Raw genomic sequence first — 144,179 nt, forward strand, 5'->3', positions numbered from 1 at the left:
AATGTAACGTCCCTGACCATGCCTGCTGGACCATGTGTCAGCAGTAATGTGGGCCTTATTGCTGACCGACCTGTCCAACAAGGCCAAAACATTGTCTTCCACATGATGGTACAGAGCTGGAAAGGCCTAACGTGAAAAGAATTGTCTTTTCGGAACCTGCTGTTGTGGTACACCACATTCTGCAAATTCGCAGAAGGGGACAGAGTCCACCAGATGTAAAGGCAGCAGTTGTAATGGTAGCAATTTGGCCAGGCTAGCCTTTAGATGCTGAGCATGTGGATGGGTGGTACAGTATTTTTTTTTACAGTTCAACAACTTGGGTAGCAAAATTTGCCTTCTGAAAACAACAAGTGGTGTACTGCTAGCAGATTGGGTGCGAGGACCTGTAGCACCCATTGCTATACCATACCATCGCTCCTCTCAGCGGAGGCTGTTGAGAAGACTTAACGTTTTAGAGTAGGGGTAGAGATCCAAGATGAGGAGCAAGAAGAAGTCTGCACCTTTTTTGGATGTGGGCCTTTAAGATGCTGTTGCCAACAGGCTTCATGGCAGGTCGTCATATGTCTTGTCAAGCTCGTGGTGCCCAAGTGGCTAGTGTTTTGGCCACACTTGATCTGCTTCAGAGAGAGACTACAAATAGCAATGCTGCAGTCTGCTGCACATGGGTTGAATATAGCCAACACCAGAGAAATTTTGGAAGATTGCCAGGAGTCAGCTGCGCCCTGCACCTGTGGAGCTCTGTTGTGTGATGCCATTGGTTGGCTGCCCTTACGCCTGCCCCTGGAGGACATCCTGCTCCATTGGAGTTCTGCCTCCTCCTCACTTTCCTCCTCTGTTCTCTCTGGCACTCAAGTACAGTCAGACACCTCATCATCCCCTTTCTCCTTGTCACTGGAGCCAACTTGGCAGTGTGCTGGGGGAATCGACTTCCAATTTCTTTTCCCTCACTGGCACCCCCTCTCTCTAAGCTCATGTCACTCCTTTCCTCAACCTGGCAGCCAACATTGGATCATTCAAATTGCTGTGCATCCTCCAGCAGCATGTAACTGACGCTATGCTCAAATAATTTTGATGACTCTTCTGTGCATGATATTTTTTGATCCAATAACACTGCACAAGGCTGCTCCTATAACACTGCATAAGGCTGCTGCTACAACACTGCACAAGGCTGCTGTATAAATAGCCTTATATATTGTGGGGCGTGGACTTAGCCTCTGAGCCGTGATTGGCCAAATTCACCAAGACTTTGGCCAGTCATGGCTCTCTCTGTGAACTCAAGCTGTGACTGGCCAAAGAATTTCACCTGACCTGTGGTCAGGTGCAATGCTTTGCCTAATCACAATGGGCCGCCAGAGCGCATTGCATTATGGGGTGCAACATCCCACCGAATGCCCCATATGTTCAGCGAACACACGAACAGCCAATGTTCGAGTCAAACTTACTTTCGACTCGAACATACAGTTCATCCCTAATCACTAGTAGGGATGAGATTCAAGTTTTGGTTGATGCAGGGTTTTCTCCAAACTCTTACTGTTCCCAATCTGTAGACCAAGCAGACTAAATTGCCAAATTCAGCCAGGTTCACCTGCCCAAACCTCCCCAGGCTGCTGCAGTATAAAATCATTTATTTAATAGTGGTATTATTATCACCACTAAATGACAACTTTCTGCTGACCTATCTAGAAGCCCTCTTATTTTACAGGGGACTTTTGAATCCAATAAATCCACCCCTGCAAACCTTCACAATCACAAGGCAAGTTTTGAGGAGAAAAAGCCCTTGTCCCCATCATAGTGACTTGCATAGGTCCCTGCCAAAGTACCCTTCCCATGTGTTCTGGTATGCTTAGGAGGATGGTCATACACTTACTGCACCTCCCTTTCCTGGGCACCCAGGCTACATACTTGGATACGGGTCTAGTTGGAATTTTGGAGTGAAACCCACCATTTTATTGTTTAAAACCTATAGCAGACCTTTTATTGCAGGCCAGAGGTCAGAAATGTAATTTCGTGGCAAAAGGTTTTTCTAGGTCATTTTGCTTTAGTAAATCCTGCTTCAGAGGCAGGCTTAAGGAATCTCCCAAGTGTGTTATTAAAAGAAATTGTGCATTTTCAATGTTTCACTTTAAGCCTTATTAAAAAAAATGCTCCCTGCTGAATTGTATTTTTTCTATTTTTTGCATTAGTATATATTCCTATTGGCAGTGTATATCTTCCCGTGCCCTGTCTTTGACAAATCTAATCTTATTCTTGAAAATGGCCAGAAATTATTTTAAAAATTTTCCTCCTGTAGACTGCAATAGGTTTCAGGTTAATGTTTACAATTTGTGGATTTTATAATGAGTTTGCAAAACAGCCCTCAAATCAAACCCAAACTCAATAACTCATTACTAGTTCCTAGTAAAAGAAAAATGTGTATAAATACATTATTTAAAGTGAAATTTTAGTGATTTGATTAAAACTCTGATCTGTGTGTTGATAGCAGGCAAACAGCTCCAGTTTGTAATGTTATTTAAGTTTTCAGGACACTTTTTCCCCAGAGGCCTTTATATATATATATATATATATATATATATATATATATATACACATACACACACACACACACACACAGTGAAGGACATAGGACAAATGATGCACTGATTTGCATGTTCATGAGGGAAATTTGTATTTGAACCCCTATCATTCAGCAGGATTTCTGGCTACCAGGTGTCTTTCATAGAGGTAACAAGCTGAGATTAGAAGCAGTCTGTTAAAGGGAGTGCTGCTAATCTCATTTTGTTACCTGTATAAAAGACACCTGTCCACAGGAGCAATCAAACAATCAGATTCCAAACTCTCCACCATGGCAAAGACCAAAGAGCTGTCCAAGGATGTCAGGGAAAAGACTGTAGACTTAAAAAAGGCCGGTCTGGGCTACAAAACTATCGCCAAGCAGCTTGGTGAGAAGGTGACAACAGTTGGTGCAATCATTCCCAAATGGAACAAACAAAACAACTGTCAGTCTCCCTAGGCCTGGTGCACCATGAGAATAGTGAGGAATCATCCCAGAGCTATCCGTTAGGATCTTGTCAATGATCTTCAGGAAGCTGGGACCACAGTCACCAAGAAAATAATTGGTAACACACTACACCAACAAGGATTGAAATCCTGCAGTGCCCACAAGGTCCCTCTGCTCAAGAAAGCACATGTCCAGGCCCGTCTGAAGTTTGCCACTAAACATCTGAATGATGCAGAGGAGGACTGGTTGAAAGTGTTGTGATCAGATGAGGCCAAAATCGAGCTTTTTGGCATCAACTCAACTCGCCATGTTTGGAGGAGGAGGAATGTTGCCTATGACCCCAAGAACACCATCCCAACTGTCAGACATGGTGGTGGAAACATTCTGCTTTGGGGGTGTTTTTCTGCTAAGGGGACAGGACAACTGTACCATATCAAAGGGATGATGGATGGGGCAATGTACCATCAAATCTTGGGTGAGAACCTTCTTCCCTCAGCCAGGGCATTGAAAATGGGTCATGGATGGGTGTTCCAGCATGATAATGACCCAAAACACACGGCGAAGGCAACAAAGGAGTTGCTCAAGAAGAAGCACATTAAGGTCCTGGAGTGGCCTAGCCAGTCTCCAGACCTTAATCCATGGAGAGAGCTGAAAGTTCGAGTTGCCAAACGTCAGCCACCAAACCTTAATGACTTGTAGAGGATCTGCCAGGAGGAGTGGGCCAAAATCCTTCCTGAGATGTGTGCAAACCTGGTGGCCAACTATAAGAAATATCTGACCTCTGTGATTGCCAACAAGGGATTTGCCACCAAGAACTAAGTCATGTTTTGTGAAGGGGATCAAATACGTATTTCCTCATGAACATGCAAATCAGTGCATAATTTGTTACACCTGCATTTCTTTTGAATTTGTTGTTGCTATTCTGTCTCTTAGTGTTACAATACACCTACCATTCGATTTTTAGACTGATCATTTCTTTGTGAGTGGGCAAACATTCAAAATCAGCAGGGGATCAAATACTTATTTCCTTCACTGTACATATATATATATATATATATATATATATATATATATATATACAGTATATATATACACACACATTAACTTTGGCCTATAAGTTAATTTTGTGGTGCCCCTGAATCTTCTCTTGTTGGCAGAATTTGGCAGAACCATGAACAACGTAAGGGTAGCATTGACAAATATTGTGTGAAGGTAACTCTGTACTTTAAAACTGACTTTAGTTTTTTTCCCCCCAATTATACTTACCTAGGGGGATGTCCCCCACCGACTCTAAGGGTGAGAACTCAGGGATCACATGAAGGCTGATCGCTGAGTTCCCGCAGCTGGTCTGAGCTCAGTCACTTCTGTCTGCTCTGCCCCCCCCCCCATGCTCATTGGAGTGCTGGGCTGTGGAAGGGGAAAGAGTAGCTGGCTCAGGCTCTCAACGGCTTGCTGAGAGGCTGAACAAGGTGCCGCTCCAGACTCTGGGGTGGATCCTGACTTTAAAGTTGGTATCTTTCCCCAGCCTGGACTGGCTGAGTGACTTCAGCCCATTGTTAGCTGAAAACAGGTCACAAGAGTGCAGAACGAACTGCACTTCTGTGATCCACAGGAGAAGTGCAACCAAAAGAGTTTTGGCTGTTCTTCTCCTTTAAAGCTCCCTTCAAATGATACCCTACATTGATGCCCCTGTGTTAATGCAATATACAGTATTGCCTGCGGTAAGGTGCACTGCCTAAGTGCAGCCAAATTTAATGTTCTGGCAGAACACCATAATTCCCAGAAAATCACACCTGACCAGGGGCGGACTGACAACTCATGGGGCCCCCGGGCAATAGGGAATCATGGGGCCCCTGTGTCCTTGTCTAAACTCAAAAAAGCCTATAAAAAAGGTACCAGGGGCATCTCATGGGGCCCCCTACTGACCTCAGTCCCTCGGGCAGTGCATGAGTTTGCAAATGGTCAGTCCGTCCCTGCACCTGACCCTCATTTTTTTTAATGCAGCGCACCGCAATGCACAGTGGTGTGTTGTAGTGCACTGTGGAGTGTGTGCATTAAACACTACTTTACCAGTGCATTGGGGTTCCATTTAAAATGAAAGACACCATTCCATGGTGGATGAGTTATCACATGTTGTGGTAACACAGTAAAATGCCTCTTTTACACATCAATCATAATTGGAAATTTAAATTCATACCCGCTCTTAAAATCACTATAAGGCAGCAGACTGGGAGAGAGCGCAAATCAAGAGTACTGCATGCAAATGTGTTGACAAGGAACAAACTGACAGAAGTAGAGATCAGTGTAAGCAGAGGAATGATCTTATCAGTCTGCTGCTGCCCTTCAAATATCCAATCAGAAGGCTGGGAGTGGAGAAAGGACCCTGCATTATTCTCTTTTCCATAAGTTGTGTCCAGGGGGAGACTGACAACTCATGGGGCCCCCGGGCAATAGGGGATCATGGGGCCCCTGTGTCCTTTGCCAAACTCAAAAAAGCCTATGAAAAAGGTACCAGGGGCATCTCATGGGGCTCCCAACTGACCCCGGGCCCTCGGGCAGTGCCCAAGTTTCCAAATGGTCAGTCTGCCCCTGGTTGTGTCATAGTCTTGGCTGTTTAAAAAAAACAAGTGTGCACTCAGAGGCAAAAGCAGCTGGGACAAAGGTAACTATACAAACCTCTTAAAATAAACAAATCAAAAAGTGAAGCACTCAAACATTAAACCTAAAAAAAAAAAAGTGTGATAAATATTATAAACAAGTGAACAGTCTGGTAAAAAAGAAAGTCCAAATAGTGTAACACAGTGAACAAAATACTATAGAAACCATCCACTGTGTAGAAAATAAAAGGTACTGATTGTCTTTCACCCTTTATGTACTCATTATGACTGGTAAGTGTTAGCAATTAGTATAAGTGATCACCAAAGTACTCCAAGAAGTCCAAACAATCAAAAAAGTGAAGACATAGTGATGTCAGAATGAAAATTATCCACTGTGCAAGAAATGAGGATCAAGTGGGCAGCATAAATACTCAAAGGTAAGGATCCATTTTAAAAGATCTGTAGCATAAAACATATATAGACTCGGCCGGACTTACTAAGATGGCTACCATCCCAGGAAACTGGAAGTTGCAGTAGGATGCCAGCAGGTAGACCCTTTGGACGATGACAATCTTAGTACGTCCGGCAGAGTCTGTATATATTTTATGCTTCTTTATGCTGTTGTTTTATATTGGATCCTTACTATTGTAATTTTATGTGTCCCATTTGTGTACTACTTGGGGGGAAGCACAGTGGCTAAATGGTTAGCACTTCTACCTGGCAGTACTAGGGTCGTTGGTTCAAATCCCAACCACGGAACCACCTGCCTGGAGTTTGCATGTTCTCCCTGTGCCTGCATGGGTTTCCTCTGGGTACTCCAGTTTCCTCCCACACTCCAAAGACATGCTGGTAGGTGAATTGGATCCTGTCTAAATTGGACCTAGTATATGTATGTATGAATGTGAGTTAGGGACCTTAGATTGTATGCCCCTTGAGGGTTAGGGACTGATGTGAATGTACAATATATATGTAAAGCACTGCGTAAATTGACAGCACTATATAAGTACCTGTAATAATAATAATACACTATATAGAGCTTTTTTGGGGCTCTGTGTGGTGGACTTTTCCTACACAGTTCCTTCTTGGAGTAAAGTTCCTTGTGGAGGAGATTGTGTGGATTCCTGTGGATAGCCCTGGGTGGATTGCTGATATTATATACTAATATTCATTAGTCTGGTGAGTGCATAAAAGGTGGAGGATATACAGTACAGCACTTCTTTGTTTCTTGCATAGTGGATGACTTTCATTCTGATATCACATTTTCACTATTTGATTGTTTGGACTAATTTGGTGGGTCAGTTATATTATATGCTGACATTTACCAGTTATCTGATGAGTACATAAAGGGTGGAAGATGATCAGCACCTTTTTTTCTACACAGTGGATACTCCTGGATGTGCTGTGTCAGAGGGTTGTGTAAATCTGGACGAATAGCAATACAAATCTTTTAGCAGGTAAAACAGCTCCCGTACATGTATTTCATTTGTGTGTTTATCTGTTTGCATGGAGCTCAGCATTTAAGACAAATACCGTCGCTTACCAGATGATACTTACTACATGAGACTTTTGATTAGTGGCTTTATAATTTAAAGAGAGTTGAGATGATCTAGGGCAATGTCTTCTAATAATTATTGAAAGATTATCCATTTGCCTGTCTGCCCACAGTACTTTTACTGTGGACAGATGGCATGGCTAGTCTCAGGAACGTAGATATAGGTTGCCTGGCACATGACACAGTGGATTTTGGTTCCCGATATACACACCTAGGTGGATACACACCTAGAGTTGAGATGATCTAGGGCAATGTCTTCTAATAATTATTGAAAGATTATCCACTTGCCATCTTCCCACAGTACTTTTACTGTGGACAGGTGGCATGGCTAGTCTCAGGAACATAGATATAGGTTGCCTGGTACAAGACACAGTCGATTTTGGTTCCCGGTATCATACATACCTAGGTGGATGCAGCATTGCTCCAATGCTGCATCTGTGCCCTGCCACTTCTAAGACTGGGAACTGAGTGATCAAAGACCACTGATTGCTCAGTTATCAGCCTTCAGTGAGCAGAGAGCCAATGACTGTGCAAGGAGCAAGAGCGGTTGGCTTAGGCTCTCAGCAGCTCACTGAGAGACTAATCCAGGTGCCAGTCCAGACATCTGAATGGATCCCGACTGTAATGTCGGGATCCATCCAGAGCCTGGACCGGCTGAGTGACATGAGCTGACAGCGGACTTTAGCTCACTGCTGGCTGAAAATGGGTCACAGGAGTGCAGGACGAAGTATAGACAAAAGAACTTTGACTATACTTCTCCTTTAAGCTTTGAACTCCAGTGCTAGGGCCTTTTACCCTACAATAATAATAATAATAATTTATGAGCACTGTTTTCCTTGGGCAGCACAGTGGCTAAATGGTTAGCACTTCCACCTGACAGTATTAGGGTCGTTGGTTCGTATCCCAGCCACAGCACCACCTGCCTGGAGTTTGCATGCTCTCCCTGTGCCTGCGTGGGTTTCCTCCGGGTACTCAGGTTTCCTCCCACACTCCAAAGACATGCTGGTAAGTTAATTGGATCCTGTCTAAAATTGCCCTAATATGTGTATGTATGAATGTGAGTTAGGGACCTTAGATTGTATGCTCCTTGAGGGTTAGAGGCTGATGTGAATGTACAATATATATGTAAAGTGCTGCGTAAATTGACAGCACTATATAAGTACCTGAAATAAATAATAATAAATAAAATAAAGGCCAGCATGAGAATGTAATACTTTTCTCATAACAAAGCGGTTTTAAAACATGTTGTTTTAGCATGCTCAAAGTGCATGTAACCTTTTTTCAGTTTTGGATAGAGTGGTGAAGTATTAGAACCCCTGTCAAGTGTTTATGTTTGTTTTTGTCCTCACCAGGCAAGATACCAAGCAGATACACTTGATCAATTTGTCCCGGTACTGCTATAAAGTTTTTATTGCTGACTTGATTTCAGCTTTAACCATTTGCCCTCCTGAGGATTTACCCCCCTTCCTGACTAGGTAATTTTTTTGCGTTACATCCTTTTTTTCCCACAAATTGAGCTTTCTTTTGGTGGCATTTGATCACCTGTGCATTTTTATTTTTAGTGCTATAAAAAAAAAAGACTGACAATTTTGAGGAAAAAAAAATATTTTTGACTTTTTGCTATTATAGATGTCCATCAAAAAAAATTAAGAATTAAAATTTTGTCATAAATTCAGGCCAAAATGTATTCTGCTACATGTCTTTGCTAAAAAATAATCCCAATACGTGTAAATTAATTGGTTTGTGTGAAAGTTATAGTGTTTACAAATGGTGGTATAGATACTGGAATTATTATTCTTTATTTTTACTAGTAATGGAGGCGATCAGCGACTTATAGCGGGGCTGCAGGACTGCGGCGGGCATTCTGACACTGGGGGGGAACTGACTTGGTGTCACTGACATCCCCAGTGACACCAATACAGTGATCAGTGCTGAAAAAAGCACTGACACTGTACTAAGGGCACTGGGCAGGAAGGGGTTAACATGAGGGGCAATCAAAGGGTAAACTGTGTGCTGTTTCACTGTAATCTCTGTGTGTGTACTTCATTGTAATCATATTGCTTTGGATGGCTGTGCTGGCTGGGTCCCAGTGATTGACAGCTGCGGTCGTGAATGGCGGCATGGGCAGGGAGCGCGCGCGCGCCCCCTACCCGGAAATGCAAAATCACATATACAGTGAGGAACAGAAGTATTTGAACACCCTGCGATTTTGCAAGTTCTCCCACTTAGAAATCATGGAGGGGTCTGAAATTCACATTGTAGGTGCATTCCCACTCTGAGAGACAGAATTAAAAAAAAAATTCAGGAAATCACATTGTATGATTTTTAAAGAATTTATTAGTCTTGCACTCCTGAACATAAGTATTTGAACACCTAAGAAACAGCAAGAATTCTGGCTCTCAAAGACCTGTTACTGTGCCTTTAAAAAGTCCACCTCTACTCCACTCATTAATCTAACTTAGTAGCACCTGTCTGAGCTCTTTAAAGACACCTGTCCACCCCACAGTCAGTCAGACACCAACTACTACCATGGGCAAGACCAAAGAGCTGTCAAAAGACACCGGAGACAAAATTGTGGACCTCCACAAGGCTGGAAAGGGCTACGAGGCAATTACCAAGCAGCTTGGTGAAAATAGGTCAACTGTTGGAGCAATTGTTAGAAAATCGAAGAGGCTAAAGACGACTGTCAGTCTCCCTCAAACTGGGGCTCCATGCAAGATCTCACCTCGTGGGGTATCACTGATGATAAGAAAGGTGAGGAATCAGCCCAGAACTACAAGGGAGGAGCTGGTCAATGACATGAAGAGAGCTGGGACCACAGTTTCAAAGGTCACTGTCAGTAGAACACTACGGCGTCATGGTTTCAAATCATGCATTGCACGGAAGGTTCCCCTGCTCAAGTCATCACATGTCCAGGCCCGTCTGAAGTTTGCCAATGACCATCTGGATAATCCAGAGGAGGCATGGGAGAAAGTCATGTGGTCAGATGAGACCAAAGTAGAACTTTTTGGTCTAAACTTCACTCGTCGTGTTTGGAGGAAAAAGAAAGACGAGTTGTGGGAGACCAGATATAGCAAATGCAGGGTCCTGGGTTTAGCAGCACTTTAAACATTATATTGCATCTTTGCAGCTTTCTATTAGAGATTAAAATACATAGTGACAGTTTCTGCTGTTTACATGACCATTTCTGAACAAATGAATACAAATGAAATCTGAACTGGTTCCATCAGCTCTGCAAATCTGTGATCTTACCTCATATATGACATATTCACTTTATACTTGGAGATCATTCTTTTGACTGTCTTTACTTTTACCTTTAATGCTGAAGGTACCTTCTACCACAATGTCTTTCTTCAGCAACAGAAATGCTTTCATCAACAGAATTCTACATCCTGAGCACTGAATAATATAATCTTAGAGCACTTTGTGTCCACTATGGAAAAAAAAAAAAGAACTCAGCAACATAAATTTATTGCTATGTATCTGCCATGGAAATCATTTACGATGCTGTAAATCACTTGCTTGTAACTTATGGTTTAATATATTGCTTCTTCAGAAGTGATTGGGTCAATTTTTATTTGTAATCTATACTCAGAAGTATCTACGCCTTTAATGGTATGTTAATCACATCTTCATTACATCTTAGTTCATTTCTACAATCAATGATGAGTCCATTGCAGACTTCAGTAGTCTTTTTTTTTTTTTTTTTTTAATGTGATGCAAAGTACTTGTACAGTAGTCTTACTTCTTATATCCACAAATTGTTATTTTCTTTTTTAATTATCAAAAGAAACACATAAGTAATAATTTTTTAAAATCTTTACAATTTTCAACATTTAAAATAATAGCAACTAAGACATTAAGGTTACTTGTGCTTAAAGATTGCTGTGAGAGTCGTCTTTTTTTTTAAGCTAAAGATTGTAATATGGTACACCACAGTTACAGCTTATGTGGAAGAAAAATATATTTGAAATCTATTTTAAAAATATTCTTCCCAAATATATTGACATATATTTGAAATACTACAATTTTGGCCATATTCAATATATTTCAAAATATATTTCAATAAACTCTCTCTCTCTCTCTCTCTCTCTCTCTCTCTCTCTATCTATCTATCTATCTATCTATCTATCTATCTATCTATCTATCTAGATAGATAGATACACATATACTGCATGTTGAAATGTGTTTTTTATATATTACAAAATATATGAAAAATATTTTTAAAAATATATTTTTTTTAAATTATATTGTTTTAAAATATATTCTTCAGATTTTTTTTTAACATACAAAAAACTCATTTTAACATATATTTTTAGATATATTTGTAAATGCATTCAAAAAATGTAGATTTGTATTTTTAAAGACATACAGTATTATTTAAAAAAATAATATATATATATATATATATATATATATATATATATATATATACATGTTAATAAAAACACATTTTAACATGTATATATATATATATATATATATATATATATTATTTTTTTAAATATATTGAATATGGCCAAAATTGTAGCATTTCAAATATATGTCAATATATTTGGGAAGAATATTTTTAAAATATATTTCAAATATATTTTTCTTCCATATGGGAGTATAGCTATTGGACTGTTTGATAAGGACTGTTTGATACAGCGTATTTCATAAAGTTTCAAAGTATATTTTAGAGCTTGACTGCCTACCAGTGAGGCACATAGCTCAACACAGGTAAGTTACAAGGAGACTTATAAAATATGTGTTTGAGCAATGTGTACACCTAATACGATTTCATATTTTGTGGATTACTTGATTGCTGTTTAACCCCGTCCCACCTGCCTCCCACAACCTTTAAGTGGTTCCTAATGTGGTGGTGGTGGGAGGGAAGTGTTTTGCATCTTCTGATCCTGTGACCACTGTGAGTGACTGTCACAGTGGTCACATGAATGGGGGCCTGTACCTCTGGCTCCTGATCATAGAGACCAGGAGCTGGTCTCTAGCGTATGGTTGCTAAGGATTGCTGTTTAAAGTGGAACTAAACCCTCCAATGCTTTTCACCTAAGGAAGCTGCTATCTTAGCCTCTTTTTGATATGCAACTGTCATGACGTTGAACATGTGATCAGTTATGACATCGGCCATTTGATGGTTTGACAGTTTGGTTGAGTACAAGCAAATGTGACAGTTATCAATCCTGGCATGCTGGGAAAAGTATCTATTTTTTAAACTGTTAAATCAATGGGTTTAATGAAGTGCCACTTTAATCACATCTCACCTGCCTGCTGCAGCCCAGAGGCTTAACTTGAAACTTGTGGGCCCCAATGCAAAAGTTGACCTAGGGCCCCCATTACCAGTACAAAAAATGGCCACTGCCCCAGTCTATAATGGGTCTTCACAGCAAGGAGCACATGGAAGGGCGACACATGTCAAACAACTAAAAAGAAAAATTCCCAGCTCTAACTTGACAGCCATCTTGCAAACAAACCGAATTAACCTGTCTAACAGTATCCATTAAAAACAGGGGTTTAGTTAGCACACATTTGCAAATACATGCATATACTACAGAGCCTTGTCACGGCACCCCAATATTCTGTAGTTCCGAACGCTCCAATTTTAAGAGCCCCCATAGTAGAGGCACATGTATTTAATGGATAGACCAAGGGATGATGGACCCGAGGGAGCCCACCCCTCCTTAAAGGTACAGGAGTGCACTGAACACCCAGTATGTAGCACAATGGCAGCTAAGGTGTCCAGTGCGCCCCCTCAACCAACAATTCAGCAGTACAAAAAATGGCCACTGCCCCAGTCTTTAACTGGCCTTCACAGCAAGGAGCACTACCACCCGCCGCTTACACCACATGCCAACATACTCAAAGTTCAGATCTTTATTTACATATTGACAGGGTAATTAAAACGATTTTGGAGAAGCTGTCCACATTTAGATATACCTCTCCAATTATTTTGAAACTTGTAAGCAGACCCCAGTGTAGACTTTGTCTCTTCTCCTCTCCTATTCTTCTCTTTTTTCCTCTCTCTTTCCTTTTTGCTCTCTACTCCTTCTCTCTTGCCGTCTCTGTCTCTTAAATTCTCAAACTTTATTTCTCATTTATCAAACATTTATCTCATTCTCTCATTCCATCTTTCTCTCTCCCACCTTTCTTTTTTTATCTCTCCATTTCTCTCTCTCCCCCCTTCTCTCTCTCCTTTTCTCTTTCCTTTTTTTTCATCTTCATTTAATCTCACTCCATCAGTTCAGTGTCGGTTCACATCAGAAAACTGCATGTGATATACACAGTGACACTCTGCAGTTCTTGTGCAATTCATATGCAATTCTGTGCAGTGCGATCTCAGCCCATTCATTTTGAATGGACATAAATTGCACCGCACCACAAGTATTACATACACTACTTTTTAAAATGCAACAAAGGTAGCATGTGATCTGGTGTGGGCAAATACACTGCGCTTGTGACCTGTGCTTGGGGTGTCATTAATTTCTTACTGACACCCACTGCAGATTGCAAATGGAGTATGTTTTGCATGCAGTGTGAATTGCACAGGAATGCACAGCACGTTCCCATGAAATTCCTTTGCAGGCATGGTGTGAACCAGCCATGGTTTCTTTCATCTCTATCTTTTGTCTGTATGCAAAAAAAATAAATAAAAGTTTGGCTTACTGCACACTGAAGGACATTTCCATTATACATGCTCAAATAATACTGGCAGTCCATGTCCTAACCATTCCCAGAGCACTTTGCAGGTAAGACTGTAGTATCCATAATGCGAAAGTTAATGCTGCTGTCTGGTGAACAATCACCACATTTTACCTGTCTGTACAGAGTTTGGACTACAGAGCCTGCCGAGAGCGATTCCTTGTCTGCTCAACACTGAGCACTGACTGGACTGACACAGGGAGATGGCTCTAAGCCTCCAAACAGCTGCAACTGGTCCTGTTCTCTTTTCATCTTGTGTCCACTTCTAGATAAGAGATCACAGGGTATGTGAGGAGGAGCTGGGCAGAGGGAGATAATGCATTTCTTGACAGGATGACTAAGGGGTAGATGATAACTCTTTCAGCAAAGTAGAAGGAAAACAGCACATTGTGATACACTGGAGGAATCTGCTTCTGCTTTACTGAACAGGAGTTGACAGGCAGTCCCCAGGGCCCCCCTGGAGCAGGGGCCAGGTCGCAACTGCGACTTCTGTGATCCCTGTTGGTATGCCAGTGCCACAAAGTATAACTGTATAGTCCTCTTGTGCTCAGAATGTAAAACTCTAAATAAAGCTGCTAACACCCTACCACCAGGGGCGGACTGACCATTTGGAAACTCGAGCACTGTCCAAGGGCCCGGGGTCAGTAGGGGGCCCCATGAGATGCCCCTGGTACCTTTTTCATAGGCTTTTTTGAGTTTGGGCAAGGACACAGGGGCCCCATGATCCCCTATTGCCCGGGGGCCCCATGAGTTGTCAGTCCGCCCCTGCCTACCACATACCACAATGGACAATAATAAGATATAATAATATGGTGCTGCGCTTACAAATAAAACATCACAGAAAGAACATATGGGTACAAAATTACATCAAAATAAAAGCCTATATTTTTTCTCACTATATTGAATGTGTCACGGATTCACGCGTACGCAACTTTTATATCCCCGCAATTGGGGTCACGTATTATTAGTATTTTTTCTTCTTTTATATTTATAGGTGGTGCAGCCTATATTTTTTCACCATATACAGTCTATATTGGTGTCACTTTCTCCTTATCCCCAATTTGAGGTCACTGATATATGGTGCACATCTTTTCCTTCTAGTCATACATTAGTTGGTTTGTGTTGATTTATGTATAATATTTGTAGTAAACGTGTGTTTTTTTCACTTATAATCACCCTAGATATGTCATTTTGGGGGTTACGGTATATATAAATTCATGTAGATTTTATTTTGATGTAATTTTGTACCCATATGTTCTTTCTGTGATGTTTTATTTGTAAGCGCAGCACCACATTATTATATGCCAGTGCCACAGCCCTTTCACTGGGTCTTAAAGTGGGGGGCATTGTGGACTTCCCTATCTTGTGACCACTGTCAGTGACTGTCACAGTGGTCACAGGATAGGAAGTCTGTATCCCTGGCTCCTGATCATAACAAGAGACAAGGAGCTGTCAGTGACAGCTTAATCACTGTGCTGGGAGTGCACACAGAAGCACTGTCTCAGCACAAAAACAGCTGCCGTGGATGCATATGTGCAGCATGTGAGTGTTACGGGATCGGCAAGGGATTAAAGGACCTAATTAATGATACAGTATAAACAACATGAATAATATGCAGTAACCTATAGCAATGAATTAGATTTTATCTATCAGTGGGTAGTGATAACAGTGAATAAAGTATATGATCGCTATGGGTTATGTTATATTTGATTGCTTTTTTAGAGAACAGTGCAATCAACAGGAATATTCAGTAACGCATAGCAATGAGTTCGATTTTTCTTTAAATAATTTAGAGCAGTAAGAATGAAAAAGATTATTTCTATTCAGTTGATATAAGCTACTGCATTTTAAGAATCGATAATGGTCATATCATTTAAAGGCATAGTGTATGTTGCAAGTTTAAAATTGCAAACTGAGCTGGAACTGCATTCACTACTTACAGTGTGACTAAACCCAGGGCACTGCATTCACTATATCTGGTCTCCCACAGTACACAGAACATGGAAATGCAATTATTTTAGTAAATATAAACTGCTAAATACCTTTTCTCATCAGCAGTTAGAGCAGTTGTGTGACTTCTATCAGTGTTCAGCAGAGAACTGGTTAAAGCTTGTAGGATGAGTTTTCATTTTGCTCTAGGAGGATGCACAACCCCTGACCTCTGTCTGAACAGTGCTGATTGGCCCTGTGTTGATCACATGCACACTCCCAAGAAAATAAAACCCTCTCTAGCAATACACACCAACCTGAGCATATGCAGAGAGTCTCCACACGATATGGCTAATCAGGAGATAGGAGGGGGACATTGGAAGGAGGGGAGGATCTGAGAAGTCGGGATTAAACAACATTTTTACATAATTCAGAGGATTAAACCCTTCGGTTCCACAGTGAGTATAACAAGCATGCTTTACTGCATATACAGACTGATTTTACTGTTATGGGTTTAGTATCACTATAACAATCTTCACTGTTAGCTCAAATTGAGAAACAGATTATAATTTCAAAGGGCAATACAGAATAATAACTTTAAAGCATAAGTTCACCTTTGGGAACATGTTACATGTTCCACCTGTTTTTGAGGTGGAAACAGGGGCGGGCTGACAACTCATGGGGCCCCCAGGCAATAGGGGATCATGGGGCCCCTGTGCCCAAACTCAAAAAAGCCTATGAAAAAGGTACCAGGGGCATCTCATGGGGCCCCCTACTGACCCCGGGCCCTCGGGCAGTGCCCGAGTTTCCAAATGGTCAGTCCGCCCCTGGGTGGAACATGTAATATGTTCCCACTTCCAGAGCCGTTGCTCGCTCCTCGCTAGCTGTCACTATTTAAAAAAACAAAACAAAAAATGGGACCATGCGGTGCTCTGCCCTCCTGTCCACAGAAATCTGTGAATGGAAAACTACAAGTACTGACAGCCTTTGTGGCTGTCAGCTTGTAGTTCTGAATGAACCACCATGGTGCTGTTGAGTGCTGTGGTAGTTAATTATTTCTTCCTGTCAAGGTGTATCTGCTTACCTGTATGAGCTACAATCAGACAGATAGATTTATCTACTGATCGCAGGTGCACTGCTTTCTAGGCTGCAAGTATAAAAAATAATAAATGCACATTATGTGTATTTATTCTTTTTTTTTTTTTTTTAAAGGTGTACGTATCCTACAACAACAACACTGGTTAATATTTGCCATATTTTTTATTTTCTAAAAACTGTGTTGCAATATTTATTGTTAAAAGTATATCCCAGATTTATGTATATATTCTATATTTATAGGTATGGTTTTCACGTAGACATTTTGCTTAGTTTTGTTTTGGACACCTTTAGTTTTAAAGCAGGCATCTAATGGCTTTGCACTGGATGCCACTAGGTGGCAGAATAACATAACTTTTTAGGAGTTCTTCAGTGTCACTATTGTGCTGAGCTTAGGCAAGGTACTACACAAAATGATTTATTTTCATACGTGACATTGTGGAAAAGTTACCTTCCATAATAAAACAATAGGGCAGTTTTATTCTGATTAAATGGCTTGCTTATTATCCTACAGAGGTGAAACTTCCTTGTACAGTACATAACGAGAAATTTAGAGAGCTAGTGCTTTGTAAGCAAAATTCTGCAGTTTTGTAGGTTGTATTGTTAATGTGAAAAAGACGTTCACACGATTGTTCTCTTCATAATGTGAATATTTGTGATTGGTATTGTTAGGCATCAAACAAGTATATTTTTACATTTTAAAATAGATATATGTAAATTTGGGACTGGCGATCCTAAAGTTTATAGAAACATAACAGTCTTAGATATTTCTATATCAATTTTATCTCCATTATATGGAGGAAGATAAAATGGAAAAATGTAGAAAAAAAGTGGTACGATTTTAAAACATCTGAAAAGTATTTAAAAATGAGGGGTGCCCTGGAAGTAGCAATGGAGAATCAAAATGGGTAAATAGAGCTATAGATATGGGTTGGTTAACAGGAGGGGAAAGAAAAGGAAAGATTGAAATGGACAGGGATTTTGGAGGGGAGGGTTTTGGGGATAAAGTGGATGTATTAGATGTGACAAAAGATATACTGTTGTTATTTGTATTATTTTTAAAAGAAAATTTAATAAATCATATAATAATACTAAAACATATTTCTATATCATTTATATGGTACAAGATTAAGGGTGAGCAATTAGGTTTGTTAGATTTAGGTACTAATTGATACATTTTCAGATGAATTAGCACCCACATATTCCTTTCTTGATTGGTTTACTTTAAATTTGCTTGTGCAGTCGGAGTTTCTATTCTGAACCACAGATAAATGTAACCCCAGAAAAAAAAGTGTCATAGGTGTACACATCTCACAAAAAGTTTTAGACCATGGGTGTCAAACCTGTGGCCCACAGGACACATGTGGCCCAAGACGGCTACGTACGCAGCCTAATACAAAATCATAAATTTACTTGATGTTGATTTTTATTTTGGATTTTTTTGTAAAAATGTGTTTACATTTAGCGAATATATTCATTAATTAATTACAGGTACTTATATAGTGCTGTCAATTTACATAGCGCTTTACATATATATTGTACATTCCCATCAGTCCCTAACCCTCAAGGGGCATACAATCTAAGGTCCCTAACTCACATTCATGCATACACATACTAGGGCCAATTTAGACAGGAGCCAATTAACTTACCAGCATGTCTTTGGAGTGTGGGAGGAAACTGGAGTACCTGGAGGAAACCCACGCAGGCACAGGGAGAACATGCAAACTCCAGGCAGGTGGTGCTGTGGCTGGGGTTCGAACCAATGACCCTAGTAATGCCAGGTGGAAATGCTAACCATTTACAGTAGCCACTGTGCTGCCCTTGCATGCAGCCAAAGAAAATGTTGGCATTCTCTCTTTACTGGACTTTTACTTTCAATAATTTTTTTTAAGGTTTCAGCAGAATACAAAGCCAGCAATAGTATGAAAACAGGCTGGTACAGAAGAAAAAATGTTTGATAATACATGAGAATGTACAAGGATACACAGCCTCAACTTCTATATCAAACCAAATCACACTCAAGAACATATGAAATAAGGGAGGGAAGTGCACAATTCACCATAACATCCTTATAATATGATCCCCCAAACATAGCACAGGTTACAGCCAAGAGCTTTCCGAGGTATCCTTCACAATACCAAGGGCTATCATCCATATTGTAGAAGAAGAAACGGATGAATGGAAAAGAAAGAAAGGATAAGAAACAGAATTACAGGTCCAGAGAAAACCCAAAGAGGCACCCGCCCTGCCTTTCTAGATAAGTTACCAGAATATAAAAGAAACATTCATGTATTTAGCCCATGGTTACCATGTTAATTCAAATTTTGCAACTGTATCATGAAGCACACCGACAGTATTCTCGTGCAGCATAAATTTTGCAAATAAATAATCTTTCTTCATAAATCTTCACCAAAAATTATTCAGTTATCTTTTTAGTAAAAAAAAATAACCCAAATTAGTTTATAACCAAAAATCATAATTTTTCAAAAAAATTTTTTACATTTTTATTTTTTTTTTATATTATTATTTATGTTTTTTTTTTTTTTTTTCATACAGTCACCCTAGCAGTACAGTGTCACCATAGTGACACTGTACTACTTGTGGGGGATGATGAAGATTTTTTATTTTTTTTTTTACACTGATTGCTTTTACACCCATAAAGGCTGTAAAGCAATCATTTCTCCTTCTCTCTGGCTGCATTCTTGCAGCCATTGAGAAATACTGTGCGAGCTGTGATTGGTCACAGTGATTGGAAGTGACATCTTGCTTACCACTATTCATGTGATCACTGACTGGCCAATCAGTGATCACATGATTGGGATCTCACACAGTGATTGATGTTCCGCTGTGTCCTCCAGACACAGAGGGCACCGGATCACGGTGCCATGTGTTTCGGGGGAGCGCGCACAGGCTAACGTGGCCAGCGCCATTTATGAATGGCAACCCGCTCCTGCACTGCTCGCGTCCAGCCATTTATATACATGGGGCGGACGGGAAGTGCTTAAGGATGAAGCATGCGAAGGACAAAATTAGAACCAAAACATCTGATGAGCACCTTGAGAATTGGTTGAGAATTGCTACTACATCCATCGAACCAGATATTGATGCATTAGTTTATCAAAAACAGTCAAATATCGCACTAGTTTTATGTTGCTTTCTTTTACTTTTATAGTTTAAAAAAGTTAAAAAGAAATGAAGTGTTATTACTCAGATCGGTACATTATCTATATCATTGATGATTAACTTGTGATCTGCCCAACTTTTTCTGCTCATCAGCTATCCTTATTGTTAGTGTATTTTATGTGTGGCCCATAACAATTCCTGTTCTTCCAATGTGCCCAGGAAAGTGGTTGGACACCCCTGTTATAAAGGGTTATGCACAAAAAATTGCTGTAACCTATTACTTTTGATTTGAACTGTTTTATCACACTATACAGTTGAAACCTGTGCTATACATATTTATAATATATGTGTAACAGTACATTTGCTGAGTTTACTGGTTACTTGGATAACTTATAATGTCATGGATGCAACTTGCATTAAATAGAAATATCAAAATCATTGCACAAACATGTACTGTTAATAACCTCCAATGGTTTCCAATACCACCTCTATGCAGATGATACCCAGATCTATATCTTTACTCCCCAGCTCACCCCCTCAGTCTCCTCAAGTATCACAAATTTACTGAGCGACATACCAGCAGTCTATTATGAATGCTGCTGCTAGACTTATACACCTTACTAGCTGATCTGCAGCCCCTCTCTGGCAATCCCTTCACTGGCTTCAACTACCCCAACGCATAAAATTCTAAATACTAACCAGAAAGTACAAAGCCATCATCAACACTGCTACCAGCTACATCCCTAACCTTATCTACAGATACAGCCCAAATCATTATCTCCAGTTCTCCCAAGACATCTTTCCCTTGAGCTCATATGTTACCTCCTGCCATGCTCACCTCCAGGACTTTTCCAGAACCTCTCCCATGCTCTAGAACTTCCTACCCCAGTATGTTCGGTCAGTTCCTATCCTGTCCGCCTTTAGGCAATCCTTGAAAAATTATTTATTCAGAGAAGCCTACACCACCTCCACCTGTATTTGAGCCACCTCCATCAGATCATCCCCTGTGGCTATTCCTTTTTGTACCATCTCCCCCTCCCTTTAAATTGTAAGCTCCATTAGCATCCATTCTCCTCTTCTTTCTGTATTGAACAGTGTTGTAACTGTACTGTCCCCTGTTATATTGTAAAGTGTTGCACAAACTGTTGGCACCATATAAATACTGTATAATAATAATGGCCAAAACCATTACAGTGCAACCAAATAGATGAGAAAGTCAGACCAGAGCATATTATAAATTATGATTAATTTGTATGGTTTACTACTCTTACAGTGTAAATATGCAGGTACCAAATCTTGCTGATCCCCCTGGAAGATGAAATTCACGGAAATAGACACCGCCACTCCAGTGATCTCCACTTGCTTATGGGTCCCGAACAAAGCAACTCCCTGTTGGCATTCTAAATAAAGGAGGTCAGCTACTCAGTATTGGTGTCGTAACAGATTGCTTTGCATTTCCTGAATGAATGCAAAGGGGATGATTTACTAAAACTTGAGAGTGCAAAATCTGGTGCAGCTATGCATGGTAGCCAATCAGCTTCTAACTTCAGCTTGTTCAATTAAAGTATAACTAAAGGCACAACTTTTTTTTTTTAGTTTTGGACAGAGAGGAGAGGGATTAGAACACTTGTTCGTTTGTATTGCTGTCTGTGGTCCCATTTGGGAGATTCACCCCCTCTATTTGTCCTGTTTCCCATTATCATTAAAAGTGAAAGCAAAAGAAAATTCCACATTTTTGGGATATCCCTAGAAAATTAATAGGAGGGGAAATCTTTCAATGGGGACACTAGTTCTGGTGACCTGGGTCCCATTTGGGAGATTCGCCTTCTCTATTTGTCCTGTTTCCCATTATCATTAAAACTGAAAGTAAAAGAAAATTCCACATTTTTGGGATATCCCTAGAAAAGTAATAGGAGGGGAAATCTTTCAGTGGGGACACTAGTTCTGGTGACCTGGGTCCCATTTGGGAGATTCGCCTTCTCTAGTTGTCCTGTTTCCCATTATCATTAAAAGTGAAAGTAAAAGAAAATTCCACATTTTTGGAATATCCCTAGAAAAGTAATAGGAGGGGAAATCTTTCAATGGGGGCACTAGTTCTGGTGACCTGGGGATCCCCAAGGAATTCCCTTAATATAGGGATTTCCTCTCACTTCCTGTTTGGCTATTGGAAGTGAAGGAAAATAGGAAGTGAAGGAAAATCTCCACAATGGGACACAGATGGTGAAAAAAAAAATCTGACAGAGGTTTAAACCCTTCCATATTCTATCAAAAAATGAAAAAAGAAAGGTTTTGCCTATAGTTCTACTTTAACACTTGGTACTTGGCAGAGGCATAATTAGAACCTTCAGTGTCCCAGTGCAATAAACCATGAAGGGCCACGCTGGCCCCCGACCAGGGCCCTTCCCACTGATCCCAGGGCCCTTTATTACGGTCCCACAGTAGGCCACCTTCCATCTGTCTTGGGGTCTCCCCAAGTGGCAGAATGCCAGTGCCAAGTCGCAAGTGCAACCTTTGCGACCCTGGTAGTTTTACCACTGGTGTCAGTAGTTTTTTTATTTTTGTTGTTTTATTTTTTATTATTTTTTTACCATTTCATTATATATATTTTTAAAAATGTTATTTCTTATTATTTTTGAACCCCCCCTTTTTTCTTAGAACCCCCATCGGGTGCTTTGGTAAAATATCAGGGGTCAAAAAAGAACCCTTTGTCTCACTTTTCAGACAGAAAAAAGGGACTGAGGACAGATTCATCAAGCCCTTTCTCTGCAGCCTCAGCTGCACAGAATGAATGAACAGGAATAGCTCTGTACAGAGCTAAACTGAGGCATAGGAACTGAAAAAAAAAAATCCCCCCAGAGTCAATGATTGGTACCGATCACTGACTCTATTAATTAAAGACAAGGAAGGGCTGATAAATGACACATTTACAGACTCCATCCCTTCTCTCTATCCTGACAGATCCCTCGCAGCAGCCGAGAGGGGAAAACCCAGCAGTGCTGCAGGAGGGTCAAGGGGGCCAGGGAAGCACACAGATGCCCAGGGCAGCAGGAGAGGGATAGGGAGGTGGCGGTAGAGACATGTAGAAGACCTTCCATTTCCCTCCTGCAAGTGCAGAATGTCTGTGGGAGGGAGAAAAGGGGAAGCGGGCATTCAGTGGCTACATGTGAGGGAGTTTATTACATTTATTCCTTTCGAACACTACCAGATACATTTGCAACTGTTTCAGTGGTTTCTGTGTTTTAGCATTCACATGTGTAGGCAGGTGCAGTTAGCTACTTTGCCACTAGGTGGCTTTATACCAGAATAGTGTCTGGTTACAGGAGACAGGGTCATCTGGTGCTAGGACTTCCTGTTTTGGCTATGGAACAGGAATTGAAGTAAAATCTTAGCAATGGGACACAGATGGCAAATAAAAAACCTGACAGGGGTTATAGCCCTCCCTTACTCTATCCAAAATAAAAATAAAATGTTTTGCCTATAGTTCTACTTTAAGCTTTGAGAAAAAAAAAGCCTGGAAGCTGATTGGTTCCTATGCAGAGCTGCACCAGATTTTGCACTCTCCAGTTTTATCGTAACACCCGTGCTCTGTAGCTCCACATCATTACATCAGAGAACACTTGGAATGGTATTTACATAGTAACATTGATCCAAGCTGAATCAATGTAACTATGTATAAAATATCTATATCTGGACTTCTTTAAGAATTAGTACCATTTTCCATATCTAAATCCCAATTCAAACTTCTTTTACAAGTCACCACAGCAGCTAAGCAAATTTTGGCCAAATGCTGGAAGTCTTCCTCTCAGTGCACTCTAGAAGTTAGGAATAAAGTAACTCAAGCAATTATTCACGCCCAGTGGCATCACTAGGGGGTGCGGGCCCCACCGGGTGACACTATCACAGGGGGTGACATCAAAATGAAAAGAAAAGCTGTCAGTGGCTGTCATCCATTCGAGTGGGTGTCCCCTGTCCTCTCCCCGGGTACTGGGGCTCCTCATCCCTCCTGTAGCCCCAGGAACAGCCGTGCCATGAGCGGGGTGAGATGTCGAGTCCCGGCAGAGGGGGGGGGATGTCTGATGCCCGACATTACAGCGGCTGCTGCAGGCCAATTCACACCCACATTATGGCGTAAAACCAAATCCCACCAAGTGTTCACCCATTATAAATCTGCCTTCTTAACATACACTTCCTCCCTCCACGCTGCCAAACAAGCTTACTTTGTCACCCTCATTAATACCTTCTCTTCGAGTCCTCGTCAGCTCTTCTCTACCTTTAACTCTCTACTTTCTCCGCCCCCACCACCACACAGCGCCTCACTCACTGCCCATGAGATTGCACACCACTTCCAAAACAAGATTGACGCAATTTGTAGGGACATCGCCACTACACAGACACGCACCCCACTTAGCATTCCTCATACCATACCTCCCTCAACACTTTCCTCCTTTGACCTCGCTACCACCGAAGAGGTCCTTAAGGTATTCTCAGAAGCCCACCTCACCACCTGCCCCCTGGACCCTGTCCCCTCACAACTCCTTTGGTCACCCTCCTCTTCTATCCTATGCTCCCTCACTCACATCTTCAATCTCTCCCTCTCTACAGGTGCCTTCCCCTCCCCTCTAAAGCACGCGCACATCACTCCCTAGACCCCATCAACCTGAACAACCTTAGACAATCTCCCTGCTGCCATTTACCTCTAAAGTCCTAGAACGCTTAGTTTAAAATTGTCTGAGCTCCCACCTCACTGACAACAACCTTCTCGACCCTTTACAGTCTGGCTTTCACCCTCTACACTCCACCGAAACTGCCCTACTAAAACTCTCTATTGATCTACTAACCGCAAAAACCAACGGCCACTATTCAATACTCCTACTACTCGACCTCTCCGTGGCTTTTGACAAGGTTGACCATCCCTCCTCCTCAAAAAACTACACTCTTTTGGCCTCAGAAACTCCGCTCTCTCCTGGTTCTTCTCCTATCTATCGCAGCGCTCCTTCAGTGTTACCTATAACGCCGCCACCTCCTCCTCTCTCCCTCTCTCTGTAGGGGTCCCTCAAGGTTCTGTCCTTGGAACCCTTCTCTTCTCCATCTACACCTCCTCCCTTGGTCACTTGATAAACTACGACGGCTTCAATTACCATCTCTATGCTGATGAAATGCAAATCTATCTGTCTACCCCTCACCTCACCCCTTCAGTTTCCACCCGCATCGCTAGTCTATTAAGCGACATATCGGCTTGGATATCACTCCACTTCCCCAAACTCAACCTTTCCAAAACTGAGCTCCTAGTATTCACCCCTGCCCACACCACCCCCACTGACTTCACCATCCTCAGTCCATCCCCTCATGCCAGGGTACTAGGTGTAATCCTAGTCTCCCATCTGTCCTTCCAGCCCCAGATCCAATCGCTGACAAAATCATGTAGACTTCACCTCCGCAACATCTCCAAGATACGACCGTTCCTAACCTCGGAAACCACTAAGCAACTTATTCACTCCCTTGTCATATCACGGCTCGACTACTGTAACTCCCTCCTCATTGGCCTACCTCATCGCAGGCTAGCCCCCCTCCAGTCTATCATGAACGCTGCTGCCAGACTCATCTACCTCACTAACCGTTCTGTATCTGCCACCCCTCTCTGCCAATCCCTCCACTGGCTCCCAGTTGCCCAACGGATAAAATTCAAAACACTAACAATGACATATAAAGCCATCCACAACACTGCCCCAATTTACATAACCGATCTTATCTCTAAATATCACCCAAACCATACGCTCCTCGCAAGACCTCCTACTCTCTAGCTCCCTTATCTCCTCCTCCCATGCTTGTCTCCAAGACTTCTCCAGTTCGTCATCCATCCTCTGGAACTCCCTACCCCAATCTATCAGACTATCACCTACTCTACTTGCCTTTAGGCGATCACTGAAAACCTATCTCTTCAGGGAAGCCTATCCCGCCCTCTGCTAATTCTGGAATCCTCCGCTCTTCCAACCACTCCACCCCCCACAGTTACTACCTACTGTATCACTCACCCCTCCCTCCTAGATTGTAAGCTCCAAGGAGCAGGGCCCTCAAATCCCTCTTGTATCGAACTGTATTGTTACTGTATTGTCTCCCACTATAATGTAAAGCGCTGAGCAAACCGTTGGCGCTATATAAATCCTGTATAATAATAATAATAATAATAATAATGTTGAGCGTAGTGTGAGGGAGGAGGTCCTGTGTAATGATGGGGGAGCAAAAGTGCATTGGGGGGCAAGAAAATGTTTGCCCAGGGTCCAATCAATATTAAAGACAACCCTGCCTATGCCTCGGTGTTCTCTTATTGCCCCACCCACCTGTCCTCATTAATGATGGGGGCCCTGTGGGGGGGGGGGGCATGTCACAGATCCAACAAGCAAGTTCATCAAATGGTGAGCACAGAGCATAGGGGGAGGAGGGGGGGTTGGGAGGGACTGAAAACATTTTACAGTCAAGGACACTGACAGGGTTGGGGGCTTCTACACATTGAGGGACTGAGACTTCCCTGGACTCCCCTGTACTGCAGAAATCCATGTGTGGGGGTGTGACAGGAGCCAACATGCTGGAGGGGTGAGTCCTGGACATGCTGTAACATGAAGGGACCCCAACACTGGTGTAGCGTCGGGGGCCACAGGGGTTGCAATGGCTATCCCGCTCATGTTCCATGGGGCCTGTGGGGCATCCCTGTCACATTAGGTTCTACACCTGGATAAGGACAGCATATACAGAAACTGGCCTCCTTCATTTTCCTCCTGCAGCTGCTAAAATAAGTCTTCTCTCCCTCCTGCTGGCTTTCAGCGGCTGCAGAAGGAAAATGGAGAGGGCACTTTCAGTATATGCTGCCATTCCTATCCAGGTTACTCTTATTTCTGCTGGCCATGCCCTCTGTGACTCCCCTGTCCCCACCACAGAACTGCCGACTTCCTCTCCTTTCCCACCAGCTGCTGCAGGGGATTGTTTCAGAATGGAGATCTAATGACACTGTCCACTGCTCTACTGACTGACATCATCCCCTGTTCTACTGACATCATCCACTGCTCTACTGACTGACCCAGTCCACTGCTCTACTGACACTGCCCACTGCTCTACTGACTGACATCATCCACTGTCCTACTGATTGACATCATCCACTGTCCTACTGACACCGTCCACTGCTCTACTGACTGACACTGTCCACTGCTTTACTGACTGACACCATCCACTGGTTTACTGACTGACACCATCCACTGCTCTGCTGACTGACACCGTCCACTGCTCTACTGACTGACCCGGTCCACTGCTCTACTGACACTGCCCACTGCTCTACTGACTGACATCATCCACTGTCCTACTGATTGACATCATCCACTCTCCTACTGACACCGTCCACTGCTCTACTGACTGACACTGTCCACTGCTTTACTGACTGACACCATCCACTGGTTTACTGACTGACACCATCCACTGCTCTGCTGACTGACACCGTCCACTGCTCTACTGACTGACCCGGTCCACTGCTCTACTGACACTGTCCACTGCTCTTCTGACACTGCCCACTGCTCTACTGACTGACATCACCCACTGTCCTACTGATTGCCATCATCCACTGTCCTACTGACACCGTCCACTGCTCTACTGACTGACACTGTCCATGGCTTTACTGACTGACACCGCCCACTGCTTTACTGACTGACACCATCCACTGCTTTACTGACTGACACCGTCCACTGCTCTACTAACTGACCCAGTCCACTGCACTACTGACACTGTCCACTGCTCTACTGACACTGCCCACTGCTCTACTGACTGACATCATCCACTGTCTTACTGATGGACATCATCTACTGTCCTACTGACACCGTCCACTGCCCTACTGACTGACATCATCCATTGTCCTACTGACACCGTCCACTGCTCTACTGACTGACACCGTCCACTGCTCTACTGACTGACACCGTCCACTACTGTACTGACTGACACCGCCCACTGCTCTACTGACTGACACTGTCCACTGCTCTACTGACTGACATCATCCACTGTTCTACTGACACCATCCACTGCTCTACTGACTGACCCGGTCCACTGCTCTACTGACATTGTCCACTGATCTACTGGCTGATGCTGTGCATTGCCCCACGGATACCATCCACTGCTCTACTGACTGACACTGTCCACTTTTAAAGTAGGCTGAGTTTATATTTTTACAGTGTTCTACTATATGTTTCTAAGTTTTCCTTACTATTTACATAGTCCTTGCTGGGTAATATCTTAAAACAAAATGTAACCACAGTAATCTTTGATCTCTTTCATGTTGTTGAGGTAGATCTCCACCTCTCAAAGGTTGCTTACCCCTGCTCCAGGGTATTCAAAAGATTTTGGAGAAACTGTCCACATATTTTATATAACTTTCCAATTCTTTTGAATTACCCTCTTGATATGTAAATAAAGATCTGAAATAACTCTTTACCACTTGGAGTATCTTGGCACATGGTGGAAGCGATGGGTGGTAGTGGGTGGGTCTAAGGTCAACAAGCTTCAAGTTATGCCTCTGAAGCCAGCAATACAGTTTTCTTTGCTGGCAATTTAAACTGTTATTTTTTTTACTTTGCAAATATCATTTTTACTGTAGCACTACCTACAAGAATAAAAAAGAGGGCCCCCCCTCCAAAAAAAAAGCATACCAGGCGCTTCAGGGGGGACACCATACAAATGAAAAAAAATGTGTGAGGGCCCCCTAAAAATCCATACCAGACCCTAATCTGAGCATGCAGCCTGGCTGTCCATGAAAAAAGGGAATGATAATGTGCCCTCCCTCCTGAAACATACCGTACCACATGCACTCAACATGGGGAGAGTTCCTGGCTAGGGGGGCTTCTATTAGTAAAGCACCTTGTCCCCATATTGATGAGGACAAGGATCTCATCCCCACAACTCTTGACTGGTGGTTGTGAGATATTATTAGGATTTTAATAAAGGATTGTATGTATGGTGTGTGTGTGTGTGTGTTTATTAACTATTTTATCCTGTTTGCTACTGGAGCGCTTTTTGACACAGGTTCAAAAAAAAGTTTATTCCTAAAAATTAGTTAACACCCCCACCCGAAAAAAATATTTTCTGAATGCAGCGACACTGGCGAGTAAAACGGTGGTAGTTCCAATTATTTATTTCACATGAAATTAGTGCAAAGTTTTAGTAAGCAATAGTTTTCAGTAAAAAATACACTTACGTTAATTTTCGTGCACACAAACGCAACAAATAACTTATTTTTAGATAAAATATAAAATTGTGTTAAGTTGACACCAAACATATCAAGCCTTAAAGTTGTGCAGGTTCATGTAATGGTAACAAACTTTGGTGCTCAAAATGTTCTATAAACAATAAAAGCTTCTTTAGGATTTAAAAGCTCTAACAAGTCATCACTTTAGAGTTAACTGTGAATAATAGCCCTAGAACTGTTGCTGTCACCATGTCCTGGTATATTCATGTACATGGTGGGGAGGTTTCAACATTTTTTCTGGGAGTTCACTTAACTCTATTTAGTTTTTTCTTTGGCTTAACTTTATTTCTATCACTTAGGAGACAGTAGCCCCCTATGTAATAACATATATACTGTGATAGGTTCTGTTTAATTAGACATTGTGGGTCTGTTAGACCTTTGATGCCTTTCCTGCACTCTGTTGAAGATAATGGAAAACAGACCATGTTCCATTAACTTTTTCCCTGGCTAAAACAGCTAGGAAATACGTCAGTAGAAAGTGAAACAAATCCTTTTTGTTAGGGGAGATCAGCGTATGGACTTTCACTGCTCGCCCTCACCTGGTGACACTTACAATACAGAGGGCTTACACTGGGAGGCAGTGGACCTTGTGGGGTTCTGTGGAAGTCATTGGACATCTGTTTTGCTGCCCAATCACTCCCATCTGAAAGCTGACAGCTGGCTTGTCAGATTTACAGACATTGCAGGGTTGATTTACAAAAATTAGAGAGTGTAAAATCTGGTGTAGCTCTGCACAGAAACCAATCAGCTTCCAGGTTTTTGTCAAAGATTAATTGAACAAGCTGAAGTCAGAAGCTGATTGGCTATCATGCACAGCTGCACCAGATTTTGCACTCCCCGGTTTTAGTAAATCAATCCCTATGTGTAAACTTCCCCACTGCCGCTGATCCATGGCACCCTCTTCTCTTACAGTTCTTCTGAATTTAGCTAAAAATGTACAAATCTGGATAGACATTTCAAAAAAAGTATAAAAGTTAGCACAATTTGGACATTTAGGGTTTTGTTCTGATCCATACAATCCTGTGGCTTTAGTCACTGCCCAATTGGCACCATTATTGTAATTACTACCTTGCCACCTGCACCTCTAATATGAGAACTCTGCCATGTTTGCACCTTCATAGTAGTCATTTTAATTAACATAATCAGTGATATTATCTAAAGGGAACTAATGAGGAGAATTGTATGGGAGACGTTATTGCTGCTCTGTTTTTAAAGGTGGAGGTTATAAGGCCATCATCTTAACCACTTGCCCTAAAGAGCATTTACCCCCCTTCATGACCAGGCCATTTTTTTTGTTACGGCGCTGTGTTACTTTAACTAACAATTGCGCGGTCATGCAATGCTGCACCCAAATGAAATTTACGTCCTTTTTTCCCCATGAATTGAGCTTTCTTTCGGTTGTATTTGATCGCATGTGTGTTGTTTATTTTTTGTGCTATAAGCAAATAAAGACCGACAATTTTGAGAAAAAAAACAATATTTTGGGTTTTTTGCTATTACCCTTTTCCCGCCCAGCCTATGGCCAGATGGCGGCAGATGTACCTCAGACATGGCCAATGACAGATCTGAGTACCGGCCCCGTTGCCAGTACCATGTGACCTGCTGTGACCAATCACAGCAGGTCACATGACAGTTGTATACATTCATGCCATCCTTTGTATACTAGTGTGCCTAGCTGTGAATGGTCACAGCAATCACATGCACAAGCTGGACCAATCACAGCCCAGCTGTGTCATGTGATTAGCCATGGCCAAATCACAGCTAAGCACAAAAAAAAAACAAACCCTGAATGAATCGATGTCATTCAGGTAAATGCTTGCTTATAACAAAGTAATTCTTTGCTATAAGCATATAGTTTAAAAAAAATGATAATAATGATCACTTCCCCAAAGTAGTACAATGTTACTATGGTAACATTGTACTACTTTGGTCAGAGTGAAATATGAAAACAAAATCTTAAAAAAAAGAAAAGGAAATGTAATAAAAATTAAAACTAATAAAAAAAATTTAAATTTTTTTTAAAAAATTATAATTTTTTTTCATACTGTCACCAGTCAGTGTCCCTGATCACCACCATGCCAGTTATATGATGACGCTGTACTGCACTGGTGACAGTATGTAAAAAAAAATAGTGAAAATAATTTTTACATTTTTTAATTTTCTGAAAAATTATGACAAAAAAATTATAAGTTCAAAAAAAATACGTCGGACTGTCTACTTTGCAAAAAGGGGTAATTTGGGGGATATCTGTACTGTTCTGACATTCTTGGCCCTCAAGAAATTAGATTGGCTGTCAGGACTTCAGGATTGATCAATATTCAGATCTATACCATAGTTTGTTAACTCTGTTACTTTCCTACAAACTAAATAATAAATCCTAATTTGGGTTATTTTCACCAAAGACATGTAGTAGAATACATCTCGGCCTAAATTTATGAAGAACAATTATTTATTTGCAAACTTTTATAACAGAAACAAAGAAAAATGTGGTTTGTTTTTCAAAATGTTTGGTCTTTTTTTGTTAATTTAGCAAAAAAATAAAAACCCCAGCAGTGATTAAATACCACCAAAAGAAAGCTCTAGTTGTGTGAAGAAAATGATAAAATTTTTGTTTGGGTACCATGTTGCATGACTGCGCAATTGTCATTCAAAGTGTGAGAGCGCTGAAACCTGAAAATTGGCCTGGGTAGGAAGGGGGTAAAAGTGCCCTGTATGGAAGAGGTCCAGTAAAAAAAATAAAAAAAATCAAATTTCATCATAAATTTAGGCCAAAATGTATTCTGCTAAATGTCTTTGTTTAAAAAAATCCCAATACGTGTAAATTAATTGGTTTACGTGAAAGTTATAGCATTTATAAATGGAGGTATTGATAATAAGATTTTTTTTTCTACTAGTAATGGCGGCGATCAGCGACTTTTAGCGGGACTGCGGGACTGCGGGACTGCGGCGGACATTCTTTTTTTTCTGTTATTAACAATTTTTATTGGTTTTCACACATATATATATATATATATATATATATATATATATATATACATACAAGCAGTAAATTGAAAAAGGAGCACAGGAAAAAGAGGGAGCACATCGATGGTGAAATCTGCATGGTTACAAACAAAATGTCACATAGCAACAGTGGAGAGGTCATCAGAACCGTACGTTAGGAGAAAGGTGGGAGGAGGTGAAATTATCCCATGGGTGCCACACTGCCTCAAACACAGCAATCGAGCCAGGCATGTATAGCAGTCAGGCATTCCATCTGTCTCACATCAGCAATAATTTGAAACAGAGTTGGCATCAAAGGAGGTATAGAGGATAGCCAGCACATAGGAATGCTTCTTCTAGCCGCTGTCAGAATATGTGCGGTGAGTTTCCTGGCCCTCTTGGGAAGACCTGGGAATGGCAGGCTCAATAAAAAGTATAGGGGCTCAAAGGGGAGAGAGGTATGCAATAGCAATTGTAAAAAGGACAAAATCTCTTCCCAAAAGGGAACGATGGATTCACAAGTCCAAAAAATGTGGAAGAGGGAACCAAGGTCTTTCCCACAACGCCAGCAGGCGGAAGAAGCATTCAGGTTAAAGGCATGCGGTGGACATTCTGAGACTGGGGGGAACTAACTTGGTGTCACTGACAGCCCAGTGACACCAATACAATGATCAGGGCTAAAAAAAAAAAGCACTGACACTGTAGTAATGGCACTGGGCAGGAAGGGGTTAATATGAGGGTCAATCAAAGGGTTAACTGTGTGCTATGTGTGTTTTACTAGGGGGCGTGTTCTTCACTGTAAGCACACTGATCGGGATGGCCAGGGGTGGAATGACAACTCATGGGCCCCCGGGCAATAGGGGATCATGGGGCCCCTGTGTCCTTGCCCAAACTCAAAAAAGCCTATGAAAAAGGTATCAGGATCTCATGGGGCCCCCTACTGACCCTGGGCCCTCGGGCAAAGCCCGAATTTCCAAATGGTCAGTCTGCCCCTGGGGATGGCTGTACTGTGCACAGCCATCCTGAGCAGTGTGCTCAAGCTGACAGGGAGGAAGATTTTTGTAAACAAAACACTCTTCCTCCCCATCAGAGATGCTCGGTAATCAACGGGCGACGGCAGGTAATTACTGGCCGGGACTTGGTGATTGACATCCATAGCCCTGAATGGCGGTGCAGGTGGCTTGCATGCCCCCCCACGAAAAATGTGAAATCACGTATATATACGTGATTCTGCGCACAGGTGCCGCCCTGTAGCAGTATATCTGCTACAGGGTGGTCCTTAACCGGTTAATAATATTTTTGTTACCCATTGGGATTCCTTAACTAAAGGCAAACAGGCTATTTCATTTAGCAAGGAAATTTTATCTTAGCTTAGTGAATGCAGTGAAAATGTATTTTGGAAAGAATGCCCAAAATGTGCAAGGGAAAAAAAACAGTATTATTTTGTGCTTGTGTTTGGAAGATGGAAGTAAGCAGAGTTTCACCTCCTTCACTAAGGCAAAGTCCTGTATACACGCTGGGAATATTGGACGAATGATTGTCCATTTTATTTTGCTTGCAATCTCATATCAAAAGTGAAGAGGGAAGAAGTTACGAAAATTCTCCTACGACCAGGGACGGACTGACCATTTGGAAACCCTGGCACTGCCCGAGGGCCCGGGGTCAGTAGGGGGCCCCATGAGATGCCCCTGGTACCTTTTTCATAGGCTTTTTTGAGTTTGGGCAAGGACACAGGGGCCCCATGACCCCTATTGCCCGGGGGCCCCATGAGTTGTCAGTCCGCCCTTGCCTACAACTCAATAAAAATTCAAAAGTGATGTAATGTATTTGTATTGTATTTTCGGCCGAAAAACTGTACTGGTTAAATGAAAAATTGTACAATCTGGTATTGTATGCCAAAAACGTTCATGCTTGTCCCTTCAAATAACTTCGTATGCTGTGTACTAATGATCAGATTATCGTACGATTGCTTCAGATGTGGTATTTTTCATACGATTTTCTGATCATGGCTTAAGTCTAGTTTTACACCTATACGTTGCTGCTGCATTTCACATTTTACAGAAACGCACTACAGTCCATTTAACATGATTTCCTATGGGATAGGTTCACATCTATGCATTTTCATCCAATCAGTTTTTCTGGAAAGGGTCAGGGACTTTTTTAAATGCAAAATGTTGTGTTTTTGGTTCTATAGACTTCAATGGAGACACTGCAGAAAAGCATGTAGCGTGTTTTTGGTGCGTTTTTCCATTTTATTCCGCCCAGCAACAAGTTGAAAAAAGGAAAAAATGCAAAACGCATACAAAAGGCTGCAAATATGCATCAAAAAAGTGCAAAAATGCAAAACGCACTGCAAAAAGCACTGCAGAAATGGATAAAACACAAACTGCATACGTGTGAACCTAGCCTCAGGGAGAATGTCCATGCAAAGTGCAAATTCCTTTGCAAAGACAACAGCCTATTTGCTGTCAGTGTATCAGCCCTATTGAGCCTTATTCGGTACTGAAGCTTAGACTTTTCAGACTTCATCGGATGTAGACTTGTTCAAAGTCAGGAATTAAGAAATTAGGATCAGGATGACATCCCTAGAGCCTGTTCCTTTAAAGGATAAGTTCACCTTTGGGAACATGTTACATGACCTTTTCAGGGTGGAACATGTAACATGTTTAAAAAGCTGCAGCCACTGCCGACCCCCCTCCCTCTGATAGATATGGGGAGACTTCACCCCGTACTATCTGTCAAATGTGAAAACAGTGCAGCCATGCGGGGCTCTGTCCACACGGTTGCATCATTCATTCACTTCCTTCCGTGAATGAATGAACTGTAAGTCCCAGCATCCTTAGCGGCTGTCAGCTTGTAGTTTTCAGAGAACTGCCACCGTGCTGTGGAGGACCCGTGGTAGTTCATTGAATCTTCCTGTCAGCAAATCTGCTTGTTCATACATCCCGTGCAAGCAAACAGATATTCCGACAGGTCTGCAGGAGACCTGCATGGCATCAGTGATCTACTGATCTCTGGTGCAATGCTTTACAGGTTCCTGCAGACAAAAATAATAAACGCACATTTTTTTACCTGCAAAAAAATGTGCATTTATTATTTTTGTCTACAAAGTGGGTTTATCCTTTAACCACTTGGCAACCGTGCTATAGCCCAATGAGGGCTACATCATGGTTGTCACAGTTCTGGGAGGGCGTCATATGACATCCTCCCAGAATGCGCCCTCTCACGCGCCCCCAGCGGTGCGCACTCGGCGATCTCTGTGATCACTGTGTCCTGCAGACACAGCTAATCATGTGATGTGGTAAAAACCAATCACAGCAGCCTTTTACCACGTGATCAACTGTGTCCAATGACACAGCAGATCGCCGGGTAAATGCAGTTGCCAGTCAGTCACAGTGCGAGGAAAGTGCTGCCGATATCTGGCAATTGTCAGAAAATAGATCGGAACTGATCATCATGGCGCTGATGATCAGTGCCCTGATGATCAGTGCCCAGCAGTGCCACCCACCTGTACCCAGCAGTGCCACCCACAAGTGCCAAGCAGTGCCACCCAGCAGTGCCCAGCAATGCTGCCAGTCAGTGCCCATCAGTGCTGCCAATCAGTGCCGTCATTCATTGGCACCCATCAGTGCTGCCCATCAGTGCCTCCTATCAGTGCTGCCTATCATTGGCCATCATTGCTGCATATCAGTGCAGGATCATCAGTGCCAGTTCATCAGTGCTGCCTATCAGTGCCCATCAGTGCTGCTTATCAGTGCAGCCTCATCAATGCACATCAATGAAGGAGAAAAATTACCTGTTTGCAAAATTTTATAACAGAGACAAAGAAAAACTTTTTTTTAATTTTTTTCCCTTTTTTTGTTTATAGCGCAAAAAATAAAACACCCAGTGGTACATACCACCAAGAGAAATCTCTATTTCTGTGAAAACAATTATACAAATTTCAGATGGTGCAGTGTCGCGCAAATGTCGTTCAAAGTGCGACAGCGCTGAAAGCTGAAAATTGTCCTGGGCAGGAAGGGGGTATAAGTGCCCGGTAGGCAAGTGGTTAAACACCTTTAAATCACCAGTGGCAGCTCCCCTATTTCTGTACACACAAGATCCCTTTTCTAAGCTGCACAGTTGCCAAGTTCAGTGATGGTAAACTGCTGCACAAAGCAAAAATGTATAGCCCTTTTAAATTTCTTAGTGATGACCGTCATTTGGAAAAGAAAAATGAATGGTTTCGCAGACAATTCCCTCCTTGGCAGATGGTGTCAGCAATAGCAGCAAATGACCATTACATTTATAAAACAAAATGATTTGCAAATGTTTCAAATCATAAAAAGGAAAAGAGACAGATGTGGTGTGTATGCAATGCTGAAAATGTACAGCGATCATCATACTAATGATGAAGATTAAATGCTATAAAGGATAAGGGTATTGCTCAAATGTTCGACAATAGATCACATATGTTTATTGACTTTCGAGCACTGTACAAGCTCATGAACAAGCATATGTTAGTATAATTATTACACCTACTTGTGCTCTAAAACATGTGGAATAATACCCGAGTGCATTATTAATATACGCTGCACCTGTTGATGTGATAAGCATATGATTCCAACACACTCAGATGGAGGCAATATGCAGTCTGTTTTGTGACCTCAAATGACTCTCACAGCAAGAAATCATTCTGATGCTTGAACTGATGAGTTTGTTTTTCTCTCATAACATTTAAAAGGATTAATGTGAATGGAGTTATAAAGGGTAGACTTGCTAGAGCCTGTAATTATGTTTCATTTCTCCTCAAAATGTATTGTAATGCTGAAACAGGACAATGGGTTTGAGTTTTGCATTAACCACTTCAGCACCAGAGTCAATTCTACAGTTCAGCTATGGGCAGGGGTGGACTGATCATTCGAGCACTCGGGCACAGGTAAGTAGGGGGCCCCATGAGATGTCCCTGGTACCTTTCATAGGCTTTTTTGGGTGTGGTTTGAGTGTGGGCAAGGACACAGGGGCATCATGATCCCCTATTGCCTGGGGGCCCCATGAGTAGTCAGTCCACCCCTGGCTATGGGCTTACATGTATGCCAATAACTTTTTTTAATACTTATGACAAAAGAATAGTTTAGATGCTTTTTGGTAGTATTTTTTTCAATAATTATTATTTTACAGCTGCACTTCGTATTCTCTTCACCTCCTTACTGGTTAAGCTTTGCTCTGGGGTTCCTCAGCCAATGTTGACATAAAAGTGTTACTAAACCCACAACAGTAAAACCAGTCTGTATATGCAGCAAAGCATGCTTGTTATACTTACTGGGGAACCTAAGCGGCAATCCTCAGTAAAGGCTGTTTGATCCTGTCTTCTCTGATCTTCCCCTTCTTCCTGTTTCCCCCTCTTATTCCCTGTTAAGACATATTGTATGGAGTCACTCTACACATGCTCATTTTGGTGTGTATTGCTAGAGAGTTTTTTTTATCTTTGGGAGGGTGCATGTAATCAGCACAGGGCCAATGAGCACTGTTTTATCCTGCCTTCTCTGATCTTCCCCTTTTTCCAGTATGCCCCTCTTATTCCCTGATAAGACATATCATATGGGGTCACTCTACACATGCTCAGATTGGTGTGTATTGCTAGAGAGTTTTTTTTATCTTTGGGAGGGTGCATGTCACCAGCACCAGGGGCGGACTGACAACTCATGGGGCCCCTGGGCAATAGAGGATAATGGGGCCCCTGTGTCCTTGACCAAATGCCAAAAAGCCTATGAAAAAGGTACCAGGGGCATCTCATGGGGCCCCCTACTGACCCCAGGCCCTCAGGCAGTGCCTGAGTTTCCAATTGGTCAGTCCGCCCCTGATCAGCACAGGACAAATCAGCACTGTTGGATCTTGTCTTCTTTGATCTTCCCCTTCTTCCAGTATCTCCTTCTTATTCCTTGATAAGACATATCATATGGAGTCACTCTACTCATGCTCATTTTGGTGTGTATTGCTAGAGAGTTTTTTTTTATCTTTGGGAGGGTGCATGTAATCAGCACAGGGCCAATCAGCACTGTTTGATCCTGTCTTCTCTGATCTTCCCCTTCTTCCAGTATCTCCCTCTTATTCCCTGATAAGACATATCGTATGGAGTCACTCTGCACATGCTCAGTTTGGTGTGTATTGCTAGAGAGTTTTTTTTATCTTTGGGAGGGTGCATGTAATCAGCACAGGGCCAATCAGCACTGTCCAGACAGAGGGTCAGTGGTTATGCAGCCTCATAGGACAGTCAGAGCAGAATGAAAGCTCCTTCTACTAGCTTGAACCAGTGCTCATCTAGACACTGATAGAGTGACACAAAGTCACAAGACTGCTATATACCGCTGATGAGAAAAGGTATTTAGCAGTTTATATTTACTAAAATAATTGCATTTGCATGTTCTATGTACTGTGGGAGACCAGATATAGTGAATGCAGGGTCCTGGGTTTAGTAACACATATGTAGGAGCCTGTTATAAGGTTCAGCTAATACTCCATGATCCTGGTGAATGCCAGAGTTTCTCTTTAACAAAATCCTATACATAAGATGGCAGTCTTTATAACTAGAGATGAGCGAATCGAAGTAGGCGAAGTGGAATTCGTTTCGAATATTAGGAAAATTTCGATTTGCGTCGAATCCGAAAATAAGCAGACTTCGGATGCGCGAATCGAAATTTTTCCTAAAATGGCGGCGACATGTGCGGCGACGGAGCGGGGATGTCTGGGAAGGCGCGCAGACAAGGCGTGCTGACCCATAATGCATTCATTCATGACATGTAATCGCATTAGCCAATCAGCAGCCAGCCAGCCAGCACAGTGTAATGGTCGAGCTATAAATGGCGGCCATTTTAGAATTCTCCATTTGCCTCCAGTCATTCAACAGAGGCAGACCTGGCTGTATGCAGGGAGAGAGCTAGGGACAGAGAAACGTTACTTAGGGACACAGAAACGTTAGTTAGGGCCACAGAAACGTTACTTAGGGCCACAGAAACGTTAGTTAGGGCCACAGAATCATTACTTAGGGCCATAGAAACGTTACATAGGGCCACAGAAACGTTACTTAGGGCCACAGAATCGTTAGTTAGGGCCACAGAAACGTTACTTAGAGACACCGAATTGTTACTCAGGGACAGACAGAATTGTTACTGAGGGATACAGAATTGTTACTGAGGGCCACAGAATCGTTACTTAGGGCCACAGAAACGTTACTTAGGGCCACAGAATTGTTACTTAGGGACAGACACAGAATTGTTACTGAGGGACACAGATTTGTTACTGAGGGCCACAGAATCGTTACTTAGGGCCACAGAATTGTTACTTAGGGACAGACACAGAATTGTTACTGAGGGACACAGATTTGTTACTGAGGGCCACAGAATCGTTACTTAGGGCCACAGAAACGTTACTTAGGGCCACAGAATTGTTACTTAGGGACAGACACAGAATTGTTATTGAGGGACACAGAATTGTTACTGAGGGCCACAGAACCGTTACTTAGGGCCACAGAAACGTTACTTAGGGCCACAGAATTGTTACTTAGGGACAGACACAGAATTGTTACTGAGGGACACAGATTTGTTACTGAGGGCCACAGAATCGTTACTTAGGGCCACAGAATTGTTACTTAGGGACAGACACAGAATTGTTACTGAGGGACACAGATTTGTTACTGAGGGCCACAGAATCGTTACTTAGGGCCACAGAAACGTTACTTAGGGCCACAGAAACGTTACTTAGGGCCACAGAATTGTTACTTAGGGACAGACACAGAATTGTTATTGAGGGACACAGAATTGTTACTGAGGGCCACAGAACCGTTACTTAGGGCCACAGAAACGTTACTTAGGGCCACAGAATTGTTACTTAGGGTCAGACACAGAATTGTTACTGAGGGACACAGATTTGTTACTGAGGGCCACAGAAACGTTACTTAGGGCCACAGAAACGTTACTTAGGGCCACAGAATCGTTAGTTAGGGCCACAGAAACGTTACTTAGGGACACAGAATTGTTACTCAGGGACAGACACAGAATTGTTACTGAGGGATACAGAATTGTTACTGAGGGACACAGAACCGTTACTTAGGGCCACAGAAACGTTACTTAGGGCCACAGAATTGTTACTTAGGAACAGACACAGAATTGTTACTGAGGGACACAGATTTGTTACTGAGGGCCACAGAAACGTTACTTAGGGCCACAGAAACGTTACTTAGGGCCACAGAATCGTTACTTAGGGCCACAGTAACGTTACTTAGGGCCACAGAATTGTTACTTAGGGACACAGAATTGTTACTCAGGGACAGACACAGAATTGTTACTGAGGGATACAGAATTGTTACTGAGAGACACAGAAACGTTACTTAGGGCCACAGAAACGTTACTTAGGGCCACAGAAACGTTACTTAGGGCCACAGAATTGTTACTTAGGGACAGACACAGAATTATTACTGAGGGACACAGAATTGTTACTGAGGGCCACAGAACCGTTACTTAGGGCCACAGAAACATTACTTAGGGACACAGAATTGTTACTCACGGACAGACACAGAATTGTTACTGAGGGACACAGAATTGTTACTGAGGGCCACAGAACTGTTACTGAGGGCCACAGAACTGTTACTTAGGGCCACAGAAACGTTACTTAGGGCTACAGAAACGTTACTTAGGGCCACAGAATCGTTACTTAGGGCCACAGAAACGTTACTTAGGGACACAGAAACGTTACTTAAGGACACAGAATTGTTACTCAGGGACAGACACAGAATTGTTACTGAGGGACACAGAATTGTTACTGAGGGCCACAGAACTGTTACTTAGGGCCACAGAAACGTTACTTAGGGCTACAGAAACGTTACTTAGGGCCACAGAATCGTTACTTAGGGCCACAGAAACATTACTTAGGGACACAGAAACGTTACTTAGGGACACAGAATTGTTACTTAGGGACAGACACAGAATTGTTACTGAGGGACACAGAATTGTTACTGAGGGCCACAGAACTGTTACTGAGGGCCACAGAACTGTTACTTAGGGCCACAGAAACGTTACTTAGGGCCACAGAAACGTTACTTAGGGCTACAGAAACGTTACTTAGGGCCACAGAATCGTTACTTAGGGCCACAGAAACGTTACTTAGGGCCACAGAAACGTTACTTAGGGACACAGAATTGTTACTCAGGGACAGACACAGAATTGTTACTGAGGGACACAGATTTGTTACTGAGGGCCACAGAACCGTTACTTAGGGCCACAGAAACGTTACTTAGGGACACAGAATTGTTACTCAGGGACAGACACAGAATTGTTACTCAGGGACACAGAATTGTTACTGAGGGACACAGAATTGTTACTCAGGGACACAGAATTGTTACAGAAGGCCACAGAATTGTTACTGAGGGACACAGAATTGTTACTCAGGGATAGACACAGAATTGTTACTCAGGGACAGACACAGAATTGTTACTGAGGGACACAGAATTGTTACTGAGGGCCACAGAACTGTTACTTAGGGCCAGAGAAACGTTACTCAGGGACACAGAATTGTTGAGTGGCAGAGGAGGCAATGTTTTAGGAGCGAGCAGACGTGGCAGCAGAGGAAGGGGTCGAGGCAGCACTATTCGCAGCCAGAGGCCAGTGCTCCCGGTGTCATCCAGCGGTCGTGTCTCCACCGACAACGCTGCCGTCATCGATTGGTTGGCTCGGTCGTCTTCCTCTTCCCAGGTCACCTCTGACACCTACAGCCAACTGTTACTGAGGGCCACAGAACTGTTACTTAGGGCCACAGAAACGTTACTTAGGGCCACAGAAACGTTACTTAGGGCTACAGAAACGTTACTTAGGGCCACAGAATCGTTACTTAGGGCCACAGAAACGTTACTTAGGGCCACAGAAACGTTACTTAGGGACACAGAATTGTTACTCAGGGACAGACACAGAATTGTTACTGAGGGACACAGATTTGTTACTGAGGGCCACAGAACCGTTACTTAGGGCCACAGAAACGATACTTAGGGACACAGAATTGTTACTCAGGGACAGACACAGAATTGTTACTCAGGGACACAGAATTGTTACTGAGGGACACAGAATTGTTACTCAGGGAAACAGAATTGTTACTGAGGGCCACAGAATTGTTACTGAGGGACACAGAATTGTTACTCAGGGATAGACACAGAATTGTTACTCAGGGACAGACACAGAATTGTTACTGAGGGACACAGAATTGTTACTGAGGGCCACAGAACTGTTACTTAGGGCCAGAGAAACGTTACTCAGGGACACAGAATTGTTACTCAGGGACAGACACAGAATTGTTACTCAGGGACAGACACAGAATTGTTACTGAAGGACACAGAATTGTTACTGAGGGACACAGAATTGTTACTGAGGGCCACAGAACTGTTACTTAGGGCCACAGAAACGTTACTCAGGGACACAGAATTGTTACTCAGGGACAGACACAGAATTGTTACTCAGGGACACAGAATCGTTTAATTAAAGAGTATGTCAGACAACATGCAGAGGAGTGGCAGAGGAGGCAATGTTTTAGGAGCGAGCAGACGTGGCAGCAGAGGAAGGGGTCGAGGCAGCACTATTCGCAGCCAGAGGCCAGTGCTCCCGGTGTCATCCAGCGGTCGTGTCTCCACCGACAACGCTGCCGTCATCGATTGGTTGGCTCGGTTGTCTTCCTCTTCCCAGGTCACCTCTGACACCTACAGCCAACGGTCGGTGGGTACGTCAGACACAACCGTTAGTTGGCATGGCCCGGGAGCAAGCCCACTGAAATCACGTGTCCTCTACCTGCCCCTGTCCTTTGGTGTTCCCTCACCAAGCGAAGTATCGCATGCTGTGGGCTCAGCCCCACTGTACAGTGAGGAAGAGCTAACAGAGGGCGGTCAGGAACGGGGGGAGACATCCGCCTCTTCAGCAGCCAGGCGAAGAAGTAGTGGCGAGGAGAGTGGCTCGGTAGCCGGTCTAGAGACAGGTCTGTCTCCTGACCCACACGCAGCCGAGGGGGCTAGTAGTGAGGCGGAGACCCTAATTGATGATGATGAGGCTGATCGCACTTGGCAGCCTCGTCGTCATCAGGCTATTGCTTCCGCATCATCAGGAGAAGAGGGTGGCAGCTTGGCAGGGAGCAAAACAGTCGGTGGGTTGCCCAGGAGGCAGCAGGGTCGCAGCAGTGTCAGTGGAGGCAAATGGCCACGGAGTACAGCACCAGCTCCACTGCAGCCTACCACCACGGCCAGTAGTGGTGCCGCTGTGCACGGAGGAAGCAGCAGTCAGCCAGTGAGGAGTATCGGGGGCAAAGTTTCCTACTCGGCGGTGTGGCAATTTTTTGTCAAGCCGCCCGAGGAAGTAAACGTAGCCGTATGTCGACTATGTGGCCAGAAAGTCAAGCGTGGCCAGGGGGCCCATGTTGGGACTACAGCATTGCGGCAGCATATGCAGCGTCGCCATTTGGTGGCCTGGGAAAACCGTGATAAAGATATGGCGGTTCTGCCCGCCCCAGCCCCCGCTCCATCACCCGTTCCGTTACTTGCTCCGTCACCCGACGTCAATCGCCCTCTATCAGCCAGTCAAGGCTCCAACACCTCTGCTGAGGGGAGTTGTCGCTCGTTGCCATCTTCCGCTCGTTCAGATGCTCCTTCTCCTGCTACTCCTCTTCACGGATTCCGTCAGCAGTCTTTCTTGGAATCCGTTTCCAAGAGACAACAGTTTGCGAGCACGCACCCGACGGTGCAAAAGCTGAACGTCCTCCTGTCCAAGTTGCTGGTGCTGCAGTCCCTCCCTTTCCAAGTGGTGGACTCAGCACCTTTCCGAGAAATGATGGCTTGTGCCGCGCCGCGGTGGAGAGTGCCAAGCCGTCATTTCTTCGCCAAAAAGGCAGTGCCAGCCCTGCATTCACATGTAGAAGAGATGGTGGGCCAGTCTTTGAGCATGTCGGTCTCTGCCAAAGTGCACGGCAGCGCCGACGTGTGGAGCTGTAACTACGGTCAGGGACAGTACATGTCATTTACGGCCCACTGGGTGAACGTGGTGCCGTCACAGCCGCACCAGCAACTTGGACAGGTCACGCCGCTTTTGCCTCCACGTTTGCACGTCCTTGGTCCACAAAAGATGTCCGCCTCTACCACCTCTTCTTCCTTCGTGTCCTCAGCCGCCACCCCCGTGCCAAGTCCCATTACCCGACCGGCATATCACATGTGCAGGGCGCAACGGTGTCACGCTGTGCTGCACCTGGTATGCCTTGGCGAACGTAGTCACACAGGGGAGGAACTTCTCAGTGTAATGAACAGAGAAATCGACAGATGGCTGTCTCCGCGCAAACTGAAAATCGGAACCATGTTGACCGGCAACGGAAAGAACATGGTGTCTGCTTTGCGTCAAGGAAGGTTGTGCCATGCGCCATGCATGGCTCACGTGTTCAATCTGGTTGTCAAGCGGTTCCTAAAATCCACCATCCCACTGCAAGACATCCTTAAAATGTCACGTAAACTTTGCATGCATTTCAGCCATTCCTACACCGCAAAGCACACCCTCCTTGAGCTGCAGCGGCAGAACGGAATTCCACAGCATCGCCTGATCTGCGACGTTGCAACAAGGTGGAATTCAACCCTACACATGTTAGACCGCCTTTACGAACAGCGAAAGGCCATCACCGATTTCCTGATGTTACAAGTGGATAAAGGTACTCCCCTGTGTAACTTCGATGTCAGCCATTGGCAGCTCATGCGTGACACCTGCCGCTTGCTCAGGCCCTTTGAGGAGGCCACGCTATTCGTGAGTCGGCAGGACTATGGGATGAACGACGTCATTCCTCTGTTGCACGTCCTGGAACAAATGCTGTTAACAATGGCTGGTCAGGGTGCGGTAGACGTGGCGCACAGATCTCAACGCCACATGACCCCTGTGGGGGCAGGACAGGAAGAAGAGGAGGAGGTAGAGGAGGACATTGGTGCTCAGGAATTATTGAGTGAAATGGGTGGTTTTTCCACTCAGCGGACAGGAGTGGAGGAGCAGGAGCATCTGGTAGAGGAGGAGGAGGAGAAGACAGAGGACCCAGACGCACCGTGGCAGTATGCTGTGGAGATGGAGGCAGGGAGTCCCTCGCATTCCTTGGCACAAATGGCCCATAGCATGCTCGGTTGCTTGTGTAGCGACAGCCGAATAATAACCATCAGACAGAGGGATGACATTTGGCTGTCCACCTTGTTGGACGCTCGCTACCGTTCAAAAATGGTGGCCTTTTTCACACCTGCTGAGAGGGAGGCCAAAATAACGTACTATAAAAACCACCTATGTAGTCAGTTGGTCTCTGCCTTTGTGCGCCAACGTCCATCCTCAGACACTGTGGGCCCTGTGCGCTCGCGTTCCGCTGCCATGGCAGCAGGGGAGGGGTGGGGTGGTAGGAGCAGTGGTAGCTCCACCAGCAGCGGCTGCCTCAGTCTGCAGTCGATGATGAGTAGCTTTCTTCACCAGCGCAGTGAGGAAACTACTAACCAGCCGCAGCAGCAGCAGCATCAGGTGGACCTGGAGCAGGACCTCAAACAACAGGCTTGGGCCTACTTGGACAGCACCCTGCCAACCGAGGTAGACAATCCCCTTGACTACTGGGCAACGAAACTTGACCTTTGGCCCCAACTAGCTGAATTTGCCCTTGAAAGGCTGTCATGCCCGGCCAGTAGCGTGGCATCGGAGCGCGTGTTTAGTGCGGCAGGAGGTATTGTAACTCCGCGGAGGACACGACTGTCCACCCAAAGTGTGGAGAGACTCACGTTTGTGAAAATGAATCAGGCGTGGATTAGTCTGGATTTCAAACCACCAGTTCCTGACACAACTGACTAAATCCGCCATGAATCATGCCCCAAACATGTGCCACTTTCAGGTCTCCTCACACTGCTGGTGTGTTCCATTTTTTGTCATAGGGTGCTGGCAGATTACGGGCCTCCCATAGCTGCTGCCAGGCCCCTAATCTGCCATGGGCCCCTATACCGCCTCCTCATGCTGCTGCGAAGTCCAGAGTCTCTCATGGGTCCCTGTACGGCCTCCCATTGCTGCTGTCTCCATCGCCACACTCTGCCATGTGCCACTTTCAGGTCTCCTCACACACTGCTGGTGTGTTCAATTTTTTGACATAGGGTGCTGGCAGATTACGGGCCTCCCATAGCTGCTGCCAGGCCCCTAATCTGCCATGGGCCCCTATACTGCCTCCTCATGCTGCTGCCAAGTCCAGAGTCTGTCATGGGTCCCTGTACGGCCTCCCATTGCTGCTGTCTCCATCGCCACACTCTGCCATGTGCCACTTTCAGGTCTCCTCACACACTGCTGGTGTGTTCAATTTTTTGACATAGGGTGCTGGCAGATTACGGGCCTCCCATAGCTGCTGCCAGGCCCCTAATCTGCCATGGGCCCCTGTACCGCCTCCTCATGCTGCTGCCAGGTCCACAGTGTCTCATGCCATGTGCCACTTTCAGGTCTCCTCACACTGCTGGTGTGTTCAATTTTTTGACATAGGGTGCTGGCAGATTACGGGCCTCCCATAGCTGCTGCCAGGCCCCTAATCTGCCATGGGCCCCTATACCGCCTCCTCATGCTGCTGCCAAGTCCAGAGTCTGTCATGGGTCCCTGTACGGCCTCCCATTGCTGCTGTCTCCATCGCCACACTCTGCCATGTGCCACTTTCAGGTCTCCTCACACACTGCTGGTGTGTTCAATTTTTTGACATAGGGTGCTGGCAGATAACGGGCCTCCCATAGCTGCTGCCAGGCCCCTAATCTGCCATGGGCCCCTGTACCGCCTCCTCATGCTGCTGCCAGGTCCACAGTGTCTCATGCCATGTGCCACTTTCAGGTCTCCTCACACTGCTGGTGTGTTCAATTTTTTGACATAGGGTGCTGGCAGATTACGGGCCTCCCATAGCTGCTGCCAGGCCCCTAATCTGCCATGGGCCCCTATACCACCTCCTCATGCTGCTGCCAAGTCCAGAGTCTCTCATGGGTCCCTGTACGGCCTCCCATTGCTGCTGTCTCCATCGCCACACTCTGCCATGTGCCACTTTCAGATCTCCTCACACTGCTGGTGTGTTACATTTTTTGTCATAGGGTGCTGGCAGATTACGGGCCTCCCATTGCTGCTGCCAGGCCCGTAATCTGTCATGGGCCCCCGTACTGACTCCTCATGCTGTGACGTTGCAACAAGGTGGAATTCAACCCTACATATGTTAGACCGCCTTTACGAACAGCAAAAGGCCATCACAGATTTCCTGATGTTAAAAGCGGATAAAGGTACTCCCTGTGTAACTTAGATGTCAGCCATTGGCAGCTCATGCGTGACACCTGCGCTTGCTCAGGCCCTTTGAGGAGGCCACGCTATTCGTGAGTCGGCAGGACTATGGGATGAACGACGTCATTCCTCTGTTGCACGTCCTGGAACAAATGCTGTTAACAATGGCTGGTCAGGGTGCGGTAGACGTGGCGCACAGATCTCAACGACCACATGACCCCTGTGGGGGCAGGACAGGAAGAAGAGGAGGAGGTAGAGGAGGACATTGGTGCTCAGGAATTATTGAGTGAAATGGGTGGTTTTTCCACTCAGCGGACAGGAGTGGAGGAGCAGGAGCATCTGGTAGAGGAGGAGGAAGAGGAGACAGAGGACCCAGACGCACCGTGGCAGTATGCTGTGGAGATGGAGGCAGGGAGTCCCTCGCATTCCTTGGCACAAATGGCCCATAGCATGCTCGGTTGCTTGCGTAGCGACAGCCGAATAATAACCATCAGAGAGAGGGATGACTTTTGGCTGTCCACCTTGTTGGACCCTCGCTACCGTTCAAAAATGGTGGCCTTTTTCACACCTGCTGAGAGGGAGGCCAAAATAACGTACTATAAAAACCCCCTATGTAGTCAGCTGGTCTCTGCCTGTCTGCGCCAACGTCCATCCTCAGACACTGTGGGCCCTGTGCGCTCGCGTTCCGCTGCCATGGCAGCAGGGGAGGGGTGGGGTGGTAGGAGCAGTGGAAGCTCCACCAGCAGCAGCTGCCTCAGTCTGCAGTCGATGATGAGTAGCTTTCTTCACCAGCGCAGTGAGGAAACTACTAACCAGCCGCAGCAGCAGCAGCAGCAGCATCAGGTGGACCTGGAGCAGGACCTCAAACAACAGGCTTAGGCCTACTTGGACAGCACCCTGCCAACCGAGGTAGACAATCCCCTTGACTACTGGGCAACGAAACTTGACCTTTGGCCCCAACTAGCTGAATTTGCCCTTGAAAGGCTGTCATGCCCGGCCAGTAGCGTGGCATCGGAGCGCGTGTTTAGTGCGGCAGGAGGTATTGCAACTCCGCGGAGGACACGACTGTCCACCCAAAGTGTGGAGAGACTCACGTTTGTGAAAATGAATCAGGCGTGGATTAGTCTGGATTTCAAACCACCAGTTCCTGACACAACTGACTAAATCCGCCATGAATCATGCCCCAAACATGTGCCACTTTCAGGTCTCCTCAAACTGCTGGTGTGTTCCATTTTTTGTCATAGGGTGCTGGCAGATTACGGGCCTCCCATAGCTGCTGCCAGGCCCCTAATCTGCCATGGGCCCCTATACCGCCTCCTCATGCTGCTGCCAAGTCCAGAGTCTCTCATGGGTCCCTGTACGGCCTCCCATTGCTGCTGTCTCCATCGCCACACTCTGCCATGTGCCACTTTCAGGTCTCCTCACACTGCTGGTGTGTTCCATTTTTTGTCATAGGGTGCTGGCAGATTACGGGCCTCCCATAGCTGCTGCCAGGCCCCTAATCTGCCATGGGCCCCTATACCGCCTCCTCATGCTGCTGCCAGGTCCAGAGTCTCTCATGGGTCCCTGTACGGCCTCCCATTGCTGCTGTCTCCATCGCCACACTCTGCCATGTGCCACTTTCAGGTCTCCTCACACTGCTGGTGTGTTCCATTTTTTGTCATAGGGTGCTGGCAGATTACGGGCCTCCCATAGCTGCTGCCAGGCCCCTAATCTGCCATGGGCCCCCGTTCCGACTCCTCATGCTGCTGCCAGGCCCGTAATCTGTCATGGGCCCCTGTACCGCCTCCTCATGCTGCTGCCAGGTCCAGAGTGTGTCATGGGTCCCTGTACGGCCTCCCATTGCTGCTGTCTCCATCGCCACACTCTGCCATGTGCCACTTTCAGGTCTCCTCACACTGCTGGTGGTTTCCATTTTTGTCATAGGGTGCTGTATGGCCTCCCATTGCTGCTGCCTCCACCGCCACACTGTGGCTCCACACTCTGGTTTTGGCCCCGTGACTGCCCAAATGAGTGAAGTGTGCGGTGATTCTAAGATCGACGGCACTCATCTGCATGTCATACTGACTGTCAGTATTATTTCTCTTCCCCAGCAGACTCCAAGGGCATTTAAATTAAAGTTACAGTGTTCTGCACTAATATAAAGGCTCTCTGAAGCCTAGAAACACCCTTTTATAAGTTAAATTCGCAGCGAATATATTCGACTCGAATCGAAATTTTTCCACGAATTCGCCGAATCAGTCGAATCGAATTTTTGAATACTTCGCTCATCTCTATTTATAACCATACAAATTCATATTGACCAATATTATGCATTTGGCAGACACCTTTAGTTCCAGCTTTATCGCAAAGAAAAAAAAGTGATCCATGTATAAAAGAAACAGGTTTTTATAGGTGGGTTTTAGTAACCCTCCTGCTTATTTGCTAAAGGAAATGATAAACATATGCGATCTTCCCTAATACTTCTTATGAAAGGTTATTCAAGGACATGTTGTGGTATCTTGTTCTGCTATTGGAGCTTAGCATACTGTCCTACAATTCCTCAATTAGCCACACATATAAACTATATTGCCAAAAGTATTGGGACACCTCTCCAAATACACCTCCATGGCCACAGGTGTATATCAAGCACCTAGGCATGCAGACTGCTTCTAAGAACATTTCTGAAAAAAATGGCTCACTCTCAGGAGCTCAATGAATTCAAACATGGTACAGTGATATATTGCCACTTGTGCAATAAGTCCATCCGTGAAATTTCTTTGCTACTAAATATTCCAGGGCCAATTGTTAGTGGTATAACAAAGTGGAAGCAACTGGGAACAACAGCAAATAAGTCACAATGTGGTAGGCCACATAAAATGACAGAGCGGAGTCAGCACATGCTGAAGCGCACAGTGTGCAGAAGTTGCCAATTGTCTGCAGATTCATTAGCTAAAGACCTTCAAACTTTGTCTGGCTTTCAGATTAGCACAACAGAGTGTTGAGAGCTTCATGGAATGGGTTTCCATGGATGAGCAGCTGCATCCAAGCCTTACACAACCAAGTGCAATGCAAATCGTTGGATACAGTGGTTGAAAGCACACCGCCACTGGATTTTAGAGCAGTGGAGATGTGTTCTCTGGAGTGACGAATCATGCTTCTTTGTCTGGCAATCTGATGGATATGTCTGGGTTTTGGCGGTTGCCAGGAGAACGGTACTTGCCTGACTACATTTTATCAAGTGTAAAGTTTGGTGGAGGAGGGATTATGGTGTGGGGTTGTTTTTCAGGGATTTGGCTTGGCACCTTGGTTCCAGTGAAGGGAACTCTTGAGGTGTCAGCATACCAAGACATTTTAGACCATTTCATACTCCCAACTTTGTGGGAAAAACGTGGGGATGGCCCCTTCCTGTTCCAACATGACTGAGCACCATTGCACAAAGCAAGGTCCATAAAGACATGGATGAGTGAGTTTGGGGTGGAGGAACTTGACTGGCCTGCACAGAGTCCTGACCTCAACTTGTTTGGGATGAATTAGAGACTGCGAGCCAGGTCTTGTAGTCCAACATCAGTGCCTGACCTCACAAATGCGCTTCTGGAAGGATGGTCAAACATTCCCATAGACACATGCCTAAAACTTGTGGATTTCCTCTGCCCCATGCAGGCCTTCCCGTTAGCCTGCACATTAACACAATGGCCTGTGTATAGGTGTAGCCTCCTCTAAGGAGGATTGATTTGGAGGTACTGTCCATAGATTGGCTTTCCTGAACCTCCTCACAAGGGTTGCTGTCCCATTCTTCCGGTAGATTTTCCCAGCTGTCTTTCCTACTTTATAAAGTAAAACCTACTTTTATAAAGAATTGAATGATTCTAAATAGTAGCTTATTTTCTAATTTCCAGGATGGGTCAGAGAAAGTCCAATTCCCTGCTAAGGATGTACTCCACCAGTGCAGCTCTCGAGCCAACTTTCACCTTTCTAAGTTGCTTCTTTTTCCATCCATGACCATCCTTCATGCTCTTCCATTTCACTTTAAATGTGCATGATGGCAAAAAAACTATAAACATTAATAAACTTATACTGATTTCACCTGCTTTGCTTTTGTGCAGATGATGTCTGTAAATGGACTTGACCTGCCTGAGAAGTGTTTACCACCAGGGAAAACAGATACTGCTCTGCCAAGTATAATTGTTGGGGGAGAGGCCTTTGCCATGGTTGAGCACCTGCTAAGGCTCTATTTATATCAATATTGAGTTTACAGAATAGGATTTGCAATTACTGGCACTCACAAGAAAAGGCAGAGTTGTGTAGTGTCCTATGGCATCCTTTCTACTGGTGAGTGTTGCACACTGCCCTTTGAACAAAAAATTATAGCATCCTAGGTTTCCTAACTAATTACACAAAAAATAACAGGGCTAGGCAGATATGCATATCAAAAATGTTTTCAATACTACAGTCTAACAATTATACCACTGACAAACTTCTCTTTGGGCTCACATGTCTGGAAAATCACAGTAATGCTATGCTGAACAACAGAGGTGGAAAACATGGGGGTTCCACAAACATATAGAATCTTACCTTTTTCCTATTTCACAGTGGGTGTAAATGGCTCTCAATCTGGCAGAAACTGACTGACAATCTCTGCTCAAGCCCTCTCCTGAAATTCTTTATTTTTATACTGGGGTCCTTTGAATCATGGAGATGTAGGGTGAGCCCACTTTGGCCAGATCAGTCCAGCATGGACTTTGAACTGTCCTCCATTTTATTCAGAGTGTTAAAGGGTAACATCACTTTAATGGGCAAAAAATTGCAAAAAAACCAAAAATTTATAAAAATGTATAATTTTATTTATTTACGTATATATAGATACACTATATATATATATATATATAACATGTACACATGTGACACAAGCCATATTATAATATAACTTTATTACAAATTAGCTTAGTTCTGTAGACAGATGGTGAAATGAATGCCCCCCAGAAATGTAGTCCTGAAATGTCCTGCTTCTGTGATTGCCCTACTGATTTTCCCAGAAGTTTGCACTAAGATAAAAATCTGATTTTAGGCATCTTTGCGTCCTCTGCAACAAAAATGTTATTTTTATTGAGATATTCTCTAAGGGTTAATCACATAAAGAGATTCAGACCCTGCCACTTTCCTAATTAGAACACTGCAAGTACAGCAGCTTATCACTAATGAAAAACTCATTCCCATTCACATTCACTTTGCACATGGACATAAACAAACAGTTATTTCTTTAGAAAAGGTAAGAATCTGCAACAAAGTCTGTTAAAATCCCTGCAATATACAGTATATGGATCACCCAGAGGGGGATGCTTGTTTTCAACAATAGTGGAGTTGCACTTTAATTTAGCTAAAAAAAAGAGGATCTTAGTTGTTAGGCAGAGATACACACGAAAAATGCACAAAGAATGCACATAAATGCTTGTGTTGAGTGTATTCAGATGCACCCATTGAATTCTATGGGGTTTAACAGGAACTAACCAGCTCAAAAAGAAGCTCCTGTACTTCTTCCTGCTATGGGTGATATATAAAAAGACCATTAAAAATGGTTAAATATATTTTATAGCTGAACTCTGGGCAGAAAGTTTATGATATATACAGTATACAGGTGCTTCCTTTAAAAATTGTCTTACAGTGCAGTCCTTCCTGCCTGCCAGATACCAAGCCTTCTTTGTACAGTGAAAAGACTTCTGTCCCATTCCTATCCTTGCAAACAAAAAGGGAAGCATACTTTGGTTGCACAGGTGGCAGGAGTTTATTAGAGTAGCACATGAACCACACAAATAAAAAATATATTTTTTATTTTTAAGTGCTAAAACATGGCCGTCAAGCCATGTGATCTGATCCAAATTACATTTCTAAAACCATATTTGAAACAATGGGGTGCATAACCCTTATCATGGGTTGTGTTTGCCCCCAACCCACGGGGTAATTTTGAAGCTGTTAACAACTCAGCCCAAATGATGCCAAAACTCCACACCTGCCCAAAAGCAATGTAAAAATTACATACTACATTGCTTACACTACACCAAAGTGATATGATAACACGTGGCCTGTTTAAAAGAAATTAAAAACACATGGTGTATACTCAAAGCGACCCAGTCCAGTAGGTAGTCTAAAAGAAGAGCCCGGCAGCCACAGGTATCCCTTAGGAGAGTTATGGATAAAACCCCAAGAATTTAATTTAATAGGAAAAAAAAACTAACATCAACAACCAGCGAACAACAATGGCAATAAAAAGGAGCAACCATTAAAAAGTGCAAAAATACCAAAATATCCAAAAAGGTCGACTAAAAACAACATAGCCGCAGACACAGCCATGCCACTTAGAGGGACCTTTACATACAGATCAGGAAGAGCAGGCCCTCTCCACCTCACCATAGTGGAGTAATAGCCTGGAAAGATAGTCTCCATTCAAATGCTCCTATTACAGGAGGCCAACAAGCACCTTCCAGTGGATCCCCCATCACGCATGTACACTGATGCTTGCCCAGGTGAAAAATGGCCATGGTGACTTCAATCGCATGTGCGGCACACAGCAGCCATCTTTTTAGCGATATGTGCTCCAGTGGCCGGAAGGGGAAGAGCCCACACCAGAGGGGGAGAAGAATAAAAGGTCTTGGGGCCACCAAAATAGACTGCCACCAAAGACAACCCTCCCAACAAACAGAGCATCCTCCACTCATCACCCCACAAACCCCCCCAAAAAAGTTGAGGTCAGTGGAGTCATAAAGTCTTTCCCAGCATGTTGACAAAGAGGGAGCAAACCCTCCCATCAATGAAATGGTCCAGTCCGCATGTCCACACACCATGTTAACATACTACATGTCCACAATACCATTTATTTAAAGTGTTACTAAACCCACAATAGTAAACTCAGTCTATAGATGCAGTAAAGCATGCTTGTTATACTCACTGTGGAACCTAAGGGGTTGGTTAATATTTGAAATTGTGTAAAAAAGCAGTTTGATCCTGTTTTCTCTGATCCTCCCCTTCTTCTACTGTCTCTAATCCATCTGCTGATAGTACAGAGCACTAGGAGTCACTCTGCACATGCTCAGTTTAGTGTGTATGGCTAAAGAGTTTTTTTTCTCTTTGGGAAAATGCATGTGATATGCACCGGGCCAATCAGCACTGCCCAGACAGAGGATCAGGGGTTATGCAGCCTCATAGGACAGTCAGAGCAGAATGATAACTCCTCCTACAAACTTTAACCAGTGCTCGGCAGGACACTGATATACATCACAAGACTGCTATATACTGCTGCTGAGAAAAAGTATTTAGCAGTTTATATGTACTAAAATAATTGCATTTCTATGTTATTTGTACTGTGGGAGACCATATACAGTGAATGCAGTGTGCTGCATTTGGTAACACTTTAAAGATATACATGTTTACCTAACGTATAACTTATAGTACATAAAATGTGAATCATGAACAAAGCAAGTCCTACTAGCCAAAGAGAAATCACAGAACATCAAACAAACACAAATTTTCTTACCAAATAATAATGGTCAATATTGTAAGAAAACAATAACATCAGTTACACCATATGCCTGAAAGACACCTCCAAAACGGCGAAAAGTCCAGAAAAAGAGTTATTCCATACTAGTTTTCTTTTTAAGAATATCCTGGAAGGAAAGGCTGATAATGTACACTCCTCTTATTTTACCCTGGTGCCACTGTGGCTCTCAGTCATTGTATCCATCTACGTTCTTTCTGCAATAGAGCAATGTCCCAATTTCCCCCAACACCCCCCCTTGACTATTGTCAAGGACAATAGTGAAACATTTTGGAAAATGGTAGAGATGGACTTGGGCAACATGTCTCCCCATCCATCGGATAAACATGATCCCTTATATGTTTCCACCATTGATGTTTAGTTTTGCCAAGATAAAAACTACCACAGTCACAAACAAGAAGGCAAATGACACCTTTTGTTTGGCAGTTAACAGAACGATGAGGCTTGTAAAGCTCACCTTTGGGCAATTTAATGTTTTTTTGGGGATTAACAACTTGCAATAATTACAGCCACCACAGCAAAAGGTGCCTTTACTTTTACAAGAATCCACTCTATTTAAGCCATGATAATGGCTGTGTATTTGATGGTAGTTGTACGTTGGAAAGAGATGGAAGGTTTGGGAGAAACTAGACTGCCTATGACAGGGTAGATACTAAGCAAGTGCAGTACCAGTGCTCAGTGATGCTGAGTGTTGTCTACAGAAAGATAGCACAATTTTACATCTTTTACATCTGATCTTTTCTCACAGCTTTCTAATTGTACAGAAATGTCTGTCATGACTGAGCTTTGGCTCTTTGGAATGCCTGACTAAAGCATTTTTGACTGCACCCTCATTCCTTCAGTTTCTATCGCAAGAGACCAGCTTGGCAAAAAAAAAAAATTTGTCGTCAGAGCAATTCCAGGTAAAATGCAAAAACTGGCCATATGGAGTTGACCTAATTAGTGAGTCAGGGTGAGCACTGTTGTTTATTGCTGTCTCCTGACAGAACAGATCACTGGTTTATCATCCATCTGTACCTACACGTACCTCAACATTTAGAAAAGTTATTATGCTGGGAGTATGCAGTCATAGTGAGGGAGAGGTTGAACGAATTACAATCCAGTCTTTTTTATAAATTGGTCTAATGAACTACGAGACCCATCCCATACCAGGAACAAGCAGATATAGCGATGCCAACCCAAGATATTATCCGTGAAAGGGGCCAATTCCTCATCTGCATATAGTTGTCACTCCCCCAGGTACAGGTTTACGTAGGATGGGGAACAGCAAGTGCCCATCAATATGCCTTGTACTTGGAAGTAGTGGGAGTCTCCAAATGAAAAGACATTATGTCTACTCCAGAAGCATAGGATGAAATCCATATACTCCCATGACATCATGCTAGACTGATAGAGAGTCTTTTGGATCACCTCGATGCCTCTTCAATGTGGAATACTACTGTAAAGAGCCTCCACATCGATTGTGACTAAGAGGGCTTCCAAAGGGATCACATATCATCAATTACTTTTAAAAAATGAATGGTATCCTTCAAATATGAGGGAAGATTGATTGCAAATGGTCTTAAAGCAGCATATATCAATCAACTCGGATTTTCTGAAATCGAGCCAAATCCTGAAATTATTGGTCTGTCGGAGAGACTATCTGGCTCCACTAGGCATGCAAAGCCCATGCCCTTGACATTTTCATTTGGAGGTTGTGGGGTGATGGGAGGAGAATGCTCTGTTTGTGTTGGGGAATCTTGAGTGGCAGTCTATTTTGATGGCTCCTGAGACCTTTTTTTTCTCCCTCTTTTTTTCATATACACTGGAGTGTATATGGCTCCATAGATAGCCTCTGTGTGCTGCCACGTATGCGTGTGAAGTCACTGTGGCAATTTTTGATCTGGGTGGGCATAAGCGTGCATATATGATGGGGATCCACTGGAGGGCGCTTGTTCGCCTCCTGTAATATGAGCATTTGAATGGAGACTATCTTTCTAGCCCATTACTTCATCATAGTGAGGTATATATACAGGTCCCTCTAGGTGGCATGGCAGTGTTTGCAACTTCCCTTGTTTGGTGGTTGCTGTTGGCCATCTTCGTGAATTGATCTACTGATACTCTGTTAAGGTTAGTCTATTTTTTTGGATGTTTTGGTATTTTTGCACTTATTAATAATTGTTACTTTTTTTTCTATTGTTCACTGGTTGTTGTTTTCTTTTTAAAAGTATAAGTGCTCCTAAGGGATCTCTGTGGCTTCCTGGCTCTCCTTATTGCCTACCTACTGAACTGGGTTTCTTTTACACAGACCACTTTTTTATCATATGACCTTGGTGTAATGTAAGTAATGTAGTATGTACTTTTAATATTGCCTTTGTGCAAGTGTGGAGTTTTGATATCACTTTACTTATTGTGTTTTGTTCTTCTAAAAGGTCCAAGAAATAGCCCCTGAGAAAAAGAAAATCTCAAAATGCATCAGGTTTTTGGCTTATTTCATTCTGGGTTGTTTATGACTTCAAAGTTACCCCCTGGGTTGGGGGCAAACACAACCCATGATGAGGGTTATGCACACCATTGTTACAAATATGTTTTTAGAAATGTAACATGGGTCAAATCAGATGGCTTGATGGACGTGCTTTTAGCACATTTTATGAATATAAAATATATATTTTATGTATAATTGTGTGGTTTATTTGGTACTCTAATAAGTCCCTGCCACCAGCACAACCATTTGATTGTTGCCGTTTTGCTTGCAAGTCTTTGCTTAGGCATGAGTACAGAAGCAATCTGCAAGCATATTTATGTGTTACAGCACCCTTCATATCTTGTTTACATGACAGGTGGCCACTATTCCCTCTATTTCCTTGGCCACTGGTCTTGTACAATCTCACTATAGTTCTTTGTAAAGGCAGTGGAGATGTAATCATGTTGCTGCTGGCTACAGTGGGTGGACCCAGGTGTCCCAGACTCCCAGCCTGATCCACCCACTGTTCTCCATAGTTAAATTGACTGGCCAGCACATTCCTGGTCTGCCCTATTTCCCATGCCACGTTCACTGACAGACCAGGATGTGCACAGTCCCTCATCATGTCCACATCCAATATTGCACTGTGAGGAGACATAGTACAATGTGTTGACGTGTGTTGATGGCAGAGCAGGGCACAGAGACAGGAGTGGACAGAATCAGAAGCCTATGAGTGGCACCCTTCGGGTCCACTGCACACATGTTCACAGTCCCATCCACTCAGAATCTAAATCCCAGGGAACGATGGGATGTGTAGTCTGGGTACTGAGGATAATGCAATGTAAAATGAAGAAATCACAGATTTTTAAACAGTGAGTATTACACAAAGTCTACAATTGTAATCAAAATCGCATCAGCGGTTTTGCTTAACTGACTATACAGGGCTATTGTACAAACTTAACCATCATAGAGTTCTTTACCTTTACTTATCATACATACCTGAATATTTACATGGGCAGCCCAGTGGCTAAGTGTTTACCCCTTTCACCTAACAGCACTAAGGTTGTTGGTTTCAATTCCAACCACTGCACTACCTGCCTGGAGTTTGCAAGTTCTCCTTATACCTGTGTGGGATTCCTGGGGGTACTCCAATTTCCTCCCACACTCCAAATACCTGCTGGTAGGTCAATTGGCTCCTGTCTAAATTAGCCTAGGTACGTATGTGAGTTAGGGACATTAGACTGGAAGCTCCTTGAGGGCAGGGACTGATGTGAATATATGTACACTATATTGGCAAAAGTATTGGGACACCCCTCCAAATCATTAGATTCTGGTTTTCCAATCACCTCCATGGTCACAGGTGTATAAAATCAAGCACCTAGGCATGCAGACTGCTTCTACAAACATTTGTTAAAGAATGAGTCGCTCTCAGGATCACAGTAAATTCAAGTGTGGTACCGTGATAGGTTGCCACCTCTGCAATAAATCCATTTGTGAAATTTCCTGGCTACTAAATATTCCACGGTCAACTATTAGTGGTATCATAACAAAGTGAAAGCAACTGGGAACAACAGCAACTCAGCCACAAAGTGGTAGGCCATGTAAAATGACAGAACGGGGTCAGCACATACTGAAGCACACAGTGCGCAGAAATCACCAACTGTCTGCAGAGTAAATAGCTAAAGACCTCCAAACTCCGTGTGGCCTTCAGATTAGCACAACAGTGCTTAGAGAGCTTCATAGAATGGGTTTCCATGGCCGAGCAGCTCCATCCAAGCCTTATATCGCCAAGTGCAATGCAAGGGGCTAGATGCATTGGTGTAAAGTACTCTAGAGCAGTGGAGACGTGTTCTCTGGAGTGACGAATCACGCTTCTCTGTCTGGCAATCCAATGGATGTGTCTTGGTTTTGTGGTTGCCAGGAGAACAGTATTTTCCTGACTGCATTGTGCCAAGTGTAACTTTTGGTAAAGGGGGTATTATGGTGTGGGGTTGTTTTTCAGGAGTTGGGCTTGGCCTCTTAGTTCCAGTGTAGGGAACTCTTAAAGTTTATTCACACTGAAATTCCTAACTCTTACCAAACGCTCTTATAGCTTTAGTATAGGCATTAGACAGGTGTTAATTAGCTTTAGTATGGGCCTTAGACTTGCTTTTTACCAGTATTAAAAACACTCCCCAAATGCCCTATGTGCAGTTTTGAAGAGTTTTATATGAGTTTGACAAACGTTAAAACCACACCACAAACTAAATAAAGTGTAATGTTATTAACGATTCACAACCGCACCGCAAATGCCCCGTATACGCCTGCCAGTGCATTTGAGGAACGTCACCATAGATTTGAATGTGAGGTATTGAAAGGCTTCAAACTCCCCCTGACTTGACATGAGTCTACAATTTTGAAATAACGCAACACTAACGGTTTATGATTTGATAATGTGAACAGCACTGTGTGCTGCCCATAGTATCATTTGCATAGGCATTAAAAATACCCCTCAAATGCCTGCTTTCAATGACAGTGTGAGCTAGGCCTTAAGGTGTCAGCATACCAAGACATTTTGGACAATTTCATACCTGACAGAACACCTCTGGGATGAGCAGAGACTGCAAGCCAGGTCTTCTCGTCCAACATCAGTGCCTAAAGTCACAAATGCGCTTCTGGAAGAATGGTCAAACATTACACACTCCTAAACCTTGTGGACAGCCTTCCCAGAAGAGTTGAAGCTGTTATAGCTGCAAAGGGTGGGCCAACTCAATATTGAACCCTATGGACTAAGACTGGGATGGCATTAAAGTTCATGTGCGTGTAAAGGCAGGCGTCCCAATACTTTTGGCAATACAGTGTGTGTGCGTATATCTATATATAGATATATATATATATATGTAAAGTGCTGCCTACATTGAGAATGCAATATAAGTACCTGTAATAGATAATTAATGTATTAGTACAGCGATAAATCAGTTGGAAATGTTCACACAGCTTCCACAGTTAACTGTTTAGGACTGCAGGTACAAAGGTTATAATTATGAGCCTGATTCAGTTGGTTCAGTTGGTGACAAATCTCTCTCAGAAGGTGGTCATTGTTCTTACAACTAGGAAGCTGCTTCTTACACATGTGTTCTTAGTAAAGACAATAATATAATCTATACATAATACAAGTATATTTGTTAGCATGGCAGCTTACCATAAGAATCCTTATTTCCAGAAAGTAGTAGTTATTTTTCAATTAGATATGAAAAATATATTCTGATATTTGTGCAACGCTCACAACTCCTAGATAACTGATCATATTGCCCATTAAGAAGTAATATTTGCTTCACTTGCAGACATTTCTTTGTCATGGATGTCCATTTTACATCTGTTGGTTGGACAACGCAATACATTATTTACATTGAACCTTTCACCTAATAATGGAATTAACTATCATACAGTAACTGTAGAATTCAATCCCAGACTCCAAAATAGTTGCATGTATCTCTGTAAAATAGCAGCATTTAGAGAACATACACATTTAAAGTGTATTTAACATTTGATGCCAAATTGAGATAAAATCTATTTTATATGTGTTACATGTTTCCATTCACATAGCACAATTTAAAATATATTTAAAATTTGCAGCTAACTTTTTTTCCAGTTCTACTTAGCTCTTTTTGTGATGAGTGGACTGGAAAGACATGTTTGACATAATTAACCCTGTCTGTTTTGTGCAGGTGGATATCATCTCATCAGTTGTATTAGATTTGAACACTGTCTGTCCTTGCAAAGTGTATGTTAATGAGAACATGAGTAAGCCAGTACCCAGCCTTTCTACTGTTACAGATCAAAGTGAACTAGTTGAGAAATTCTTGCAGTCAGCCATGATACCTTCTCCTTTTAAAAATATGTAAAAGTAAAAAAATATGTTTACATTTTTTCAAGTATGCTGCATATATGTAAAAACATAGAGGGGTTCTCTCAAATATGACTGCAAAGGTGGAAATACTCCCAATTCTTCCATTGCCCACCAGCCTTGGCGCTGGTGGTGTATGTATCCTTGCAGTAAAATATAGAACACAGCACCATAGATGTGTGGGTATGTGTGCAAATGTAGGATATCTAGCACCTGTGCTATTGGTAGGCCAACTAAAATAAATAACTGTTGATAACGCAAAAGGTAACAGGGTGTTGTGAAGTAACACAAGGGTCTTCAGTAGACGTTCTGGGTTGAGGGACACAGCTGCCAAGCACAGGATGGTAAGTACCTACAATTTTTGACTATTAAGGTATAGCTGTTATGGACATTCATTTAACAGAGGAGGTTCAAGGCTCTCTTTAAACATTGATTATTTAAGTCATGCAGCTATGTTTAATTTATTCAAACAGCATTCCACAACATTTATTACTTGATATTCAGACTTTAAATGAAAGAGGACTACTATCAGTAAATACCCACAGTGAAATGCTTACTACAAATCACAAAATATGGCAAAATAAATATTCCTACTAGAAGTTTAGTTGTGTATATTTTACAGCACACTTTAACAGAAAAAGAACTTATATCCTGTATGCAGTTGATATATATGTTCTTGGAAATGTTGTAGAGCTTAAAAATATAGTCCTTGCACAAACATTTTATTTCAGACTTGTTAGCTAAACTAAGCAAAAAAATACAGCTGTGACCATTACAGTTTGTACAATGCTGAGAAAAAAGTTTTATTTCAAACCCCACAAGAACGATCAAAAGGATAAAAGTTCAGCGAAAGTTCCTTGAGCATAATTGATACTGTGTTTTGGAATATTGCTCTCAAATACTTTCAGGAAATGTCCTTACAATGCAAACAAAAGCTATAAAACCCTGCAATACAGAAAGTTTAGAATCCAGCTTATTGATTTGAGAGTCATTTATCTTGGCTACTTCAAGACATTAAGCTCATCCTCTACAGTCATCCTTGAAACTAATGGTACAATCTCTTGACAGCATTTTGATCAGTTAAACAGACTGATTTTCAACCACAAAGTAATTTACCCCTTCTTTTTCAATTTTGCAAAGAGTCTCTTGAACCAATAAGTGACTTGCCGAACTTTCAGCTTATGATGAACATGCTCATAGCTAGGAGACTTTTGTCCTTCCATGTTGTATAGGAGTTATTCTGAAATGTCACCATGTGCTTTGTTATGCAGCAGATGGAGAACAATTATTACACTGATATTATGCTGCATCCTAAATCGCAAGCCATGAACACATATAGAAACAGTATCCAATGCATTACAAAAATACTTCACAGCTGGAAAATGGGACAGCTAGAGCAAATTTTATATGCTGGCTTTTATTGTTTATTAACAACTAACCACATGTTCTTAAAGTAAGCTTGTCTTTTTCTCTTTAGAGCCCATTTCCACTGCTAAAAATACTTACCTTCCAATGCTAGCAATTCCCATGACTGGTTTCACATTTATTTGCCATAGATGTCAGCTTGCATTGTACAAAATACCTGCTTGATTATGGCTATTTATTATGTATGTTTACTACAATTCTGGAAAATACCAGTTTACAACCTGTTTCATGGCCAAGGTGATTCAAGTTGTTACACTTTTTGAAGTCCACATTCAGGATCAGTCCTAACACTTGTAACTAACTCCCTCCTGTAACTATATCCCTAAAATGTATCCTCCCTGAAACTCTAGCCCTAACATTCATCTTCCTAAAACTTTAGCATTAACACTAATTATCTCTCTATATTTAGCCCTAACACTTACTCTTTGTAGCACTAGTCCTAACACTAAACTTTTCTGTATGTCTATCCCTAACAGTTAATCTCCTTGTAAATCTATCCCTAATACTAAATCTCTCTATACTTCTAACCCTAATATTTAGCCTCCCTGCAACCATAGCACTAACACTTACCTTCCCTGTAACTCTATCCCTAAAACTAAACCTAATGTACCTCTAGCCCTAACACTTACCCTCCCTGCACCTTTAACTCCACCATTGACACTCCCTGTAACTCTATCCCTAAAACTAAACCCATTGTACCTCTAGCCCTAACACTTACCCTCCCTGTACCTTCAACCCTACCATTTACCCTCCATGTAACTCTATCCCTAAAACTAAACCTATTGTACCTCTAGCCCTAACACTTACCCTCCCTGTACCTTCAACCCTACCATTTACCCTCCCTGTAACTCTATCCCTAAAACTAAACCTATTGTACCTCTAGCCCAAACATTTACCCTCCATGTACCTTCAACCCTACCATTTACCCTCCTTGTAACTCTATCCCTAAAACTAAACCAAATGTACCTCTAGCCCTAACACTTACCCACCCTGCACCTTCAACCCTACCATTTACCCTCCCTGTAACTCTATCCCTAAAACTAAACCTATTGTACCTCTAACCCAAACATTTACCCTCCCTGTACCTTTAACTCTACCATTTACCCTCCCTGTAACTCTATCCCTAAAACTAAACCTATTGTACCTCTAGCCCAAACATTTACCCTCCATGTACCTTCAACCCTACCATTTACCCTCCTTGTAACTCTATCCCTAAAACTAAACCTAATGTACCTCTAGCCCTAACACTTACCTTCCCTGTACCTTCAACCCTACCATTTACCCTCCCTGTACCTCTATCCCTAAAACTAAACCTATTGTACCTCTAGCCCTAACACTTACCCTCCATGTACCTTCAACCCTACCATTTACCCTCCCTGTAACTCTATCCCTAAAACTAAACCTAATGTACCTCTAGCCCTAACACTTACCCTCCCTGTACCATCAACCCTACCATTTACCCTCCCTGTAACTCTATCCCTAAAACTAAACCTATTGTACCTCTAGCCCTAACACTTACCCATCCTGTACCTTCAACCCTACCATTTACCCTCCCTGTAACTCTATCCCTAAAAACTAAACATATTGTACTTCTAGCCCTAACACTTACCCTCCCTGTACCTTTAACTCTACCATTTACACTGCCTGTAACTCTATCCCTAAAACTAAACCTATTGTACCTCTAGCCCTAACACTTACCCTCCCTGTACCTTTAACCCTACCATTTACCCTCCCTGTAACTCTATCTTTAACAATAACATTCCTGTAACTCTAACTCTCACATTACCTTGCTCTATAAAAACCCCCTCTGTAACTCTTACCCCAATACTAACCTTCCTAAAATAAACATAACCCCTTGTTTGCACAGTTACCCCTTTTGTGCTGGGACCCTCTGCATTAAAAACCAAGCCGCTTGTGCTGAAAGGTATTAACACCGGAATCTTGCACAGTAATTTTCTTTTTCTTGAATTCCCTTGTGTGGTCATAATTAGAGTAACCTTTTAAGCCATATATAGTGACCCCACACCAAAAAAAGATAATGTACTGATATATACTTGACTTACATAGTCTCACAAAAAGAGATTTATATATACTATGACACCTCTATTCTGATGTCTTATTTTTGGATGTCTTTACCTAGATTTTTATTTTTGTCTTTACTGATAGTACCAAACAGTGAGAAATGTTTTAACGCTTAATCTCAGTCTCTTAAGAAAAGAAATCAAGGACTAACTGCCCTTGAGGTGCCTCTTTTTATTATTGAGAAGACAGCACTCTTGAAATTCATCAAAGTTCTATACCTTTGTTAGAACAGAGCAACAGGGAATCCTTGTCATCATTTTCATTTAACCAATTTTCATACAGAGTCAGAAATATATTACCCCTCCAGGAATAATAATATTATTTTTTTAAATAACCATCACTTTCTACATTCTAATGCTAATAGATAGCATAGAGATGTGTGCTGATTTGTATTGCTCCTTTTGCTACATAAATGTTTGTATGCAATTTTAATGTTTTCCATCCATGAAACAATTTTGAGCAGACAATTCTTATGGTAGGAAAATGTCAAATATTTATACAAAAGGAAAATGTACAAATGCACAGACTTTTCAGTAAACTGAGTTATTGTAATGTTTTCTCATTGTGTGTCTTTTTAAATAAATTCTTTGTCCAAATGCATAGCACATACATGAGGACCAAAATGTATATAGTTATACAGGGAGCTGCTAGGGCTAATTATTTTTATCTAAATGTAACTAAAAAATAAATATTGAGGTGACATCATTACACATCTCATTAAAACTGTGTTTAATTATAAAAATAAGAAACATATATCAATATACTCATATATATTGGGAACCCATGTTATAATCATAGACTCAATCTCTGTATTTTCTTATGTATTGCACGTTACATCTGACTACTATGTTAACATTTATTAGCAAATACATTTTATTTATCAACCATTGTACTGATAAACAAATATGTTTAAAAAAACACTCTATTTTGCATCTCTTAATTCCATGAAAAGTTGCTTAATTTAAAGAGACACTCACTATTTTGTACTAGCAGAAACCATTGTTCTCACATTCATTACTAACCCAGATTTTTGATTTGTATGACATGTGTACCCTATATAAATCTTTATTGCTGTGACCCATGCAGCCTCATTTGTTTACTGATGCATACATATTTTATAATGCCATTGCATTCTTGCCTACATCCAGCCCTAATAACACAGAGTTTCCACAAATCTGTATTTGGTATTCAGGGTCAGGCACACTGTATATATCAGGCATATATGTTGAATGAATTGCTTTTCAAAATATAATTATTTCTCAGTAAATACACACATGTATTAAATTGTATTTTTTAAAATCCGCCTAGAGTTAAGACTTGTAGTAACACTCAACTACACGTTATCTAATATATGCTGGCCATCTGTCTGGAGTTTAGTTCTTTCATTGGCCTACATTTCAAAGTTATAACACAACAGCATAGGTGTTTCCTTGCCAAAGATATATGTTTTAAAGTTGAACATAACTGTATATGAGCACTAAAAACTGAAAATGCTATTTAATTCATTTCCAATATTCAAAGCAAATTCACCCATCTATCCATGTCTCCATGCTTTAGTTTTGTTGAGAAATCATTTTGAAAAACACTCCTTCTAGCATTTATAGTCATTACCATCTTAAAGCGGAGTTCCACCCAAAAGGGGGAGTTCCACTTTAATGCTTTGTACCCCTCTCCCCATTAAGGATTAGCACCTTTGGGGAGCGGGTACCTGAATTTGACAGGTACCCACTCCCACTTCTGCTGCGATCGCCTAGGCGATCGGAAGCAGATTTTGTCCTCCCTCCCTCCCCGTAGTCTTGTGGGACACATGACAGGTCCCAGAAGACTACGGGGCCATTCGCAAAGCACAGCATTTCTCGCGCATGTGCAGTGGGCACCCTGCTGTGAAGCCGCACGCTGTCACAGCCGGGTACCCACACTAAAGATGCCGGTGCCAGGGAGAGAAGATGGCCAGTAAAACCAACAGTGGTGAGGACACCGCTGGACCGAGGGTCAGGTATTTTAAAAGTCAGCAGCTACAGTTTTTTTCCGCTGGAACTCCACTTTAAATAAGGGGAGATGATTTGTGTAGCATTTACTTTCTGGAATCCATCTGCTTTTAGCCAAGGCATATAGGCAGGAGGGTGTGCTTAGCTGAGAAAGCCCCTCCTCCCCATCCCCAGATTAAATAAAAAATGTCTTTGAAAACTCCTGGGATGTACAGTTGTGTTTAGAGATGAGCGAATCGAAGTATCCGAAGTGGAATTCGAGTCGAATTTCGGAAAAATTTCGATTCGTGCCGAATCCGAAAAACAGCCTAATTCGGACGCGCGAATCGAAATTTTTCCGAAAATGGCGGCTGACATGTGCGGCGACGGAGCGGGGATGTCGGGGAAGGCGCGCAGACAAGGCGCGCTGCCCCATAATGCATTCCTCAACGACATGTGATCGCATCAGCCAATCAGCAGCCAGCCAGCCAGCACTGTGTAATGGTCGAGGTATATATAGCGGCCATTTTGGAAATCTTCATTTGCCTGCAGTCATTGAACAGAGGCAGACCGCTCTGTACTAGGGACAGGGACAGAGTTAGGGCCACAGAAACAATACTTGGGGACAGAGAGAAGTTACTTAGGGACAGAGAACCATTACTCAGGGACACAGACTTGTTAATGAGGGCCACAGAATCGTTCTTTAGGGACAAAGAAACGCTAGTTAGGGCCACAGAATTCATACTCAGGGACAGACAGAATTGTTACTCAGTGCCAGAGAATTGTTACTTAGGGCCACAGAAACGTTATTAGGGCCACAGAATTTTTACTCAGGGACAGACAGAATTGTTACTGAGTGCCAGAGAATTGTTACTCAGGGACAGACAGAATTGTTACTGAGTGCCAGAGAATTCTTACTCAGGGCCACAGAATTCATTCTCAGGGACAGACAGAATTGTTACTCAGGGACAGACAGAATTGTTACTGAGTGCCAGAGAATTGTTACTCAGGGACAGACAGAATTGTTACTGAGTGCCAGAGAATTGTTACTCAGGGACAGACAGAATTGTTACTGAGTGCCAGAGAATTGTTACTCTCACAGACACAAAATTGTTACTTGCACAGACACAGAATTGTTACTTGCACAGACACACAATTGTTACTCAGGGCCACAGAATTCATACTCAGGGACAGACAGAATTGTTACTGAGTGCCAGAGAATTCTTACTCAGGTCCACAGAATTCATACTCAGGGACAGACAGAATTGTTACTCAGGGACAGACAGAATTGTTACTGAGTGCCAGAGAATTGTTACTCAGGGACAGACAGAATTGTTACTGAGTGCCAGAGAATTGTTACTCTCACAGACACAAAATTGTTACTTGCACAGACACAGAATTGTTACTTGCACAGACACACAATTGTTACTCAGGGCCACAGAATTCATACTCAGGGACAGACAGAATTGTTACTGAGTGCCAGAGAATTGTTACTCAGGGACAGACAGAATTGTTACTGAGTGCCAGAGAATTGTTACTCTCACAGACACAAAATTGTTACTTGCACAGACACAGAATTGTTACTTGCACAGACACACAATTGTTACTGAGTGCCAGAGAATTGTTACTCAGGGACAGACAGAATTGTTACTGAGTGCCAGAGAATTGTTACTCAGGGACAGACAGAATTGTTACTGAGTGCCAGAGAATTGTTACTCAGGGACAGACAGAATTGTTACTGAGTGCCAGAGAATTGTTACTCTCACAGACACAAAATTGTTACTTGCACAGACACAGAATTGTTACTCGCACAGAGACAGAATTGTTACTCAGGGCCACAGAATTCATACTCAGGGACAGACAGAATTGTTACTGAGTGCCAGAGAATTGTTACTCAGGGACAGACAGAATTGTTACTGAGTGCCAGAGAATTGTTACTCTCACAGACACAAAATTGTTACTTGCACAGACACAGAATTGTTACTTGCACAGACACACAATTGTTACTGAGTGCCAGAGAATTGTTACTCAGGGACAGACAGAATTGTTACTGAGTGCCAGAGAATTGTTACTCAGGGACAGACAGAATTGTTACTGAGTGCCAGAGAATTGTTACTCTCACAGACACAAAATTGTTACTTGCACAGACACAGAATTGTTACTCGCACAGAGACAGAATTGTTACTCAGGGCCACAGAATTCATACTCAGGGACAGACAGAATTGTTACTGAGTGCCAGAGAATTGTTACTCAGGGAAGACAGAATTGTTACTGAGTGCCATAGAATTGTTACTCAGGGACAGACAGAATTGTTACTGAGTGCCAGAGAATTGTTACTCTCACAGACACAAAATTGTTACTTGCACAGACACAGAATTGTTACTCGCACAGAGACAGAATTGTTACTCAGGGCCACAGAATTCATACTCAGGGACAGACAGAATTGTTACTGAGTGCCAGAGAATTGTTACTCAGGGACAGACAGAATTGTTACTGAGTGCCAGAGAATTGTTACTCTCACAGACACAAAATTGTTACTTGCACAGACACAGAATTGTTACTTGCACAGACACACAATTGTTACTGAGTGCCAGAGAATTGTTACTCAGGGACAGACAGAATTGTTACTGAGTGCCAGAGAATTGTTACTCAGGGACAGACAGAATTGTTACTGAGTGCCAGAGAATTGTTACTCAGGGACAGACAGAATTGTTACTGAGTGCCAGAGAATTGTTACTCTCACAGACACAAAATTGTTACTTGCACAGACACAGAATTGTTACTCGCACAGAGACAGAATTGTTACTCAGGGCCACAGAATTCATACTCAGGGACAGACAGAATTGTTACTGAGTGCCAGAGAATTGTTACTCAGGGACAGACAGAATTGTTACTGAGTGCCAGAGAATTGTTACTCTCACAGACACAAAATTGTTACTTGCACAGACACAGAATTGTTACTTGCACAGACACACAATTGTTACTGAGTGCCAGAGAATTGTTACTCAGGGACAGACAGAATTGTTACTGAGTGCCAGAGAATTGTTACTCAGGGACAGACAGAATTGTTACTGAGTGCCAGAGAATTGTTACTCAGGGACAGACAGAATTGTTACTGAGTGCCAGAGAATTGTTACTCTCACAGACACAAAATTGTTACTTGCACAGACACAGAATTGTTACTCGCACAGAGACAGAATTGTTACTCAGGGCCACAGAATTCATACTCAGGGACAGACAGAATTGTTACTGAGTGCCAGAGAATTGTTACTCAGGGACAGACAGAATTGTTACTGAGTGCCAGAGAATTGTTACTCTCACAGACACAAAATTGTTACTTGCACAGACACAGAATTGTTACTTGCACAGACACACAATTGTTACTCAGGGCCACAGAATTCATACTCAGGGACAGACAGAATTGTTACTGAGTGCCAGAGAATTCTTACTCAGGGCCACAGAATTCATACTCAGGGACAGACAGAATTGTTACTCAGGGACAGACAGAATTGTTACTGAGTGCCAGAGAATTGTTACTCAGGGACAGACAGAATTGTTACTGAGTGCCAGAGAATTGTTACTCTCACAGACACAAAATTGTTACTTGCACAGACACAGAATTGTTACTTGCACAGACACACAATTGTTACTCAGGGCCACAGAATTCATACTCAGGGACAGACAGAATTGTTACTGAGTGCCAGAGAATTGTTACTCAGGGACACCTAATCGTTGAATTAAATAGTATGTCAGACAACATGCAGAGGAGTGGCAGAGGAGGCAATGTTTTAGGAGCGAGCAGACGTGGCAGCAGAGGAAGGGGTCGAGGCAGCAGTATTCGCAGCCAGAGGCCAGTGCTCCCGGTGTCATCCAGCGGTCGTGTCTCCACCGACAACCCTGCCGTCATTGATTGGTTGGCTCGGTCGTCTTCCTCTTCCCAGGTCACCTCTGACACCTACAGCCAACGGTCGGTGGGTACGTCAGACACAACCGTTAGTTGGCATGGCCCGGGACCAAGCCCACTGAAATCACGTGTCCTCTACCTGCCCCTGTCCTTTGCTGTTCCCTCACCAAGCGAAGTATCGCATGCTGTGGGCTCAGCCCCACTGTACAGTGAGGAAGAGCTAACAGAGGGCGGTCAGGAACGGGGGGAGACATCGGCCTTTTCAGCAGCCAAGCGAACAAGTACTGGCGAGGAGAGTGGCTCGGTAGCCGGTCTAGAGACAGGTCTGTCTCCTGACCCAGACGCAGCCGAGGGGGCTAGTAGTGAGGCGGAGACCCTACTTGATGATGAGGAGGTTGATCGCACTTGGCAGCCTCGTCGTCATCAGGCAATTTCTTCCGCATCATCAGGAGAAGAGGGTGGCAGCTTGGCAGCGAGCAAAACAGTCGGTGGGTTGCCCAGGAGACAGCAGCAGGGTCGCATCAGTGTCAGTGGAGCCAAACGTCCACGGAGTAGAGCACCAGCTCCACTGCAGCCTACCACCACGGCCAGTAGTGGTGCCGGTGCGCACGGAGGAAGTAGCAGTCAGCCAGTGAAGAGTAGCGGGGGCAAAGTTTCCTACTCGGTGGTGTGGCAATTTTTCCTCAAGCCGCCCGAGGAAGTAAACGTAGCCGTATGTCGACTATGTGGCCAGAAATGCAAGCGTGGCCAGGGGGCCCATGTTGGGACTACAGCGTTGCGTCAGCATATGCAGCGTCACCATTCGGTGGCCTGGGAAAACCGTGATAAACATACGGCGGTTCTGCCTGCCCCAGCCCCCGCTCCATCACCCGCTCCGTTACTTGCTCCGTCACCCGACGTCGTCAATCGCCCTCTATCAGCCAGTCAAGGCTCCAACACCTCTGCTGAGGGGAGTTGTCGCTCATTGGCATCTTCCGCTCGTTCAGATGCTCCTTCTCCTGCTACTCCTCTTCTCGGATTCCGTCAACAGTCTTTCTTGGAATCCGTATCCAAGAGACAACAGTTTGCGAGCACGCACCCGACGGTGCAAAAGCTGAACGTCCTCCTGTCCAAGTTGCTGGTGCTGCAGTCCCTCCCTTTCCAACTGGTGGACTCAGCACCTTTCCGAGAAATGATGGCTTGTGCCGCGCCGCGGTGGAGAGTGCCAAGCCGTCATTTCTTTGCCCAAAAGGCAGTGCCAGCCCTGCATTCACATGTAGAAGAGATGGTGGGCCAGTCTTTGAGCATGTCGGTCTCTGCCAAAGTGCACGGCAGCGCCGACGTGTGGAGCTGTAACTACGGTCAGGGACAGTACATGTCATTTACGGCCCACTGGGTGAACGTGGTGCCGGCACAGCCGCACCAGCAACTTGGACAGGTCACGACGCTTTTGCCTCCACGTTTGCACGTCCTTGGTCCAGCAAGCATGTCCGCCTCTACCACCTCTTTTTCCGCCGTGTCCTCAGCCGCCACCCCCGTGCCAAGTCCCATTACCCGACCGGCATATCACATGTGCAGGGCGCAACGGTGTCACGCTGTGCTGCACCTGGTATGCCTTGGCGAACGTAGTCACACAGGGGAGGAACTGCTGAGTGTAATGAACAGAGAAATCGACAGATGGCTGTCTCCGCGCAAACTAAAAATCGGAACCATGTTGACTGACAACGGAAAGAACATGGTGTCTGCTCTGCGTCAAGGAAGGTTGTGCCATGCGCCATGCATGGCTCACGTGTTCAATCTGGTTGTCAAGCGGTTCCTAAAATCCACCATCCCACTGCAAGACATCCTTAAAATGTCACGTAAACTGTGCATGCATTTCAGCCATTCCTACACCGCAAAGAACACCCTCATTGAGCTGCAGCGGCAGAACGGAATTCCACAGCATCGCCTGATCTGCGACGTTGCAACAAGGTGGAATTCAACCCTACACATGTTAGACCGCCTTTACGAGCAGCGAAAGGCCATCACCGATTTCCTGATGTTACAAGCGGATAAAGGTACTCCCCTGTGTAACTTAGATGTCAGCCATTGGCAGCTCATGCGTGACACCTGCCGCTTGCTCAGGCCCTTTGAGGAGGCCACGCTATTCGTGAGTCGGCAGGACTATGGGATGAACGACGTCATTCCTCTGTTGCACGTCCTGGAACAAATGCTGTTAACAATGGCTGGTCAGGGTGCGGTAGACGTGGCGCACAGATCTCAACGCCACATGACCCCTGTGGGGGCAGGACAGGAAGAAGAGGAGGAGGTAGAGGAGGACATTTGTGCTCAGGAATTATTGAGTGAAATGGGTGGTTTTTCCACTCAGCGGACAGGAGTGGAGGAGCAGGAGCATCTGGTAGAGGAGGAGGAGGAGGAGACAGAGGACCCAGACGCACCGTGGCAGTATGCTGTGGAGATGGAGGCAGGGAGTCCCTCGCATTCCTTGGCACAAATGGCCCATAGCATGCTCGGTTGCTTGCGTAGCGACAGCCGAATAATAACCATCAGACAGAGGGATGACTTTTGGCTGTCCACCTTGTTGGACCCTCGCTACCGGTCCAAAATGGTGGCCTTTTTCACACCTGCTGAGAGGGAGGCCAAAATTACGTACTATAAAAACCACCTATGTAGTCAGTTGGTCTCTGCCTTTGTGCGCCAACGTCCATCCTCAGACACTGTGGGCCCTGTGCGCTCGCGTTCCGCTGGCATGGCAGCAGGGGAGGGGTGGGGTGGTAGGAGCAGTGGCAGCTCCACCAGCAGCGGCTGCCTCAGTCTGCAGTCGATGATGAGTAGCTTTCTTCACCAGCGCAGTGAGGAAACTACTAACCAGCCGCAGCAGCAGCAGCAGCATCAGGTGGACCTGGAGCAGGAGCTCAAACAACAGGCTTGGGCCTACTTGGACAGCACCCTGCCAACCGAGGTAGACAATCCCCTTGACTACTGGGCAACGAAACTTGACCTTTGGCCCCAACTAGCTGAATTTGCCCTTGAAAGGCTGTCATGCCCGGCCAGTAGCGTGGCATCGGAGCGCGTGTTTAGTGCGGCAGGAGGTATTGTAACTCCGCGGAGGACACGACTGTCCACCCAAAGTGTGGAGAGACTCACGTTTGTGAAAATGAATCAGGCGTGGATTAGTCTGGATTTCAAACCACCAGTTCCTGACACAACTGACTAAATCCGCCATGAATCATGCCTCAAACATGTGCCACTTTCAGGTCTCCTCACACTGCTGGTGTGTTGAATTTTTTGACATAGGGTGCTGGCAGATTACGGGCCTCCTATAGCTGCTGCCAGGCCCCTAATCTGCCATAGGCCCCTATATACCGCCTCCTCCTGCTGCTGCCAGGTCCAGAGTCTCTCATGGGTCCCTGTACGGCCTCCCATTGCTGCTGTCTCCATCGCCACACTCTGCTGCCATGTGCCACTTTCAGGTCTCTTCACACTGCTGGTGTGTTAAATTTTTTGACATAGGGTGCAGGCAGATTACGGGCCTCACATAGCTGCTGCCAGGCCCCTAATCTGCCATGGGCCCCTATATACCACCTCCTCCTGCTGCTGCCAGGTCCAGAGTCTCTCATGGGTCCCTGTACGGCCTCCCATTGCTGCTGTCTCCATCGCCACACTCTGCTGCCATGTGCCACTTTCAGGTCTCTTCACACTGCTGGTGTGTAAAATTTTTTGACATAGGGTGCTGCAAGATAACGGGCCTCACATAGCTGCTGCCAGGCCCCTAATCTGCCATGGGCCCCAATATACCGCCTCCTCATGCTGCTGCCAGGTCCAGAGTCTCTCATGGGTCCCTGTACGGCCTCCCATTGCTGCTGTCTCCATCGCCACACTCTGCTGCCATGTGCCACTTTCAGGTCTCTTCACACTGCTGGTGTGTTAAATTTTTTGACATAGGGTGCTGCAAGATAACGGGCCTCACATAGCTGCTGCCAGGCCCCTAATCTGCCATGGGCCCCTATATACCGCCTCCTCATGCTGCTGCCAAGTCCAGAGTCTGTCATGGTCCCTGTACGGCCTCCCATTGCTGCTGTCTCCATCGCCACACTCTGCTGCCATGTGCCACTTTCAGGTCTCTTCACACTGCTGGTGTGTTAAATTTTTTGACATAGGGTGCAGGCAGATTACGGGCCTCACATAGCTGCTGCCAGGCCCCTAATCTGCCATGGGCCCCTATATACCACCTCCTCCTGCTGCTGCCAGGTCCAGAGTCTCTCATGGGTCCCTGTACGGCCTCCCATTGCTGCTGTCTCCATCGCCACACTCTGCTGCCATGTGCCACTTTCAGGTCTCTTCACACTGCTGGTGTGTTAAATTTTTTGACATAGGGTGCAGGCAGATTACGGGCCTCACATAGCTGCTGCCAGGCCCCTAATCTGCCATGGGCCCCTATATACCACCTCCTCCTGCTGCTGCCAGGTCCAGAGTCTCTCATGGGTCCCTGTACGGCCTCCCATTGCTGCTGTCTCCATCGCCACACTCTGCTGCCATGTGCCACTTTCAGGTCTCTTCACACTGCTGGTGTGTAAAATTTTTTGACATAGGGTGCTGCAAGATAACGGGCCTCACATAGCTGCTGCCAGGCCCCTAATCTGCCATGGGCCCCTATATACCGCCTCCTCATGCTGCTGCCAAGTCCAGAGTCTGTCATGGTCCCTGTACGGCCTCCCATTGCTGCTGTCTCCATCGCCACACTCTGCTGCCATGTGCCACTTTCAGGTCTCTTCACACTGCTGGTGTGTTAAATTTTTTGACATAGGGTGCAGGCAGATTACGGGCCTCACATAGCTGCTGCCAGGCCCCTAATCTGCCATGGGCCCCTATATACCGCCTCCTCATGCTGCTGCCAAGTCCAGAGTCTGTCATGGTCCCTGTACGGCCTCCCATTGCTGCTGTCTCCATCGCCACACTCTGCTGCCATGTGCCACTTTCAGGTCTCTTCACACTGCTGGTGTGTTAAATTTTTTGACATAGGGTGCAGGCAGATTACGGGCCTCACATAGCTGCTGCCAGGCCCCTAATCTGCCATGGGCCCCTATATACCGCCTCCTCCTGCTGCTGCCAGGTCCAGAGTCTCTCATGGGTCCCTGTACGGCCTCCCATTGCTGCTGTCTCCATCGCCACACTCTGCTGCCATGTGCCACTTTCAGGTCTCTTCACACTGCTGGTGTGTAAAATTTTTTGACATAGGGTGCTGCAAGATAACGGGCCTCACATAGCTGCTGCCAGGCCCCTAATCTGCCATGGGCCCCTATATACCGCCTCCTCATGCTGCTGCCAAGTCCAGAGTCTGTCATGGTCCCTGTACGGCCTCCCATTGCTGCTGTCTCCATCGCCACACTCTGCTGCCATGTGCCACTTTCAGGTCTCTTCACACTGCTGGTGTGTTAAATTTTTTGACATAGGGTGCTGGCAGATTACGGGCCTCCTATAGCTGCTGCCAGGCCCCTAATCTGCCATGGGCCCCTATATACCGCCTCCTCATGCTGCTGCCAAGTCCAGAGTCTGTCATGGTCCCTGTACGGCCTCCCATTGCTGCTGTCTCCATCGCCACACTCTGCTGCCATGTGCCACTTTCAGGTCTCTTCACACTGCTGGTGTGTTAAATTTTTTGACATAGGGTGCAGGCAGATTACGGGCCTCACATAGCTGCTGCCAGGCCCCTAATCTGCCATGGGCCCCTATATACCGCCTCCTCCTGCTGCTGCCAGGTCCAGAGTCTCTCATGGGTCCCTGTACGGCCTCCCATTGCTGCTGTCTCCATCGCCACACTCTGCTGCCATGTGCCACTTTCAGGTCTCTTCACACTGCTGGTGTGTTAAATTTTTTGACATAGGGTGCTGCAAGATAACGGGCCTCACATAGCTGCTGCCAGGCCCCTAATCTGCCATGGGCCCCTATATACCGCCTCCTCATGCTGCTGCCAAGTCCAGAGTCTGTCATGGTCCCTGTACGGCCTCCCATTGCTGCTGTCTCCATCGCCACACTCTGCTGCCATGTGCCACTTTCAGGTCTCTTCACACTGCTGGTGTGTTAAATTTTTTGACATAGGGTGCAGGCAGATTACGGGCCTCACATAGCTGCTGCCAGGCCCCTAATCTGCCATGGGCCCCTATATACCGCCTCCTCCTGCTGCTGCCAGGTCCAGAGTCTCTCATGGGTCCCTGTACGGCCTCCCATTGCTGCTGTCTCCATCGCCACACTCTGCTGCCATGTGCCACTTTCAGGTCTCTTCACACTGCTGGTGTGTTAAATTTTTTGACATAGGGTGCTGCAAGATAACGGGCCTCACATAGCTGCTGCCAGGCCCCTAATCTGCCATGGGCCCCTATATACCGCCTCCTCATGCTGCTGCCAAGTCCAGAGTCTGTCATGGTCCCTGTACGGCCTCCCATTGCTGCTGTCTCCATCGCCACACTCTGCTGCCATGTGCCACTTTCAGGTCTCTTCACACTGCTGGTGTGTTAAATTTTTTGACATAGGGTGCAGGCAGATTACGGGCCTCACATAGCTGCTGCCAGGCCCCTAATCTGCCATGGGCCCCTATATACCGCCTCCTCCTGCTGCTGCCAGGTCCAGAGTCTCTCATGGGTCCCTGTACGGCCTCCCATTGCTGCTGTCTCCATCGCCACACTCTGCTGCCATGTGCCACTTTCAGGTCTCTTCACACTGCTGGTGTGTTAAATTTTTTGACATAGGGTGCAGGCAGATTACGGGCCTCACATAGCTGCTGCCAGGCCCCTAATCTGCCATGGGCCCCTATATACCGCCTCCTCCTGCTGCTGCCAGGTCCAGAGTCTCTCATGGGTCCCTGTACGGCCTCCCATTGCTGCTGTCTCCATCGCCACACTCTGCTGCCATGTGCCACTTTCAGGTCTCTTCACACTGCTGGTGTGTTAAATTTTTTGACATAGGGTGCAGGCAGATTACGGGCCTCACATAGCTGCTGCCAGGCCCCTAATCTGCCATGGGCCCCTATATACCACCTCCTCCTGCTGCTGCCAGGTCCAGAGTCTCTCATGGGTCCCTGTACGGCCTCCCATTGCTGCTGTCTCCATCGCCACACTCTGCTGCCATGTGCCACTTTCAGGTCTCTTCACACTGCTGGTGTGTTAAATTTTTTGACATAGGGTGCAGGCAGATTACGGGCCTCACATAGCTGCTGCCAGGCCCCTAATCTGCCATGGGCCCCTATATACCACCTCCTCCTGCTGCTGCCAGGTCCAGAGTCTCTCATGGGTCCCTGTACGGCCTCCCATTGCTGCTGTCTCCATCGCCACACTCTGCTGCCATGTGCCACTTTCAGGTCTCTTCACACTGCTGGTGTGTTAAATTTTTTGACATAGGGTGCTGCAAGATAACGGGCCTCACATAGCTGCTGCCAGGCCCCTAATCTGCCATGGGCCCCTATATACCGCCTCCTCATGCTGCTGCCAAGTCCAGAGTCTGTCATGGTCCCTGTACGGCCTCCCATTGCTGCTGTCTCCATCGCCACACTCTGCTGCCATGTGCCACTTTCAGGTCTCTTCACACTGCTGGTGTGTTAAATTTTTTGACATAGGGTGCTGGCAGATTACGGGCCTCCTATAGCTGCTGCCAGGCCCCTAATCTGCCATGGGCCCCTATATACCGCCTCCTCATGCTGCTGCCAAGTCCAGAGTCTGTCATGGTCCCTGTACGGCCTCCCATTGCTGCTGTCTCCATCGCCACACTCTGCTGCCATGTGCCACTTTCAGGTCTCTTCACACTGCTGGTGTGTTAAATTTTTTGACATAGGGTGCAGGCAGATTACGGGCCTCACATAGCTGCTGCCAGGCCCCTAATCTGCCATGGGCCCCTATATACCACCTCCTCCTGCTGCTGCCAGGTCCAGAGTCTCTCATGGGTCCCTGTACGGCCTCCCATTGCTGCTGTCTCCATCGCCACACTCTGCTGCCATGTGCCACTTTCAGGTCTCTTCACACTGCTGGTGTGTAAAATTTTTTGACATAGGGTGCTGCAAGATAACGGGCCTCACATAGCTGCTGCCAGGCCCCTAATCTGCCATGGGCCCCTATATACCGCCTCCTCATGCTGCTGCCAAGTCCAGAGTCTGTCATGGTCCCTGTACGGCCTCCCATTGCTGCTGTCTCCATCGCCACACTCTGCTGCCATGTGCCACTTTCAGGTCTCTTCACACTGCTGGTGTGTTAAATTTTTTGACATAGGGTGCTGGCAGATTACGGGCCTCCTATAGCTGCTGCCAGGCCCCTAATCTGCCATGGGCCCCTATATACCGCCTCCTCATGCTGCTGCCAAGTTCAGAGTCTGTCATGGGTCCCTGTACGGCCTCCCATTGCTGCTGTCTCCATCGCCACACTCTGCTGCCATGTGCCACTTTCAGGTCTCTTCACACTGCTGGTGTGTTAAATTTTTTGACATAGGGTGCAGGCAGATTACGGGCCTCACATAGCTGCTGCCAGGCCCCTAATCTGCCATGGGCCCCTATATACCGCCTCCTCCTGCTGCTGCCAGGTCCAGAGTCTCTCATGGGTCCCTGTACGGCCTCCCATTGCTGCTGTCTCCATCGCCACACTCTGCTGCCATGTGCCACTTTCAGGTCTCTTCACACTGCTGGTGTGTTAAATTTTTTGACATAGGGTGCTGCAAGATAACGGGCCTCACATAGCTGCTGCCAGGCCCCTAATCTGCCATGGGCCCCTATATACCGCCTCCTCATGCTGCTGCCAAGTCCAGAGTCTGTCATGGTCCCTGTACGGCCTCCCATTGCTGCTGTCTCCATCGCCACACTCTGCTGCCATGTGCCACTTTCAGGTCTCTTCACACTGCTGGTGTGTTAAATTTTTTGACATAGGGTGCAGGCAGATTACGGGCCTCACATAGCTGCTGCCAGGCCCCTAATCTGCCATGGGCCCCTATATAACGCCTCCTCATGCTGCTGCCAAGTTCAGAGTCTGTCATGGGTCCCTGTACGGCCTCCCATTGCTGCTGTCTCCATCGCCACACTCTGCCATGTGCCACTTTCAGGTCTCCTCACACTGCTGGTGTGTTGAATTTTTTGACATAGGGTGCTGGCAGATTACGGGCCTCCTATAGCTGCTGCCAGGCCCCTAATCTGCCATAAGCCCCTATATACCGCCTCCTCATGCTGCTGCCAAGTCCAGAGTCTGTCATGGGTCCCTGTACGGCCTCCCATTGCTGCTGTCTCCATCGCCACACTCTGCCATGTGCCACTTTCAGGTCTCCTCACACACTGCTGGTGTGTTGAATTTTTTGACATAGGGTGCTGGCAGATTACGGGCCTCCTATAGCTGCTGCCAGGCCCCTAATCTGCCGTAGGCCCCTATATACCGCCTCCTCATGCTGCTGCCAGGTCCAGAGTCTCTCATGGGTCCCTGTACGGCCTCCCATTGCTGCTGTCTCCATCGCCACACTCTGCCATGTGCCACTTTCAGGTCTCCTCACACTGCTGGTGTGTTCCATTTTTTGTCATAGGGTGCTGGCAGATTATGGGCCTCCCATAACTGCTGCCAGGCCCCTAATCTGCCATGGGCCCCTATACCGACTCCTCATGCTGTGACGTTGCAACAAGGTGGAATTCAACCCTACATATGTTAGACCGCCTTTACGAACAGCAAAAGGCCATCACAGATTTCCTGATGTTAAAAGCAGATAAAGGTACTCCCTGTGTAACTTAGATGTCAGCCATTGGCAGCTCATGCGTGACACCTGCGCTTGCTCAGGCCCTTTGAGGAGGCCACGCTATTCGTGAGTCGGCAGGACTATGGGATGAACGACGTCATTCCTCTGTTGCACGTCCTGGAACAAATGCTGTTAACAATGGCTGGTCAGGGTGCGGTAGACGTGGCGCACAGATCTCAACGCCACATGGCCCCTGTGGGGGCAGGACTGGAAGAAGAGGAGGAGGTAGAGGAGGACATTGGTGCTCAGGAATTATTGAGTGAAATGGGTGGTTTTTCCACTCAGCGGACAGGAGTGGAGGAGCAGGAGCATCTGGTAGAGGAGGAGGAAGAGGAGACAGAGGACCTAGACGCACCGTGGCAGTATGCTGTGGAGATGGAGGCAGGGAGTCCCTCGCATTCCTTGGCACAAATGGCCCATAGCATGCTCGGTTGCTTGCGTAGCGACAGCCGAATAATAACCATCAGACAGAGGGATGACTTTTGGCTGTCCACCTTGTTGGACCCTCGCTACCGTTCAAAAATGGTGGCCTTTTTCACACCTGCTGAGAGGGAGGCCAAAATAACGTACTATAAAAAACACCTATGTAGTCAGCTGGTCTCTGCCTGTCTGCGCCAACGTCCATCCTCAGACACTGTGGGCCCTGTGCGCTCGTGTTCCGCTGCCATGGCAGCAGGGGAGGGGTGGGGTGGTAGGAGCAGTGGCAGCTCCACCAGCAGCGGCTGCCTCAGTCTGCAGTCGATGATGAGTAGCTTTCTTCACCAGCGCAGTGAGGAAACTACTAACCAGCCGCAGCAGCAGCAGCAGCATCAGGTGGACCTGGAGCAGGACCTCAAACAACAGGCTTAGGCCTACTTGGACAGCACCCTGCCAACCGAGGTAGACAATCCCCTTGACTACTGGGCAACGAAACTTGACCTTTGGCCCCAACTAGCTGAATTTGCCCTTGAAAGGCTGTCATGCCCGGCCAGTAGCGTGGCATCGGAGCGCGTGTTTAGTGCGGCAGGAGGTATTGCAACTCCGCGGAGGACACGACTGTCCACCCAAAGTGTGGAGAGACTGACGTTTGTGAAAATGAATCAGGCGTGGATTAGTCTGGATTTCAAACCACCAGTTCCTGACACAACTGACTAAATCCGCCATGAATCATGCCCCAAACATGTGCCACTTTCAGGTCTCCTCACACTGCTGGTGTGTTCCATTTTTTGTCATAGGGTGCTGGCAGATTACGGGCCTCCCATAGCTGCTGCCAGGCCCCTAATCTGCCATGGGCCCCTATACCGCCTCCTCATGCTGCTGCCAAGTCCAGAGTCTCTCATGGGTCCCTGTACGGCCTCCCATTGCTGCTGCCTCCATCGCCACACTCTGCCATGTGCCACTTTCAGGTCTCCTCACACTGCTGGTGTGTTCCATTTTTTGTCATAGGGTGCTGGCAGATTACGGGCCTCCCATAGCTGCTGCCAGGCCCCTAATCTGCCATGGGCCCCTATACCGCCTCCTCATGCTGCTGCCAGGTCCAGAGTCTCTCATGGGTCCCTGTACGGCCTCCCATTGCTGCTGTCTCCATCGCCACACTCTGCCATGTGCCACTTTCAGGTCTCCTCACACTGCTGGTGGGTTCCATTTTTTGTCATAGGGTGCTGGCAGATTACGGGCCTCCCATAGCTGCTGCCAGGCCCGTAATCTGCCATGGGCCCCCGTACCGACTCCTCATGCTGCTGCCAGGCCCGTAATCTGTCATGGGCCACTGTTGTCGCTTGTTGGCATATTCCGCTCGTTCAGATGCTCCTTCTCCTGCTACTCCTCTTCACGGATTCCGTCAGCAGTCTTTCTTGGAATCCGTTTCCAAGAGACAACAGTTTGCGAGCACGCACCCGACGGTGCAGAAGCTGAACGTCCTCCTGTCCAAGTTGCTGCTGCCAGGCTCGTAATCTGTCATGCGCCCCTGTACCGCCTCCTCATGCTGCTGCCAGGTCCAGAGTGTGTCATGGGCCCCCGTACCGACTCCTCATGCTGCTGCCAGGCCCGTAATCTGTCATGGGCCCCTGTACCGCCTCCCCATGCTGCTGCCAGGTCCAGAGTGTGTCATGGGTCCCTGTACGGCCTCCCATTGCTGCTGCCAGGCCCGTAATCTGCCATGGGCCCCTGTACCGACTCCTCATGCTGCTGCCAGGCCCGTAATCTGTCATGGGCCCCTGTACCGCCTCCTCATGCTGCTGCCAGGTCCAGAGTGTGTCATGGGTCCCTGTACGGCCTCCCATTGCTGCTGTCTCTATCGCCACACTCTGCCATGTGCCACTTTCAGGTCTCCTCACACTGCTGGTGGTTTCCATTTTTGTCATAGGGTGCTGTATGGCCTCCCATTGCTGCTGCCTCCACCGCCACACTGTGGCTCCACACTCTGGTTTTGGCCCCGTGACTGCCCAAATGAGTGAAGTGTGCGGTGATTCTAAGATCGACGGCACTCATCTGCATGTCATACTGACTGACAGTATTATTTCTCTTCCCCAGCAGACTCCAAGGGCATTTAAATTAAAGGTACAGTGTTCTGCACTAATATTAAGTCTCTCTGAAGCCTAGAAACACCCTTTTTTAAGTTAAATTCACAGCGAATTTATTCGACTCGAATCGAATATTGTCCACGAATTCGCCGAATCAGTCGAATCGAATTTTTCATTTCTTCGCTCATCTCTAGTTGTGTTCAAAATAATAGCAGTGTGTTGAAGAAAAGTGAATAAAGCTCAAAATCCTTCTAATAGCTTCTTGCAGATAGCTTGGCTTCACGTAGGCGTCTTCTAATTGTAACAGTACTCACGGGTAACTTTAGACCTTCTTTGATCTTCCTGGAGCTGATTGTTGGCTGAGTCCTTGCCATTTTGGCTATTCTTCTATCCATTTGAATTGTAGTTTTTTGATTTCTTCCACGTCTTTCAGGTTTTGGTTGCAATTTTAAAGCATTTGCGATCATTTTAGCTGAGCAGCCTATCATTTTCTGCACTTCTTTATATGTTTTGCCCTCTCCAATCAACATTTTAATCAAGGTACGCTGTTCTTCTGAACAATGTCTGGAACGACCCATTTTCCTCAGAATTTCAGAGAGAAATGCACTGTAACCAGCATGTACAACATTTGCTGCCTTCCTTCCTTAAATAAGGGCAATAATTGCCACCTGTTTTTCAAAGAATGAATGACCTCACTAATAGAACTCCACACTGCTATTATTTTGAACATGCCCCTTTCAATTAGTGATTCAATTACACAGAATCAGCAGCATGCATGTCAGGGCTGTTGGGTCTGTTGGATTTCTATTACTCTACTACACCTGCTAGTAAATTATTTGCCATGTAGAAATATCATTTTTAACAAAAACAGTGATTGATCAGGTTAGTGATGTCTGACTGCTATTATTTTGAACACAACTGTATATCAAGGTCAGCATCCAGGAAGCAACTGAAGAAAAGTATAAAAAAAAGGTTAAAACAAGTAAATATAATATACTTTCCTATCAATTTACAAAGGCTAGAAACATAAGGATTATGAAAAGTTGATTGAGGCTTTAAAGTTCTGCTTTAAAGTTTAAACAAAATAAACACACATTTCAAGTAAAAGGACAATTTACCTAAGAAATCAAAATGTTTTTTGACATAATTACTAACCTTACTAACTGATCTGAGGCTTTTTCCCCTTTCTGCCAATTCCTTCACTGGCTTGCAGTAGCCCAACATATAACACTCAAAATTCTATCCATAACACACAAAGCCAATCACAACACTGCCCCTAGAAAATCACCAACCTCATCTGTAGGTATTGTCCTCTAGCCTATTGCGCACTCTAGCTTCCTTATTACCTCCTCCCATGCTTGTTTCCAGGGCTTCTCCAGAACCTCAACCATCCTTTGGAAATCTCTATCCCAGTATTTCTGGATAGGTACTACCTGTCTGCCTTTAGGCAATCTCTGAATAATCATTTATTCAGGGAAGACTACCCCACCTCCACCTAGAAACTATACCTTGGCCACATCTATTAGATCATCTCCCACAGCTATTACCTTTTGTACCACCTTCCATTCCCTTTAGATTGCAAGTAGAGATGAGCGAATTTTTCAAAAATTCGATTCGCCTGATTCGCCGAATTTTCCGAAAAAATTCGATTCGATTCGAATTTATTCGCTGTGAATTTTACTTATAAAAAGGGTTTCTAGGCTTCAGAGAGCCTTTATATTAGTGCAGAACACTGTACCTTTAATTTAAATGTCCTTGGAGTCTGCTGGGGAAGAGAAATAATACTGTCAGTCAGTATGACATGCAGATGAGTGCCGTCGATCTTAGAATCACCGCACACTTCACTCATTTGGGCAGTCACGGGGCCAAAGAAGAAGAAGGAGAAGAAGAAGAAGAAGAATGAAAAGAATGAAAATAAGAAGAAGAAGAAGAATGAAAAGAAGAAGAAGAAGAAGAAGAAGAAGAAGAAGAATGAAAAGAATGAGAAGAAGAAGAATGAAAAGAATGAAAAGAAGAAGAAGAAGAATGAAAAGAATGAAAAGAAGAATGAAAAGAATGAAAAGAAGAATGAAAATAAGAAGAAGAATGAAAAGAAGAATGAAAATAAGAATGAAAATAAGAAGAAGAATGAAAAGAAGAATGAAAATAAGAAGAAGAATGAAAAGAAGAATGAAAAGAATGAAAAGAAGAATGAAAATAAGAAGAAGAATGAAAAGAAGAATGAAAAGAATGAAAAGAAGAATGAAAATAAGAAGAAGAATGAAAAGAAGAATGAAAAGAATAAAAAGAAGGATGAAAATAAGAAGAAGAATGAAAAGAAGAATGAAAAGAATGAAAAGAAGAATGAAAAGAATGAAAAGAAGAATGAAAATAAGAAGAAGAATGAAAAGAAGAATGAAAAGAAGAATGAAAATAAGAAGAAGAATGAAAAGAAGAATGAAAAGAAGAATGAAAATAAGAAGAAGAATGAAAAGAAGAATGAAAAGAATGAAAAGAAGAATGAAAAGAAGAAGAAGAATGAAAAGAAGAATGAAAAGAATGAAAAGAAGAATGAAAATAATAAGAAGAATGAAAAGAAGAATGAAAAGAATGAAAAGAAGAATGAAAATAAGAAGAAGAATGAAAAGAATGAAAAGAAGAATGAAAAGAATGACAAGAAGAATGAAAAGAAGAATGAAAATAAGAAGAAGAATGAAAAGAAGAATGAAAAGAATGAAAAGAAGAATGAAAATAAGAAGAATGAAAAGAAGAATGAAAAGAATGAAAAGAAGAATGAAAAGAATGAAAAGAAGAATGAAAATAAGAAGAAGAATGAAAATAAGAATAATTCCAGTAAAGCAAAAAGTGTTTCTGCAGAGTTCCTCTATTTCTGACAGTTCTCTGACAGTTCTTTCACATTTACAGCGATTGAAACATTGTATCTATTTGTTTCCTAATAAAAACATCTGTATTCTAAATGGAAACAAATACATACAATGTTTCAACCGCTGTAAATGTGAAAGAACTGTCAGACAGCTGTCAGAAATAGCGGAGCTCTCTGCAGGGACATTTTTGCCGGCTGTAGAAGGGATGAAAACGGCCGATCAGGAAAAATTTGATTCGACCATCCGAAGTTGGCAAAAATTCGGATTCGATGCGAATCGAATTTTTCCTGAAATTCGAAACGAATTCCACTTCGCCTGATTCGATTCGCTCATCTCTAATTGCAAGCTCCATGATCAGGCCCTCCTAATCCTTCTGTATTGAACTGTATTATAATTGTACATTGCAAAGCACTGCACAAACTGTTGGTGCTATATAAATCCTAAATAATAGTATTAAACAATAGCAATATTAATAATTAATAATATTTAATATTAAACAATTACTAATATTAATAATACCTCATTCATATTGAAAGAATCTATAAATTCTCAATATTTTTTTCTTAAAGAATAAGTTCATCTTTGGGAACATGTTACATGTTCCAACTGTTTTTAGGTTGAAACATGTAACATGTTCCCAATGCTGCAGCAACCCCCCCCCCCTCCTGGGACAGAACTACTGGGAGAAGTTCCCCATACTAACTGTCAGTATTTACCACTTCCCATCCACCCTATAGCAGGTGTACTGCTACAGGGTGGCATGGGTCCGCAAAATCACGTGTATGTATGTGGTTTTGCATTTCCAGGTAGGGGACGTGGTAGGTTTTGTAAACAAAGCAGTTCTCTCCCCTGTCAGCTCCTGCACCCTGCTTTGAGTGAAGCACAAACACACAGCCCCACAGTAAAACACACACAGCACGCAGTTAACCCTTTGATCACCCCATATGTTAACCCCTTCCTGTCCAGTCCCATTAGTGCAGTGTCAGTGCTTTTTATTAGCACTGATCACTGTATTGGTGTCACTGGGGATGTCAGTGACACCAAGTCATTTCCCCCCAGTGTCAGAATGCCCGCTGCTGTCCTGCAGTCTGGCTATAAGTCACTGATCACCACCATTACTAATAAAAATAAAACATTTTTAAAAATCCCAGTATATATATTGCCATTTGTAAACGCTATAAATTTCATGTAAACCGATTAATTTACATTTATTGGGATTTTTTAGCAAAGACATGTAGCAGAATACAATTTGGCCTAAATTTATGACGAAATTTGATTTTTTTACCGGACATGTTTAATAGCAAAAAGTCAAAAATATTGTTTTTTTCTCAAAATTGGCGGTCTTTTTTTTTATAGCGCAAAAAATCAGCAATGCACAGGTGATAAAATACCACCAATTCGTGGGGAAAAAAGGATGTAAATTTCATTTGGGTGCAGTGATGCATGACCCCAAAATTGTCAGTTAAAGTAATGCGGCACCGTAACGCAAAAAATGGCCTTGTCAGGTAGGGGGGTAAATCCTCAGGAGGGTAAGAGGAGCCATGCGTGGCTCCGCCCACACAGTTATGTCATTCATTCACAGTGTTCTGTGAATGAATGAACTACAAATCCTGACATCCTTATCGGCTGTCGACTTGTAGTTCTCAATGAGCTACCATGGTGCTGTGGAGTGCCGTGGTAGTTCATTGAAACTTCTTGTTTGTGTATCTGCTTGCTCGTACATGCCGTATGGAAAGCAGATATACTGCCAGGTCTGCAGGAGGCCTGCATGGCACCAGTGATCTGCTGACTGAAGCAATGCTTTACAGGCAACCAAAAATAATAAATGTGCATTTTTTTTACCTGCAAGCAAGTGTGCATTTATTATTTTTGTGCAAAAGGTGAACTTATCCTTTAAGCATTAGGAATGCAGAGCTTGAAGTGGGACATCTAGCCTCTAAAAGTAACAAAGTAAAAGCTTTTACCCAAAAGCCCCGATCCCTAGCCTTCACCAAACTCTTACACTGATATGAACACAAAACCTTTCCTCACCCAAAACTGTTCTTTCACATCAGCAGTGACACAGAACGGATATCCACTGGTGTGCACTATGAGGAAGCTGTACCAGTACTTCCATCCCTGCACATTACATTATTTACATTTTTATTAGAACTTCATTAGCATTTTACAAGTGACATCTTTTAAGTTCTTATGACCACAGCTCTGTGCAATGCTGTGGGTTGTAATGCACCATGCTGAACTGAAAAAGGTGCATGTTGTACTTTTTTTGCAAATCAAACTACCGCAGCTAGTTAGCAATGACTGTTTTCTCTACTTTCTCACTGACACAGGGATGCTGTTACATTACACACACACACAAGCAAGAATTTTGCAAAGTTAATATGAATATGAAGGTCTGCCAGTGAATGAATAAAACATTTTCACAGCCAGTAATTGCCAGTAATAGCAGTGGCAGGGGGAAGGAGCTGAAAATAACAGATATGTCCTAGAAACTTTGAAGTTCTTGCAAAAGTTGTGTCTCCCAACCAAATAATCTCTCATCCACGGTGTCAAGTAAAATAAAGTTAAATGCCATATATTTAATTAACTGCTTGCTGACTGGCCCATGTAGATATAATGCAGGCCGGTGGCTCTTCTGTGCCAGATCACGTACATATAGGTGATCTGGTGTCTCCGGGTAGGAGGCTCGTGTGCGCGCCCCCGTCCCAGCTGTGATGTCATTTACTGCAGCACAAGCTGATCAGTGGGTCATGGCCAATGATTTATAGTCAGGACCTGCTGATCAGCTGAGCGAATGACAGAAGAGAGCCCTGTGTTCGTAAACAACACAGGGCTCTCTACAGACAACAGCAATGTGCCATTTTTTCCTCCCTGCAAATCATTTTTATATATTTTATACGTATTTTAAATGATAGAGACAGAATATCAACCAAAAATCCAGAAAAAACATATGATACAAATGTTATAAATTGAGTTGCGGTTCATTGAGTAAAATAAGTATTTGATCCCCTACCAACCAACAATAATTCTGGCTCCCACAGACTGGCTATGTGCTCATGTGTTACACAGATTAGTCCTGTCAATTTAAGAAGGTGCTCCTAACGACAACTCGTTATGTGTATAAAAGACACTTATCCACAGAATCTTTCTTCGAATTAAACTTCACCATCATGGGCAAATGACCAAAGAGCTGTAAAAGGACATCAGGGACGATATTGTAGACCTGCACAAGGCAGGAATGGGCTACATGACCATCAGCAAGAAGATTGGTGAGAAGGAGACAACTGTTGGAGCGATTATTCACAAATGGAAGAAATACAAAATAACCATCAATCGCCCTCGGTCTGGAACTCCATGCAGGATTTCACCTCATGGGGTAAGGATGACAATGAAAAAAGGGGATAAGCCCAGAACTACAAGGGAGGAGCTTGTGAATGATCTCAAGGCAGTTGGGACCACAGTCACCAAACAAACCATTGGTAACACAATATGTCGCCACGGATTGAAATCCTGCAGTGCCCGCAAGGTCCCCCACTTCAAGAAGGCACATGTACAGGCCTGTGTGAAGTTTGACAATGAACATCTAAATGATTCAGAGAATGATTGAGAGAAAGTGCTGTGGTCAAATGAGACCAAAATTGAACTCTTTGGCATTAACTTGATTCGTTGTGTTTGGAGGAAGAAAAATGCTGACAATGATCCTAACAACACCATCCCTACAGTTGAGCACAGAGGTGGAAACATTATGCTTTGGGGCTGTTTCTCTGCTAAAGGTACAGGCCGACTTTGCCATATTGAGCGGCCAATGGATGGGGCCATGTACTGTAAAATCTTGGATGAGAACCTTCTTCCCTTAGCCAGAACACTGAAGATGGGTGGTGGATGGGTCTTCCAGCGTGAGAATGACCCAAAACATACCACCAAGGTAACAAAGGAGTGGCTAAAGAAGAAGCGCATGGAATTGAATGACCTAGCCAGTCTCCAGACCTTAATTCTATAGAAAATTTATGGAGGGAGCCGAAATGTCGAGTTGCCAAGCAATAGCCAAGAAACCTTAAGGATTTAGAAAAGATCTGTAAAGAAGAGTGGACCAAAATCCCTGCTGATATGTGTGCAAACCTGGTAACCAACTACAAGAAACGTCTTACCTCTGTGCTTGCCAACAAGGGTTTCTCCACCAAGTACTAAGTCATGTTTTTCTTGGGGATCAAATACTTATTTTACTCACTGAACTGCAACTCAATTTATAACATTTGTATCATGTATTTTTTCTGGATTTTTGGTGATATTCTGTCTCTATCATTTAAAACACACAAATTATAGACCATTCATTTTTTTGTAAGTGGGCAAACTTACAAAATCTGCAGGGGATAAAATAATTATTTTCCCCACTGTATATACCATACTATATAGATGCCATAGCTTTCACACAAACCAATTAATATATCGTTGCACTCATTAGAATTTTTCACGTGTAGCAGAATGCACTTTGGTGTAAGTTTCTGAAGAAAGTAGATTTTTTTTTATTCAATATGTTTTATAGCAAAATGTAAAAACTATTACTTTTTTTGCAATTTTTGTCTTTTTTTGTTTATAATACAAAAAAACAACCCAGTGGTGATCAAATATGACCAAAAGAAAGCTCTATTTGTGTGAAAAAATTATATGAATTTCATTTTGGGTACAGTGATGCATGACTGTGCAATTGCCAGCTAAAGCAGCGCAGTGCCGAATAGCAAATAATGGCCTGGTTATGAAGGAGGTAAAATCTTCTGGAGCTTAAGTGGTTAAAGTTTACTTATTTGGATATCATATTATATTGGTCTAGCCTGTAAGTATGCAGTAAGTGTGTATATCTCATACCTCATTGCCCACTGGGGAAGTTGGAAATCACTGTAGTAGTCAGCACTGATACAAGGGTAGCTTTGATTATCCAAATCCTGTGAATGTTCTGTGTGAGTTACTTTGGCCCTTCACACTGACCACAGGGGGCTATTCTCTCAGGAGTGCCACCTTTCACAGACTGCCTTGCATTTTTTTCAAAGAATACAAGACGTTATCTGATTGGACAAGGTCAATCACTGTAGTAATGCCAACTACAGAAAAGACCTACATTTTATTTTACTCAGCCAACAATTTTCAACCACGTTGTTAGTTTTAGCCCAAAGATTTAACACCAAAGCAACTGTATCATATTCATTTATTGCTGGAGTACATGTCATACTTGAGTGTTTTCCCCAAAAATGTTTTGTGTTTTCTGAAGATTGTGCACAAAAATAAAAGACTATTATATTTAACCAATTAATATTTAAATATTTTATTAAGTATATTTTATTTGAAAGCCTATTATATTTCTTACAATCTCACTTTAACCATATCATATCAAGCAAATCATTTGCTGTAATTTCCCAAAGTTTCAAGCTAGGAGCTCAAACACAGCATGGAGACAAATGGTACCTCAGTGAATGTATCACCAGCAGAAAGGGAGAAGTCCAGCCATATTGTGTTGTCTCATTTTGGGGAATATAATGGATACAGAGAAAAGTGAGATTCCCAGTGCAGGTGATTTAAATTACAGGCAATCAGTAGGCACTTGTCAATTTTTGGTAAATATCATATTCACTGCTTTATAAATATGCCCATGGGTTGGCTGACTTATTGAAAATGATGCACTACCTGCGTGTTTGACATCTAATCCTAATAGTTTTAAGAAGGGAAGAAGAAAGATTTCACGTCAGAAGTTTGCTACTTCTAGCGGCTACTCTTCAAATCTTTACAACTAATACAAAAATTATTGCTGAACAGCAAACATTTAAAATGTGACATTCACATTAAAACTTTGTCTAAATAATGGACAAAAAAACTCTTAATATGTATTCATTAAAAATACACCATACTCTCCCTTTAGCGTACTATAATAGATTTGCAGAATCCATGTTTCAACCATAATCTTTGAATCCAGTAAGATGTTAAAAGCCGCCCAGTAGAAAAATACTTTTTATGTAGGTTGAAAGCAGGCCATAACCCTTTTCAGCATATATTTGCAGCAGCTATGAGCACATTTACGTAACAAAATACTTACAAGGAAAATTCTGGTTTATTGAACAGGCTCAAATTAATTCAACTATGTATTTTGCTTGTTTCCTTCCAGTATTCTAATTAAAGTAGGATATTGATTATAGCAGTAATTACTTGTAATACAACACAGGGTGTTTATGTTAAAATGACTTTCAGCTCATTATATGGGAATGTGATATTGCATGATTATTTTGTACTAAATATATTTTACAAGCACAGAAAAGCTCCAGATAACTGAAGAAGAGGAAAAAAAAGATAGTGTAATTAAACAAGAACAACATCTCTTTTAAAGGGAACTATACTCTTTTTATTCATTTTAGAGGTATTTGTGCAAGTTAAAGCAGAACTTCACTCTCTCAAACAATATTGCCAATTTTTAATCCTGATTATTAAATAGATAATAAAGCATATTATGTTTACTTGTTTTAAACTTTTTTTTTTTACATTTCTTCAGGTTCTTCCTGGTGTCCAAATTATGTCATACATCCCAGGAGTCTTCAGGAGGGGAAGAGAGATTTTCACAGCTAAGCACACCCTCCTGCCTGCATGCCTCAGCTAAGGGCAGATGGATTCCAGGAAGTAAATGCTCCATAACCCATCTGCCCTGACTCAAGATGGCCATGAACAGAAATACTAAGCTGTGTTTTTCAAAGTGATTTCTCAGAAAAATAAAGCATGGAGACATGGATGGATGGGTTACTTTGATGTAATATTAAAGAGTGCCTTTAATACACTTTGTTGACAAAAAAAACCTGCTCTGAGTGATCTATGCACATTGTAAGGATTTTACCAAACTTTTTTGCAGATTCCTACCTTTTATTATTCTGAAAAATAACTGTATGTCTGTGTCCATGTGCAGAGTGAATCTGTATGGGAGTGGTTTTATAATTATCAATCAGCTGCTATACCTGCAGGGCTCTAATGAGGAAAACTGAAAGGTCTGCATCCCTTAAGGGTCCTTTCACATAGAGTGGACCCATTTAGTGGATCCACTTGCTCAACGGGGCTCTCTCCGCTGATTCCCACTGAGCAAGTGGATGACAGCTCTGCGGATGACAGAGCTGCTTGCTCTCCTCAATAGGCGGTCAGATGAAAATGAGCTGCCTGTCCGTTTTCATCTGACGCGATCTGACAGACGGAAGGGGAATAGGGTCCCAATCTGTCCCTTTTTGGTGGATCGGATGTTGGCGGTTGTGATCAGACACATTTCCGTTTACACCCACCGCTCCATAGAGGACAATGGAGGTTCCGATTGGGTCCGCATGAAAAACAGGCAGATGGAACTGATTGGAACATCCATGTGAAAGAGTCCTTAGATGTGATTTCCCTGTGAGAGTATCTCACCAGAAATTATTTTTTTTCTGCAGGGGATGCTAAAAATCTGAATTGTGTCTTAGTGTTGACTTCTGGGAAAATCAGTGAGTCAACCACACAAGCAGGAAATGACATTTCTGGGGGCATTCTATATGCCATCTGTGTACAGAACACCTCCAGGTAGTCATAATGCATTGCATTTTACAGAAAATAACAGCACTGCAGAATGAAAAGGAATGGTAATTTGTAATAACATTTAATTACAATATAACTTGTGTAGCAATTATATACGCTATAATAATGTGTTTTTTTTGCTAATTTTTTCGCACAAAAGTGGAGTTACCCTTTAAATATGAATTAAAAGTGTTTTTAGTTTGTGGTGCTCAGATACAGTGTAGTTCCTCTTTAATATAAATAATCTTATTAATCTGAGATAATGCCTTAAAAGCCTTATTTCTATGCATAGATTACAATTCTATACAGTAAGTGCTTTTTTCTCTCTCCATATGCATACTGTTTATTGTCTTAATACTTCAGCACAGTGACAGCATGTGTTCTTGTCTCTGTGCAAGTCTATCAGTTGCATTGACCTACTAAAAACAGATGTTCCAAGAGAGAATAATTAACTGTACTGAAATACAGGTAGCCAAAAGGGGGACAAAAAAAATAAGATTTAGCACAAAAAATGCAAAAATTCCAATTTTATATTAGTCAGAACAAACTATTACAGTTTGAGAATAGCTTGATTAAAGTTTTTTTTATTACAGTTAGAACAGATAAATGTCTCTGCATTGCTTTTTGAAAGCCATCAATTCACTATGCTATGTGTTGTGTCCCTTATATTGTATGTTTATTATTATTATGTTTTGCATTATGTTAGTATTGTTGTGAGGGATCGCCGTGGCGCTGGTCCCGGCGCAGGCGCAGTATGCCGATTCGCACTGGTGTGCGGGCACTAGGTCCTGGCCGGCCACAGCGACGGAGCTCGTGCATGCGCACTGGAGTCCGCGGGTGCGTGCCTGGCACCAATGACAGCGCAGGGCGCGGTATTTAAATCCCCCCTGTGCTGTCACTGGTTGCCGTATGGTCTTTCTTGTGTCCTGTTCCTGAACCTGTGTATTTGCGATTGTTGCTGACCCGGATTACTCTGACCTTGCTGATTTCTCCTGTCCCGACCCTTGGCTTGCCTGACTTCGCTCCTGGATGCCCCCTTGTGGATCTGATCTCTTGTTGCTGACCTGGCGTGTGACCCGACCATTCTCTGCCCGCTGCTTTGTACCGCACCGACCCCACGGCTACCGACTCGACTTGTATGACCTCGCACCTGCTCCTCCATCCATCCATCCATCCCGTCCGGTTATCCCTGCCTCCTCACATCAGGCTCTCACCCAGCAGGAACCTCTGGCGAGCTCCTCTACCACTGGTGGGTATACCCGGGAGCTGCGACCTGGTCTCGGTTCACTCCAAGTCCATTCCCACCATCAGGGGCCCTGGTGAACAAGTGAATCAGGACTTAGACTCCGAGCTCTGGGGAAGCCTGACCATTGGGCTGCTAGAGGTGCCGCCAAGCGGTTCCTTACAATTGTAGTGTTGGCTCATAACACCTGGCGGGAGCTTGGTGGCACAGAAACCTGTTTATTTGTTCTCTTGTTATGTTCTATTGTAGCCCCTCCTGTTTTGCTCTAGTTAGTACAGTCCTTAGCTAGGAACTCCCTTCTCTCTCATACTTCCATAGTTAGTTTAATTTTCATTGTAGAGATACGAATTAGGAAACTCATTGCCTTCTTACACTTAAAAAGACTAGAAAAACATCAATAGGAGAAGGGGGAGAGGGAGGCCTATAATAAAGGTCTCACCCCTTGTTAATGGATTTTGCTGGTGCCACACCCCTTATTTGCAAGACACTGGAAAACATAGGGGACTCTAACTAGAAAAAGCTAATGGAGCTTTAAGAGGCACCACACCAAGAAGAAGATATAATACTCAAAATATAAACGGTTACAGCTTTATTGAACAGTATTAAAACCACAGCTGTGGTGGAGATTTTGAGCATTCACATAGCTCATATTGAAAAGCATGTGTAGCTTGTACGAAAAAAAACAGGCATATTACATGACATTACAAAGCATATTCCTTGATGAAAAAAGAAACATAGTTGACATAATTGCTCCAAGATTTTACATTGATCTTTTCTCTGACTCGTTTTCTTTCCTCTCCTTCAATTCACTTCATTCCCACCATAGTTCCTTAGAACAGTCAAAGCTTTAAGCAAATGTTACCAAGTCTTATTTCAACAGTGAGCTATCTTTCCAGAGAAGATGTCAAGGACAGTATTCTCAATTGTTCTAAATTGAAAGCAAACTTAGACATGCAGCAGAAGAAAGGATCAAGGTCCAAAACTTCAGATGGTGTCATTGTGGTCAATCACTCAAGCCATCAGATAAGGCAACTGTTGGTTGTCTCCTAACAGATTTGTCAGAAGTATTTCCCATGCAGATTTGCCAACAGTAGAACCTGTGTCATCTCATCACTCTTTGTGGTCTGGCTTCCCAGAGCTTCCTGTCAGACACTGTAAGATACAAAGCCTTAGATGTCAAGGGTTGGTCTCTAGCCAACAAGCAGTACAATGGAGCTACAACAAATAAGGTTGTCAGGATCTCAACCTAACAAGTAACCTCTATGGTCATAATAATATGCGGGGTCTTGCCAGCTACTATGTTTTGACAAATATAAAGAGTGCAGTGAAATTATAATGATTAAACTAAGTTATAACAGCAGATCGCCTACACATCACACATACCCATACTAATGTGTCATAATAAGTCAAAATAAATATAATAGTGTCGCGCTCCACTGACAAGTAAATTAAGTGTATGATATACAATTACAAAATAACTTTGCCAAAAACAATATCAATAATCCAAAATTAAGTGTCCATATTTGATCCATGATTTCACACTCTTTCCAGTGATGTGGACAAAAATGACTTGTGCTCAATTCACCACTATTGCAGTTGCTGTGCTGTGATTGAGAACATTGGATTTCTGTCCTGCACAGATAACTGCTTTCTGTACTTCTTGTTACTGCACACAATTATAACGACTTGTCTCAGCAAGGATCTCAGCAAGTTAGACAGTGAGCAACTTTCTCTTCCTCACTATGAATCTGGTTTGCAACACATGTCTGTTAGACCCAAACACTCAGTTTAGCTTTCCTTGAAGCCAGAAATGACTGATAATTTATCTGATATGTGGAATAAGACTAAGCAATGCATAACTTCTGTTGATGAAACATGTAATCATGCAGAAAAACTAAGCACCACACTCTCAAGGCTAAAAATTACTTTATAAAAGCTATTTTAGACTGAAGTGGGAGAGGGGCTCCCCACAATAGCTAGGTCTTCTGGAGAAGTTGCATGGTATTAGGCTCTGTTCTGGTTGTCCAGCTGCATTTATTTCAGTTCTGACAGTGGAGAGCCTCTCATCTGGCTGCAGATCCGTGGCTTGCCAACTACCTTTGGTTCATAAGGTAGGGCCTCCCTGAGCTACTGTGGAAGGGAAGTAGAGAAGCAACATTTCCTGAATGTGTCCAGAAACCTGGGGAGCTGTGGAAAAATGAGTTAAAGAGGCCTGCACCTGCATCTAAGCATGGTGAATAAGGCTCCACTTACACCTAAATGTAGCTTTTTTATGCATGTTTGTGCTCATTTGTACACGTTTTGTTCAGATGTATTTGAGCTTTTTGGCATTTTTGTATTAGCCAATAGAGAGAATTCTGTGATATACTGTAATGTGTTGCCATGCCAAAAAAATGCTCTTAATTGCATGACAAAATGCACTAAAGCACATAAAAACTGAATATTTGCTCTTTTCCATGTATTTCTATGAGAATGAAAACATGCCAAAAATACATCAATCTGGAGCAACAAAAGTCGTTTGAGCTTCAGGCATTCTGCTTCTGGAAACAAGGAGTGGAGATGTGAACCATTTCCATAGAGTAATGTTGATTTTTTTCTCCTTGAGCATTTTGGAGCTTTGAGCTTTGTGCTACAAATCATTCGGGTGTGAATGGGGCCTAAAGGGATGCTCTGCCACTTCAACAATACAATCTCTCTTTCATACTTTGAATCAAACTGTATAATATGCATGTGACACTGCTTGAAATGCTTTTCATAGCATGTTCCACCCATATTTAGGGTGTGACCAGGGGCAGACTGACAACTCATGGGGCCCCCGGGCAATAGGGGATCACGGGGCCCCTATGTCCTTACCCAAACTCAAAAAAGCCTATGAAAAAGGTACCAGGGGCATCTCATGGGGCCCCCTACTGACTCCGGGCCCTCGGGCGGTGCCCGAGTTTCCAAATGGTCAGTCCGCCCCGGGGTGTGACATGTAATATGGTGCAAGGCTGACCTCTCCCACCCTCACCTGCCTCCCCCTCTGACATCATAGGGACACTATTCTCCCTACTACCAGCTGTCAGTATTGAATTTTGCATGACTGTGAGTGGCTCTGCATGCACAGCCACGTCATTCTTTACAGAGATTTGTGAATGAATAAACTACAAGTCCCATCTCCCAGAGCAGATTTTTTCTGCAAATGTGGGTGCATTTATAATTTGTTTGCAAAAGGTGGACTTAACCTTTGAACACCTCAACTAGCATAATAAAATTTGGGAAACATACAGTATATAAGTAAATAAAAAGCCATCAAGGAGAGTAGGAATCTCACATAATGGTCACAGCAGGTGTAAAGATGTTATCACTGAAGTGCATAATGGATATAACCTCTGCAGCTCTGAATAAAACACCCACTGGATGCTTACTGAGTTATTGCAATGCTATTAGATGATAACAATACAATAATATAATATTTAGAATTTTCCTACAATCCACAGCACATAAAAAGAACATTTTGATAGCTGAGTGCATATACAGTATATACACCAGAAGAGACTTTGCAATACAGATGTGTTGTTACTGGCTTTTGAAATTTGAAAGGCTTGAACAGCTCTTTTTGCAGAATCAATTTTGGGAAGCACAATGACTACAAAATTGTGTGAAATGGACCACTAGTCATAAACTACCATAAATGTCTCAGAATGTGTCTGTGAGTGAATGATGACTATGGAATACTAACATCAATTTGACACATTGTTTATGACCATTGAGTCTCTGAGAATGATTTTTACACAATGCATCATTGTATTTTAGCCCCTAGAATACAGAACAAAATTTTTCCCTTTGTGCCGCTCCCTGACCATGTCTTACCTCTAGAAACATCCTTGAAGAATTGAATTTTGATTTAACAGCTGTTAAATTGCCATGGTTACTTTTAGAAAAAGAGCCAAAATGTTAGATAGACAGATAGATAGATAGATAGATAGATAGATAGATAGATAATGAAAGTAATAATATTTTGTCAAGTGCAAAATAGTCCTAAAATAAAAAAAACCTAATCTTTGTTATAAAATCATATAGCTAATGCCATCATATTTTAAAAAGATAATAACTGGCAAAATGCATGCTAAAAATAACAATAGTAATGTAAATAATAATATTAATAATACATTCCAAATGCAAGTGGTAATAGAAAATTAATATTTGATCCTTAATCAATATAGCCATTGCCATTGTATTATAAAAGTACCAAAAAAATGAATAAAATAAGCAAAATCTTGCTTTTGTTTATTACTTTGGACTGTGTGTCAGTACAATAATGTTTTAGTACAATAAATGGATTTCCCTTTGTCGCAAAGACAAATGTCCAGTACAAAGTGGTACTAGGTCATTACACCCAGAAATGAAATTTTTATTGGAGTAGAGAATGCTGTCCTGGATACTCCAACTAAGAAAATTTTTGAATTGCTGTTCCCACCAGCTCCCATCGCTTACTGGTTGACAGCTTGTAGCTTCACGGCCAGGAGCTTATTGCTAATGAACGAGTAACGCTGCGCATTGTGAATAGTCCCATAGTCTTCTGAAGCCCGTCACGTGTCCCAGAAGACTATGGGGAGGGAGGGGGAGGACAACTTCCACTTCCGATCACCTAGGCAATCGCAGCAGAAATGGGAGCAGATACCTCTCAAAATCAGGTATCCTCTCTCCAAAGGTGCCAATTCCTATTGGAAAGCTGAGGACATTACTTACAGCGGAACTTCCCCTTTTGGGTGGAGCTCCGATTTAAGTCAACAATAGGGATGAAGTTAGAATCAGGGACAACCATGAGATTGACTTGAATTCTAAGTGTTCATTATTCGAAAAATTGGTGAACTATTGCATTCGCTCTCTGCCATAACAACAATTGTCAATAATGCAATAACTTTCTGCCTTCTGAACTGTAGTCAGGTGGCTTGGAAATTCTAATCATAGCATTTTGCCAATGTGTCAGCCTCCTCGCTATAAAAGTCATTGTTCTCAAAAGCCTTTGTTTATTGTGTGTTAACATGGATATGGATTATTGAGGAAAAGTTCACAGAAGACAGGGAACATTAGGTTTTCCTACCGCTGCTCATTGCCCACCCCAAAAAAATTGGAGAGTGCAAAATCTATTGCAACTCTGCATAGAAACCACTCAGCTTCCAGGTTTTATTGCCAAAGCTTAATTGAACAAGCTGAAGTTAGAAGCTGATTGGTTACCATGCACAGCTGCACCAGATTCTGAGTGCACCAATTTTAGTAAATCTATATCTGTGTGTTTTGTACTATTTTATAGCAGAATTTGGAGACCCCTAGAATATTCACTTTTTCTGGCAGAAATACCATTCTGTCTTTATCACAGCAACAACTTTTGATCCCACCTCCTGTGATGACATCAACCGGGGCATGCTGGGTAGATGATGTCTCAAGCGAGCTCAGTGAGCCGCGCAGGAGCCGGCTCGTCAATGCTGCTTTCTGTCCTCCCACAGCCTATAGACAGCGGATGGGAAGCAGTGGTTAAACAGTGAAGTGAATAATGTAATACTCTCATTAATGATCGATAAAGCAATATCCTGGTTGTAGTCTCTCAGTCAATACGCGTAAGTTGGAAACAGACTTTGGAGTAACATAGTAACAGGACGATTGACTGGACACATGGGCTATTACTAAATCTTTGTACCACAATGTTGCAGCCTTGGAGGTAAACTTCAAAGTCATAATGTGCTGGTATCTGGTTGCGGGGGTCGGCAGTGGCAGCGGGCATCATGATTGACGTTGAATCTACTTCAGGGGACTTTTTTATTTTTCCTCTTTTAATAGAGGACTTGTCAAAGCCTGTCTTGTTTTTTCACTACAGTTTTTTTTGTGAATGGGTAGCGGTACCATGTACCGCATACTCATTCACATGGGAGGGTGGGATCTGGGGGCCTCCTTATTAAAGGGTCTTCCAGTTTCCAATAAGCCCTCCACCTGCAGACCCCAACAACCACCAAGTTGTGTGTAAGAGGCCCTTGTCCCCATCAGCATGGGGATAAGGTGCTTTTGGGGGAGCCCAGCTGTCCAAAGCACCCTCTATGTTGAGGGTATGTGGCCTTGTATGCTTCAGGAGGGGGTTGCTTGCTCATTGACCCCCTTTCCTGACCTGTCTGACTGCATGCTCATATAAGGGTCTGGTATGGATTTTGGGGGAGACCCCACAATATTTTCTTTTTAAATTTTGGCGTGGGGGTTCCCCTCAAAACCCATACCAGACCCAAAGGGCTTGGTATGGATGGAGGGGGGGACCCCACACTGTTTTTTTTTAAAAAAATGTATTCCTGGCAATTATTTTTTTACATTCAGCTGTTAGTGGGAAACCCAGCTGACAGCTGAAACATTACAGCATGGTTTCACTCCTAAAATACTGCATGACTTAATACAATTACTCATGTGGTATTTTGGTAGCATTTTTTAGTGAATTCAAACTTTTTTTTTTTAAATGCTGTTCGGTATCTTACCACATACTCGGATGCGGTAAGATACTGCTTAGTGAATTGTGCCCTATACCTTTACAGTAAATGGATTTTATGGTGGACTTTCCACCTTTCTGCCTTTATTTGATACACTGAAGGGAACTAGCAAATGCCTTACAATATGTAGTTTTAGACAGCACCTCATTGTGTACCTCTGAGACTCCTTTGAGAGGTGGAAGTGGAATTCTGAATGATGTGACTTTTAACAGTTTATTAAATTAAATGTAATATACCTATGTGATCCCCATGACTAAGCTCCATGGGTGGAGTAAAATGTGTTGGGGCATGGCCTGGTTGGAGCCCGGGCTGAGGCTGTCATACACATTCTTACAGGGTTTTGCAGAGATGTGCAACTTCCAGGACTTTTCCCTTTTCTATTAAATATAGTTTTGTGACTTATAGTTTATTGTATATTGGATCTATAATATGTGATATGTTTTTTGGCTGTAGTATAATTGGATGTTCATATTGTTTCAGACCTACACCTCCTTATATCTCCTGAGGAAGTGGATGCAAGGTCTACCAAATGCTTAGAGAATCCAAGCTCTGTCATTACTTTCTCGCTACTTATACATAAATATTGATGTGTTGATTGTGACATAATACAGTAATGAAATGGCAAAGAGGAATGCAAAGAGGAATGGCAAAGAGGAATGGTTGTATGAAGCATCTGTTTTTTAATAGTTTAATGAACATGTAACGTCCTAGTTCAATAAAGTTCCCATTTACTAAATGTTGTTGTGGAATAATCAACCTTGTAATATTGAGTTCTATAATTAATTGGATGCTGGTGGTGTAATTCAAATTGGGGCTTGAGCACAATTAGATGTATATAGGGATAATATTCATTGGACTATTTGCTGTGTTTTTCTGGTTATAACATGTACTGTAATGGTAATTTCAAAAGGTATAAATGGCTGTTTTGGGTCTTATTCAAACTGGGACTTGAGTGCAGATGAGTTAATAATGGGTAGGCACTCAATACTATATCTGAGGATTTATTCTGGGAATAAATGATACTATAATGTTGATTTGTAGATTTAAAATGGGTGTTGCTGGTTGTTTTAAAAATGTGAATTAAGTGCAAAAAAATTATTAGTGGCAACATACTCACTACATTATTTGGGGTGTTTGTTCTGGAAAAAATGTTACTGTAGCCTTGATTTAAAAAAAAGTACAAATGAGTGCTTGAGGTCCTATTCAAATTGGGGCTTGAGGGCAAATAAATTAATACTTGTAATATACTCACTACATTATTTTGGGGTGTCTTTGCGTGAATATATGTTACTGTAATACTGATTTCAGCAGTTCCAAATGGCTGTTGGTGGCTGTATTCAAAATAGGGATTGGCCTGCCAAAACAAATTAATACTGGGAACATACTCAATACAATATCTGTGGAGTTTTTTGTTCTGAAAATAAACAATGTTGTACTGTTGATTTCAATATTCAAAATGGCTGTTGGAAGTCCTATTCAAATAGTGGCACGATCATAAGTAAATTAATACTGGGAATGTACTCACTAGCTAGTGAGGCCCAGTTGAAAATGGGGCCTCCTTTAAATTATTAAATAGTGGATACATGGGCACAAAAAAATTAGCTGATTTTTCTATAAATATACTGTTCCATAATGTTGATTTATAGATTTTGCAAATGTATTGTCCTGCTCTAAAAAAGGTCAAGTACAACTGCTTAACTACTGGGGATGTGGTTTCAAAAATATTTTGGGGGAATGTTTCTGGAAATATACAGTATTACACTGTAATGTTGATTTGTTTTTGAGAAAATTGCTAGAGGGGGTCTAGTACAAGAAATTAAATACTGCATGAATGGGTACTAAAAAATTAGGGGCTTCTATGTGCAAAATAATTAGATTCTAATGATGATTTCTTTATTTTCAAATGACTGGTGTGGGTCCTGTTCAAAATGGCACTTAGTCAAAGTGTTTATTGACTGTGTGCACATACTGCACTGGGAGTTTTTTTTCCATTATATTGAAATGCTGTCTTTTTTCATAAAAAGCTAGCTGGTGGGTTTCCTGTTCAAAATGTACCCTATTAAAAGTTCTTGAATACTGTACATGAAGTGGAGTCAGTACACTCTTTTTGCCTTTATACTGGGAAAATTTTATTTTGATTTCTTGATTATAAACCTGCCCAGTTTCTCCCTAAAGTATCTCACATACTGTGCCTAAACAGAACATTTTTTCTGTCTTTTTCTTTGAAATAACCCACTAAATTTACATTTGTTAATTAAAACCTGTGAAATAGTTCAGTGTCTTTTTTATTTCTTAATGATAAACCTGGATGCTTTCTCCCTCTTCAATAAAGGTCTTGTAAAAGTGCCTATATACTCTGGAGTGAGTCTTACTATTTCTGGGCTGTTGTCTCTGAAATAATCAGTTGCATTTTTTATTTATAATTTGTAACTCATTTTTTTGTTATCCATACATTTGTATGTTTTTTTAATTATCTAAATTATAACTGTTAACTTTTGTTAATTATATCATCTAAGACAGTGATTGTTGAAAGTCTGGTCAAGAGCTTCTGTTGTTGTCCCAGAACCTCACTGCATCCTTTTAAATCCTTCCGCCCAAAAAAAATAAATAAATAAAAAGTTTAAAAACACTCAGCACCCAAAAAACATGCACCCTCACCCCAGATTATTAAAATGCAGCTTTTCAGTCACAAATTCACCCTTCTACTTCAAATGTGCTTTTAAAGGTAATTTTTAACAATAAGCAAATGCTATTCTTGAAATATTGTTCCAAATACATAACAGGGGAAGGGATATGGTTGGAAGGAACCAGTGTTTGTCTCTCAGCTTAATCAAATGTCATGTTTCTGTCCATTCTACTTTCTTAGGAGAGCAGGCAGCCTTTTTTATTAGGTGCTCCCCCTTCACCTATGCCTAAAGAATGATGGAACCAGCCACCATTTGGGGATGCAGAAAGAGATCCTTTGGAGTGGGGGCTTTGTGTTCCCACTTGGATGTTGACAGGGATGTCCCCATACTATTCTCATACAAAGGAAAAACTGGTCACCTACCCAGGTCTATAACTGGCTTACCTGGCGGAAATGGCGTACCGACGCGTTGCGTCACGTGCCTCGTGACTTCATCAGAGTTAACCCTGATGAAGTCACGAGGCACGTGATGCAACGCGTCAGTATGTCATTTCCGGTTATGAGGTGACGCACTTCCGGGCGCAGCGGCCATATTGCTCTACCCAGTTATCATGCAGTACACCCACAGGATGTGGTGACAGGCGTTTTTATACTGGGAATACATGTGAGTTCAATATCTGTTATACCTTTTTCCTAATAAATGCTTAGTGCACTATAGAAGGATCTTTCCTTTGTGTCTCACTTACATGGCCTTGAGTGGAGGTGGAGTGGATAAGGTGCGTTTGAGAGGAGTCTAAGTCTCATCTTACTGTCCCTTTGATGAGGAAACATATCTAAGAGGATTCGTTATTGGGGTGACTATTAGCTTTTGGGCCCTGTGCGGGTCAGTGTGTGGAGGTGAGCTGGCATTGCTGCCGTTTGAGGATTTTTTTACACCAGAGTGAAGATCACCTTGGCACTGTATCACTTGCATGGACTAATTTTTTTAAATATCACAGATGTTTATTCATGTATGGACTTTTTACATTATTTATTGTGTGTTTTTTAGTATCAATATATATACACTTCATTTGGAAAAGTAGCACTATATATTATTTTCCCTCTTCTAGGGATCACTATTATTATCAGTTATTAACCTCAGTGGTTTTTACCTAGGGGTTAATCATATATTTGTTATATAAGATTTTTGCATTGTTTATCACGGAGCACTATTGATTGTGTCAGCACGGTTTTGCACTTCAGTGATTTGCACACAGTATGATATAATTATTTATGTCAAGTATTTGATTTGATTTTATTTATACATAGCGCTTCACTAATTTTTCATATTTATTTAACACTTATCGGTTTAAGTTGAGTGGTAGCAGCTATCTAGTTCTCATCATCCATTTAAGCGCAGGAGGATATCCCAATTCATCAACAATATATACAGTCATGGCCGAAATTGTTGGCACCCTTGATATTTTTCCTGAAAATCAAGTATTTCACACAAAAAAGGTATTGCATTAACACATGTTTTGCTATACACATGTTTATTCCCTTTGTATGTATTGGAACAAATATAAAACAGAGGCAGAAAAGCAAATATGACATAATGTCACACAAAACCCCAAAAATGGGCTGGACAAAAGTATTGGCACCCTTAACTTAATATTTGGTTGCACACCCTTTGGAAAACATAACTGAAATCAGTCGCTTCCTATAACCATCAATAAGCTTCTGACACCTCTCACCCGGAATTTTGGACCACTCTTCCTTTGCAAACAGCTCCAGGTCTCTCTTATTGGAAGGACACCTTTTCCCAACAGCAATTTTAAGATCTCTCCACAGGTGTTCAATGGGATTTAGATCTGGGCTCATTGCTGGCCACTTCAGAACTCTCCAGCGCTTCTTTGCCATCCATTTCTGAGTGCTTTTTGACGTATGTTTGGGGTCATTGTCCTGCTGGAAGACCCAGGATCTTGGACGCAAACCCAGCTTTCTGACACTGGGCCCTACAGTGCGACCCAAAATCCTTTGGTAATCCTCAGATTTCATGATGCCTTGCACACAGTCAAGGCACCCAGTGCCAGAGGCAGCAAAACAACCCCAAAACATCATTGAACCTCCACCATATTTTACCGTAGGTACTGTGTTTTGTTCTTTGTAGGCCTCATTCCGTTTTCGGTAAACAGTAGAATGATGTGCTTTACCGAAAAGCTCTATCTTGGTCTCATCTGTCCACAAGACGTTTTCCCAGAAGGCTTTTGGCTTACTCAAGTACATTTTGGCAAACTGTAGTCTTGCTTTTTTATGTCTCTGTGTCAGCAGTGGGGTCCTCCTGGGTCTCCTGCCATAGCGTTTCATTTCATTTAAATGTCGACGGATAGTTCGCGCTGACACTGATGCTCCCTGAGCCTGCAGGACAGCTTGAATGTCTTTGGAACATGTTTGGGGCTGCTTATCCACCATCCGGACTATTCTGCGTTGCAATCTTTCATCAATTTTCCTCATCCGTCCACGACCAGGGAGATTAGCTACAGTGCCATGGGTTGCAAACTTCTTGATAATGTTGCGCACTGTGGACAAAGGCAAATCTAGTTCTCTGGAGATGGACTTGTAACCTTGAGATTGTTGATATTTTGCCACAATTTTGGTTCTCAGGTCCTCAGACAGTTCTCGTCTCCTCTTTCTGTTGTCCATGCTTAGTGTGGCACAGACAGACACACAATGCAAAGGTTAAGTGAACGTCTCTCCTTTTTATCTGCTTTCAGGTGTGATTTCTATATTGCCCACACCTGTTACTTGCCCCAGGTGAGTTTACAGGAGCATCACATGCTTGTAACATTCTTATTTATCCGCAGTTGTGAAAGGGTGCCAATACTTTTGTCCAGCCCATTTTTGGAGGTTTGTGTGACATTATGTCGAATTTGCTTTCTTTCCTCCCTTTTTTTGTTTTGTCCCAATACACACAAAGGGAATAAACATGTGTATAGCAAAACATGTGTTAATGCAATACGTTTCGTGAGAAATACATGATTTCCTGGAGAAATATCAAGGGTGCCAACAATTTCGGCCATGACTGTATGTAAAGTGCTGCGTAAATTGACGGCGCTATATAAGTACCTGAAATAAATAAATAAAAATAAAAAAATAAATTAATTAAGATTTTGTTTTCTTTTTGAAAATATACTTTCCTATAGCTTTTATATCTCTCATGGCTGCCTGTTTTCTGACCAATCAGTTCATGCTGTTGCTGTTACTGGCTGGTTAAATAATTTAGGTGTAACATCCAAAGCTAAATGAAAAAATATTTTCTTCCTATCAATGCAGCAGATTGGGGTGTTGTTGATGCTATATTAAAGCCAAGCAATAATATAACATTGCAAAATATATTACATATGCAATTTATGTGATACTAGCATGCAGTTTGTCCTCAATGTTTAATACAAAGGAGAATCCTTTTGCTGTCAAATGCTACTTTGTAAAACCTATTTTTGCATTGGCACATGTTTAACAAGACAGTACCCAGCTCCAAATACGCTCTGTTGGTCAATCACCTGCTCATTAGCCTTAAAAATGGGCAAACATGAGTTTTAAGATTTGCCCCCTCTTCTTCAATGATTTTGGTGGGGTATGGATTAAAGTTTACCATTTTTGAAATGTATGAATGGTCACAAGCACTCATCACTATTTATCAGGCATCCTACGACTCTGTGGGACAGGATCCTGATGAAATCACGAGAAACAGTGATGTAACATGTAGATACGCCGTGACGCAGCTTCCGGTTTGGCCCGCGGTGACGTACATCTGGTGCAGCGGCCATCTTCATACACCCAAACAAGCCAGAACCCATGCAGTGCATCCAGGCATGAGGTTTTCATTCTATTGAAGTGGAATATCATCTTTTGTGAGTGAGCATTACCTATCTATATTAAATATCGATTTTTACAAGAAATACTGCACCATGGAAGTTTTTATTTTTCACTCATCATGGTTATGATGAGTGACCTTCCCAGTTGTAAGCAGTACTCAGAGGGTCCTGAATACCTATCCATCATTGAGGGGTCCATTGGAGCATCCATAAGAGCGTGGCTGAGGTATCCATCCTGGGAGAAAGATCCTATAGTGATCTTAAAGGCGTGAGGGCCCATTGGGTCACAGATTTAAGGTGAGGGGGCAATCTAGCCACAGGAGGAGGGTGCTGACACCATCACTTGATTGCACATGCGTTATTTCTACATGCATGTTTTTTTTCAAGTCGAGCATGATTGTTTATATATGAATTATCGTAAAAGGACTGTTGTTCTTCAGCTTGATTACTGTCAAGGTTCACCAATCAAGTCGTTTGAACGTTAATGAGATTTAAAGAAAATAGTACTGACTATCACGCATGTTTAAGTTGGTACAGGACTATATACCATTCACTCTGTTGCATGTTTATTTTATGAGCACATGTGATGTATGCTTTTGAACAGTTTTTTTTTGCATCTCATTATATGTATTATTGTGGTACCTGAATAGCGCTGCACCATATGATCTAAAACCTAGAAGATGATTGTTTACTAGTGACAGCTGTACTAGATTCGGTGTGCATCAGTTTAAGTAAATCTTCTCATATTTGTTTTCTATTGTTTTTCCTATCGGAAATGTCCTGCCGAAACTGTTCACTATGCTCATCACTGACCATTCTGAGTTTCTGAGGGGAAAAAAAAACAGATGAGAATAGAAGAAATGTACTTTTACAGACTTGTTAATTCCTATGGCTTTGTATGTCTAAAAAGATTGTCCACTATTTCTTGGTAGTTATCTGTCTTATAATTCCCCAGGAAATTGTAGCACATACTCTTAAAAGACTGCCTTACAGGTTTTTTGACTTGGTTCAAATGGTCATCAAATTTCTCATCTTCAATTATTCCCCTACATTGAGGTCCTACAAAATTGTTTTCTTTGATCTTAGCTTTGTTAATCCTAGGAAATATATTTCTCACATAAATGAATCCATGTCAATTCTGTATATGTAATGTAACAGAAAAAAATCAAGACGATTTGCACAGTTTCCTGGCATATTGCATCTAGTTACTTAACAAAATTAAAAAGAAACACTAAAGCTGAAAAACTGCAGATGTGAGCAATAAAAGAGAACACAAAACAGAACACCGATTGGCAGGGATCCTGTCTCAAAATGTGCAACCTACAAACATCTACAATAATTTGAGCACTTGTGCAAAGTCTCAAAATGCTCAAACAAGAAATTAAAACATTTTTTCTAAACTAATTTTAATATATCCAATAATCTCTTCATAACAAATTACATGGCATCAATGTAGACTACAATGATGTCACTCAAAAACTGTGGTTGATAGAAAAATTCTGAATCATTTTTAAATCAGCATTAAAAGTACATACCTGAGCCACTGAAATAGCAGAAATTTTAAATAAAGAAATTGAAAAAAAAAGACCCATCAGTTGTAAATCTTTGTTGACCAGGGTAATCAAGAACTACTGCAGTGGAAGAGGTTAATTTTTCCAGATTTCTAATAAGATTTATTTGAAGTGGAACTTTAATTAACCACTTGCTCTCCAGAGGATTTACCCCCTTCCTGATCAGGCCATTTTTTTGCAATACGGCACTGCATTACTTTAACTGACAATTGCGCAGTCATGCAACGCTACACCCATATGAAATTTACATCCTTTTTTTCCATGAATAGAGCTTTATTTTTGTGGTATTTGATCGCATGTGCGGTTTTATATATTTTGCACTATAAAAAAGACTGATAATTTTGAGAAAAATACAATATTTTTTTACTTTTTGCAATTAAACATGTCCAGTAAAAAAATTTAAAAAATCTAATTTTGTCTTAAAAATTTTAAGCCAAAATGTATTCTGCTACATGTCTTTGCTAAAAAAATCCCAATATGTGTAAATTAATTGGTTTACGTGAAAGTTATAACACCTACAAAAGCCGGCATATATAATGGAATTTTTATTTTTTTTTACTAGTAATGGCAGTGATCAATGACTTACAGCGGGAGTGTGGCAGGCATTCTGACACTGGGAGGAACTGACTTGGTGTCACTGACATCCCCAGTGACCCCAATATAGTGATCAAAGCTAATAAAAAGCACTGACATTGTACTAATGGCACTGGGCAGGAAGGGATTAACATGTGGGGCGATCAAAGGATTAACTGTGTGCTGTTTTACTATGTGGACTGTGTCTGTTTCACTATAAGCACACTGCTTTGTATGACTCTGCTATGCAGAGCCATAAAAGCAGTGTGCAGGTGCTGACAGGGGAGAGATCTGTATTGTTTACATACAGGTCTCTTCCCCGTAGCAAATCCTCGGAGATCGCCGGGTGCCTGCGGGGAATCACTGGCCAGGACCCTATGATTGACAGCCGAGGCTGTGAATGATGGTGTGGGTAGGAACTGCAAAACCATGTATATATACGTGATTTTGCGCACCCGTGCCACTGTACAGTAGTATTTCTACTATAGGGTGTCACAGAAGTGGTTAAATATAAAAACATGCAAGCAGGAGGGCTTTTTAGTGCAGAAAATACATAATATAGAGTTGATACATGAAGGCAAATAGTCTGTTAGCTTTTCAAGGGACATACAAGGGTATAAAACTGTATGAAATCTTACTATGCAAGTACATTTTCCCTCATCTTAGTGAATGTGGGGAAGCTGTGCTGCCTTTCAAAATCCAAGCATGTGCAAGCAAAAATACTAATTTTAAAATTGTTCTTGCACATGACTGGGTATTCTTTGTAAAGTGAATTTTCACGACATTCACTAAGCTGAGGGAATATTCCCTCACAAAGTGCAAATTCTCCTGCAAAGTGAACAGCCACTTTGCCTTTAGTAAATCAAACCCTATACCTCTTCTGAGATAAAAACTTCTTTGGAATGTACACTGAGCTGTGGATTTGCAACAAACACCGAGCGAACTGCCATGCTTCAGTGCTGGGATGAATTAGCTCCCATGCATGCTTGCAGAAGTTGCATTACTGGTGGAAACGTGGGAACAGTTCCACTTTAATGGCGTAAGCATTAGATAAGCATTGGCTATTAAAAATGTATTTCATTTCTTAAATTTCTACAGAAATGGCAAAGAAAATTAAGCAAATTGCATTTTTAATCACAAAAGAAGCTTCATATAAATAATTTTTTTACTGGTGAGCCGTTAAGCTATATAGTAAAAAACCAAACAGGATATACGAGGAATTCAAACTGCCCCATCCCGTGATATGTCTTGTAAAAATGTCACTATCATATTTACACCCTGGGGTGTTAATTTTATTGAAATTGAAAAAATGTCAACTTTTTTTTAAATATTTGGATTAATGGATGTGAGGGAGAAAAATGCGGCTCTAATCTACATAGAGTGTGGCACAAATTCACAGCTAGTACATCAGAGGGAGTAGTAGTCATGTTTTACTTTCCTGAAACTTAATGATCCTAAGATTAGATAACCCCACCAAGCCTGCTCCTCTCAAGTTAATATACTTTAAAAGCTTTGTTGTAATTGAAGAATGTAGAAATATAGGTAATAGCTTTGGTTGGCAAATTGAATATTTTGTTGTGTAACCTTCTGAGAATTCTGTTCTCTTGGACACCATGGGGTTGATTTACTAAAAGCAAATAGGCTGTACAAGGGAAGTTGCACTTTGCAAGGGGATTTGCCGGATTTGCCCCAGAGCTTAGTGAGTGATGTGAAGATCACTTGCTTCCATTATCCAATCATGTGTAAATAAAAATTGTTTTTTTTAATTTTCCTAGCACATGATTGGGTATTCTTTGAAAAGTAAAACTTCATCACTAAGCTCTAGGGCATATTTTCATGCAAAGTACACCTTCCCTTGCAGAGTGAAAAATCTATTTACCTTTAGTACGGTAAATCAGCCTCAGTGCCTGATAAAAGGAACTGATTATTTTCAAAACGTTCACTACATCAGCCAACTAACAGTTTAGTCTGTAGTTTCAATTTCCTGCTGTTCTCTATGGATAACAGTGTACAACATTTTACTCTTAGCATATTTTAATCTTATAAAAGATACAATTAAATGGGTTCCAATCAAACCACAGCTGTTGACAGATTAATATTGATAGTGTCAATGTTCTACATGGTTAAAGCATTACACAGCTATTTCAAATTGTGTATCAATCACTCTGACAGCTATTAATTTATCACTGCATATGCCAGTCACATATGATAAAACCTGTGTTATCTGCCATTGGAAACAAAGCTTTATCACTTTTTACAGTAATGCCAGGCAAACAATGTTCTTTCCAAAGGCATGAGAAGCTTCAGTTTGTATATGGCGGAGGCTGAGGTTAGCCAAAGTGATTTGCTCCATGTCTTAATGAAAAGTCTGAAACTCTTTTAATATATGCCAGGCAAGAGCTATTGTTGTGGAAAAAGATGTTTTGTGTTGAAGACAACATACAAGATAAGTGTACAAAAATAAATTTTTGATTTGATAATTAGTACATGGGACACTTATTTAATCAATTTATGGATTATGGACCTAGAATAATGCTTTACTCCCTATTGAGTAGTTTCAAAGTTTCCTTAGGAGGTAGATGCGTTTCATGGTTTTATCCACTTCTTTACCACCATTATAGAGAATACTTGCTCAAGGCTTTACTTATATATGCTGTATATTTGTTGGAACCAATATCAAATCTTATAATAAAAAACGATATTCTGTTTGATAACATATATTTTACAACATTTATAGTTATAAAGATATACCACATCTTTCCAATCAGTTAAACTGGTTGTAAAAGCTCAAGGGTTTTTACCTTTGTGCATTCTATGCATGAAGTTAAAAAGCCTTCTATTTGTAGCAGTGACCCCAGCCCCTCCTAAAACATACCTGAACCTGAGACAGCAACGGTAGCCATTGGCTCTCTCTAAAGTCAATCACAGCCAGTGAGCCAATGAGGAGAGAGCAGGGGCAGGGCAGAGCTGCGCTTCATATGTGCATGAACACACAAAACAGCAGCTTAGGAGCAAGCTTGCTTGGGTACCCCATAGCAAGCTGCATTCTGTGGGGGCACTGGGCAAGAGGGAGGGCCCTGGAGTGCCCGTATGGGATTCAAGAAGAGAAGGATTGGGGCTGCTCTGTGCAAAATCATTGCACAGAGGAGGTCAGTATGACATGTTTGTTATTTAAAAAAGAAGCCTTTAATATCACTTTAATGTAACAATATCAAGGCATACATTTATAGATTGAGCATTACCTAAAAACTGAGGAGAAGGATAGACCTGCAAAAAAAAAAAATGTCAGGGTAATAATTTGACTTTTTGATTTTTGAGATTTGTGTGATTTAAGTTATTGTTTATTATGTAATTTGCCTGTGGCAGTAAATTGGTGGGCTTGATGCACAGACTCCAGCAATAGTGTTCAGGAAAAAAATACTCCTGGTCTCAAAAATGATTTGATACATTTTATACTTACCGGTAAATGTTTTAAATATTTACATTCTTACCTTTTAATAATCTGTAATAATACATTTTCTTTTTTTTATAACAAACCCAGAAATTAGATATGTAAAATATACTGTAAAAGTGTATATATTCTATCTATTCACTTTGTTGGCTATCATTTTGTTCTTTTGTTACTTTGCTCTTTAAGAAATATAATTTATCTCCTGTACATTGATGCCATGAAAAAACTTAGCACTAACTTATCATGCCAACGCAACACTTCAGACAGCAAGGAATATTTCCCGAAAGTAATTCAGTCTCTTCCTCTGCTCTTTTGCCTTTATTAATAATAGCATTGTCAACTGTCCCAGGTTGGAGTTGTAGGGAAAAATATGTCATGAAAAAAAACACATTTAAAATCAAAATTTATTCTGTAAAAATAAAATAATAGTAATCACAAGAAGAAAACATATTACTGACGTTTACTAAATTGAACTTAAAGCTGAATGTAAGCATGTTTTTTGGGGAAGAGGAAAGCAACAAAGTCCAAAAGGTGTTGGACCCTTTGAGCTTGGTTACAGTTACACGGGTATAGGGCCGTCTACTGTTGCCATGTCCCTGCCAAGTCTGCAGTGCATTTCAAATATATTATGCAGAGGGTGTGAGCTGAGAGGTACTATAAACTGTAGTTGAACCCAGGACAGTGATTCTTTTCTGTGTGTTTCCTACTCTTGTTTATATAGTAGTGCTTGATCCATGCTTCAGCTTACATATTCAGGCCTTTTGTCTTACTACTCTCTAAACATTACAAAATGTGTATTCTTTGTCAATGTTATAACATTTGTCAATATTATGACAAAGGGGGCGTGAACCTCTAAAACGTGTTACCGCCCCCTCAGCAAACCCCCCCTCCACCTTTCACAGACACTAAAGAGTTGCCAAAAGGTAGACTGCTCTTGCACAGAACCAGTGGCATCACTAAGGGGATGCGGACCACACCTGGGTGACACTCGCGAGAGGAGTGACACCCAAGGCCATCATAAGAGAGGAACAACCCATACAGATATTCAGGCCCGGGCGGGGCCCTCTAGTCAGGACACCTGCACTGCGCTGCAATGAACCGCCAGCTTCATTATTGTGTGTGACAGGCAGCCACAAACAGGACAGGTGATGGCTGCTCAGTGCTGCATACCTAACCTAAGAGCTGATGGTGCCTAGCCTAGGCTCCTCCTCCATTCTGACATTACATTCTCAAGAGAAGGAGGAGGAGGAGACAAGGCAGAAGGACATCTGTCTGGAGATCTGTCTGATCTGAGGTCTATAATGGGGGAGATGTAAACTGAGCAGGTGAGCAGCGTTACATTGGGTAGAAGATTTGCACTGGGGGATTGCATTGGGGGATATACATTGGAGAGATTGCGCATTACACTTGGTGGATTGCGCTGGGGGATTTACACAGGGGGAATTACACTAGGGGGCATTACACTGGGGGGAATCACACAGGGAGATTATACTTGGGGAATTTACAGTTGTGACCAAAATTATTCAACCCCCAATGCTGTAAAGGGGTTTAGGGACTATAGTGTACATTTGGAATTGTATTCAGAATCAAATCCTACAAGGACGTTGTAACTACCCAAATGCAACTAAAATGACATCAATTGTTTATGTAATACAGTAGTAAATGGTTCTTATGTGGTTTCTTCATTGCCACAATTATTCAACCCCTTAAAGACTACCACTCTGAAGAACAGAGGTTCATACAGGTGCTTTCCATCAGGTATTGAAAACACCTGTGGATGTCACCGAGCAGCAATCAAGCATAATAAGCACCAATTAGGCAGCTTTAAAATGACTGTGATACTCAGCTCCTTCTAGACATTTACTGGTGTGGTTACAAACATGGTGAAGGCAAGAGAATGGTCCAGGAAGACAAGAGAAGAGGTGATTTCTCTTCACAGGAAGGGCAATGGCTATAAGAAGATTGCAAAGATGTTAAACATACCAAGAGACACCTTAGGAAGCATCATTCGCAAATTCAAGGCAAAGGGCACTGTTGAAACGCTACCTGGTCGTGGCAGAAAGAAGATGCTGACTTCGACTGCTGTGCGCTACCTGAAGCGTAGAGTGGAGAGAAGTCCCCGTGTGACTGCTGAGGAACTGAGAAAAGATTTGTCAGATGTGGGTACAGAAGTTTCAGCCCAGACAATAAGACGCACACTGCGTAATGAAGGCCTCCGTGCCAGAACTCCCAGGCGTACCCCCTTGCTGTCTCCAAAGAATAAGAAGAGTCGACTGCAGTATGCCAAAAGCCATGTGGACAAACCACAAAAGTTGTGGGATAGTGTTCTGTGGACTGATGAAACAAAATTAGAACTGTTTGGGCCCATGGATCAACGCTATGTTTGGAGGAGGAAGAACAAGGCCTATGATGAAAAGAACACCTTGCCTACTGTGAAGCATGGTGGAGGGTCAATCATGCTTTGGGGCTGTTTTGCTTCTGCAGGTACAGGGAAGCTTCAGCGTGTGCAAGGTACCATGAATTCTCTTCAGTACCAGGAGATATTGGATGGAAACGTGATGCAGTCCGTCACACACCTGAGGCTTGGGAGACGTTGGACCTTTCAACAGGACAATGATCCCAAGCATACCTCCAAGTCCACTAGAGCATGGTTGCAGAGGAAAGGCTGGAACATTTTGGAGTGGCCATCGCAGTCACCAGACTTAAATCCGATTGAGAACCTCTGGTGGGACTTAAAGAAAGCAGTTGCAGTGCGCAAGCCTAAGAATGTGACTGAACTGGAGGCCTTTGCCCATGAAGAATGGGCGAAGATACCCGTAGATCGCTGCAAGACACTTGTGTCAAGCTATGCTTCACGTTTAAAAGCTGTTATAACTGTAAAAGGATGCTGTACTAAGTACTAAGATTGAATGTCACTTGGGGGTTGAATAAAACTGATAATGCTGTGAGCACAGAAAAGACATTTGTGGTTATTTCATTATAACTGTTATGTTATATTTGTCTGACCTACAAGTGCCTCTTTAATGTAAATGTAAGCAAGATGACTGAATGATCAAAAGCAATGTCAAACTGGCCAAAACACTCAATTTCAGTGGGGGTTGAATAATTTTGGTCACAACTGTACATGAGGGGGACTACATGGGGGGGAATTACACTGGAGGATTACACTGGGGGGGTATTAAATGGGGATTTTATACTAGGGGGAATTACATGGTGGGATTACATGGGGAGAATTACAAGGAGTAGGATTACACCAGGGGAGAATTACAATAGAGGGGATTTACACTGGGGGAGGATTACACTTGGGGGATTTATATGGGAGATACACTGTGTGGGATTTTCATTAGGAGGATTACACGGGGGGATTACACAGGGGGATTACATGAGGGGGGGATTTAAACTAAGGGGATTTACATGGGGGGTTACACTGAGGAGATTAACCTGGGGGCAGTACACTGGGGGGAAGGGAAACACTCAGGACGATTTAAACTGGCAGGATAAATGGCACTACTATTGCAATTTAATGCCGTGGTATGTATGAAAAATAATTATATGGGTGGGGGTGACACCATGTTTTACCGCACCAGGTGACACCAACCCTAGTGATGCCACTGCACAAAATGCCAGCGATTGGTGGACTTTCTGGCAGCTGTCAGAATCTTGTCTCTCTGTAGCTGGCTAGAGGGATAAGACTGGCTTGTATACTCTGACAGCTTTGTGGTTTCTCCATCCATCACACTGCTGACAACCCTGTGGTGTTTTCATCTTCCATCCATGCTGATTGGCAAGAATTTAACATGTAAGCGTACTATTTGTTTTTTGTGGAATAAATACTTTATCATTCTAATTAGGATTTTGCTATGCTATTCTTTCATTGTTTGAGCTCCTGATGAAGTCATGTGACCCTGTGATGAACTGCATAGGGGTAGGGCTTGGATGATGTCATCACGCACGAAGGACCAAGATACGGCTTCCCATGTAACTATATTGTAAGCAGGAGTATTGGAGAGCTATACTTCTATACATGCCTGTATTTGCTGGTGCAATTTAGCACCTATACAATGTGAGTGTTTTTAAAGGTAAAACACTTTGTACTTTGATTTAAAGGTACAGCAATGGGGTGATTGAACATGGAGAAAAAGGGAAAACCCTGCCTCAAAGAAGTGGTATCTTGTTAAAAGGTTCCAGTTGGTGCCAAGGAATGTATGAGAAACCCCTAAAGGGGACAAGCTGTCAGGTGAGAGTACATCCAGTGAAGGGCAGCACTGTGGTATAAATAAATGGATATATGTACAATATTGATGGATGGGAAAATCATAGAAAGCACTGATGAAGATATGGCTGGCATTTCTATGATAGAGGCTTTTATGTTTTTATTCGATTATCTTTGTGTGATGTTTATATTGATCGAGTTTTCAAAAATATTTTTGGTTTGTTTTCACACATGGTTGATGGAATATACAGGTGAAACTCTAAAAATTAGAATATCGTGCGAAAGTTCATTTATTTCAGTAATGCAACTTAAAAGGTGACACTAATATATGTGATAGAATCATTACATGCAAAGCAAGATGGTTCAAGCCGTGATTTGTCATAATTGTGATGATTATGGCTTACAGCTCATGAAAACCCCAAATCCACAATCTCAGAAAATTAGAATATTGTGAAAAGGTGCAATATTCTAGGCTCAAAGTGTCCCACTCTAATCAGCTAATTAAGCCATAACAACTGCAAAGGGTTCCAGAGCCTTTAAATGGTCTCTCAGTCTGGTTCAGTAGAAATCACAATCATGGGAAAGACTGCTGACCTGACAGTTGTGCAGAAAACCATCATTGACACCCTCCATAAGGAGGGAAAGCCTCAAAAGGTAATTGCAAAAGAAGTTGGATGTTCCCAAAATGATGTATAAAAGCACATTAATAGAAAGTTATGTGGAAGGGAAAAGTGTGGAAGAAAAAGGTGCACAAGCAGCAGGGATGACTGCAGCCTAGAGAGGATTGTCAGGAAAAGGCCATTCAAAAGTGTTGGGGACTTTCACAAGGAGTGGACTGAGGCTGGAGTCAGTGCATCAAGAGCCCACACACACAGACGGATCCTAGACATGGGCTTCAAATGTCTTATTCCTCTTGTCAAGCAGCTCCTGAACAACAAACAACGTCAGAAGCGTCTTACCTGGGCTAAAGAAAAAAAGACCTGGTCTGTTGCTCAGTGGTCCAAAGTCCTCTTTTCTGATGAGAGCAACTTTTGCATCTCATTTGGAAACCAAGGACCCAGAGTATGGAGGAAGAATGGAGAGGCGCACACTGCAAGATGCTTGAAGTCCAGTGTGAAGTTTTCACAGTGTGTGTTGATGTGGTGTCATCTGATGTCATCTGCTGGTGTTGTTCCACTGTGCTTCATTAAGTCCAGGGTCAACACAGCCGTCTACCAGGAGATATTGGAGCACTTCATGCTTCCTTCCGCAGGCGAGCTTTATGGGGATGCTGACTTCATTTTCCAGCAGGGCTTGGCACTTTCCCACACTGCCAAAAGCACCAAAACCTGGTTCAATGACCGTGGGATTACTGTGCTTGATTGGCCAGCAAACTCGCCTGACCTTGGCATTGCCAAGAGAAAGATGAGCAACATGAGACCGAACAATTCAGAAGAGCTGAATGCCGCTATTGAAGCATCCTGGTCTTCCCTAATACCTCAGCAGTGCTACAGGCTGATAGCTTCCATGCCATGCCACATTGAGGCAGTAATTGCTGCACAAGGGGCCCAAACCAAGTACTGAGTACATATGCATGCTTATACTTTTCAGAGGTCTGATATTGTTCTATGTACAGTCCTTGTTTTATTGATTGCATGTAATGTTCTAATTTTCTGAGATTGTGGATTTGGAGTTTTCATGAGCTGTAAGCCATAATCATCACAATGATGACAAATCACGGCTTGAACTATCTTGCTTTGCATGTAATGAGTCTATCTCATATATTAGTTTCACCTTTTAAGTTGCATTACTGAAATAAATGAACTTTTGCACGATATTCTAATTTTTCGAGTTTCACCTGTATGTGAACAGATTTGCGTTTGATAATTAATAGCCGCACATTTTGTTAGGTTTTGATTTTCACAGTGAACACATATGAGAGGTTTTTCTTTTTGCTGGGGGCTACTTAGAGATATAAAGTTTGAAAGCATAACAGCTAACAAGATAAATGCACTTTATATATGGCTGTGAGCAAGTGTTTGGACAGGATAAAAGACAGCTGACTGAACCCGAGTTCTATGAAGTACAGAGGTGTCCTCTTGAAAAGATAAATGCAAACTCAAAGAATGGAAGTATACTGTACACATTTGGGGTAAAGTAGTCATCTGGCACTGGGACTCTTGGCAGGTTACACATGAAAAGAAAGGATATTACAAGTAGGTGGGGACCAGTGCAAGTGTTTTTTTTTTTTTTTAATCCCCTCACCAAAGTGCTGTTTTAAATTTCCATATACAGTATCTACTAAATTAAAGGCTAAGTTCATCTTAAAAAAATAATAAATGCACATTTTTGCAGGTTAAAAAAGTGCATTTTTAATTTTTGTTCTGGAGCTTGCAGAGCATTGCACCTGTGATCAGCAGATCCCAGATGCAATGCCAGGCTCCTGCAGAATCTCAGTATAACTGTCTGCACATACCTCCTGTATGAACAGACAGTAACTGGCGAGTAGGAAGATGAATGAACTATGAGACTGCTCACCAGCGCCCTCACAGTTCATTGAGAACTATAAGTCATCTGTCGCTATGGCAGATGGTAGTTGTAGTTCATTCATACACAGAACTCTGTGACTGAATGACGTGGTTGTGTGGCCGGGTGTTGGGAGAGGATATCCCGCTGTGAGAGAGGGCAGGTGCTCTTTGAAACTCTCACCCCAGTGATTTTGGCAAACCTGCCAAAAAGTGTGGCTATGTTAATAACCTTGCCTTTTTCATTTAAGCTACAAGACTTAGTCAACAGCCCACCCCAGCCTGTGACTCATCAACAAAAGTAGCAAATTAACATTATTAGAGCTGTCACCCTGCTCAGCTGTAAGCACGTGTGAAAGAGAAAGAGAGGAGAGGATTTGGTGTCACACAGGTTCCACCCACGCAGGTTGAGGTGTGTCACATTAAATAAAAAAAGGTCTTTTAGGTTTCTCCAGAATTGGCGATTCCCAGTAGGGGTCTGGAACCTGCAAATTATATAAAGTAATGAGTGGGAAGAAGCTTCTGACCCTGGGTCCATGTTTAGATGGTGACTAGCACCTGCTGTTTGTGCAGGTGGGCACGGGTCTTATAATATGAGAAGTGGGTAGAGTTCAGGACTTAACCTGGAAGACAGGGAACCATGGCCCAGAAGTCAGGGTGTGGGCAAGCTCTTTTGTGGGGGAGACTCTATAAAATGAAAATTAAATGGGGGGGCTGTGGAGCAGTCAATTAAGATGGCAACGCACTAAATCAGCTTCTTACCGCTCGGGTGTGCAACCACAATTTCCATCTTCCAGCACCGTGCCTGACTCCCTGCATCCGACCCCCAGCTTCCCTGCCATCTGGGGCACTCACCTAGCCTGCAGCACAGTGTCATCGGGTCCTGGAGCTCAGCCATCAGTGGGATTCTTCCTGCAGTGGGGGAGGAAGGCAGCGGGTACAGCCCCACAGGACAAGTGAGTATATGTCATCCACCACTGCCTGCGGTCTTATTGGCAAGAAGGACATTGTGCTGCGAATCCTCCAACCTCAACCCCTCACCTGTCCCCTAGTCTTCATCTAGCCCTTGTGGCCTGTGCTGCTGTAGCGGGACCGGCCCTCCATCACATCTGCAACCCACCAACACGCTAGTCTTGGCCTTCCAGTTCCCCTTATAGCCACATCAGATCAGCAGGCATAAGATACAGCTGCTGGGCAGGCTGCATCTTCCATTATTTTTGGACAGCACACCTTGAGAGTTGACTGGGAGCCACCGCAGCCTGCCACTTCCCTGCCCTGAAATTTCCACACACATGGGAGATGGTGGCCATCTTCACCTTCACAACAAGACATCCACGCCATTGGCTGTCATTAATCTGCCTGCCCTTCTCCACCTGTGGTTCCCTGCCCTCCTGCTGCAGTCCAGGCTGGCCCCTACTTCACTTTTGGGACAGGGCCTCTTTATCGCCACAAGGGGGCCTGGACTTTTGTTCCTGCCTGTCTGTCATGTACCCTCTACAAGATCTGGGCGGCTGTATCATCTGCAAACACAGGGAGCCTATGGCCTTTCGCTGTGGGCTTCCTTCAGGGATTCCATGCCTAATTTTTTTTATTTCATTCATACCTTGCCGCTTGCCCAAGCGAGGCCCTATTATTAGAATCACTCCAGCTACCGTCATCTTCCTCCTGGAGGTCCCGTCTGCATGGCCTGAATAACTCCTTGACTCCTGCTTGGCTGAACTCCAGCGTTTGGCTATTTTTCAGCATTCTTTCTAGTATCACATAATTTGGTGGCCTCTGGAACTGCATTGTGGACTTTTATTGGAGCTACTCTTATTTTCAACCATCACTGTCTTTGGACAGTCCTTTACCCAAGAACCCATAGGCAGTGAACTTAGTGCTAATCTGAGTGTAGCAATCGTAGTTTAATACAATCAGGCAACAACTTATGCACTTACAAGATAAAAGACAATAAAACCCTCATCTGTGAGACTGCCGCTGGCCTCTTTGTGTACCGCTGCTGCTGCTGCTGCTGCTGCTGCTGGCCGCGGATCGCTGTCAATCCTGCTGGTATAAAGGTCCCTGGTGGTGCTGGTAGCTTCCAGCACTTCCTGTATCCTCCAGAGGCTCCACAGGCATCAGGTGTGATATCAGCACATCAGGTATGTAGTGGGGAGCGTGACACACGTTTGGAGCATGCGTGCTCCTTCTTCAGGTGTTTTATTGTCTTTTTTTTTGTAAGTGCATTAGTTGTTGACTGCTTGTATTAAACTACCATTACTACACTCAGATTGGCACTGTGTTCTCAACCTATTCTTGCTTGCAGGGTCACTTCACACTCTTTCCAGTGGCTGCCTCTGGGACACAGCACTGGATCATTTAGAGACTTACTGTTGTGACCATTTTTATATACTACAGGCTCGCTTCTGTCAGCTGAGCACCAGCTTTTTTACCTTTGCTTTATGTAAGAACCCCTGGCTTCTTCAGGGTCCATGGGGAAATACTCCACCACTGCTCCAGCTAAATCAACCAAATCCTCCACGGGCCCCTCCAAGACCTCAGCTCCTGCTAAACAGCCTCCATCTAAAATTGCCTCTTGATGACCTTCACCTGAATATCCTATCTCATCTCATCTCAGAAGCTCATAACCCAATTGGACGACTCCTCTAATGATAGTCTTCCTGCTGCTCAAATAATGGATCCCACTGAAGTGATTGTCTGAGATTCATCCTTGAGAAATTTAAACTTCTCCTCCAGCAGGAACTAGCCACTGCAACGGAACAACTCACCACTAGGATCACTTACAAAATAAAGAACATAGGATACCACATCGACGATCTTGAACACAAAATAGATGACGCTATTTTGGTGATCAATAACCATGAACAAGACAACATTGACACCATCAAATTGAATCTTGTCTCAGCCCTCCAGAAACTTGAGGACTTGGAGAATTATAGCAGGAAAGGTAATTTTCGGATCAGAGGTCTTGCTGAGTCCACAGAGGCCTTACATTCTACAGTTACTGCCTTGCTACAAGTGCTTATCCCAGGTACTCCAATTTAGAGACTTGAATTCGATAGAATCCACAGGGCCCTAGGACCCCTTATGACATCATAGTTAAACCTACCTTTTATAGGACCAAGGAAGCCATTATGCAAGTGGCCTGGTCCAAACGAGATTTGACTTTTCACACAAATCCAAATCATTTTCTGACCTAGCTCCTCAAACACTTCTGCAATGCAAGGAGTTAAAACCATACGTCCAAATATTGCAAAACCATTGTATTAAAATTTGCTGGAATTTTCCTCTCAAACTATCTTTTTCCTTCCAAGGCCATCCTTAAGCCTTTTCTGCACCAGAAGAAGCTCAAGAAGTCCTTACCAAGCTACAACTTATGCTCCCAACTTCAACTGGCCCACAGGCCTCACAAGCTTCATCCCAGAAATTTCCTCGGCGCACTCCACTCTGGGAACCTCTGCCTAGAAGACATCATCTCGCGTCAAGGCAAACCAGATCAACTTCCAGACCTGATGTCCCAAACGAAGTCTGAACTATTACTATAGTTTTTCAATTGCCCCTTTTTGGGGCTGATCCACCTTTTTTGGACCCCGCACACCTATATCTAGTGTGTTTTAAGATGGTTCCATTGTTACAGTATTGGTTATGATACATAATCATAGATATGATTCTGTGTTCTTGTTTGCTATTTTATATGTCATCGTGTTTTAAATTTTTGGGAGCTCATCACCATCCACGGAAACTTTCATGGGCTTCACCAAAACCCTGACTAATCATAGTCCTACTGGCTGTGTCGCGGGGCCTCGCTGTTAAGCTCTTACACACCCTTACCTACCACATTGTTTTGGGTTTCAGGTGCTAGACCCTCTAACAGTTTTGTTTTTTGGTCCCTCTTGCATGGTCAATGACCTCCTACATTCTCTTCCTCTTATGTGTGTGCATACATGTGTGCCTGCTCACCTGTATGTTTAGTTCACATACATCTTCCTACTTTCCCTCCCCTTCCCCCTCTTACCCTTCCCCTCCCCTCCCCTCTCCCACACCTTACCACCCCTTTTTTTTCCTCCTCTCACCCCCCCCCCCCTTCTATTTCCAACTTCAGGTATTAGCTTCACTAAACACTGATATTAAAATTCTTGATAAAATTCTGGCCACTAGAATAAACACATTTTTGCACCACCTTATTCACAAAGATCGAGTGGGTTTCACCCCCCCCTTAGGCAGACGCCTGACAAGACTCCCAAAGTAATTCACCTAATCCACCTGATGCAATAAAATTGAATCCCTAGCATGGTTCTCAGCCTATACACAAGGTGTTTCATTCCCTTTCCTGGGAGTACATGCATTATGTTTTAGATAAATGGGGTTTCCAACCACCTTCACTTTCTGGTGGGGAACTTTATAGCATGTGCCCACTGCCACATTACTCCTCTCGACAATCCTTTTCTTTCCCAATTCACAGGGGTACGTGCAAGGGGTGTCCTTTATCCCATATACTCTTTATTCTGGCCTTGGAGCCTCTATTACACTTCATAAGATCTAACTCAGATATCAAAGGGGTTGAGGTTGGCCACCAGTCGTTCAAAGTTAGTTCATTTGCAGATGATATGCTTCTAACCCTGACTCCTGATCCTTTTAGCTATTCTCACATGTTTCTCCAATATCTCTGGCTTGGTAGTAAACAAAGACAAATCTTCACCCTTAACATCTCTCTTCCTGTGGCGGAGATCACATTATTAAAACAAAACTATAATTTTAACTGGTCCACCACTCAACATCACTATTTAGGGATCCGCCTCATCAGATCCTATTATACCCTTTATGAGACAAACTACATCCCAATTTTCTGCTCCATTAAAGCTTTTCTTATGTCCTGGTCTCACTGCCAGCTTTCATGAATTGGCAGAATCAATGCTGTAAAAATGACAATCCTCCCCAAGCTTCTACATTTATTATGCATCCTTCCAGTCCCCATCCCCTCCTATGCTCTTAAATCCTTCCAGAATTATGTTCTGCAATTTATCTGGACTAACAAGAGACCTCGGGTCTCCAAACACACCATGCTCATACACAGGAAACTAGGGGGCTTGAGGGTCGCCAACTTATGCAGCGGCCCAAATCGCATCGATAACCTCTCTATATGCTGCACAGCAAGCCTCTGTATGGGTCACCCTGGAAGCGCTCTCTTGTGCTCTGGTCTTCCCCTCCTCACTTTTGTGGGTTCCCCCATAATCTAGACCAGTGATGGCGAACCCGTGGCACGCGTGCCACAGCCGGCACGCCGAGCCTTATCTGTGGGCACGCCAGGAGAATACCGTATTTTTCGCTCCATAAGACGCACTTTTTTCCCCCAAAAAAGGGGGGAAAATGTCAGTGCGTCTTATGGAGCAAATATAGAGCGGCCGGTCCGGTATTTCCACCGCCGCCGTGTCAGAATACCGGGCCGGCCGCTCAGCTCTGCAGTGGGACCGTACCTGTCCCTCTATCCAGCAGCGCGCTGTCTTCCCGGTTTCTGTAGTGTGCGTGACAGCCGGGTCCCAAGTGCGCATGCGCAAGAAGCAGTGCTCTTTGTGAATGGTAAGGCGGTACCTGGGACACATGACAGATCCCAGAAGCCGCCGGACCAATCACAAAGCGCAGCGCTTCTCGCGCATGCGCACTGGGCATCCGGCTGTCCGACGAGCGCCCACACTACAGAAGCCGGGAAGACAGCGCGCGGCTGGATAAAGGAACAGGTAAGATAAAAAAAAAAACTCTGCGGAAGTAAGAGCGGGTACCTGTCAAATTCAGGTACCCACTCCCCCTCCCTCCCCAAAGGTCAGCAGTCATCTGTACTGTCCACAGTCTCTGGTCATCCCTGTGCTTTCCGCAGTCTCTGGTCATCTCCTGTACTGTCCGCAGTCTCTGGTCATCCCTGTACTGTCCGCAGTCTCTGGTCATCTCCTGTACTGTCCGCAGTCTCTGGTCATCTCCTGTACTGTCCGCAGTCTCTGGTCATCCCTGTACTGTCCGCAGTCTCTGGTCATCCCTGTGCTGTCCGCAGTCTCTGGTCATCCCCTGTACTGTGTCTGCAGTCTCTGGTCATCTCCTGTACTGAGTCCGCAGTCTCTGGTCATCTCCTGTACTGTGTCTGCAGTCTCTGGTCATCCCTGTACTGTGTCCGCAGTCTCTGGTCATCCCTGTACTGTGTCCGCAGTCTCTGGTCATCCCTGTACTGTGTCTGCAGTCTCTGGTCATCCCTGTACTGTGTCTGCAGTCTCTGGTCATCCCTGTACTATGTCTGCAGTCTCTGGTCATCCCCTGTACTATGTCTGCAGTCTCTGGTCATCCCTGTACTGTGTCTGCAGTCTCTGGTCATCTCCTGTACTGTGTCCGCAGTCTCTGGTCATCTCCTGTACTGTGTCTGCAGTCTCTGGTCATTCCTGTACTGTGTCCGCAGTCTCTGGTCATCCCTGTACTGTGTCCGCAGTCTCTGGTCATCCCTGTACTGTGTCTGCAGTCTCTGGTCATCCCTGTACTGTGTCTGCAGTCTCTGGTCATCCCTGTACTATGTCTGCAGTCTCTGGTCATCCCCTGTACTATGTCTGCAGTCTCTGGTCATCCCTGTACTGTGTCTGCAGTCTCTGGTCATCCCTGTACCGTGTCCGCAGTCTCTGGTCATCTCCTGTACTATGTCCGCAGTCTCTGGTCATCCCCTGTACTGTGTCCGCAGTCTCTGGTCATCCCTGTACTGTGTCCGCAGTCTCTGGTCATCCCTGTACTGTGTCCGCAGTCTCTGGTCATCCCTGTACTGTGTCCGCAGTCTCTGGTCATCCCTGTACTGTGTCCGCAGTCTCTGGTCATCCCTGTACTGTGTCTGCAGTCTCTGGTCATCCCTGTACTGTGTCCGCAGTCTCTGGTCATCCCTGTACTGTGTCTGCAGTCTCTGGTCATCTCCTGTACTGTGTCCGCAGTCTCTGGTCATCCCTGTACTGTCCGCAGTCTCTGGTCATCCCTGTACTGTTAATTAGTTTGCACTACTGTACGAGTTGTTTTTTCTAAACCAAAAGCTCGATATTCAGGTTTCATTGCAGTGATGGCACTTTGAAAGAAATAAGTTGGTTTTGGGTTGCAGTTTGGGCACTCGGGCTCAAAAAGGTTCGCCATCACTGATCTAGACCCACAACCATCAGCCCTCTAATGTCTCACTCATTATGAATATTGGACTCTACCAAATATTCCAGTGGTTTTATCTCTCCCCACCTACCACTGTTTCCTCTTTTAGGCAATCCACTGTTTTCTTCAGGCCAAGCCTTGAGTCACTTAGCACCTTTCATTGGTGGGAGTCTACCAAATATTCCAGTGGTTTTACCTCTCCCCATCTACCACTTCTTCCTCTTTTAGGCAATCCACTGTTTTCTGCAGGCCAATCCTTGAGTCACTTAGCACCTTTCATTGGTGGTCTCCATGCAACTTAAAGGATAAGTTCACCTTTGGGAACATGTTACATGTTCCACCAATGTTCCCAAAGCCAGAGCTGCTGCCCGCTGCCTCCCCCACTCTGACAAATAGTACGGGGATAAGTCTATCTGTCAAATTTGAAAACAGAGCGGCCATGCGGGGCTCCCCCCACACGGCCGCATCATTTGTTCACGGATTTCTGTGAAGGAATGAACTGTAAATTCTGACAGCCTTAGCGGCTGTTGGCTTGCAGTTTTCAATGAACTACTGTGGAGCGCCGTGGTAGTTCATTGAAGCTTCTTGTCAGAATATCTGCTTGCTCGTACATCCCATACGGCAAGCAGAAATTCTGACAGGTCTGCAGGAAACATGTATGGCATCAGTGATCTACTGATCGCTGGTGCAATGCTTTCCGGGCTCCTGTAGACAAAAGTAATAAATGCACATTTTTTTACCTGCAAAAAATGTGCATTTATTATTTTTGTCTAAAAGGTGAACTTATCCTTTTCCTTTTACAATTGTTCTTAACCTTCCCCTTTCCAAGAGACCCATGGCATGTCCTTCTGCACCTGAAACCTCCGGGCCTCAGCAAATACTAATTTAAACTGGCTACCTATGTATTACTGTAAGCAAAACAACAGTTCATACCTTTTACAGACATCCTCCACTGCTTAGATTTCTTTTTCATCAATGAAAGGCTATCTACCATTCCTTTGGATATCCATGAGAAATTTCTTAAAATATGGATCCCATGGATCCAACATTCCCACCCTTCTATATCAACAGTCAGCTGCACATTGCTATAAATGCTGAGACCCTGGAGCTAAGGTTTGAGCACTCTTTAGGGCCCCCCTCCTCCCCCCTTGCTTTTTTCTCTCTCTCTTTTCCTTTTTCCCCCTCCCCCTGCCTGCTTCCTTGTTTTCTTTTTTTTTTGGCACCTCTGCAGGGATGATTTGTGGTTTGTTTATATATACACCCTATTGTTTGATTTTTTGCTCAGGGAACTTTATACACTGATATCTCACTCACTGGCGCCTGATCTTATGGTAGGCATATAGACTTTCTCTGACTACCTGTATTGTTTCATTGTCATAACATGTTCAATGTACCTTTTGACTTATTGACTATTTGTCACTTGTTGCAGTTCTATTTCATGCATGACTGCTTTGACTTGTCAGTCATCGATTCCATGCCTTTACCTATGCACATGATTGCGGTCGCCATTGTATCTCTTTACAAAATATTTCCAATACAAATCTATTGAAAGGAAAATGAAAAAGAAATGATCAGCCTAGATACTGACAGCCTGGGCCAGCAATGAGAGTCTTAAACACTATTACAGAAGTTTGGGTGTATAAGAGGGTCTGGTTTCTTGACAGTTAAAATGGTTCTAAAGGCAGAAATCTTTTTACCTTAATGAATTCATTACATTAAAGCAAAAAACCATCCCCTTTTTTACTTACCTGAGGCTCGATGTTGATCAAGCGATGTGCACGAGAGCTCACTCTGCTCTCTCTCAACCACTGCACAGAGCAGTTAAGTATAAAATATTTATTATTTTTTAAAAATAAAACTATACAGTATCTTTTACAATCACTTTTAGGGTCCTTTCACATGGGCATTCTTTTTTTTTTTCATCAGTTCAGTCACGTTTTTTCAAAGACAAAACAGGTGAGTTTATATCCGTTTTTTCCATCTGTTTCCATCTGTTTTTTCATCCGTTTTTTGGTCATCAGCTGTCCGTAAACACACAGATGAAAAACAGACAAACGGAACGCCCATGTGAAAGGACTCTAAATAGAAGAGCAGCCTGGGTAAGAACTTAGAATCATAGTCACTATTACAAATCCCCACTGACAGCTGAAAGTAAAAAAAAAAAAAATTGCCAGCAATTAAAATATCATTTTAAAAATGGTGTGGTGTCCCCACCTCCATCCATACCAAGCCCTTCGGATCTGGTTTGAATTTTGAGGGGAACCCCCACACCAAAATGTTAAAAAAATGGCGTGGGGTCCCCCCCAAAATCCATACCAGACTCTTAGCCGAGCATGCATCCTGGCAGCTCAGGAAAGGGGGGGATGAGTGAGCCTCCCCATTCCCTGAACCATACCAGACCACATGCCCTCAACATGCCCCCCCCAAAGCACCTTGTCCCCAAGTTGATGGGGACAAGGGCCTCTTCCCCACAACCCTGGGTTGTGGTTTTGGGGGTCTGCGGGCAGAGGGCTTATTGGAATATGGGAGCCCCCTTTAGCAAGGGGCCCCCAGACCCAGATCCCGACTCCCCCGTCCCGTGTGAATGAGTATGGGGTACATGGTACAGCTACTCATTCACAAAAAAAGTGTAGTGTGAAAAAAGACAGGAGACAGTCTTTGAGAAGTCCTTTATTAAAAGAAGGATAATAAAAGCACCCCCCCATGTTAAAGGCATGTGGCCTGGTATGGTTCAGGAGGGGGAGGGCGCTCGCTCGCCCCCCCCTCCCCTTTCCTGACCTGCCGGGCTGCATACAATCCGTTGACATCCATTGACATTGACATCTGTTTTTTGTCCATTCCAGGTTTTTTTGTGGAAGAAAAATAGTGTTTTCTTCCGTTCAAAAGAACAGATGTTAACGGAAGTGGACATTAACAGATGTAGAAAGATTTTCATCCGTTTACACCCGCAAGTCTGTAGAAATACATGGGAGTCCGTTTTTCATCCGTAAACAGACAGATGAAAAACAGAGATACGGAACGCCCATGTGAAAGGACTCTAAATAGAAGAGCAGCCTGGGTAAGAACTGAGAATCATAGTCACTATTACAAATTTTGTACCTACCTACTGTACATACTTGCTTCAGATCGATAAGCCTGGATTCACATATATGAGGTGCAGGAGGCAGTGTGATTTTGATGGCTGATGCAGTGCGATTTTGCTCAAGTTTTGCAGGAGCAATTCTTATGAAAATTGTTAAAGTGTATCAGGCGGAGAATTGCAACCACACCATACTGAAAATCGCACAGGACCCTTTTCAAACTCTCGCATGTATGTGAACGTGCCCCGCAGAAAACTATTTTATTTGACCTGTCATGCAATTGGTGCAGTTCAAAATACATCTGAATTTGCATATGTGTGAACCAGGGCTAACTCGATAGGTTAAGAAGCCAGGACAACCCTAGAGCTAGCGCATTTAAAAGCAAATCAGCAGTGATTTTTTCTTACAGGTTGCCTTTAAGGTAGTATCTAACTTCAGAAACTTTGAAACTTATGGGAATTTAAACAAAGGTTTATTTAATGAGAAATTAAATATGTCTAGTAATATTATATTCACTCAAACATGGTTACAAAAATGGTCTATTAAACATTACATTTTATGGTATGTACTAAAATATTAACAGCAAGTGGAAACATCAATGCAATGTAACTATTTTTGGCTGCGGAAAACAATGCTTTGGGTGCTTCAGAATGTAAATATAGCAGTTAAAAATTAACAATGTGGAAGAAAGAGTCAGTTAATTTAAGACCCAGCACATGTTGATATCATTTTAGCTGTAGACTCATCTAATAGAAATGCAAATGAGGAGGAAAACAGCATCCTATGATTTCATGACTTTGAATTGCTTCTGACATTATGCTTGGTATAAAAAGAAAGAATTAAACCTTTAGAATGCACTGTAACTTTGCACAGATGGTAAAAGAGGGGCTCAAAATAAACTGAAATTTGTCTCACATGATATGTGACTGTGGTGTTATGTGCCATGCTATATAAATTATCCTTTCTGAGAAAGCACATTCAGAATCTCTTACATTGCAATGTGTTCTTTATTATTCTGTGTTAACATACTCTTATAAATGTTCGTAAAATATCACATGTGCACTGAATGTTACATTCAATTTAAAAAAGAAGTCCGCATAAGGTAATAGGAAGAATATACATTCTCTAGTTTCATGGTAGGCAAGTTATCTATACTCCTATCCTATCATATTCCTCTTTAAAAAAGGTACAGATGTACAAAATATTGACTGATAAAATGTCTCCAAATCAGAGGTGAAGTTTATTATTTCACTGGTCCTTTTTCTTTACTGCCTTGTCCAAGTACCGGTATCTAGAGAAAAAATACACTGTCTTCAAAATGTCTCCTGAATATCTTGGACAGCTTATTAGTTTTTATGATGGCAGGTTACACTTGACAGTGAGTAGATGCAGTATGTAAATAAGTCAATAGAAATGGCTGGAGAACCTCCAAACCCCCACTTTGAATTGGAGTAGGGGGATATTAAATGTACCACAAAAAGCAAGACACTTATAGATAAAATACAAGTTTTATTAATACAGTAGAACAAGAGACAAGCTAAAAAAAATCCATATCCTATCTGATCATTCATTAGATATATTTCAAATGAACATGGTGGATCGACTCATTTCACATAAAGATAGCTTTATCAGGATCCACCTGTTCATATTGCTGAAGGATATGGAGTCAAAATACAAAATCTATAACGAAAACATAACATTGTATTAAACACATTGAAAAAATAATAAAAGATAAAAATGGGAAAAAGAAAAAAAAAACACCTCCCCATCATCAGGAGAAAGTGGAGGTTACACACTCCAGGGGGGACAGCGAGGACAAGAGAAGGGCACATCTGCTCTCTTACCAAAAGTACCACACAAATGTTCACACAGTCATGTGTGAACATGTTAGCAAAAAAGATTCCAAATTTAACAGCTTGCCCGCATGTCAATCATTGGGTCCCGGCCAGAGATTCCCCGCCGGCACCTGGAGATCACCATGCAAAACTGACACTGACACTAATAGCACTGATCACTGTACTAGTGTCACTGGTAATGTCAGTGGCAGTTAGTCAGTCCCACCCCCCCAGTGTCAGAATGCCCGCCGCAGTTCCGCAGTCCTTCTATAAGTCGCTGATTGCCACCATTACTAGTATGAAAAAAAAACACAAATTCCAGTACGTATACCACCATTTGTAGATGCTATAACTTTCATGTAAACCAATGAATTTACACATTATTGGGATTTTTTTTAGCAAAGACATGTAGCAGAATACATTTTGGTCTAAATTTATGAAGAAATTTTGATTTTTTTTAAATTTTTTTATTGGACATGTTTTATAGCAAAAAGTGAAAATACCACTGAAAGAAAGCTCTATTTGTGGGAAAAAAGACATACATTTAATTTATGTACAGCATTGCATGACCGCGCAATTGTCAGTTAAAGTAATGCAGTGCCATATCGCAAAAAATGGTCTGATCAGGAAGTGGGTTAAATCCTTTGAAAGGCAAGTGGTTAATACAAAAGACAGCATGTATCAGGTGTCTGGAAAATCAAATCAACAATCTGAAAAGCATTTAATTAATATCAAATGTCATAAATCATCCATCCCCATGGATAACTTCCAAACAAACCATACATACCATTTTAAATGTCTTAAAAGACCTTCAGACTGCCATAAAGTGAAAATCACAGAAATGGACATCTAATCAGTATGCCTCACACAGCTAAGAGGGAACCTATCCAAAAAAAAAAACTATTTCACAATTCTGAGCAGGCAGAACTCAACACCATAACTCTGCCTTCATGATCTGTAAGGGTCAGGGTGCATTTTATAGGAAGGCTGCCAGGTTGGTTATTGGTTGAGGCATTTTTTTAATTGCTTGTATCCTTTAATGATGCATTCCCTGTAGTATATCAAAGTAGCAAAAGGTAGATTCCAAAAAGAAAACACTGCCAATCAGCTAAATAATGGAGTAAGGGAATCCTAAAAATAAGGTAGCAAGACTTATTACACTTTCAAATGACTTACCTTTGATTCAGCAATATTAGAGAAAACTCTAGATAGAGAAAACAATATTAGAGAAAACTCTTAATAAAGAGATCAAATATTTCGGAGAAGCAATATCTTCTTCATTAGGTGCTACACTAGCAAGGAAACACACTATATTGCCAAAAGTATTGGGACGCCTGCCTTTACACGCACATGAACTTTAATGGCATCCCAGTTTTAGTCCGTAGGGTTCAATATCAAGTTGGCCCACCCTTTGCAGCTTTAACAGCTTCAATTCTTCTCGGAAGGCTGTTCACAAGGTTTAGTAGTATGTATATGGGAATGTTTGACCATTCTTCGAGAAGCGCATTTGTGAGGTCAGGCACTGATGTCGGACGAGAAGGCCTGATTTGCAGTCTCTGCTTTAATTCATCCCAAAGGTGGGTTAAGGTCAGGACTCCGTGTAGGCCAGTCAAGTTCTTCCACCCCAAACTCGCTAATCCATTTCTTTGTGCACTGGTGTGCTGTCGTGTTGGAACAGGAAGGGGCCATCCCCAAACTGTTCTCACAAAGTTGTGAGCATGAAAGTGTCCAAAATGTCTTAATATGCTGACACCTTAAGAGTTCCCTTCACTGGAACTAAAGGGCCAAGCCCAACCCCTGAAAAACAACCCAATATCATAATCCCCCTCTCCACCAAGCTTTACACTTGGCACACAGCAGTCAGGCAAGTACCATTCTCCCGACAACAGCCAAACCTAGACATGCCCATTGGATTACCAGATGAAGTGTAATTGTCCCTCCAGAGAACACATTTCTGCTGCTCTAGAGTCCATGCTTTACACCACTGCATCCGACGCTTTGCATTGCACTTGGTGATGTAAGGCTTAGATGCAGCTGCTCGGCCATTGAAACCCATTCCATGAAGTTCTCTACGCACTCTTGTTGTGCTAATCTGAAGGCCGCATGAAGTTTGGAAGTCTATAGCTATTGACTCCGCTGACTGTTGGAGACTTCTTTGCACTGTGTGCTTCAGCATGCACTGACCCAGCTCTGTCATTTTACATGGCCTACCACTTCGTGGCTGAGATTCTGTTGTTCCCAGTTGCTTCCACTTTGTTATAATACCACTAACAATTGACTATGGAAAATTTAGTAGCAAGGAAATTTTATGAATGGACTTATTGCACAGGTGGCAGCCTATAACGGTACCACGCTTGGATTCACTGAGCTCCTGAGAGCAACCCATTCTTTCACACATGTTTGTAGAAGCAGTCTGCATGTCTAGGTGATTTATTGTATACACTTGTGGCCATGGAGGTGATTGGAACACCTGAATCCAATGATTTGGAGGGGTGTCTCAATACATTTGGCAATATAGTGTATATTACCTTTTTATTAAGTCTATTAGAAAAGTAATTGTCACCTTTCATTTTCAAAAGTAATTGTCAAATTTCACTGAACTTCGGGATGGATTAGATGAAATAGTGTTTAGATGTTTAGTGTTTAGATGAATAGTGTTTAGATGTTTAGTGTTAAGATGAAATAGTAGAGAAGAGGATGATAATCATTTATCTGTGTAAATTATACAGTAGTTTAAACTATTGATCTCTGTAACCAAGACTGGGTATACAGGTTCAGTTTTTTGTTTAACCAGTAGGTAGAACAAAAAAAAAAACCTGGCAGATCCCAGCATCAACACAAGCCATGTAAAAAGCTGATTGAATGCTAGTTTTCCAGCAAGACCATTTGACAGAAGCTTTTTCTATACTGGCTTCTGTTGAACAGACAGTGGTTCACATGTATCAAAATTACTGGACGATTTTCGATACACGTGTATTAGGCTTTAGAAAAAGTTTTTAGCAGGGTGTAAGTTGACACAGAAAAACATGAAACAAGTCCTAAAGCTTAACCTGTTGGCTCAAAATGAAAATGCAAATTATTAATAGGCAGCATTTCTTATTAACATAACTAAAATAGAAAATAATACAATCTGATTTTTAATTTAAATAAAGTACAAAACACTACTCATAGCCTTCAAATACATTAGTACCTTCAGTTTATTGTGCAGACACAGGGAATGCAGAGGTTGTATCTGTGGTTATTCTTCTGCTCTAGAAAGTCTTGTGATATAAATTTCAATGCCATACCATTATGTCATACCCAAGGGTGGACTGACAACTCATGGGGCCCCCGGGCAATAGGGGATCATGGGGCCCCTGTGTCCTTGCCCAAACTCAAAAAAGCCTATGAAAAAGGTACCAGGGGCATCTCATGGGGCCCCTTACTGACCCCGGGCCCTCGGGCAGTGCCCGAGTTTCCAAATGGTCAGTCCGCCCCTGGTCATACCTGATGCAAAGAGATAGAGTTGTGCTAAACATTTGCATACCCTAGCAGAACCTGGCAGAAATCATGAAATTTTGGCATTGATTTTGAAACTATGACTGATCATGCCAAAAACTGTGTTTTACCTAAGAATAAGTATCATATGAAGCCATTTATTATTACCCAGTTGTTTGGGTCTTTTTTTTTATCTGAATGATAACAGAAATCCCCCAAATGACCCTGATGAAAAGTTTACATACCCTGGAATGTTCGGCCTTGGTACAGACACATTAGGTGACAAGCACTGGGTAAAATGGCAATTAAAGGTTAATTTCCCACATCTATGGCTTTTTAAATTGCAACTATTGTCTGTTTATAAGTATTCAATGAGTTTGTTAGCTCTCACGTGGATGCCAAAGTTTCACAATTTCTGCCAGGGTACGAAAACTTTTGAGCACAAAAGAAACAGAGAGCAATGCTGTTTCTATGACATGACATCACACAACAACTATCATGATAAGTCTCTGCTACTGTAAATACACCATGGTGTAAGATTACGAAAAAATTATATCTAGGTCATCCACATCTGCATAAATAAGCTATGCGAGATCTAAACGTGTGATGTTTCACTGTGTTGAGTGTGAATATGTATTTTTATCTATATGTACATGCATGTCAAGTAGATGTAGAATTTGGATCACAAAGCACCTGAAATAATGATGCAGAGATGGTGGGAATCAACACCAGTACTACTGCTAAGAATGATGTTATGTCTTCAGAAATATGACATTGTGATAAAGTATTACCCATGAGCAAGAATCTCTGTTACTGACACTCTCAGCATGACATTTCTGAAAGAATGAAGCAGCAGTGAGCTGGCATATGTAAAATTTCTCATGTTCAGCTTACCTGTTCTGCCCACGGTGTAAAGAGGATAAATCATAGACAAATTTCTACCTATCATCTTTACATTTAAGCCTGAATCAATGGGAGGCTAATTTAAAATTATTATTTTCAGAAAAAGACCCGATGTCTGACTAAAATAATGACATGGAAAGCATAAGATGTGAATTCAGCAAGGAAGTAGAGTCATAGTTTTACATTTTGCTAATAAGAATTTCATGACTGTCTGTATTAACTTAAATAAGGTCAACATTCATCTCCACAAAACTTCAAAGACTCTGCTATATGGTTTTGTTATTGAATCATTTTCAGTATTTATAAAAAAAAAAAATCAGCCTTGTTATGCAAATTCTTGAAAACGACTCTTCCAGGAACTTTACCTTAATTAGAGTAGCAATGATCACAGCTCTTTTAGGACTAAGGAAACTTTTAGTGCTGTCTAAATGTATTATTTGCAGCATGGCTGTCACTGCTCTATATTTCATATATTTTAGAGTAAAGCCATTCTTGAAAGGAACATCTGCCTGCTGCAAGATGAGGGTTGTCTTCTCTTACTGTGACACATGGGATTTTTTAAAAAAAAGTCACAGTTATGTTTATTACACAAACTAGCATGACCTAATTTAAGGTGTATTCTGCTACATGTCTTCTGCTAAAAAAAATCCCAATACGTGTAAATTAATTGCTATAATATCAGTGTGCAGCGCTAATAAAAATGTGTGTTCTAATCAATGATGACCAGTGTGATTGTAAAAAAAAAAGGAAACATCATAAAAAAGAAATAGGGAATTGTGAATACTCCAATGAAGAAACAAAATGGATGGTATAACAAATGAAAATATACATGTCCTCTAAATATCATAATAGTCCCAAAAATAGTGATGTGATCAAATCAACAAAATGTAGTGACCTCTGTGACTTCTGCACCTCCACCATAATACACTTACCAGAAGCAAGTAGCATGCAAGCCCAGAGCGGAATGACACTAAGGGGTGTTCCTGCTTGTTCCTAATGCTGGTGACCATTTTGAAGGCGGGATCTCTCCAGAAGCCAGTGATACACCAAATGAACAATCAAAAGTAGAGTAGCCAAGTCTCCATCGTGAACCAAGGAAAGGGATTCCTCCTAGAGGGCAAGCTCATAGACCAAGCCAAAGATGGACCATCACGTGGATGAGGCGGCGTGATGTCAGCAAGTAGGCTCCTCCCGTGCCTCCCAGAGGAGGAGCCTATGTGCTGACATCACGCCGCCACATCCACATGATGGTCCATTGGCTATCTTTGGCTCAATCTATGAGCTTGCCCTCTAGGAGGAATCCCTTTCCTTGGTTCACTGTGGGCTGAAGATGGAGACTTGTTATAACAGCGATCCTCCATACAGCAGGTTACATAGGATCGCTATAACATCCGATGGTACACGGCTTCATTACCAGACCCCATCCACATTTCCAAGAGTCGAGCAGTCTTTGGAGAGATGGGGGCGGGTAATGAAGCGGTGTACCATCGGATGTAATAGAGATCCTATGTAACCCGCTAAAACCAATATTAACACAGTGCAAAAATTCAAATACAGGTGAAACTAAAAAAATTAGAATAGCGTGCAAAAGTTTATTTATTTCAGTAATGCAACTTAAAAGGTGAAACTAATATATGAGATAGACTCATTACATGCAAAGCAAGATAGTTCAAGTTGTGATTTGTCATAATTGTGATGATTATGGCTTACAGCTCATAAAAACCCCAAATCCACAATCTCAGAAAATTAGGATATTGTGAAAAGGTGTAATGTTCTAGGCTCAAAGTGTCCCACTCTAATCAGCTAATTAAGCCATAACACCTGCAAAGGGTTCCTGAGCCTTTAGATGGTCTCTCAGTCTGGTTCAGTAGGAATCACAATCATGGGAAAGACTGCTGACCTGGCAGTTGTGCAGAAAACCATCATTGACACCCTCCATAAGGAGGGAAAGCCTCAAAAGGTAATTGCAAAAGAAGTTGGATGTTCCAAAAGTGCTGTATCAAAGCACATTAATAGAAAATTATGTGAAAAGGAAAAGTGTGGAAGAAAAAGGTGCACAAGCAGCAGGGATGACCGCAGCCTGGAGAGGATTGGCAGGAAAAGGCCATTCAAAAGTGTTGGGGACTTTCACAAGGAGTGGACTGAGGCTGGAGTCAGTGCATCAAGAGCCACCACACACAGACAGATCCTGGACATAGGCTTCAAATGTCATATTCCTCTTGTCAAGCCACTCCTGAACAACAAACAACATCACAAGTGTCTTACCTGGGCTAAAGAAAAACAGACCTGGTCTGTTGCTCAGTGGTCCAAAGTCCTCTTTTCTGATGAGAACAACTTTTGCATCTCATTTGGAAACCAAGGACCCAGAGTATGGAGGAAGAATGGAGAGGCACACACTGCAAGATGCTTGAAGTCCAGTGTGAAGTTTCCACAGTCTGTGTTGATTTGGGGAGCCATGTCATCTGCTGGTGTTGGTCCACTGTGCTTCATTAAGTCCAGGGTCAACGCAGCCATCTACCAGGAGATTTTGGAGCACTTCAAACTTCCTTCCGCAGACGAGCTTTATGGGGATGCTGACTTCATTTTCCAGCAGGACTTGGCACCTGCCCACACTGCCAAAAGCACAAAAACCTGGTTCAATGACTGTGGGATTACTGTGCTTGATTGGCCAGCAAACTCACCTGACCTGAATCCCATAGAGAATCTATGGGGCATTGCCAAAAGAAAGATGAGAAACATGAGACCGAACAATGCAGAGGCCATTCAAAAGTGAAGGCTGCTATTGAGGCATCCTGGTCTTCCATAACACCTCAGCAGTGCCACAGGCTGATAGCTTCCATGCCACGCCGCATTGAGGCAGTCAATGCTGCAAAAGGGGCCCAAACCAAGTACTGAGTACATATGCATGCTTATACTTTTCAAAGTTCCTTGTTTTATTGATTGCATGTAATATTCTAATTATCTGAGATTGCGGATTTGGGGTTTTCATGAGCTGTAAGCCATAATCATCACAATTATGACAAATCACGGCTTGAACTATCTTGCTTTGCATGTAATGAGTATCTCTCATATATTAGTTTCACCTTTTAAGTTGCATTACTGAAATAATTGAACTTTTGCACGATATTCTAATTTTTCGAGTTTCACCTGTAAATAATAAATAGTATCAATAAAAAATATACGGTATCTATAAAAATGTTAAATCATCAGTGAAAAATGGATAGAAAATATCAGTGAAACAAATATATATATATATATATATATGTGAAAAAAAGTCCACTGTCCCAAATCAATGTTGAATAAAAAGTGCTCCAATCAAAGAAACAGTGCCAAAAGAAATCCAGTGTAAAACCAATATTAAATGTACTCTCCAGCGCCTCAGGATATGCACAGCCAAAATGGAAGCCAAGGGTACCAGGACAGCGACAACCAAAGGAAATGCTTCAGGGGTGCAGCCCTCCTCAGACGGGGAAATCAGCCACTGGATAGAGAGAAAACAGGTGGCGCACACACCTAGTGCATTATCCAAGGTTTATTGTAGGAGTGAAAGAATAATAAAAACATACTCACAGACGAAGCATATATCTAAAAAGCATAGAAAAATGACAATGGCCACAACGGCAGGCAAGGTGTTCTCACTGTCAGTGTGGTCAAATGTCTGACGCGTTTCGGGGACGAATCCCTTTCCTCAGAGCTGATGACCAACCTCTGATGCTGATGTATGATGAATGGAAAGTAAGAGCCTTGCTGTTGATGCCTCAACAGAGCATATATAAGCAGATACAAATCATCAGGGTGTATTAACCAAATAACGGAACGTCCAGTGACAAGAAGGAGGGACGGCAAAAAGCCGAACCAAATAGTAGCAGCAGCAATCCATCATATTACCGGAAAAAAAAACCCAAAGAGGAAAAACCCCTACCAAGAAGTATCAGCTCAGAACATACGGGAAAAAAAAACGAAACTGATAAAAAAAAAAAAAAAAGAAAATATAAGAACATAGAAAGAAATAACAAAGGAAGAAAGATTGAGGGAGAAAACATGGAAGAGAGGAAGACTAGAAGAGTCATGGATCCAGGGCTAACACAGGCAACTACTATAAGAAGCCATAGCTAGTAGGAGGCAAGGATGGCAGGTAAATGTATCCAAGGTTCACAAACCTTAAGGAATATTAGATGAGAATCGTGAAGAACTCTAGACATCTGTTCATTGATCAGCATAGCATTTATCTGGTCTTCACCCCCTGGAAGACAACTAAAGGGGTTCTCCAAGCTTGAGTTATAGCACATTTGGCCGAAATGAATAGGTAGGATACCAATTTCTGCTGAGACAGACCCAAAATTGGGCAATGCAGGAGGAGGGCCATTCTTGCAAACTTACGAACCGTAATATGAAGTAATGTTTGCAGCAAACCAAAAACCCTAGACCAGAAGCCTATCAATCGCCGGTACGACCACCAGATGTGCAAGACATCCCCACATAGACCACAGTTCTGGAAACACCTATCTCCACCAGTCGGAATAAAGTGAGCAATCCGAGGCGGGACCCAGTACCACTGCAGGAGAACTTTGTAGGCTGCCTGGTCATGAAGTTTCTTGTGAATAAAGGTATAAAACCCGTGGATATCTATAGAAGAATTCAAGCACAGTATGGTGATGAGACACTCAGCCACAGTAAGATTTGAATGGTGTAAACATTTCAAAGATGGCCGTCCATCCATCAGTGATGATTCTGGCCATGGTTGTTCCCAGCCCACAGCAGTCATTCCTGTGAACATTCAACGCATGGAACGCCTGATCCTGGATAAATAATACATAACCTGTCATGAAATTGCACAAGAGACAAATCTTGCTGTGGGAACGATGAACACAAGCATTCACAAATGTCCTAGGATGGTTCAGGCATACTGACAAATCTCTCCGTAGTCTCTTTGTGCAGTTTGTCAGCTTTCCCTACCTTTTCCCTACAGCAACTTCCAAAACACTGACATTATGGCTGGTCTGTGCACCCCTTTTAGAGTGAGGGGATTGAATTATGCTAGCACCCCCTTTTGCTTTTTCTAAGCCTGATGGCCATAGGTCAAAGGACGTACAGTGCATTATGGTGAATTAAAATTCATCTGGGTGAATCTGCCAGGATAAGTACCTGTAGAATTTGCTTCAAACTCATGGTAGTGGTAAAACCTGAATCTCATTCCTAGTACTGAAGGATATGTTTTCTTATCAATAATAATATTTACCAATCTGGTTTTCTGTTTATCAGGTCCTTTTTTACCCTCACTTTCTGATACTGGCCATTACCCTATTGTCAGGCCCACCCTTCTCACCAGCCTGCCTTACTGGCTACCCCCTCCGTTAGCAGTAATAACACCTTGTCTTTGACAAAGGAATGACTATTGCCTTTACTTTTGTACAATTTACATAATTACATATAATTAGTATTAACACACAACTAATTATTTTTAGCATTTTAGACTTGCTCCAAAAGGTAAGGTTTACTAGCTATGAAAATTTACTGAAACACAGTTATCTTTTTTATTTGGCATTATTGAAAGGATTTATATAGCATGCAATAGAAATGGGGGGATTTTAGAGTCTAGATCACCATCTCCATCACTTTTGAAATCTTTAGTGAAAAGAAATATATACGTGAAATAAGTTTTGAACACATTTACTGTAACAGAATGTCAGATTTTGCTGTACACTCAACATGGATGATTGTGCTTTTGATCTATTAAATGGAATTTGTGTTCTGCATGGATGCCTGCCTCACAATAAGTAAAAAAATCCAATAATGCAAGTATAAAAGATTTGTACACAGACCATTACAAAAGATAGTTGGCCTTTGCACTATACTGGGAAGTTTCCGTCCAAGAATCTGCCTTATTTAATTTTGCCTTTCTATTTTAAGTTACACATCTGAGACTTCATAATCTTATCTTCATCAAGCTGGTTTGCTCTTTCTCAGTTCCATAATCAAAGTTCCTTGATGGCAGGCTTTAGTATTCATCTCAGGGGAGAAGAGAAGTGCCTGTGAAAAGCATTATCGGGAAACTACAGAACATCCTGCTCGTCTTTATCTCATCTCATCTTATTTCTTAATGGCTGTCATTGGATTGCAGAGAATTAACTGATATTCTGGTTTGCCATTATATAAACCAAAGTGAAAGCCAATCTTAAAACTAACAAAACAGTGTAAGGGGGATTGAAAATGTACTTTACTACAATTGCAGTTTGTCTTTTAGAAACAATCACATTCATTACAGAAATAATGTAATTATTTTTGTTTAACTACAATGCCTGTATTTGAATCCAGATAGCATCTTTTCTACCTGTTACAATTGTAGCATGTGTACTACCGCTGAGATAACATGAAATAATTGAAATAATACAGATAATGTTGTACAAAAAGATATTTTAAAATAAAAATAAATAGTGGAGCTTAAAGTGCATCTAAATACAAGAACTAACATTTTATATAGTGCAATGTACTAGTCTTTAGATGACTATCTAAAGATAGGATTCTTTAGTGTTACTAAACCCAGGACCCTGCATTCACTATATCTGGTCTTTCACAGTACACAGAACATGGAAGTGCAATTATTTTAGTTAATATAAAATGCTAAATACATTTTCTCATCAGCAGTTAGAACAGTCTTGTGACTTCTATCAGTGTCCTGCTGAGCACATGTCAAAGCTTGTAGAAGTTTTCATTTTACTCTAGGAAGATGCAGAACCCCTGGTCTCTGTCTGGACCATGCTGACTGTCCCTGTGCTGATCACATGCACCCTCCCAAGAACAAAAAAACCCCTCTCTGGCATTACACACCAAACTGAGCATGTGCAGAGTGACTCCACAAGTTAAGTATTATCAGGAAATAAGAGGGGGACACTGGAGAAAGGGGAGGATCAGATAAGTCAGGATAAAATTGCATTTTTACACAATGCAAGGGATTAACCCCTTAGGTTCCACAGTGAGTATAACAAGCATGCTTTACTGCATATACAGACTGATTTTATTGTTGTGGGTTTAATAACACTTTAAGGCTTTTTTTCTTTTTATTTCCTCCAAGCTAAACTGTCAGTAACACAATTCCTGTCCTAGGTTAACAATAGTTAACCCTTTGAGGACCAAGGGACGTGTTTGTCCCATGTTTTTAATTGCGTGTATCATCTGATTAAGAATTAAAAACTCTTTTTTTTTTTGTTTGAGTCAAAATATTAGTTCTTATCAACAAACAACAAATGGATCTAGCTTTTTGCCAATTATTTCATGAAATGGCTTAGTTACAGCAACTGAAGTGTACGAACTTTAAAAACAAAAAAATTGATTCTTTTGGCGTTCCAAAACCTTACGGTCCTCAAAGGGTTAAGGTGCTGTATCAATGAAGCATTTTCATCATAGGGCAAGAAGTATGTTATGACTAGTAATGATTGACCCAAGCAAAGTCTGGTTTCACTCTTGAAAAAAAAGTTGCAAACATCAAACCACCAAAATCCTATTAAAGGCTATGGGATCTGAATCTCATAATGTTGTCTTTCTTTTTTCAAGGCCAGTCTGCAAGCTTTTGATAAAAAAAGGGCATAGGTAGATTGCAGGCAAGGTTGAAGGTGCCCTTCTGGGGACACTGTGGAACTTCACTCGCTAATGCCTAAACCATAGCAGGGAGCTTCGGTCATGTGAAATCAGCATTATGGCAGGTCTTGCAACTCATAAGCAAACAGTAACTTTCACAGTTAACTTTTTTG

Source organism: Staurois parvus, unplaced genomic scaffold (assembly GCF_062004578.1).
Source record: "Staurois parvus isolate SC_StPar_1 unplaced genomic scaffold, SC_StPar_1.0 ptg000198l, whole genome shotgun sequence".
NCBI classification, from domain to species: domain Eukaryota; kingdom Metazoa; phylum Chordata; class Amphibia; order Anura; family Ranidae; genus Staurois; species Staurois parvus.